The 141,577-nt window shown below is 41.6% G+C and overlaps 10 protein-coding genes across 15 annotated transcripts; 6 read left to right on the top strand and 4 right to left on the bottom strand.

Annotated features, from left to right (window-relative positions):
• Window positions 1–10,062: 10,062 nt before the first annotated feature.
• Window positions 10,063–11,549, bottom strand: LOC121194537 (NAD(P)H dehydrogenase [quinone] 1-like). Its single transcript, XM_041057467.1, has 6 exons — window positions 11,436–11,549; window positions 11,124–11,288; window positions 10,903–11,033; window positions 10,713–10,826; window positions 10,523–10,624; window positions 10,063–10,439 (listed from the first exon to the last, which is right to left on the bottom strand). The coding sequence occupies exons 1-6, from the start codon at window positions 11,437–11,439 to the stop codon at window positions 10,140–10,142; spliced, it is 816 nt and encodes a 271-aa protein (XP_040913401.1). The 5' UTR covers window positions 11,440–11,549; the 3' UTR covers window positions 10,063–10,139.
• A 9,704-nt stretch (window positions 11,550–21,253) lies between these two features.
• On the top strand, window positions 21,254–21,622 carry LOC121194740 (helix-loop-helix protein 2-like). The gene has a single exon (XM_041057748.1). It carries the CDS (start codon window positions 21,254–21,256, stop codon window positions 21,620–21,622), a length of 369 nt encoding a protein of 122 aa, XP_040913682.1.
• An 8,576-nt stretch (window positions 21,623–30,198) lies between these two features.
• Window positions 30,199–46,614, top strand: LOC121194819 (vang-like protein 1). Of its 2 annotated transcripts, XM_041057884.1 has the most exons (9): window positions 30,199–30,404; window positions 31,234–31,339; window positions 34,279–34,290; window positions 38,704–39,132; window positions 39,346–39,521; window positions 40,050–40,183; window positions 42,502–42,634; window positions 43,447–43,681; window positions 45,810–46,614. In XM_041057884.1, the coding sequence occupies exons 1-9, from the start codon at window positions 30,334–30,336 to the stop codon at window positions 46,068–46,070; spliced, it is 1,557 nt and encodes a 518-aa protein (XP_040913818.1). In that variant the 5' UTR covers window positions 30,199–30,333; the 3' UTR covers window positions 46,071–46,614. The 2 variants fall into 2 exon arrangements, with proteins under 2 accessions (XP_040913818.1, XP_040913817.1); XM_041057883.1 differs by lacking the exon at window positions 34,279–34,290 and having other exon boundaries at window positions 31,234–31,405; window positions 42,484–42,634.
• A 3,020-nt stretch (window positions 46,615–49,634) lies between these two features.
• On the bottom strand, window positions 49,635–54,793 carry casq2 (calsequestrin 2). The gene is made up of 11 exons (XM_041057886.1): window positions 54,295–54,793; window positions 52,684–52,768; window positions 52,420–52,520; window positions 52,197–52,308; window positions 51,623–51,696; window positions 51,415–51,545; window positions 51,250–51,295; window positions 51,109–51,163; window positions 50,828–50,928; window positions 50,596–50,670; window positions 49,635–50,507 (listed from the first exon to the last, which is right to left on the bottom strand). The coding sequence occupies exons 1-11, from the start codon at window positions 54,529–54,531 to the stop codon at window positions 50,244–50,246; spliced, it is 1,281 nt and encodes a 426-aa protein (XP_040913820.1). The 5' UTR covers window positions 54,532–54,793; the 3' UTR covers window positions 49,635–50,243.
• A 1,048-nt stretch (window positions 54,794–55,841) lies between these two features.
• LOC121194754 (potassium voltage-gated channel subfamily E member 2) lies at window positions 55,842–57,300 on the bottom strand. Its single transcript, XM_041057761.1, has 2 exons — window positions 57,207–57,300; window positions 55,842–56,171 (listed from the first exon to the last, which is right to left on the bottom strand). Exons 1-2 carry the CDS (start codon window positions 57,234–57,236, stop codon window positions 55,842–55,844), a joined length of 360 nt encoding a protein of 119 aa, XP_040913695.1. The 5' UTR covers window positions 57,237–57,300.
• A 9,479-nt stretch (window positions 57,301–66,779) lies between these two features.
• On the bottom strand, window positions 66,780–73,893 carry slc5a3b (solute carrier family 5 member 3b). Of its 2 annotated transcripts, none has more exons than XM_041057936.1 (2): window positions 72,793–73,893; window positions 66,780–71,114 (listed from the first exon to the last, which is right to left on the bottom strand). In XM_041057936.1, exon 2 carries the CDS (start codon window positions 70,844–70,846, stop codon window positions 68,711–68,713), a length of 2,136 nt encoding a protein of 711 aa, XP_040913870.1. In that variant the 5' UTR covers window positions 70,847–71,114; window positions 72,793–73,893; the 3' UTR covers window positions 66,780–68,710. The 2 variants fall into 2 exon arrangements, with proteins under 2 accessions (XP_040913870.1, XP_040913869.1); XM_041057935.1 differs by having other exon boundaries at window positions 73,497–73,893.
• Window positions 73,894–80,697: 6,804 nt separating this feature from the next.
• On the top strand, window positions 80,698–99,946 carry dop1b (DOP1 leucine zipper like protein B). Of its 2 annotated transcripts, none has more exons than XM_041057934.1 (38): window positions 80,698–80,869; window positions 83,247–83,424; window positions 83,991–84,172; window positions 84,271–84,441; window positions 85,028–85,217; window positions 85,395–85,493; window positions 86,044–86,167; window positions 86,283–86,392; window positions 86,858–86,969; window positions 87,082–87,202; window positions 87,339–87,458; window positions 87,624–87,732; window positions 88,074–88,310; window positions 88,405–88,715; window positions 88,809–89,212; window positions 89,304–89,575; window positions 89,669–89,821; window positions 89,989–90,089; window positions 90,438–90,628; window positions 90,760–92,353; window positions 92,812–92,911; window positions 93,003–93,194; window positions 93,389–93,511; window positions 93,619–93,753; window positions 93,861–93,916; window positions 94,016–94,120; window positions 94,353–94,419; window positions 94,984–95,143; window positions 95,298–95,380; window positions 95,471–95,580; window positions 95,681–95,830; window positions 96,903–96,964; window positions 97,300–97,389; window positions 97,507–97,643; window positions 97,752–97,807; window positions 97,901–98,044; window positions 98,186–98,318; window positions 98,664–99,946. In XM_041057934.1, exons 2-38 carry the CDS (start codon window positions 83,287–83,289, stop codon window positions 98,919–98,921), a joined length of 6,900 nt encoding a protein of 2,299 aa, XP_040913868.1. In that variant the 5' UTR covers window positions 80,698–80,869; window positions 83,247–83,286; the 3' UTR covers window positions 98,922–99,946. The 2 variants fall into 2 exon arrangements, with proteins under 2 accessions (XP_040913868.1, XP_040913867.1); XM_041057933.1 differs by having other exon boundaries at window positions 97,261–97,389.
• Window positions 99,947–101,508: 1,562 nt separating this feature from the next.
• Window positions 101,509–112,024, top strand: morc3a (MORC family CW-type zinc finger 3a). Of its 2 annotated transcripts, none has more exons than XM_041057929.1 (19): window positions 101,509–101,619; window positions 104,351–104,423; window positions 104,993–105,125; window positions 105,451–105,677; window positions 105,999–106,155; window positions 106,323–106,470; window positions 107,155–107,283; window positions 107,431–107,550; window positions 107,652–107,743; window positions 107,881–107,988; window positions 108,088–108,216; window positions 108,615–108,689; window positions 108,863–108,905; window positions 109,067–109,174; window positions 109,424–109,541; window positions 109,622–109,694; window positions 109,769–110,837; window positions 111,136–111,314; window positions 111,498–112,024. In XM_041057929.1, exons 1-19 carry the CDS (start codon window positions 101,581–101,583, stop codon window positions 111,658–111,660), a joined length of 3,183 nt encoding a protein of 1,060 aa, XP_040913863.1. In that variant the 5' UTR covers window positions 101,509–101,580; the 3' UTR covers window positions 111,661–112,024. The 2 variants fall into 2 exon arrangements, with proteins under 2 accessions (XP_040913863.1, XP_040913862.1); XM_041057928.1 differs by having other exon boundaries at window positions 107,652–107,749.
• Window positions 112,025–112,926: 902 nt separating this feature from the next.
• On the top strand, window positions 112,927–119,445 carry chaf1b (chromatin assembly factor 1, subunit B). Its single transcript, XM_041057350.1, has 15 exons — window positions 112,927–112,944; window positions 113,036–113,174; window positions 113,587–113,714; window positions 114,044–114,176; window positions 114,298–114,418; window positions 114,773–114,876; window positions 115,026–115,122; window positions 115,298–115,382; window positions 115,801–115,894; window positions 116,029–116,098; window positions 116,184–116,275; window positions 116,406–116,565; window positions 116,784–117,320; window positions 118,124–118,212; window positions 118,786–119,445. The coding sequence occupies exons 3-15, from the start codon at window positions 113,589–113,591 to the stop codon at window positions 118,884–118,886; spliced, it is 1,809 nt and encodes a 602-aa protein (XP_040913284.1). The 5' UTR covers window positions 112,927–112,944; window positions 113,036–113,174; window positions 113,587–113,588; the 3' UTR covers window positions 118,887–119,445.
• Window positions 119,446–121,281: 1,836 nt separating this feature from the next.
• On the top strand, window positions 121,282–129,375 carry si:dkey-229b18.3. 2 transcript variants are annotated; one of them, XM_041057505.1, is made up of 7 exons: window positions 121,282–122,731; window positions 123,130–123,203; window positions 123,406–123,634; window positions 124,870–126,878; window positions 127,139–127,357; window positions 127,971–128,111; window positions 128,365–129,375. In XM_041057505.1, exons 1-6 carry the CDS (start codon window positions 122,386–122,388, stop codon window positions 128,073–128,075), a joined length of 2,982 nt encoding a protein of 993 aa, XP_040913439.1. In that variant the 5' UTR covers window positions 121,282–122,385; the 3' UTR covers window positions 128,076–128,111; window positions 128,365–129,375. The 2 variants fall into 2 exon arrangements, with proteins under 2 accessions (XP_040913439.1, XP_040913438.1); XM_041057504.1 differs by having other exon boundaries at window positions 128,382–129,374.
• Window positions 129,376–141,577: the final 12,202 nt, after the last annotated feature.

Below are 141,577 nucleotides of genomic sequence, written 5' to 3'. Positions count from 1 at the left end.
AATATACTTTGATCGAGCTCAAGAGAAAGTAATTCCTTTGATATCAAGTGGAGTGATTGAAGTACTGACTTAACTAGGTACAGGGAGTCCAGCATGTTTGCTCAGGAAGAAGATATCGTTGACTGGTACAGGTCACCTTACTGTAGTTTATTATGACTGTACGCCCTGTATTCAGTGATGAAATACAGCCAGAAGGATACTCTGACATCACTAAAGAGCAGAGTAGTGAAGTCGGTTTCAATGAGGCTTTAAAGAGAGCTCCCACTACGCACGCATACCCATTGTCCTCCATATCAGGAGCATCAGGGGGGATTTGTAAGCCTTTCTGATAAGCATCCGTAGCCCAGCAGACTGCTGCCAACCTCTGTTCTGCAGTTCTCATTCACAGGGAAGCCGGTCTGGGAACAGCAGGGGTGTGCATGTCTCTCTGTGTGTGTGTTTGTGGTGTTGTTTGAAAAAAGGCCATCTGAATTTAATGTGTAAGGAAAAGTCTAAGGGAATGAAATGAAGTTACACAGTTGCCTGACGTTTTCTGTGTGATCCTCAGTCTTCGATGCGAATGCGTTTTCACCTTGCCTGAATCTGATTTACTTGTTGGTTTACTTACTGCTTGCTGGTTTAGATAGTGGAGCATTTAGCGATTAAATTGCCAGATATGTCCCTCTGGCGTTGGTGGAGACCAAAAGAGAGCAAAAAAGGGAATACTGAAAAAGAAACATTGTACTTGTCCAGGGTCAGAAACATGACTCAGAGGGAGTGCTTCTCTGTATCTTCTGTTAGTCTGATGTCAGTTGAAGGTTAATAATTTGCAATTCCTTTTTTCAGTTCTGTTATTCTACTACTGGTATTTTAACCACCTACAACAACTATTGCATGTCTGCTAGTCATGAAAGACGAGTCCCAGCTCTACTGCTCTCGTTTAGGTTTCTCCCCATTTTTTCCTCTGCTGATACTGATAAATTTGTTATTTTGGGTTAAATAAATAATACTGACTTGATCTCATACAGGTTTTGACAAGTGCTAAATTTCTGCTGTGCAGAGATTTTCTTTTTTGTATGTACATGTTTGTGTTTTATTTGTCCACTACTCAAACAGTTTGTGTTTCCCACACAGTATAGGCTGACCTCAGCTATTCTTGTAGTATTTCAGACAGGGGCAAGTTCAGTAAGCACGTTGTCACACACAGGATAAACAGAATGATCAAGAGATAAGGAGATGGAAAAGGTTAGGCAACTTCAGGAGGACAACAGGCTAGTGATGACGTAAAAGTAAGAGGAGGGTGGATGGTGGTGTGGGAGAGAAAAGTTGAGGAAAACAGAGGAAGAAAGATTGAGAGAGTTATTCCAAATGGCTGCTGTTTCCATTGTAGTCTAGCCCTATGTCACGGTGGGGGACCTGACAGACACGGCCTATTTTTGTGCAAATCTCCATTCAGAGGGTCTCTCTCAACCTCATTCTCTACCACATCTTTACCATCAACTGTAAATCTCCAACCTGCTCTTAGATTCCTGCTCTCCACTCCCTCACATTCCTACTTGTCCCCTGCTCTTCTAACCTCTATCATCTTTCACTTAATTTCTCATTCATTTAAAATCATCTTTCATGAGGACAGATAATTGTAAATTGCAGGTGAAACTGAAAGCAGTGTGCAGAAGGAGTGGATGGAGCTTGTGAAGGAGTGCGTGAACATGAGGGAGTGAAATGGACCTTTAAAAAAAAAAACTTCAAAGATTAAAAGGCAGAGTTTTTGAGCCAGTTTTTTGTCACTGCAGATATTCTTAATGCTCGTGATGAGGTGTTCTGTGGTGTCTCTTAGGGATCTGTTTGTGCAGGTGTGTGTTTGGCAGAAAGAGTGCGTCCCTGTCGGGAAATAATCAAGACATTCCTCACAGTGAGAGAACATCTCTTACACCAGCCCATGAATCTAAGTGAAATCTGAGAACTGCTCAGATGTCAAACATGCAAAAAAAAGTGATACACTAAGGGGCTTTGTATTAACAGGTATGTGAAATAGATTTCTTAAACCTGCATTGGCCACTTGAAGGCAGCAAGAGAAAAAAAAGCTGTTGTCATATTATCAGCTTTTAGGTTGAAATGGCAAACTTGTTGACACACAATAGCCTATTTACACATCCAGCAGACATGGAGCCACAGTACAATTCATTTAAAGATGTGTTTGTGGCCATGTGGTGAATGCGAGTCCAATATTTACTTTGAGTTCTGGATTGTTTGCTCTACACAAACTCCTGAAGGAAATATGCAGCTCTTAAGCTGCTAAATGCTCCACTATGCTCACCAGCTATTCTCTAACTTAGTCTTGTCTGTCTTTTGGTGCTGGGCAGGTAGTTTACAGTGGGTTTTTTTTAGAGCTTTTGTGCTGAAAACAGCTGCCTGATCCAGCTGAAAGCAACGCTGATGAGGGCAGTGAGAGTGAACCACAACAGTGAAATTGTGGGCTGTAAAATCAAAACAATGGACTGAAAGACATTAAAATGCTCTATAAACCTAGGGGGAACTGCAGAATTGGGTGATAATTCCCTATGGGTTCATCACTATCAGTGAGACCTCTCACACTGCACATAGTAATTTGATCCATTGTTATTATAGCAATATTTAATACATAAACTTTAAAATCCTGTCCTTTACATTCTTTACTTTGTTTTCTCCAAGAGTTTTCTATGTCTTCTCCCTGTCTTTTTCTCTGACCTCACTGAATCTGTCAGTGCCTTCATGCTTAGCTGTTGACCATGACCGGCTGTGGTTCATACAGCCCATTAACTTTGTCCATCATCTCTGCACGCAGCAGTAACTCAAACAAAGTGCATGTTCTGCTTTCCCCCTCACGTGTTGATGTTCATCTCCCACCCTTTCTGCATTCTTGTGCACACACTCACACCATGTTCATTAATATGAGTCAGGTCATTGGGATCATGCAGATGATGGGTGATATGTAAGGAAAAGTCTTGCTTCAGGGGACAGTGAGTGTCCAGTGTGGATTAGTGAATGACAGAATCTGTTCACAGGCTGCATGAGACGGTGTCCGTCTCACTGCATTCCCCCGAGGGCCGCAACTCTAATCTAGTAATCCTATCCTGACAATCCTAATGCATGCTTTACAACACAGCACCTCACCATTCTGATGACACAGAGTTCACAGATAAGGTGGCTAACTTTCACCCCTATTGTCCTGTCACGCTAAATGAAAAATGGACCATCAGTGCTGCTGGAATGCACTATGTTTTGGGGAAGCCTGCAGCAATAGCTTCACAAGCTACATTAGCTGTAGGTGTTGTCTTGCCTAGTCTATGCCTACGCATGAAAGCCTCAGTGTTGACGTACAGTTACTGGGATCGAGTTTGTGGTTTAACTAAAGTTTGAAACTTTTAAGCTGCATCATTGGTAAACAGACCAATTTAAAATAGACAGTGTGACGATTCATTTGCAAGAAATGAGAAATATAAGCCTGAACACTGAGAGAAAACCAAACACTGTAGGTTTTATTGGATATAAACACAACTCCACAGCACTCAAACAAGATCATGGAATAAGTAATACAAGTAAACATGCCAGCAGAATGAAGCCTGAGTCACTTTATTGGAAAAATATCTTAATGGCAAAATAGTGTAAATATCACGTCCTTTAAAAATGACCCTGCAGCACAAAAATATTTATCAAAATCACCAGAGTAACATTTGACGGAAAATGACCTAAAGCCATATTTCTCTGTCCCAGGTGGTTTCCATTCATGGTCTCCCCATCAGTTACATACACACAAGCGAAAGCAATACTGTAGGGGTATTATGGTCAGGATGTGGCAACCCAGGCAGCATCTGGAGTTGAGCCCTGTGTGCCTGGAGCTCCTAGTGAGGGGCACTAGTGCTAGCACTCCCATTCATCTAGTCTTTCTTCATGGTCTCATCTATAACCCTGAGCCTCTACTTACATCTGTTACTCACAGACAAAAACACATGAGGCCATTTGTATTCTTTCATTGTTTATACTGATGTATGACAGTGGGAATACATCGGTATTATATCAAGGGACATATCCAAGTGAGATGCATGAAACAAGAGCCAGAAAGAAGATTGAATCAAAGATAGAAACAAAGGAGGAGTCAACATCTGAGCAAAGGATCAAACAGGAGAGAGGGACAGGATGCGCTGTATTCACCATGTGTCTGTTTCTCCCATCACTCTACAGCTTGTGGGTGAGATAGCAGATATCTGCTTCTCATTACAATATAGAAAAGGATTTAGAGAGGAGCGTGATGCCGACTGCAGTTTTAACCCTGTCACTCTGATGGACCAAACCACCAAAAGCCTTCCCTGAACCTCCCAGCCCCACTCAACCTCTGCTTGTAAATAAGAAACAGCTTTGCTGCCTCTTGTCAGCTTCCCATTTCCAGGCACTCTATACATCAGAGCCTGAACAGAGGCCAATAGCTTAACATCCATTCATTCATCAAAACCATGATGGCAGGCCTTCCGTGTAAGAGTATAAAAGTTGCAAAGTGCAGGCTTTCCTGGGACCTATCACTGCCCAGCCGAGCTGAGCTAAGTGCCTGTCAGAAGCCCGATTTGTGAAAGTGGTTGCTTGTATGTGGCAAACTGCAGTCCGATCCCCTGAGGAATACATCTCTTGTGAACATTCAAATCCCCACTGAGCAAAAGGTGTGTGAAAAGTCCCATTGTGGTAAAAGTTTCCTGTGTATTTTCACACCGGTGAGAGGAGAACACTAACACAAAAGAAGGATGGAGATGAGGATGAAAAGAGCAAGGCATGAAAGACACATCCTGGAGAAGTTCATGAAAAGAGGAAGGAGGCCGTGATTGTTATTATTTTTTCACGCATGTTTTTCTCTTCTTTTTTTTGGACCTTGTAAAGCGCTCCTTGGCTCTATTTGTGATTGTGTTCCTTCACAGCTGTTAGTCCATCCTTTTTATAATGTTTCTATCCAGCTGTTCAGGCTGTGATCACCAGCATAGAGCCCTGAGAGATTCATCTTTGATGCACGTACGTACACACACACACACACACACACACACACTCAAGCAAGCAGTTTATGCCCTATATTTATGAGAAAATTAAACCACAAAAATACTTTCAACCCAAAACATTTTGTCCACTGTCTGAAGTATGCACTCCATTTGACAGCAGGTTTTTCCCCAGAGGTAAAATGACTCTAATGGTGATGTATTTTTTAGTCAGTAGTGAGTGAAGAATTGTTTGGTTGAACTATATCTATCTCAAAATTTTTCTCTTTAACAAGGACTGTGGGAACCTATCTACTCACTGCAAGAAAAGCTTGATTTAAGAGGCCACTGTGATTGGTGTAGTTTAGGGGATGATTGTGCTCAGATGTCAGAGTGAATTCCTCAGTTTCATAATGATGGGGAACATACAATGGACACTCTGTGAATCGAAGGTAAAGGGGGCAGTTGGAACTTAAGTTAAAGCATAAAGGTAAACGCCGGTAGTTCTTAATTACAAACCTTTCCTGCTGCCAATCTTAATATGACTGCCCTGAACTGTGCCTCACTCTTCATGTATATGCACAAGTGGACTCACTAACGCAAAGAGGCCAAGTTTGACAAGCTGTGGTTTTTGCTGAGATGTAATTGATTGGATTTTAATGAAGCCCCTGAAAGAGTGAGAGAATGGATGATATAAATAATTTGCCTCATTTCTCAGCCGACCTCTTTTTGTCCTGCATTTTACCAGCTCTCTCTCTCTCTCTCTCTCTCTCTTTCCCTGCCTGTTTTGGGTCACAGTGTTTAATGGCTGGCCTGTCGTTAACCCTGTGACATCTGGTGCAAACACAAGGACCCATTTACAGCCTAATCAAAACACCCAAAAGTCAGCGAAGAACAATCAGTCACATCTGGCTCAGCGCTGCATTCTCCAATCTATTGCTCAAAACTCACCTCAGTGTAAAAGAATAAAGTCTTAATATTGATTGCATTTGTCATATTTACATTTTGAACTTTAATACAATCCTTTAAAGGAACGATTAGATATTTTGGGAAATTCCTTTGGGCACTAGTTAGATGAGAAGCTGAATTCCACTCATGTCTGTACAGTAAATATTAAGCGACTGCTAGCAGCCAGTTAGCATAGCTTAGCATAAATCCTGGAAACAGAAACAGCTGGCCAGGGTTTGTCCAAAGGTAACAAAATTTTGCCAAATAGCATGTTATTATTTGCAGACATGGACTTTGGAGTAAGATAAGTCTGAAAAGGATTTATTGAAAGGGTAGCAGGGAACGAGGTGGAATGAGCAGGGAGGCAGCTGACTGAGGCAGAGGGCAGGAGGGTGGTGAGGAATGGCTGGACCATCTGGGCAGGGTGAATGAATGAGGGAGAATAGCGTGGGCTGGCTGGAGACAGCAGGTGGTTGTGGGCTGGAGAGTGATCAAGTAGCCAGAGAGGCAGGCAGGTAGGCGATTTGAGAGAGAAATGATTAGCTGGATAGGGCTAAGGATATGACACAAAGCAACAATTCACTGAGAAGAGAGGCCTTAAACATCAACTACCACTGTAGCTGAAACAACAATCTGTTGAAGAGCCAGAGTAGATATACCGCATGATGATGAGCTTGATGGAAGGCAGGTGTGTGGAATCAGGAGCCATGGGAGCCAGGGAAGGAGCACCACACCCATGCCACAAACACATACACAGACCAAGAAACAGTCAAGGGAGCACAGGAGACACAAGGGAAGGGGGAGCAAAAGGGAACATAAAGGAAAACTAGAGGCATAGTAGTGGCTGTGACGCAGCGCTTCTAAAGCTCACCAATTAATACCTTATATCTTGTTTGTTTAATCTGTACAAAAACCAAAATGTCACTTTATAGTTTTACAGAGTGTTATGTGTCTCACTATATATTGGCCTGACGCAGTTGGCAGGTCCCTAGCAGAAACTCCAAGTTACCGTGCCTGGACAAAGGGCAGTCATGCACATGACCACCTGTAGCACCAAAAGTGTTTAATTTTTACATTTTGGCTTTTGTGCAGATTAAACAAACTTTAATTTTCCGTTTTCTCCTGTTTCCATTCATTATGCTAAGCTACGCTAACCTACTTTTACCAGACATGAGGCTCATATCAATCTTCTCATGTAATTCTTGGCAAGAAAGTAAATAAATGTCCTTGATACTAATAAAAAAAAACTCCCTCTGTACTGTATGCTTGGTCAAAAGCTGGGGTTCACTCAAGATTCAGACTTGCTCAGAACATTTCCTTGCTATTATTTATCTGAATAAATTGTGTGTATTTCAGCTCTCAGTAAAAAAAAAAAAAAAAAGGGCTGCTTTTCCGGAGACTCTTTTCCATGCCTGGTATAAACCGGTGCCCACTTCCTCCCATTGAACCAGCCAAAAATGGACTTCCCTACAGCCAGGGTGGGAGAACTGGGATGGACAATGGGAGAGCAGGATGGACACCGGATCAGATACTGTGGTATAACCCTTACATACATAAACACTGAGTGCCCACAGCTCCAGCAATTCTAACGCCAGCAGTATGGTTTTCTGTCTGAGACAATGATGCATGTAGAAAAAAACTGTCCTCAAAATCTTCAAACTGATAATAGTAAGATTTGCTCACATTTCTGTGTAGATTTATTGATACAGAGTTGGTGTAATTACAAGCATGAAGCAAATAAGTGCATAAAGATTCACACATTTCACAAACGTCACACTTCTGTTTCTCAGGACATTATCTGATCACGCTGTCATCTACAACTTCTCTCACACATAAGAGAGGGTTAGCGTTAGCACCATATCAGACAACAGATATGAAATGTCTTAAACAGATCTCTGGATAACTCAGGATCACAGAGTTTCTTCTGTTTTTTGAAAAAAGGAAATGATCTGATGATCTGAGCATGCTCTGGTTGCAGAGGCAGGTGATCATGAAACCAGACCTGACTCAACAGAAACAAACACATAGTGACCTTGTGGAACCTCAGCTGTGAAATATGCACACCGTCAAGTTCCTACTTGTCACAGACTGTGGTCTGGACATCAGAGAGCAAGGCCATTTCCTTAAGTGTGCACCCAACCCCCCACCCCTGCCTCCATCTCATTTCCTCCATACCCAAACAAAAGCTGCTTCTCTGGGAAAAGTTCTTGGCCACTTATGATTCTGTGTAGAGCCCAAACCTGAATGCAAGCAGACTCTTTGGTCGCCAGTATGTCTGTATACAAGGTAGAGGATACATAGCATATCCTCCTGAGACCTGGCAATTCATTTTTGTCCTCTCTAGGGGACACGAGTCTGAAACCCCTAGGTCAAAATATAATTTATAGAATCTATCTCAGTCATACTGTCCTTTTAAGTGGACATCCTGGGCTTTCTTGTCATGCCTCAGAGATGAGTCATTGATTTTTTGCAGATATCATGTTTCTGTTGCTAAAAAACAAATTTTTTCTTTAATATCAAAGTCTTGACTTCAATTTAGTAAGATTTTTTTAAAGGCACAATAATTTTAACCCTTTCAAAACACATTTTTGTTTCAATGTTCTTTGTAGTGGACATCAGGACTTACTAACTCCAATTTTTAATACATTAGGGAGCAGAGTGCGGCAGAGAGGGTTTCGCAAAGAATTGTGGAGGGAGATTGTGTAGAAAGGGAAATGAAAGCAATTTTAGTTCACTGTTCACAATGCTGATCAAACACACACACACAGAGGCACAGTACACAATCATTTAAAAGCTTTTTTTGGCAAACTACTTACCCAGTTGATTTACATATATATCTGCTAAAAATGGATTAAACTTATATGTCTCCTTTCTTTATCACTTAAGTTTCAGAATTCATCAGAATTGGAAGTCAAGGAGGTTAAACCATACAGCTTGTTTGATTTCCAGTCCAAAACAAAGTACTCACAAGGACATTAACTCATCCCACACAAACACAAAGGTCAAAACTTCCACAAGAATCGGAACGAGATTAAGCTTTTATTGCACAGTCAGAGTCAAAAGAGCAGTGTTCATCACCACCCCAGCTTTGATCTGGCTGTTGAGTAGGAGTGGTTTACCCAGGTGGGTTCCCACTGTCAGAATAAGCTCCTTGTTTAGCATGTATCTCATGGAACTCAGGCTTCAGCTAGAAATCCTTCCCACCATCAAAGCAGTCAGAGTGAGTAAAGGAGAGGGGCGTTTCTCCTGAGAGGCCCAGTACATCTGAGGACTCAGAACCATCTTGCAGGATATTATTCTAGGAATGGGACAAATAGGACAATAACCTGCGTGTTAAACCTGCAATCAGCTTCTAAGTTGATATAGAAAACTTGTTGACAGGTGCTTATTCAGCCATCCTACAGTTATGAAATTCCAATAGTATTCATTTGGGGTGGTTTGTCTGGCCACCTGGCAAATTTTCACTCTGTCTCTACCAACTCCTGAGGGAAATATCTGAGGTTTTAACTGTTAAATGCTCCACTATTTTCCCCAGCTAGTTATTGACTTGGTTGTTTGGTGCTGAGTAGGTAGTGTACAGCAGCCAAAAATTACACTGTGAGCTGTAAGACTGAACCAAAACAGTAAACTTGTGGGTCAGACAGCTAAACAATGAACTGAAACCCATAAAACTGACATGAACAGGGTGATAAATCACAGCAGGGTCATCACTACAAGCAACTGCATTCACATAATCATGGCTGTGAAGGTACTATTCAAAAAGATGAACTAATAAGGCCATTAAAGTTTGAGTAACACTACTCATATGCATTGGGTGATAAAATTAAACATTTTTTGGATTTTGTTAGAGTCTACCTTGCCCTCAGATTGATACAAAACATACAGCTGTGTATGCATGAACAGTGGAATCTTTGCCAATAAACCGAAGCTTGAAAAAGTTTAACATGAGTCGCACATCAACCCAGTTGTTACTGCACATTACACTAACTTAAGCCTTTAGAACAGGAGCGAAATGTGCAAAAGCTGACCATTTAGATCAGTTTCCTTGAACAGTCTCTCACTTTGTCTTCTGTATTTGCAAAACTCAGTGCAGGAACCCACCAGCAAGAAATTCTAACCAAGACAGTATGTGTTCCAAATACTTAGAATATTTCAGAGGTTTTATTTTCATCATACAATTGAAGACAAGTATGACACCAAATGAGGCCATGCTGTCTTTTAGACACCAGCTTTCATCTGGTTGTTGGGTGGCAGTGGTTTTCCCAGGTGGATCCCCACTGTCAATCCAAACTCCTTGGCTGCATGCTTCTCTTGGACCTCAGGCTTCAGCTGGAAACCCTTCTCCCCATCAAAGCAGTCCAAGGGAGTAAAGGTAAGCGGCTCTTCTCCCAGGAGTCCTTGCAGTCGTTTACGCCAGGCCTCCAACATGGTGCTGCAAGCCTCTGAAGGGACATAAGATGGAGCCCAGAAGATCTGAGGGGCCAGAACCTGGAAGCCACAGTAATGCAGAATACCATTCTGCAGAGAGAAACAATAGGTTTGGTTATTTGTCAAGATATTAAATGTTTGATTCAGTTACTTCATGCGGAAACAATCAATACCTGCAGAGGCCACAGTGTGACATTCATGTCTCCATTGATGCCATTTGCACTGAACATGGACTCATGAGAACCAGTGGTGAAAGACAGCATGGTTTTCTTCTCCTGTGCAGAAAACCAACAGATTTAAAAATAAATAAATAAGGGGGGCGGGGGGGCACTTGTACTGCAAACCTCTTGTTGGATTCCTTACCTTGAAGAGTCCAAGGCTGTATCGCTTCTCTTGAGAGTAGGCAAAGCCCAGTGTGAGCACTCGGTCAAACCAGCCCTTCATGATTGCAGGAACGGTGAACCAGTACATTGGGAACTGAGAGAACGGGGGTTTAAAACTTAGTTTTAATGGGAAGGGCTTAACATAAACATTACTGCCATTCATGCTCTACCTGAAAGATGATTAGGTCTGCCTCAGTGACTTTACGTTGTTCCTCAGTGATGTCAGGAGACAGTTTCCCCTCCTCCCATGCCACTTTAGTCTCCTCCGCATAACGGAAGTGCTTTGCATTCTGAACCTCTCCTGCAGGGACAAAATGAAATATTTCCTGTTTGAGGTATAACGCTGAAGAAAGGTATGACATTTTTGAATGTCAGTAGGAATGTTATATACCAACAATGTCTTCAGCAGTAGCAGTGGCTTTAAACTTCATTGCATACAGGTCAGATACAACCACGGTGCACCCCTGAGCTGTTAGAACCTCTACTGCAGCATCTTTGGCTGCAGCATTGAATGAGCCAGAGCTCTGATGGGCGTACACAATCAACACTTTCTTTGCTGCCGAGCCAAGAATCACAGGTTAGATTATGTACACATCATCTAAAACAATTCATCAAGTGAAACACACATACAATATATAACATCCACCCTTAATCATAGCCAAACCTTTCAGCAACTACATAAAAAAAAGGCAAGAAAGCTCACCCATTTTCAAACACAATGTGAATGATGAACTTTTGGATTAGTTTATAAATTGATGGAAACAGCAGTTCATCTTGGCATAAAACTCAAGATGCTGTTTTTATACAGCAAGCCTTGTGGCTCATTTGCACTCTCACAGGTGCTGTCAGTCAGCCATCAAGACCATCAACCAATCAGCTGGCTCTGGGGAATTTCCTCTCAGGACTCTCATCCACATATTTTTTGTTCAGTGGAACTGGAAAGCTTTTTTAAACAGGGAGTAGAATTTATGCACTTATCAGTGAGGCAGCTGCAGATGTAGCCAGTTTTAAACACAGGATATATTTACTATAGTACTCTTGCACATGCATGCCCTACTTCATGGCAATATATGTCTTTTTCTATTTTAGCCTTCCCAGAAAGAAGCAGAGTCTAAGTTTGTGCCTCTGTTTTTGTGTCTTTCCTACAGTTTCAGACTGTGGATAATTGAGAGCATGCGTGCCTGTCTTTTTCTCTCAGTACAACATGTTTAAAAATTGTGTGCCACTCCTGATGTCTTCAAACCACATGAAGCAGATGTGGTTGAGTGATCCTCTCACTCTACTGTTACTGGTTTCCAGCTCTGTTTTCCTTTACATTACTTTCCTCTAAAGAAACAGTTGCCTGCGGTCGCGTCCACTCACGAATGTTGCCCTGTTAAAAAAAAAAAGAGAGAGACTCATAGACTCAGCAATGGGCATCAAAGGCAGACATGAGCTGGTACACATCTGGGACCAAAATCACTCCTAAGCACCATCTATGCATCCCCCAGTGAGGGGGGGGGGGGGGGGGGGGGGGGGGGGGGGGTTACTGCACAACTGCTATGCATTAGAACATGAGCACACATGCATGCAAGGACACCACATGAGTGAGACATATGGATATGCTTTGTCAACCATCTTCCTTCCTATTGTCTCTGCTTTTTCACACTTATTGAGATTGATTTGAGTTTTAAGGGTTTGTAGGTAATTGTCAAACCACCACGTGTTGTTTAAACTTAAAATTATGAGGGGTTCTGGTGTTTATGAGGCTGACTCTTTTCATCTCTGTGGCCTCTCTGTTTTTTAGGCCATTACCACACTAGTATGTTAGTGTTCATAGTGCTTCCTATTGCGCCTCTGGCTGCATTTGCACTGTTGTCATGGGAAGGGATCATGTGTTTTGCTGGAAGGTATGTTTTCATGGTTTGTGATGTATTGAGCTACATGATCCCAGACTGTTTTGTTACAGCATTGTATGCAGTGCTCCCAAGTATGTTTCACACTTTCTTCCATATGTGTCAGGTATTTGGTGTGTGTTTCTCAAGGCTTGTGGCCTGGTATGCAGGTTTCATTCACGCCTCCAGATTTTGATATACAACATTAAAGGGACATCTGCAGCCCACCTTTAGAATCCTCTTTATGTTTTGCCAACAGTAAGTAAATTCTAACTTACACAGGGAAATAAAAAAAAAAGGTACAGACACACAATTACAAAGGATTTCAGAATGTTTTACTTCATAGTCAATACTGGATGATATTAAAATATAACCTGCAGTGCCACCATGTGGCCAGTTTGAAAGAATGCAGCAATGTGACCTTTTCATGTATTACCATACTTAAAGAAGGTGTTTGCACATAACTCAAGGATAAGTTAGAAAAAGACAGGGTCAAAATTACAGATATCCCACCTTTTTTTTCTCTTTTTTTCCCTTTTTTGTCCTCTTACTGGTCAACTGGTTTCTTTTGTACTGAATATCTGAGTTGAGAAAGGTTACCACACCTGATCCAGTAATTATTTCTATTATACTTAGAGCGGCTGAGTGTATATCAAGGCTGCAGAAGACTTACATTAAAACTGGCAAATAATAAATCGTGATATTTAAACAAGTTTGACAGCAACAGCATCATGATATCTCTTGAGTTGGGTTTTCATCTTTCTTTCAGCATAAACCTAATAATGAAGTTAAGGTGCTGAATTAGATTAAATTATCACTTGAAAAGAGTAAAGACTGCAGTAGGATGGGTGTTGCCTCTTTTGCATGTGACTCCTTGTCCCATACTCCATTATATTGTTTACCACTAGATGGCAACAGTAACAGAGTTCACTTCCAGTCAAGAGATTGATTAGATACAGTTTATGGTTTAATCACAGTTTGTGAATATGTGCCAGAGCACTGGGAGGTTAAGGCCGAGGTGAGTAATAGCCATCCAGATGGTGAGTCATGAATTGTGGCTATTTATTGGCAGAACAGAATCACTGTAAAGCATTCAAACTGCAACCTTTAACAGATTAATGTCACTGATTTAATCACGGGAACGACCATAAGTAAGCAGAGCACCAGGATTTACTGTACTTCTTGATACTTTTGGCACACTCTCTGCCTGGCAGAGATACAAATTATACATAATTCAAATCATAGCAGTCAGAGAAGGTTTGAGTCATGCAGAGGCCTCTTTCAAAATTTCAGTATCTTTGCTGAAAAGGGCCCTTTCTCTTCTGTTTCAGTATCATAAAATGATCAAACGCATAAGGTTTTTGCAATTTAAAGGAGCAAAAACAAAAATGCCAAAAAGTACTTTTTACAGACACCACCAACTCACAGTAAATGTGTTATCATCATGGGACTAGCTAAACTATCCGTGACTGAGATCAAATCATAAGAAATAACTTGTGTACTGTGAATATTTCCTTGACTAAGTACATTTATAAGTCCACTTTATAGTGGCTTACACCAGCAAAGAGCCTTGTTGCATCACCTGCAGCAAGAAAATCACTATCTATCATCACTTTGATACGGTCGCAGCTGCACCATTGTTGGATATTCATAGAACATTTGGAGTCAGAGGATGTAATAAAGGTTTGTGATTGGTTAAATGTTATATTCATATCAGGCAAGAGCTCAGTTTTATGAATTCATATCAAACAGCTGCTTCTGTGGTTTCCGGTCTCAGTCCAAAAGCTGCAGTTTTCTAATGAAACAGAAGTTGCCACAAGAAGTCACATCTGGTGTTTTCTTTAAAAACTTGAGAGTGTTGTTGAGTGAATGTTGACAGTGTTGCATCCTCAGATGTGGCGCATAGATGACCAAGCACATGAGAACCTCTTTAACCTGACATGTATTTGATCATTCCCTGTGACAGCACATCAGTAATCAGCGGTGATGGATGCAATATAGTTGGATCACTCCCCACGTCAGTGGAAGAACTTTGTCGCTCTTTTGTTGTGAGAAATTGAAAAGTGGTGACAGAGAGTGCTAACAAGCAAGAGTCTGTCACTTGTGCATATATTCCTTCCAAGTGTTGACTTAAAAATAACATCACATGTATCTGATCATTTGCCACATTTGATATTAGATGGGTACATCACCTGATTCATCTTCCTTCAGCTCTTGAATCCTCTGACTGTTTTGTTAAAGGTCAGACAAAGTGGCATAAAGGAAGTAGGTGAACAAAATTACAAAGCCTCTTTACTTTGGTTCTTAATTAATCAAAAACCATGTAAACCTGCCAGTGTGTGACGTTTTCTTTCCACATTTTAGACTCATACTCTGACATACTATAAATATGGAGAATAGTGAAAGAGAGGAAAGAGCATTAATCTTTCTCTCACTTTCACTTCCTCACACTGTCCTCAGTTCAGTTATAATGGGGCAATGAGGGTTTGCTGTGCTTCTGAGTTTCCTGTCAACAGATGATCCCAAAATAAGGAGAGGTGCATGCCTCTTGTTGCAAGTAACAAAAAAGAAAGCAAGAAGTTCACATAGTTCATTTTCAAAGTTGAAATAAAGAATTTGTATAAACAACATGGCCCTGTGATTTCAGTTTTTATTTTTATTCTTTCAGTTTGAATGTCATTTTAAATGCTCCCTGCCATTGCAGTTTTCATGATTCATGATGAACAGCCCTTTTGCCCTTTACTGATGTCTCTTCTTCCATTTTACAACTTCAGATTGAAAATTAATATAGATTATAACTGCTATACTTCTGTTGTACTTCAGTGGACCAGTGAATGCAACATATTATTCCTTCTTTCTTCTCTGTTCTCATTGGGATAACAAGTCACTTATTGTGTGTTTGTCAGCCAAGTGGGGTTTCCTGAGCCAAAACCCCTGAAGGCAACGCAATGAAGTGATGTTCACTGAACTGTGACAGCATCTAGTAGTGAAACGCTGAGTTACATTATTAATAGAGTGAAGGACAGCCAAACCTTGTGCATGTTTATTTAATGTTATATCACATACATGCACTGAGATGAGAGTCACTGCATCCCTGAGTGAGGTGAAATATCTCCCTCTTTGTCTCTGTCACATCGACATGTCTTACGGCTCTCCGCTGTCCATTAACCGGAGGAGCTAGAAACAGGTGTCCTCTGTAATGTCTGTTTTACTGAAGTGTTTAAAATGAAGTCCCATTTAAGCAGTTAGAATAAACAAACTAAAGTGGCTGCTTTTAAGTTTGAAGGAGATAACTCCTGAATTTTAACTCACATGAAATCTCACACAGGCATTCCCTAGTGTAGCTCTCAGGTGTGCAACAAATCCATCCACTCCGCTTTTCCATTTAAGCTTCTCTGAATCAATTATATTTTCTTAAGGGTCTGTTTACTGCCTCATCTTCTTCCTCAGAGTTGTTTGTTTCAGTTTTGTACAGTTGGGAATTTTGTGCAAAGGCCTTGAAGCAAAATTGAAACATGTGCCAGACTGGAATGAAAACAGTACAAAAAGCTGTTTGAGTGGCTAGATAGGTTGTTTTGTTGTCAATAAACAGAAGACAAGGGACTATGAATTATATTATAGCATTGATCTTAACTTTGCTTGGTAGTAGATTTTCTCTGGGCACATATTTCCCAAAAAGTTTCCCTCTTTTCTTTCTTAAACATTTCCTGAAAAGAAATAAATAATTTGACATAACTCATAGGAAAAAGTCAGAAACTGTCATCTTAGCCCTTTTGTGTGTTAAGTTTAAAAGCAGCAGTTGATTTTGGGAAGAATCTCCTTGAAAAAACTTCTCCATTTAAAAAGTAAAAATTTATAACGCTTTGACATTGGCTTGCCTGGCGAAAACTGATCGAACTGATCATCACCTGCAATAAAATGGATCTGTTACGGCTAGGGCAAGGACTTGGACCCAAATGCACGACCCCACACACGTACTCAAAAATAATAATGTTTATTCTAACAAAGTGGCAAAACAAGGATCACCCATAAAGGGGAAAAAGGCACAAAAAACCAAAATGCAAACGCAAAATCACTCTTAGCGAGGAGAAACACGGATCAAGAAACAAAGAAACAAAGTAATAAATAAATACACAAGCTGACTGGGGATACGACGAGAGGCAAGATGAGAAACAAAAGCGAAAGACATGAGCCAAGGGCAAGAGACAAAACGTGTGACAACAGCATGACACAAAAACGAACTGACAAGAACACAGGGAAGCGACGAGACTTAAATACACTAGGCAATGGGCAACAGGTGAAACCAATTAGGGCGGGGCAGACAATCACAAAGGAGGGAAACGAGACAAAGACAGGAAGTAGAACAAGACAAGATACACAAGGGCAGTGATTTCAAAATAAAACAGGAACTATAAACAAAACTTAACAAACTAAACAAGAGTTCAAAAGTCCACAAAAGAGTTCAGAACATAAAAGGATTCCCAAAAACAGCCCCCTTAGGGGCTAGTCATGACAGGATCATTGACTAAAATACAGGGAGCATATGAATGTGTGACAAGAATGTGAAACATACCGCACACAACCAAAGGTAAAGTTTCATGGGATGATGTTGATGATGTCAATAGCAATAAATTAAAGGTAATGGAAAACTTGTTTTTCATGGCACTGACCACAGCTTTCATAACAAACCAGTTCCTGGTTTTGTCAAATTTTGTCACACCACTTTTTAATCCCTCAAGTGTCACCATAAACCCCCCCCCCCAACCCAACCCCCACCTTCTCCATTAGTTTTCCACTCTGTCTGGTTACCATCTGCTGTCATATTTTGTTTCTGCTGATTTGGAATCAGATATCTAATCGATCAGCTTTGTCACCATGGTTACAGCAGTGAGGAGGAAGAGGGGAGTGGAAGAGGGGAGGAGAGGTGAGATAATACAGCATTCCTGCTGCATTTCTCGAGGTTTTTTGCTTCGAACTTCCAAAAGCAGAGTCAAAAATCAATTTTATTTTCTATATAATTCATTATTGAAGGAAGATGGGGCACTTCAGAAAAAAAACAATAACAACAACAACAGCGTTCATGACAGATTACATTTCCCTGAATCATGCAGAACTAATTGTCTATCAGGGCTGCAACAATTAATTTCCCTGTTGATTAATCTGGTAATTTTTTTTTTTTTTTTTAATTACCCAATCAACCGTTTAGTCTTTAAAGTGGAAAAAAAAATACTGGAAAAAGTGTTCTTCATGACTTCCCACAGCCTAAGGTGATGTTCTCCAGTTGCTTATTTTGTCAAATCAAAGGGCCCAAAAACCAAAAAGTACTGAGTACTTTTTGGTTCATAAATGATATAAAACACTGAAAAACAGCAAATCCTTTGAGACACCGCAAACAGACAATGTTTATCATTTCTGCTTGATGTTAAATAATTAATTGCTTATTGACAGACACAACTAGAGGTTTCAGCCCTAGACTGTGTCTCAGTGAAACCTGGGAAGCTGAGTTCAAAATTAAAGGCATCTTATTTAACACACACAAATCCGGATGAGGAGGGGGAGATGAAAGTGTGATGTTTGTGACTCTGGCCTTTAAACAGATGGTGTCCAGACTGAGACAGATGACGAGTTAAACCCAGGAGAATTGGTGTAGAAAAGAGGGAGGAGAGGACACAAGAGAGACTAAGTGGAGAAGGTTCCTTTGCACAAGGCAAACAACCTGAAGTCCTGTTGTGTTATGGTCATTGATTTGACTGAAATCAAATGTTTGTTTTTGAGTGTTGTTCTCTGGGGGTCCAATTTGACACGCACAGTTAAGACATGGATATTTGTGTATAACTTAAAATAAATGTTTTTAATGCAGGTGAATGGGGAGAAAGATCATTTGGTTGATGTTTTAAATGATCTTGGCATTGCTTTACTGTTGAGCGTGGCTAGGTGTTTGATGCAGAAACCCCGTATAGGGTTAAAGTTTTGACTAATGTGAATGGATCAGGTATTATCTATTCATCAGGCCCACTGTGAAGCTGGGCTGCAGTCAAAGATGGAGCCCCTTGACAAAAAAGACATCTGTCTCAACACTCTTCAAAGGAAAAGTAAATAAATAAAGTAGAAAGAGCATAAATATTGTATGTGTATTTTTTACTCTTTTTTTTTTGCCAGGGTCAGGATGCTATCCTCTTTGCAACAACAATTGCAATAACAAACAAGCAGTGTAAACAGACTAAAGAAATGCAAAGTAAAGGATGCATTTCCTGCCCTGGAATCAATCACATCATCACTTAGAAGGATACGTAAATATCATCGTTTACTAACTCAACAGATCAACGGAGAAAATATCCTTATCACATTACGTATCTATCTTCCTGTGATAAGCAGCATATCCAGGTCATTTCCCCTCTTCACGTCTACTGACAAGAAAGAAATGGTCACATGGTGTTTGGAGAGAATGATAATGATGTTAGCCATATGCCAAGGCCTTCTCAATAATCACACATGATCCCAGCTGAGCATTTATGGTGCCATTTCTGACAGAGCCTGAGGTCACATTTTCCACCATCAGCACAGAGGTGGAGGCCCTTTGGTGATTTGCTCACAATGATTATGTTAGTAATGATTAGTACTGACATTTCCCTGGAAGTGGATGAGCAGATCAAAATGCCAGAGCCACAATGCTACACCTACCACATTTGACCATACACAGCAGACAATAACACACAAACATGTTAGGCTATATAATATTTTACAGTCAGCTTTCATGGCAAAGGACAGAGTAACCTTTATTAAAGTTGGTGTCCATTTTTTTCTTGCTTGGATAAATGTTTTACAATTCATTTTCAAGACAGTGAGCCTATCCCTTACCAATCTAATCAGGTACCTCCATCACCCACTGGGCTTATTAAAGTGCTCCAAATGGCAGAGCATGTGCTCTGGTGAAATTTTACAGTGTTGTGTTCTGTGGTTTACGGACCCTCAGCTTTCTACGGGCCCACTGGCCTTTTAAAATCCCTGTCTTGTCAGGAGCCCCAGTTCCACTTACACAGATATGACCCAGTCTCCCACGAAACGAAGACCACAATGAGCTGCTTCTGCTTTGTTTTAATTGTTTAAAAGTTTTAATTGGCACATGACAGCAGATGTTTCAGTCTGCTCGATTTACTCGATTTTCTTTCTATTTAGACACAGGTGCTCACTTTGACCTCATACAAGCAAGATCTCGGAAAACATGGCGTCAGCGTAGGTAGTTTCACGTCAAGAGGACTTTAATCGATTGATGTCCACTGACAACAAGGCTGCAAATAAGTTCACTCGGTGGTAACACTTAGAATAAAACGCTTGCACAAACAAATCCAACTGTGAACGTCCCCTGGTAATAAAAGTGAAAGAAGAGAGAGGATTGGAAAAATATACACCCTCTCATTATCCCGCTGTGCGTGTCGTCACTTCGCTCCAGTTTTATGGAGAGATGCGGGCGCACATCCAGGAGTGGTTTGATGGAAGAAACCGGGAGAGCAACGAGCCAAACTGTCTCTTACTGAAAGGAGAGATGCGCACTGGACACCATGATGGACAGGGAGGAGGACGAGCAGGGTTGTATGTGTACTTCACCCGAAGTCAAACATAATCCCACGTCCTGTATTCAGCTCTTTAACTCGACTTGAACGAATCAAAACCAAGGAAGAATGGAGGCTGATGAGGAGACAACTTTACCCACCTGCGCTGACTCTATATTGATGCAGCTTTAATATGTGACATTTTGAATCTGGATCTGGTTCTTTGAACCCGCAAGGTAAGTTCAAATTTAATGTTGTTTACTTATCCTGCACATTGATAAACTGATTCTGCTCAGTACTACTCAGTCAGGCTTGGTCTCTGACTCAGCTGATAATATTGTTAATTAAAACTAAAAAAAAAAGCAAGTATTGTTATATTGAAACATAATGACACACGAAGAACACACACATTGAACCTTCAAGCTAGTCCTTCTCGTTCGGAGCTCATCTGATAACAAATATCGATGTAGAAAAGAAAGACATTGTGAGTCGGTAATGTAAAGCACAAAGCAAATGGTAAAAGATAGTGTTCTCTGCTCTAGAGCCTGTTAATACGATTTTTCAATAAAGTGAACAAGGTTTTTTTTAAAGTTTATTTTATTTTTTATTACATGGTTTGATACTGTGATTTGAGTTTGCTGTGACGATGTTGTATCAGCACCTCGGATAGCGCCGTTGGCTGAGTAGCAGCCACGAGGTTCGGTCACAAGGGGGCAGCACGAGTCCCTCATATTTTGGGGCTCTTTGTCACGTTAATGAAGTTTTTCAGGTTGGCCAGCAAATAATACAAATCGGATTATTAAAAGAAATGCCACAGCCAAAGATGAGAAAGTCACATTATTCCTAAAATAATATGTTAGAAAAGGAAAGTTCAACGTACAAAGTTAAGATCAGTATCTGCTTTTTAATGCAAAGTAGCCTACATGAATGCCTTAAATGCCTTAAAAATTAACAAATTGCCTTATTATATTTAATCATTATTTGTGGCGCAATTCCTGGCACTTGACTGGCTTATAAAGATAAAACGAAGCGAATACAGTATTTTAACTGACTTCGTCCGTTTTTCTTCAGGACATTTGCAGCGTGAGGACAGGAGCATGATGCTCAGTCCTGACCAGACCGAGCCCGAGCTGCCCTGGGGACAAACGGACACAGAAACCCTTCTGGACAGTGTTCAGTGTGGGTCCATGTCTGCCGAGCCCGCGGATGGAGAGGGCAAGGCGCGCTCCGTGCACGTGCCCGCCCTCAGCAGAGAGGAGAAGAGGCGGAGGAGGCGCGCGACAGCTAAATATCGATCCGCGCACGCCACCAGGGAGCGGATCCGTGTAGTGGCCTTCAACGTGGCCTTTGCAGAGCTGAGAAAACTGCTCCCAACGATCCCACCGGACAAAAAGCTGTCCAAGATTGAGATCCTAAGACTCGCCATTTGTTACATCTCCTACCTCAACCACGTGCTGGATGTTTAGGCTGTGACATGGTGCTGAGGCGGGGTGGTTGTCTGTACAGGATTTGAGGAACACCCTGTATGTGTGGGGTTTTAAGGTTACATTAAACTAATGGAATTACCCTAAACACTACAGACACAATGTAGCCTACCATGTGCATCATGGGATTGTTCTGAAAATATCACACTGACTATCCATCATGGGAAACAGCTGCAGGACTGCTATGGGGTTGCTGTCATTTAAAGGATGGAGAGAATGGGACTATTTCTCAGAGCTGCTGCGTGATATTTGTGTAGCCAAACTACTAATACATTGCAATGCTTACTTATATACTTATATGCATTGTCTTTAGTCTGGCCTTTCTGGTGTGACTTTGATTCATGTTTGCACCAATTTGTAAATATAATGATTTGATTTTTTTTTTAAAGGCCTTTTGTGAGCTTTCATAATGTGGAACACAGCTGCAGCTGAAATTACATTTGAAATGAATATGTTGAAACTGTGACAGCTAGAAATGTTTGAAAACCTTGTTTGGTGCTGTTCTGATCCCAGTTATATTACAATATCTCTGAAGCCATAAGGTTTTGCGAATGTTTGATTGTAAGGCCTTTTTAGATTTCATCTTGAAATGTGTCTTCTGAAAACATTTTGCAAGTATTTGACTTACTTATATATTTATTTATTTATTTATTTATTTATAAATCTGAGTAAAGTAAACCACACAAGCTGTTCCTCTAACACATGGGTGAGGTCCTGGTATTTGTTGGGGTTTCTCTCCCTCTGGATGGGGCAGGTGTTTCTCCAGACTAACCACAAACACCCACATGATGGCCATCCATCTGTCTCCTCTCTGGGGACTCGCACACACAGAAATGCACATACATACAAATGAGACAGTAATGTGAAAGTTACAAGAAGGAAAACAAACAAGAAAAAATCTTACAGAAGCTTTAGTATAAGGTCCCATTGCACTGGTGTGTGGCAGTAATAGGCCGAGTACACATTTAAGATCTGGGTATGTTAACTGTCAGCATTAAAGTGAACATGTTTTGGTGAAGGTTTGAATCCAAATCCAAATGTAAACAAATCAGCTCCAACAATTTATAATGGAGCCTGGCATTACTTTCCTGCATTTTTTTTTAATCATAAGTCATGTTCATCTGGCCTGCTTCCTTCATAATTGTATTTAGTCAAATTGGATCATGCACAATTGATAGACAAAAATAAATAAATAAATTGTCAAACATTTGAGATTTTTCCCAGTGTTCTGACATACTGCCCCCATCTTTCCACATTACAAAAAGATGTCCTCTATATCGTACGAGATCATGCTGTGGACGTGAACTCCTTCTTGTCTCTTTGCTTTTTCTCTCCATTAGTCAGAGGCTGCCTGTGCTCCTTCTCTCGTCCCTTTATGCGAGTGTCTGCAGTGCAATGTGGCCCAAGGGGCTCTGGGTATTGTTTATGTCCACTCCAGCAGTAATAGTGACAGCCCTTTGTCTACATGATGCACACTGCACATTACACACACCACAACACTGGTCTACAAATTGGATACAATATATGGTTGGAGTAGAGGGAGTAGAGGGAGAAAGACCAAATCTAACATCATATGTTAAGATAAATAGGGCATGGAATGTTATAAAGCCCACACATAGATGATTATTAGTGTCATGTATGTTTTTGGCCAACATAGGTAAAATGCTAAAACTACACTGGAACTGTGGACTATTCAAGTCTGCGTACAGTTCTGTCACACACTACAGCGTTTTTCTTTAAGTTAGTTTAATGTCATGTGTGAGCAGGTTTGTAGCTGTGCTTTGATGTTATTATGGACATGTCCCTCTGTAAATGTCCTTCCTGCATTTGCATTCTTCAGCTTGGTAAAGACTTGTAGACAGACAGTGTGTGGAAGGAGCAACACTGCCCTCTGATGGAGTTTCACTGAGGGAACTCTAACTGTAAAAAGTTCACATATCCACTGTTTCTTTTATGCTTGGGATATATTTTGAAGAGAGTCTTGCTAGTATGGGCATGTGTATCTGTATGATGACAGCATGCTCAATTTCACAGGGTGTCTCAGATGTCCATAACTTACAAGCTAATTTATGAGTAAGGTGTGGTTATTGCTGTTCAGATCATATGATGCAGATCAGTGATATATATATATATTTTTTGTTGTTGTTGTTTGTGCCTTGATTCATTGAAAAACACTTGCTCTCATTAAGTAGGAATTCTGGTGCCTTCAACTATGTCATGTGAGCTTTATCAGTCAGTGGAGTTTGCTGAATTCACACTGAATTTCAGATGTTCAAATCCAGAAAGAGTTTTTAGAGAGAACAGCACAGAACAGCTACTACACAGAGGATGAAGTGAAGTGGTGAAGACACTGCTATATTGTGAACCCCCAATATTATTATTGTTGTTGTTTTTGTTGTTGCTCTTGATGCAAATAGTAAATAAAATTTCAAATGTGGCAAACATTTCTTGACTTTTTTTTTCTTGCTACCTGCTACTACTGTGACCTTTGCTGTGGCCTTTTTTCCAGGGTGCAAATGTTCCTCCCACTCTATTGTATTACTAAGTATATTAGGTGGCCCTATTGTGTCTGTGGTAATGATGATTGTGCACAAATACATTTTGGCAGGATCTCATGATCAGGGGTTTAAGCCAGACCTACCTATCAGTCCTTGTCAGTGAATTTGGGGCCTTTTGGGACCCCGGGGGCCCAGTCAGTCACCAGTCTTGCAGGTGCTCAATAGTTTAGAAAAGTCAAATGTTTCCAGATGGATTTTTCTGGATTTGTTTTTGATCTTATAGTGTTATCAAAAATCAGAAGCTTTACGTTTCCATGTCAGAAGTTTAAACGTTGGATACAAGGTGACCCCTTCACTCAAAAGTCCATTCTCAGCGCATAGGTCCACTGGAGGCTCCAAGTTTCCATCTCACAGCCTCAGATTTAAGGTGTTCAGGTAGAGAAACTTTCCTCTTCCTGAAGATGAATGTGAAAACAGTCTTCTGTAAACATACATCAGCATGCACAACGAAGGCCAAACATGCAAGTGAAATATCATGCAAAACATATTTTCTGAATGGGCAGGTGTTTGAAACCGACAGGACAAATACACTTCACCTCGCTGACGCTCCTGCTCATACACAGCTCTAAAACGACCGTGTAGCATGACCTCTTGTGGGCCGCTGCTGAAAAATAAATCATCTTAGAGCCCTCGGAGTGCATTGCACTTCCATGCTGCTTTTCCTCTCCCTCTCTCTCTCTCTCTCTCTCTCTCTCTCTCCCTGTCTCTATATCTCGCTCTCTCTCTCTTTCTCTCTGTCTTCCTGTGGTCCTGCTTATCGCAATGGCCAGGCTTGTATGAAGGAGCTTCCTCTCAGAACAGACGCGCCTCACAACAGCAAAAGCACCAGCAGCTCGGCGGCGACAGACTCAAACCGAGGCGCAAGGGATACACATCTGACATACATCTGAGAAGAAAAAAAAGGTACGTTTAAATGAATTGATAATCGCGATCCAGTGTTCACTACACGAGGTATATCCTCGCCAAAAGCCTGACATACATAGGAATTACTGATGAAGTTCAGTGCTGTCGTCGTGGGGGGAAAAATGGTTTCCCTCAATTCAGACAGATGTAGCCTTTGGTCTGTGGTCCTCTAAAGCCATATTTATGTGGACGTTTACCTTGTACTTGAGCTTTTTATCTGCCCCGGTTTCCTCTTATGCGTAAATAAAGAGACCGAGTCAACCGAATACATGCTTAATTTGAGGTGATAGTCGCTCACGTAGCCCGCTGTGGTTAATGGGGCTCAGGATGATGCTGAAAGGAGATCTATTGTAACCGAAACTGAGGCGGTGTAATAAGAGAAGTCACATCACATCCTTTGCTCTCCCAGACTCAGGAGACTATAAAATAAAAAGGGCGTTTTCAGATCAAGCCGCCGCTGCAGAGTGATGGTGTGCTTTCGCCATCGGCAGCAGCTGTCTGGAGAGCACACTGGCTCCACACAGCTGGATGAGGTGTTACTACGACCGGAGCCGCTTCACGTGTATCTCCTCTGACACTGTCTGTATCCCTCAGAGGCATGATGCTGCAGTGAAACTGTGCAGCACCTACAGCCATGTATTATTGAGCAGTGCTGAAAGGTCCTGTATGTGTGTGGAGAGAGGCTGAAGGACACTGTGAGGTACGGGAAGCCCTTCAATAGATGAGTCATGCCCTGGAAGCGATTCTTGCCATGAATGATGAAAAGAAAGTGTCGTTAGCGATGCTTTTGTCATTGTTCTCTTTTAAACTATGTTTTCTGGCTGCCAGGGCAGTGGGCGAGAAGTGTAATGAGCTACCTTTCAGCTCCCTTTAGGCTACAGAGGAACATGAGGATCCTGCAAAGCTTAGATAGCATGGTATAATGCATAGTAGAGCACTGTCCAGTAGTGTATTTACTGACATTAAAGCGCTGCTCTTAAAGTAGGAATGTACTCTTCCACAACTCTCCCACTCTGTATCACCTCACTCCCTCTCCCTCTACTGTACTTTTACTTAGTCCCGCATGAGCGGATCAGAGGGAGAGTAAGTTTGCATTCCAGAGAACTGTGTCAGGTCTTAACTTTCACCTCTTACTCCGTGGGTGCGCATGAATGTGTGTGTGTGTGTGTGTGTGTGTGTGTGTGTGTGTGTGTGTGTGTGTGTGTGTGTGTGTGTGTGTGTGTGTGTGTGAAAGAGCAGCAGGGTGGGAGTGGCTGAGACTCTATCCAGTCACTCAAAGGTCACAGGTTTGCTCTCTGCACATATACCTGACAAATATATTTGTGCCAAGAGTCAGATGTCAGACTCTGGACAGCAAACAATGAAAGGAAAATACACAGGAAACAAGTTTCTAATTACATCATATGAGGATAATGACAGTTATGTTTTAATTAATAAAAGGCGTTTCCATGGCTCAGTTTGTGTTATTTTAGTCAATCAGCGATGCTGTAATATGTTAATCAGCAGCTGTTCCTCTGGGTTATCTGAAGTCCATGATGGGACTAAAGATTACTATCACTACTAATAACAGTGGCAAACATTTTGTCCACCTTTGTTTCTTTGTGTGTTTTTGATGTTTTATTTGCTGCTTTAACAGAATGGATTTTTGGCAATATACAAAAATAAAATACAGCTGAAATGATTACCTAATCAATCAATCAATCAGTCAATCAACAGTAAAACTGGCAATAATTGATATTTGGTTGATCTTTTTTATGGATGTTTTTGAGCTTTGGTTGGACAAAACAAGCAATCTGAAGATGTCACTTTGGGCTCTGGGAGACTGTGATGGCCATTTTGTTCTGTTTTCTGATATTTTATAGGCCAAAAGGTTAAATGAGAGAATAACAGCAGTTTAATCAATAATGAAAACAGTCATTAGTTGCTGCCCTAAAACACTATCTATTGACTATTTTGTGCAATAGATGGGAAGTTTGTAGTTTGTAGATTGCTTTTAAAATGTGAAACAACTGAAATAACACAGCAGACGGACAGCTGCTGCATCTGGCAGATTTTGGCATAATGCCACCAGGGCAGGGCACACATGATGGAGGGAAGGGGAAGCATGAGGACTAATAGGACTGTGCAAGGGAGGGCACAGATGCCATGGTAACCAGGCCTCAGCATGTGCTCTAGATGAGCTATGAGACTGATCTGTGCGATTTAGGGTGCCAACGCTGCATCTCACTTTGGTGGAATCCCAAGTTCCACACCTCTCTTTCTCTCTTTGCCCAGTTTGGAGGCCAAATGTTCCCGCAGCCAAGGGCATTACACAAAAAAAAACCAAAAAAAAAAACCAAAACACATTCTCAGTTTTATTATTAATTAATGAGTTAGATCAGCAGAGAAAAATGGTGCAAAGAATCTGACCTGTCAGATGTTCTGATCTTTGGAATAAAAACTAAAAAATTAAGCCGTAATACTGCATGAACCCCACCTCTGAGTCGGATCATGTGCAATTACAGTAGCTCCCACTGTGCCACAACCTCCATCCACTAAACAAACACATTAATGAGTGTTTGTTTTTCATTAGTGTCACTTTCTGCCCTCGTGAATTCCTTCTTGGTGCAGCCAACCAGAACGATCTGCAGCGATTCAACTACGCTTCACTAGAGAATATAGGTTCTACACAGACTCCCTCAAAAAGGACTACTGAATTTTTTGGGACAGTCCGATTCACGGTCAAGGGACAGCCGAACATATCTGATGCACGTTGTTATTCCCTCATGCTTTATTCATAGTTATCCATTGGTTTGTAAGTGATAGTTTTTCTTACCCCGTGGCTGCGATTTTCCACATGGCCTGGTTCACTATGCCTTTTCATGCTCATCTCGTGGATGAGTGGCTTCTCAGGGGATCATCTTGGCCCACATACCACTGCCACGCGTTCAGAGATCAGCACTCAGGGGGTTAACAGCTTTTATTCAAATCATAGGCTTATTCATTTAACCATACGGGTGCTGGATGTGATGAGAAGCCATTGTTTGCTTTTTGTGCCCTCTCACTGTGCGCCCCCCCCCCCCCCCCCCCCCCAACTGCACTTTCTTGCTCACACACACACACACACAAAAGTGTATCACACAAATTTACTCTCAGCATGGGTGATTGATTATTGCGGCTAGATGGGGCCCCCTGCCTCCCAGTGTTGCCAAGGCAACAGTGGACGCCCCAGATGTGGGTTAGAGATGAGCGTTACGACTGTCCACTGTCAGAGCTCTGGTTTGTGTTTAAAAATTGATGCTGCAACATCAGCTCCGATGCTGTGAGCGGTATGTTCTAGTATGTTCAAGTGCATTATTCATTGAAGTCCTGTGTATCTATAGCTTTGTCTTCTTCAGAGTAATGTTCCATCACTTTTAATAGCACAACCGACTGTGTGAGTGGAGAACGATGCCATATGTGTGTGTGTTCACTCTCACAGGAAGTGTGCTTTCTGTCACCACAACATGCTTTTAGACCTGGATGCTACAGGTCTGTGAGATGATACGAATTCCAGTCTTTGTCTGACATAAGTAATACCATAGGCAGTGGCAATGTTATTACATAATGTATATGCATTATGTGACAATCCTTAATGGAAAATGGTCTCACATATTCACCAGCCACCTTTCTCCTGATGGGTAAAAGAAGGAAAGAAAAGTGTTCATATCATCTTAATGGAAATCAGCTACGCTGCAGTGTCTTCTTCTAACAGTCATTTCCAGAGCATGATCTCCATGCCACTTTGTGTATTCACATCCTACTGTGCTGAATGGGCTGTTTTAGTGTTTAAATACACCATTGGGGCTGAGATAACAAATAGCATGGAAACAATGACAGGAGAATAATCCCAGTTACTGACATGAGACTGAGCCAGGGATGGTGATTGGCAGATGGGCAGGGTGTAAATTGAGGTCTAAATGAATGGTCATGCATGGTGAAGCACCAAGACATCCCCATGCATCACACAGCATAAATTAAGGTCCAGAAAATGGGTCTGGCTGTTTCAGTCTGACCTCATAATAACAGGATGGAGAGGCAGTTCACATATGTAAACCTCAGACTTCGCTTGAGCCACATTTTGTATAATTTTTATTATATGAATTGGGCCACAGCTATCACTGAGGGCTCTGAGATTAATTGTTTATTTTATTTTATTCTATTTTCTACATTTTCTTTTTTTGTGAATGTGTAGGTTTTAGCAACCTGTGATTTTTTTCATTTAAAAATATATGCAGCCATTTTTAGACTTATAAAATAAATGAAAACTCTAAAACAGGAGGGGACTTCTAAAATATAGGCTTCAGTCCTGGCTATCAAGCATCTTGTAAAAGTAGTTGTCATATTGTTTGAAATATAGCATTTAGTGCTAGCTGTAACTGATTGCACTGGCTTATTTTTACTCCCTGAAGCTCCTACAATGCTTATATGAGAACGTTTCTTGACTAAGAATTGCATTTTATTTTTAATTTACCCTATATTTAACCAGGAAGTCTCCTGAGCTGCATTCCTCCTTTTACAGGAGGTGCCTCACCAAAATGGAATCATTAAGACAAAGTCACATAAAAAACAGACATAAATAATTTGAGAGGTGTAAAGGAAAGAGCTTGACTATTTAAAATAGTTACATTCTGGTATGAAGGCAGAGTTTCCAAATAAAGTTTGTCTAATTCATACATGGTTTTGCCAAGTTCAGAATCAATTCTGGGGACACTGAAAATTATCCACCCATTCTCCATTTATAGCTGTCAGGGACAGAAACAAGCATTAGTAGATAAGAACAAAAACTGCCTGGTCCATATATTAAAGATTGATAATTTTAGGTATGCCTACCAGTCCTACAGTACAGAGCCCACCTTGATTATTATAAAAATGGATGGTTACTCTGATGTTGCGATCACTGGTTGTTCTGTTCTCCATGAAAATGCATTGAATGATAAGAATTTAGCTATTATATCTAATGTATTATTTGTTAGACATAGCAAGCTTTGAAGCCAGCCTCTCTCTCATACTCTCTATCTCTCCATCTCTCAGGTCAATGTGGCTACTAAAGCAGCTCTCTGGGGTAGTAGTCAGCCGTCGTAGATTCCTGAGGCTCGTCTCTATAGCAACAAATTCCTCCTCCTGAGCATTGCTGCCAACTTACCCTCACCCGCCACACGACAAGTCTCTCCTCATCCCCCTGGCCAATCACCGCCTCTGAACTGTGTTGGAATGGACACTGAGTCGACCCACTCGGGCTACTCCTATCACTCCAGCCGATCCGGGAGATCAAACCGACATGGGTATGTTTCCCGTCTGCCTGCCTTTCCATCTGACTGCCTGCTTCTCTGCTGTACCTGTCTATCCCTCCATTTTTGTTGTTTTTTGCTGGATCACATGCTTTATCTCTCACCCCAGCCCTTGCTATGGTATTTTTTTACTGGAATGCCTTTGGTGCACACTGAGTTTGTTGTGTTTCCCCCCCAGTTTGGTCAGGCCACGTATTGGTTGTAGCCAGATAAATGAGATGAGAGACTAAGAGAGAAACAGAGCGGGAGTGAGTTAGAGATTGAAACAAGCAGAGCTCATGGATTAGGGTCGTCACAGATGAGTGGCTCTAACCTATTTCAGTGATTTACTCGGTCTATTCTGCAAATGATGAGAATCTTTGAGAATTTATTTGGCATTTTGGCTTCAAACAAAATTTAAACAATTCATCAAATATCAAAATTGTTACAAATAAATTTTTGGACAGAGACTTATTGTTTCAGCTTAAGTTTTGCATGTGTATTTGTGAGCATGGGTGTAGACCTAAAAGGAGTAATTGATTCATATTTTTTTGAATTGAAAATTTATGGGCGGATATTTTGATAACAAATGTATTGTTTGAGTCAACTATCAAGCAAAATTGCTTGATAACATTTACTGGTTCCAGCTTTTCAAATCTGAGCATTTTCTGATTTTCTTTGACATATAGTATATGAACAAAATAACAAATTAACCTGATTTTTGAGGATTGTTATAGATTCTTAGACAAAACAGGATATTTTTTAGCAGACTGTGGGGTATTTGTAACTTTTTGCCCAACATTTGATAGACAAAATGATAATTAAGAAATCACGTCTTTTCCAGGGATCGAAGCCGTGAGCGGCACAAGGCCAGCAGCAGTAAAGACAGCAGCCGCTCTGAGAGATCCGTCGTCATCAACCCCCCTGACACACCATCCCAGGACTCCCCTGTTCACAATGGAGAGCCACTGCCTGGAGAACCTACACCAGCAGCAGAACATGGAGATGAAGCCCAGGTATTGACGCTGAAGTCAGTTGAAGTGCAGACTAGAGTGGCACAAAAACCGTCTAAAGGAATGCAGGCTAAGAAGTGTACTGAGGAGCATACACTGAAAAAAATGTTTCATTGAATTTACTCAATTTTAATGTTGAAAGTGGTTGCATGCAATACATTCATCTAAATCTAGACATATTTTTTATGTTGGCTGTACTAGTAATTTCAAATAAATTGTATAAGCACTTTCGGCACAAAAATTCTGAGTATTTGTTACTTTTTTGAATTTCCTTAGTAATTCTAACTAAACCCATGTTTAATTTACTTAAATTCATTATGTAATTCATATATTGTGGTTACATAATTTGTTTGTGCTTTAAATTAAATTGTTTTATTCTACATTATGTAAAATATGTTAATTCAATTAACAATTTTATTTAAAACAATCAAAATGCATATGTAGATGTGGGGGTGGCCGAGAAACCCGGTATACAACAATGGGTTGTGGCAGTCTGGAGCAATTCCCAATTCCATTTTATTTGACAAAATTATAGTCTTGTTCAAAAACTTCACAGTAAAAAATGCACATTGAGCCAACCAGAAAGACAAAAGTAAGCAAAAAGGGGGGAAAAATTCTCAAGAGCACTTCTCAAGAAGAATCAAAATAATTAAATTGTTTTATGCTACTGTCACAGGGAGACCCCGTGCACTAAAGTAAGGCACATGTGCTACACATGTGCCTTACATGTGCTCTTTCTCAGGTAGATTTTATCAGAATGTTGATCCTGGTGTGAACTGCTGGTGGTGATGTGTGTGGTATGAACGTTTGGAGGAGGGGGTGAAGGAGAGAAGTCGCACTGTGATCGTGCATTTGATTTATTGAATTTAAATTTCGTTGACCTGTGTCCTTTGTTGCACTTCTTCCTCTGTCAGACCAGGAACAGCCAAACCTGGGCTGGAGCAGTCCATTTGGTTAAATAGGGGGGTTCACAGGGGAAGAAACCAAGTGTGGTAGAGTGGGAGGAGTGTTTTGTCTTTTGTGGTGAAATGACCTCAGAATCAAAATAATACCAAACAAAAGAATTCGCTCTAAACTGCTTTTCTGGTTATACCCTTAAAGTTTGGGCCCATGGCAGGAGCTACAATCTGGAGCTGTGTTCAGGAGCTGTGCTTCTCTCCTTTAGGCTCCGGCCACCACAGCCTCCTCACTTTTATACTGGTGGACTGCACCAAGAAATCAATATCAATTATCTCTTCCAGCACACTTACAATAATCCCAATACTAAATAACATATTATCAAATAGAAGTTCAGTTAAATTTACTTTAAAACTACATATTTCTTTTTAAACAAGATACTTATACAGGTCATTTCATGATAGAGTGGGAGGGGTGTTTTGTCTTTTGTGGAGCCTAAAGGAGAGAAGCACAGCTCCTGAACACAGCTCCAGATTGTAGCTCCTGCCATGGGCCCAAACTTTAAGGGTATAACCAGAAAAGCAGTTTAGAGCGAATTCTTTTGTTTGGTATTATTTTGATTCTGAGGTCATTTCACCTCAAAAGACAAAACACCCCTCCCACTCTACCACACTTGGTTTCTTCCCCTGTGAACCCCCCTATTTAACCAAATGGACCGCTCCAGCTCAGGTTTGGCTGTTCCTGGTCTGACAGAGGAAGAAGTGCAACAAAGGACACAGGTCAACAAAATTTTGATTCAATAAATCAAATACACGATCACAGTGCGACTTTTCTCCTTCACCCCCTCCTCCAAACGTTCATACCACACACATCACCACCAGCAGTTCACACCAGGATCAACATTCTGATAAAATCTACCTGAGAAAGAGCACATGTAAGGCACATGTGTAGCACATGTGTAGCACATGTGCCTTACTTTAGTGCACGGGGTCTCCCTGTGACAGTAGCATAAAACAATTTAATTATTTTGATTCTTCTTGAGAAGTGCTCTTGAGAATTTTCCCTTTCCCATCTTTCTGGTTGGCTCAATGTGCATTTTTTACTGTGGAGTTTTTGAGCAAGACTCTAATTTTGTCAAGTAAAATGGAATTGGGAATTGCTCCAGACTGCCACAACTCATTGTTGTACACAGGGTTTCTCGGCCACCCCCACATCTACATATGCATTTTGATTGTTTTAAATAAAATTGTGAATTGAATCAAAATATTTTACATAATGTAGAATAAAACAATTTAACTTAAAGCACAATAACAAATTAGCTAACCACAATATATGAATTACATAATGAATTTAAACATGGGCTTCCTTAGAATTACTAAGGAAATCAGAGTAACAAATACTCGGAATTTTTGTGCTGAAACTACTTACATAATTTATTTGAAATTACTCAAAAATATTAAGCACAGCCAACTTAAAAATATGTCTGGATTTAGATGAATGTATTGCGTGCAACCACTTTCAACATTAAAATTGAGTAAATTCAACAAAACATTTTTTTCCAGTGTACTTTCAAACAGTCTCTGCAATAATCACATTCCCTTGGAGTCAATCTGAAGTACCAGTAATCCAGCTATGAACTCTGCAGTATGACCTTATAAACTCATCCTCTCGCAGCTGGCTATCCATTGCCACAGCGCCTGACACATCATAACAATGGCGACAACGGATCAAATAGGTCAAAGGATTAGCATCCCTCTTGTATGCCTGGTTGGATTTGTACAGACAACGAAGCAAAATGCTGTGGTGATGGAGCCTAAAGACAGAATGGATATTTAACTAAGTCAACTCTACTGGGATTAAAGGTGCAGGCACATATTATTATCTGTGTTTACCCTCTCGCTTTCTTGGCAAGAAGATCAATACAACTCTCACTCTCTAATGTTAACCAAAGCAAACTGTCTTCAGCTTCAAATCCACAGACAGATATGAGAGTGATATCAATCTTCTCATGTAACTATTAGCAAGAAGGCAAATAAGTGTATTTCCCAAAATGTCAGAAAACATTTTCCCATGCAGAGGATCAGGTAAATTGCAATGAAAGTTAAAGAAAGCTAAGCAAAAAGACATCTAGAGGAGGAAAAATGAGTTATAGATATTCTTCTTTAGTGAGAACTCTGCCCTGAGGCTTCTTTCATAGGCTCTCTGACCTACTTGAAATCTGTGTGTGTATTGTTGGTTTGTGTGTATTGTGTGTAAGAGAAAGAGACAAGAAGTGTGTTTATGTGACGTGGCTGAGTACGAGCTGCCTGCAAAAGGTGTACTTCCACAAACTGATGGTATCACTTAATGTGGTTAGGATTTGGACATGTCCTCAGACAGACTTTCTAACACCTTCTGAGAGGTCTGACCTATTTTGCCATCTCTGCTCAGCATCCCCTTCTGTCTGGGCAGCCACATTCCATGCTGTCATGTGATTGTCAGCTTGTAGCTTATGTCCATTGTCACTGGTGTAAGTTAATCTGCCATTGTATTGCATTAGCCCTCCAGACACATGTGTCCAAATGGCTCATCAGCACCACCATCACCAAAGTCCACTCCAGTCAGTGCTTATTTTGGTAGCAGCTCTGTTTGGAACACTAACAGGCTCCGGCGTAGAGAGACTTTCTCACAGACTGAGATTAGCCTTTAGCATCCAGCCAAACGCCACTTTGAGGAAAGCTGATAGGAATAATCCTCCATGTTTACACGCATGCCTATGACATAAGGATACGCTCCTGGACCACAGCTTCTGTATGTGTGTGTGTGTGTGTGTATATGTGTGAGTCATAGACAGAGTGCCAAATCTGTTACTGAGACTGGCCGTGTTGCTTTGTGAGACCGAGACGCTGTGACTTTGCGCCAGAAGGCAGCAGCTTCAGTTTCCTCATGGTGTTAGCTCTAGCAACACCAAAGCGTATGGTGAGAAGCACTCTTGTTTTAGCAGTTCATACTTTGCTTCTTTGCCCTTTTCTTCGTGGAGTCACACCAACTCACAGCTACCACACCAACAGCTTGTAATTTGATGTGAAAATGACCACCACAATAAAAGGAATGGAGTAAATTGAAGGAAACCATTTTAAATGGTTTTGTCTCACAGGCTCCATGACTCATTGTAGCACAAATACACACACACACACACACACACAGGGGCGCACACACACACACACACACACAGTGACAGTAATACCCTAATACCCTCACCAACACCAGCGCAAACAAACCAACATGTACGTGTCTTTCTAACCTCCACCCAGGCCAGTAGGGGCTAAACCATTGTGTTTTGTGGCTGCCAGACTCTTTGCTGTGTGTGTATGTGTGAGTCTCTGCAAGCAGCGCTAATCAGTATGTTGTTGTGTGGTTGTGCTTTGTGATAGTAGAACAGGCCTAACCATAATCCATATTCACCCTCTGCCAGATGAAAAGACTGCCAAGCAAGTAGGCAACAGTCATGCCGCTCTCTCTCTCTCTCTCTCTCTCTCTCTCTCTCTCTCTCTCTCTTGCTGTCTTGTAACCCTTCTCTGTTTCATCCTCTCTCTGTTACAGACTCTTTCTCCTCACTTTACTGTATATAGAGATCAGGTCTGATTATTGTAGCATTAATCTTGGGGATTAATCCACTGGGAGTTAATGGTTGGTTTTAACAGTGTATTAGCTCAGTCAATGACACACTGTTTTCCTCCACTAATTGAGACATTAGTGAAACCTTGTCTGTGTAAGCACCTTGGCAGAGAGAGATTGTATGGGAGGCGGAAATGTTCAGATTGTGCATCCAAATGGAGACTGATGCAGAGTATGAACTACTAGGGTGCATATGTTTAAGTGAGCTACATAAAATGTGACTTAGACACACTGGGCTAGCTGATCTGGGAGACGTCCTCTATATGTGAAAAGGACATGCATCCACACTAGTGTTTTGAGGTTGTTTTCGTTAAGGCCTGCAACCACACTAAAACAACAGGATAATAAAATAAAGTAAATAACTCCTTTTCCAGTCTACAAACAGTAAAACTGCGCCTCTTAGCCAACATCTGGTGAGGAGTGGCACAGACAGTCTGGTTTCTCTGTGGAGTCTGATCTAGTTAAACCTGTCATGTGTCCCCTCCTGCTCTCATTGACCATAAAGGGTTTTAAAGGAGTAATTTCACATTTTGGGAAATATTCTTACATGCATGCTTGGCGCACACTAAATGAGTAGATTGTCTCAAACTGTATCTATCTGTTCTGTATGAACAGCACCCAGCCCAGAAAAAAATCCCACACAAAACCATCCATCAAAACACAAATTGTCATTTTTTTTTCTCTTCAGTTCTTGTTCAGATAAAACAAAGGAGATATATTGTGTTAAATAGTGAGCCTTAGAGGCGCTAAGCTGTTGTCCCCTGTTTTCCAGTCTTCCAAAGCTTAGTTTACTGGCTGCTGGCTCCAGGTTCATATTTATCGTACAGCCAATCTTCTCATCTAAATCTCACCATCACCTAATGCAATGGTCATACATTTAGGTTTTATTACTACACCTGTACTATGTGAATGGCTGGAACCTGTCCTGTTAATTTCACTGCCAGACAGTGCCCAATTGCAGCATGTCTGAGCAGGCTCAGATCCTGTCTTTCTAAAAGCCTCATCACATCCCAACCACACAAAAAACCAAAAGAAGCATTTTCAGATTTATTCAGTATTTGACTGAGAGAGATATCAGGAGAGAAAAGGAAGCATTTTCAAATTTAGCTGCCTGCTCCTTTTCTAAAGAACTATTCAGCATCGATTGAAGTGTGGAATAGTACACATCACATGACAGTTATGTGTACAGACCCTGTTCTAAAGGTTGGGACCCTGTTAAAGAGAGCTGACATAAGAAAGAAAAGGAGCAAAAGAGGATGAGATGTGAGCTGAATAAAAATGAGTGTGGACAGTAAATGGACCCGACGTTACACTTACATAGCTGACCTCTGCCTTCATTCATTACTCTGGGAGACAGATACCCCCCCACTGCTATATTACACCTTCACCGCTGCCATCCTCATCTCTCACTTTCCCTGCGTCTCCTCTTCTCGTGCTCGTTCATCTTCTGGCTCCTGTTGGCATCCGCCCCTCCAGCATGGCTCAGTTAATTGGCTGTGAACAGTAATGGAGGGCAGAAGTCACATTTATGTTGCCATTTCCTGATGGGAAATATGCAAACGCAATGTAGATTTCATATTTCACATTCCACAAATGGGGTTCAATTAATCTGTAAAAGTTTATATTAACTTCTAAATAGCCTGAAATGGCACAGTTTACGGTGGAATAGAGACAGGTGAAAACTAATGTGGCTGTCCTTACCCTGTCAGTTCATCGAATACTCAGGCCCACATGGCTGGAGTTTGGGGCTTTGCAGGCTGTTTGATGTGCTGAGGTGTGTGTGTGTGTGTGTGTTCACACGTGTGTGAAGCCATGAAGGCTTATCTGTTCAGCTTGTCATTTTTTTTTTTTATCCCCCATCCTTCTTTCTGCAGCTGCTGCTCCTGTCATTGGTTGTAGCTGGAGATATATATAATGCAGTGACACTCTGGGGAGACAATGAATGGCTAATTACATGACTTAATGACAGGCACACAGAAAAATAAATGCCTCTTTAGAATAGACTTGTCATTAATTTATTCTCCCTGTGTCTTTTTGTTGGAAAGATTCATGCTTTAAATGACCCTTCTGGCAAAGAAGAAAAAAAATGTGACTCTAATTTGCGATGATGGGCCTGGAAAGCTTCAGCTTTTGTTGTTGTGATTCACTGTGTGTGTGTGTGTGTGTGTGTGTGTGTGTGTGTGTGTGTGTGTGTGTGTGTGTGTGTGTGTGTGTGTGTGTGTGTACCTTCATATGTTGGCATGTGCAGTTTCCTGCCAAAGTGAGTATTACTGCACAGCCCACCCTGTCAACATATATTACTTCAATGGGACTTTGAAGGCTTGTCATAATGAGACAAAACTCCAAGAAAATCAAACGTCTCTAAATAGAATTTTTTGCTGTGTGCATTGTGCTTTCCCATGTTATGAAGGGAGTAAAGTAGGAAAATGGAAGCATTGTTGTCTGTCTGATTCAGGTTTTTGTTGATTTATCCATTTATTTGCTAGTTTCTTGTGAATTTTGATATCTGTCTCAGGGATTTCTTCCTCTATCCCAAAATAATAGAGGTGAACAGAAATTTGTTTTCTGGGATGTTCACTTCATTTAAAAAAAGACATTTAAAGCAGTAATAAGCAATATTTTTGTATCAACAATGGACCAGAAGACTAAATGAAATGTGAAGGCAAAGGTTCTGATTAAAAAAAAAAAACTTAGACGATCACAAAAACACACCTTTCCTTCATTGCTCTTTCTATTTCCCCTTTCAGGATGATAACTGGGGAGAAACCACCACAGCAGTGACAGGCACCTCAGAGCTGAGTGTTTCCCAGGAGGAAGTGGTTGGACTGGGGAAGGGGATACAGGACCGGACCCAAGGCTTCCGTCGCTACCTTCCCCTAGCTGTGGGCTCGTGTGTGGGGCTGTTGGTGCTGGCCACGCCGCTGGTCTTCCTGCTTCTTCCAGCTGTAATGTGGCCCGACAGACTGCAGGCTTGTGGTGCAGCCTGCGAGGGCCTCTTCCTCTCCATTTCCTTCAAGCTCCTCATCCTCCTGGTGGCCATTTGGGCCTTGTTTCTCCGACCGGGCCGCGCCAGCCTGCCCAGAGTGTGTGTGTACCGTGCCTTCCTCACCACGCTCACACTCCTGCTCACAATGTCTTATTGGCTCTTCTATGGGGTCCGGATCCTCGATGCACAGGTGGGTTTGAGAGTGTGCCATTAGAGCATTAAAGGTATTTTATGGTATTTACATTTATAGCAAAGGCGAACATTGTGCAGTGTGTACATAAGCAGGAAATTTTTCATCTCAGTGACACTTTCTTGGTAAATTAAGGTTAAATAAAATTAAAGAAAATGTTGTCATCCACCAGCAGTGAATGCTGTCATTAAACATGTGATGTGGTCTAAGCAGGATGAGGACTACCACGGTATCGTCCAGTTTTCCGTGTCCCTTGTGGACTCCCAGCTTTTTGTCCACTACCTGGCCGTGGTGCTGCTGGAGCTCCGCCAGCTCCAACTCTGCTACAGCGTGTGTGTTATCCGCTCCACAGACGGAGAGACACGTCACTACAACATAGGGCAGCTCAGGTATGGATGTTCATTCAATCAGTGGAGCACAAAAAATAACCTCTCTGAACAGTACACATTGAGATATGTACAGTGGCACTTGGTCACAGTCATTACACTCTACCATGTTGAAGTATGCGTGTAATTGGAGGCCAATGTCCACAGGGAAGACTGGCACAGGCAGTAATTGAGTTACTCATCAGTCTCCGCGTCTAGTTTGCTCAAGGCGGGTTATTCTAAGAGTCTTGGGGGAAGGGATGAGAAAGTGCTGGACAGAGACACTCATCCTGTGGCTATTTTACTTGGTTTCTGTACTGGACAAGTGTGTGACTATAACAGGACAAGGAGACAACAGAGGTAATTAGTTAAGGCATAGCATAAGCATAATGGGTTTATAATTTACAGCCTTCTACTATTTAGTGGATTCAGGGACATTAGTCAGTGTCTTATGTAAGTCAGCCATGATGTAAATGGTACTACTGTTCTACTGTACTAATCTTCCTACTGTCTCTGTGTTTTCACTTTCTGTCTCTGTTGTGTTTCGCACAGCATTCAGAGGGCCGCTCTGTCCATTTTGGAGTACTACTACAGAGATTTTCCACTCCATAACCCAGCACTTCTTTCTGCCTCAAAGCACCGGGCTGCCAAACACCTGGCCGGGCTAAAGGTCTACAACGTAGACGGTTAGTTGCTGTTAACTGTCCCAATAAATTTCTCCCATGTTAAATAACATTTCAGTCAATGTCCCTCTTCATTGGTTCCCAGAGGCCAGTTTCTCAAAGGTGTTTTAGACCAGTCTGTAGTTTAAGCCTTAACAGTTACAGTCACATTACCCCCAGGCTGTTTCCATGGTAACAATCACTAACACCTGCTGACCAGTGGCACCAAATGACAAAAAAGAACAAAATACGGCTCATAACGTGTGGTTTGTTAACAGTGTTGTGGAGCTAGCGATGAGAATGGAAAGACTTTTTAGTGACTGGGGTAATCTGTTGGAAATATGCAGCAGTGAGGACGCCATCAATTTTGTTTGCCCAAGGAGACTAACCTAAGTTTAGTTGAAGAGTTAGCAGAGGAACTGATCCCATCGGCTCTAAAAAGCTACAGTATCTCAGATCTGCCACAGGTCTGGACTGCAAAGAGATTTTATGCCACAGATTTTAGTTTTGTCACTCTCTTCGCTGAATTTTTCCAGTAAAATGTCTTCGTAGCTGTTGAATTCCTCCATGGTATAATGCCATGGATGGCATTATACCATGGAATTAAGGCATCTATCTGAAGTCTGATTATTAGTTAGATCTAATCCATAGTCAGACTCTGCCTTTGTGAAACCAGCCCCGGTTTACTCTGTCTTTTCCTACTTCTGTTTTCTTGTTGTGATAAGTTTTCTTTTTCATCTCCATCTCTTCCACGAGCAGCTTTTAAAAACAAACTGCGAAAATACCTTTTGGACAGTAAGTACAGATAAAAGTCCTCAGCATCACTCCACACAGCACTTTATCACAGGAAGCTTCTAATTTCATGGTTCAGCTGACTCCATCTTTACTGCACTCTTAAGCCTCAGTGCCTGACATAATGTATATATTGCATCTACAGAAAGCACTCTACTGCACACACTGACTCCGCTGAAATGCTCTTTATATATTGCCTCCCTGCACCCACATACACACATCCTGTAATGCCACATATTGCACCCTGCCCTGCAGTTAAAAGGGTCCTCCACTCATCACCCATCAATCCCCTACCAGCAAAGCACAGAGGATTTAATGATCTATGGCAGGGATGCAGTATGGGATATGGTGTCCTCATAGCACCTCCCAATCAACCCCACCCCCTTCCCTATCAAAAGGGAAGCAGAAAGGCCTCTAGAGGGCTGTGGAATTTCGAGTCTTAAATAATTCATCAGAGTAACGCTCATTTCTCACATACTCCCACATCTCTCCTTCCTCCCGCTCAGCCCGTCTCCTGCTTGGCTCGCTCTTGCTTTCTTTCTTTTTTTCCACCTCCTTTATTTCATTTTTTACTCACTTCAGCCCCCCACCCACCCCCTCCCTCTTTCTCATTCATAGTCTTTCACAGTCGCTCGTCTCGTAGTATGAATATGTAGGCCAGGAAGTTAAAGAGGCTTGTGTTTACCCATATTTTCCAGTGGAAAATATTTACAGTGCTCCCTGCCCAAATTATCTGACAGCTTTCTTTCAACAGTATACACTAGAATGGTTTTCATCCATGTTTTATTACTACACTCAATGGCTCCTTCTCACCTGCACACACACACACAAACACACACACATATGCAGATTAGAATATTAATGATTTATATCCTTACCAGACCTGCAGCATTTACTCTCTATAGCCCCCTCCCAAACTGTGCTAACCTTCATGAATATGGACCAGATCTTATACCCCTACAGTGAAACCCCAGGAACTGTAATATACCTCTGTGCAAGCCACATTAGCTTTATTGGTTTGTCACACAAATCAGTAAATACTAATAGTAAGTAGATCAGACAAGAACTATGGCCTTTGAAGTGTAAAATGATGAATATCTAATCCACTCCACCCCCAACACCCCCAGTGAAAAGGTTTCTGCATCAGACTGTCTGAGGAAAAATGTGAATGCTTCAAATGGAAACTGCCTCTTCTCTCAGTGCTATAATTAACCCTCTCTGTGACTGAGACACATGATCTGGCAGGATGCCCCAGATAACTTACAAAGATTAACACAAAGAATCCTCAAATCTCTCTCAAAAGCCCATGGAATATAAAATGGGCACAATACTGACCAAGAAGGTTGACTTACAGTTGTTATACACCTCCAGTGATGTATAAGATCTCAGCTCTCCTCCAATGTGACCTTTTTTTTCCCATGATTCAGGTTGAGATACAGCCCATTAATCAGAGTCTGGTGGGGTCAGGGACCACTTCCTCCAGCTCAGAGTGATATAACCAATTTGCCTCTGTCCCTCTCCTTTCCCTGCAGCCCCAGGGAACACGGCAGGGGCTCAGTCTGGTAATGGAAATCAGTCACGGGCGATGGTTACAGCTGCCTCCAAACGCAAAGACAGTGCCCACAATGAGCTGTACTACGAAGAGGCCGACTACGAGAGAAGAGTCCGCAAACGTAGAGCCAGGTAAGTCAAACAGAAACATAGAGTTTCAAAGGATCAATTATTGATCTAGAGACTCTTTCAGACTTTCACACATAAATGTGACTGCAATTTTGCACGTCAGTCTATGTCTGATTAAACTCAGGAGTCGCTTTCGAGTCTGAATTAAATATCAGATTAACGTAAAAGCTACAGCAGGTCAAGGATAAATACATACAGTGAGGGACTGAATGCTTTTTTTGCCTTAAAAGCACTGTAAATTTCTCGTTTAAATCATTATCTATTATGTACAAGCAAATTAAATTGGTTTAATAAATCAGGAAATACTATAGATAACCCAGTGGTTTTCATGTCAGAAAATGATTTTCCCCTCATGGTTGAGGCCAAAAGAACTGAAAAATAAACCTTTATAAAATAGTAATTGGACTTATTTTTAATTTTGATTTGTGCCATTTTGATTTGTGTCCAACTGCATTATTAAACACCCAGCAAAAACCTTTTTATACACGAGGTTCAGCTTAACTTGTTGCCATTTTGTGTTTGCATGGTGGGGTATTACAAAAGCAGGATTCATTATCTAATAAACTGATGAGAATTTATTCACAGGCAAGAAGCAGCGGCTACGTAAGAGTATGTAGGAATATTTATGGATATGTAAGTCTGAATGGCAAGCGGCCATTACTTTAACAAATGATAAGCAAAGCCAGCTATATTATGCATTCCATGTCTGAACGGGGCTTAACAGTGGCTCTGGGACATGTGGTATGTGTTGCTTATCGAACAGTATGGATTAAAACTGTAAGCTGAGGGCTGACAGTAAGCTCCGTCTTTGTCAGGCTGGTGGTGGCTGTGGAAGAGGCCTTCACTCATGTCCGGCGGATGAAGAAAGAGGATGAGCGGGCAAGCCCCTCTGACATTATGGATGTACGTGAGGCTGCTCTGGCCATTTTTCCCTCTATGGCACGTGCCCTGCAGAAGTACCTCCGCACCACCAGGAGGCAACACTGCCACAGCATGGAGAGCATCCAGAAGCACCTGGCTTTCTGCCTCGTCAATAACATGAGCCCTAAGGTCAGCTTGGCTTTTAATGTGTGTGATTGAAATTCTAAGAATTCTAGAAAGGATGAGTTGTTAGTATTTTAAGCCATGAAGTCAAAGTGTTAATCAGACCCTAAGCATAATTCCAGTTTATTACAACTTGGGCCCTGTTTTCACCATTCTCGCCATGATTTCTGTCAGCTGTGATAGCATTGTACTCCTCAGTGTTGTTGCTGAGACTCAATGAAATCGCTACAACTAAGTCCAACAGGGAAACAAAATCTACACTGAAAAAAGTGTTTTGTTAAATTTACTCAATTTTAATGTTGAAAGTGGTTGCACGCAATACATTCATCTAAATCCAGACATATTTTTTAAGTTGGCTGTACTTAATATTTTTGAGTAATTTCAAATAAATTATGTAAGTAGTTTCAGCACAAAAATTCTGAGTATTTGCTACTCTGATTTCCTTAGTAATTCTAACTAAGCCCATGTTTAATTTACTTAAATTCATTATGTAATTCATATATTGTGGTTAGCTAATTTGTTAATGTGCTTTAAATTAAATTGTTTTATTCTACATTATGTAAAATATTTTGATTCAATTCACAATTTTATTTAAAACAATCAAAATGCATATGTAGATGTGGGGGTGGCCGAGAAACCCTGTATACAACAATGGGTTGTGGCAGACTGGAGCAATTCCCAATTCCATTTTATTTGGAAAAAAAATGGAGTCTTGTTCAAAAACTCCATAGTAAAAAATGCACATTGGGCCAACCAGAAAGTTAAAAGTAAGCAAAAAGGGGGGGGGGGGGGGGGGGGGGGGGGGGGGGGATTCTCAAGAGCACTTCTCAAGAAGAATCAAAATAATACAGAACAAAAGAATTCACTCTAAACTGCTTTTCTGGTTATAGCCTTAAAGTTTGGGCCCATGGCAGGAGCTATAATCTGGAGCTGTGTTCAGGAGCTGTGCTTCTCTCCTTTAGGCTCCGGGCACCACAGCCTCCTCACTTTTATACTGGTGGACTGCACCAAGAAATCAATATCAATTATCTCTTCCAGAACACTTACAATAATCCCAATACTAAATAACATATTATCAAATAGAAGTTCAGTTAAACTTACTTTAAAAACACATTTCTTTTTAAACAAGATACTTATACAGGTCATTTCACCACAAAAGACAAAACACCCCTCCCACTCTACCACACTTGGTTTCTTCCCCTGTGAACCCCCCTATTTAACCAAATGGACCGCTCCAGCTCAGGTTTGGCTGTTCCTGGTCTGACAGAGGAAGAAGTGCAACAAAGGAGACAGGTCAACAAAATTTAAATTCAATAAATCAAATACATGATCACAGTGTGACTTCTCTCCTTCACCCCCTCCTCCAAACGTTCATACCACACACATCACCACCAGCAGTTCACACCAGGATCAACATTCTGATAAAATCTACCTGAGAAAGAGCACATGTAAGGCACATGTGTAGCACATGTGCCTTACTTTAGTGCACGGGGTCTCCCTGTGACAGTAGCATAAAACAATTTAATTATTTTGATTCTTCTTGAGAAGTGCTCTTGAGAATTTTCCCCCCTTTTTGCTTACTTTTGTCTTTCTGGTTGGCCCAATGTGCATGTTTTACTGTTTTTGAACAAGACTCTAATAATCAAATAAAATGGAATTGGGAATTGCTCCAGACTGCCACAACCCATTGTTGTATACAGTGTTTCTCGGCCACCCCCACATCTACATTTGATGTTTTGATTGTTTTAAATAAAATTGTGAATTGAATCACAAACACGAGAATGAAAAACACACAAAAAGCTTGGATCTAGAGCTATTTTTGCTTGCAACACATTTCAAGCTTAACGTTCTTCCTCGGGCAGCATCAGCATCTGGCAACTTGTGTTTCTTGTTTTGACCAACTGTTGTTTAGTGCTGTTGCCATATTCCCAGAGCTCAGCAATTAACATGGTAGTTAATAATGTTGTTTTTGCAATTAGAAATGGTGGCCAAAACTAAGCAAATAAGTCTCACCCAAGTTGTAATGAACTGGAAATATCTTGTAAAATCGGCTTCTTAACGTTATGCTGTTAAAAAATGATTTTCAGGGTGAAAAATGTGGAATCATTGGCTGTTTGTGTATGTGTGTGTCCAGGCCTTCCTTGAGGCCTACCTGGCCCCTGGTCCGACCCTGCAGTATGGCCCTGAGCGCTGGATGGCTGATCAGTGGACGTTAGTCAGCGAGGCTTCTGTCACCAGTGGCATAAAGGAGGGGACAGAGTTCCTGCTTAAGTGTCTTGACTTTAGCTTAGCTGTTACCGTCAAGAGCATCCCTTACATCCGACTGACTGAGGAGTACATCGACCCCAAGTCTCATAAGTTTATACTGCTGCTTCAATCTGAGACCTCAGTTTAACAGACCCAGTGGACCAGTTCTGCTGATCTGGACTTGCGGGACTTGCTGAATTTAAAAAAAAAAATTTTAATAAATAAACTTTTTTTACTGTTTTTTGTACTTAAGTTTATGTTATTTTCTCACATAGAGTATCTTTGTGTCCTTGTCATTGTCCTGGGAGACATGAAAGACATAAAAAACGAAGAAAATAGGAGGGAATACACTTGGATTTCTCTGCCCAGACATTTGCAGAACATAGTTCAGATATTCCTCTATGCACTTCAGATGACCCTTACAAATGTTCTTCCTTCATTTGCATGTACCAGTGTGTGCCTGCGTGGGAGAGTTTACAATTTTCAAGGAATTAGGATGCAACAAGTGTGTGTGTTCCAGGGTCTGTCTCAACCTGTCTCCCTTTTCTCCTTAGCGTTACTAGTGACCAGGACATTTGATATAAACTAAGACCTTTTCACCAAAACTGCTCTTCTTCTGTCTTAGCGGTGATTATTTAACTGTCCTGTATTACAGATGTATGTACAGTATTTATATGTGAATATATAGTATCCCTCCATGCTTTTATATCAAAATTGTGCTCGGTTTGAATGACTTTTTTTTTTTACCTTAATTGTCTGCGCTGTATTTGTGGAGATAACTGGACTGTAAATAGCTGAAGACATGTTTGTAAATGTCAGACAAATCACTGGAGTATCTGGGACAAAATACCAAACACACAACAGCTGAATATAGGCGGTCTAGCTGATAGATTGTGAACAGACACATCCGACGAGTCATAATGTTTGTGTTTGTACAGTGAAGTGTGTGCAGTGTACACTGATTTGTAGGCCAGCAGAGGGACTTAATGTATGAGGTTAATGTGATTGACATTTTTATATCTCATGTTAAAACCATTGCCTGTGCTGTTTAATTTCATAAGGTATGCCCTTGTTTGGGATCTTAATTCACCATGAAGAGGGTGTATGATTACAGCACCTCTCTGAAACATGAGGTCCTCAGCTGAAAAAATACAATTCATTAAATAAATGAATAGTTAAGCCCAGATTTCAGGAGCTGTTTCAAAAGATTTGACTTTCTGTGAAATAAAATTCCCATCTATAATAAATGGGGCCAATTTATTTAGCCCATGCTAGCAAGTGTTTAAACAAGTGTTAAAAATTAATAATTTAGTGTAAATCAGCTCAGCCCAGTGTTAGTATTTCTGCTGTCAGTATTCTGTCTGTGGACTCTGAAGTGTCCCACTACTGCCACCTATCTACCACTACCGGAACAGGAACTGTCCTGTGCATCAATCAAACTATTCATTTCTATGAATATTTTGTCTGTATTTTTTATATCTTCTGTATGTGGGAGGCATGTTATATTGTACATTTATATTGACAACACAAGTGTTGCTGTGGTCACTGACAGTGTAGTTTTGTTTAGGACCATTTAGGAGTGTTGATGGTTGTATATACTGCTTGACTACACATGTGCCTCAGTTATACATATGTAGGATCTTCTCAGCGTACATGTGAAGTTTTCAAGTGTGCTTGTGTGTGTGTGTGTGTGTGGGAGAGAGAGAGAAAGAGAAAGAGAGAGAGAGGAAATGAGAAAGAAAGGGAACATAATGAAGAAAAAAATGATATTTCTTCCCCAAATGTCATGCAGCTGACAAGTCAGTCTTAAATTGTCCCTGTCTTCTTTTATACAACAGAAAATTCAAAACCATAGCAGCTGTGTCAAAGTCACGTTTGTAAAAAAATAAATAAATATTTGTATTGACCTTTTCATGGTATTTGATTATTGTTGTATTTTTATGTAACATGATAGATGAGCGTGTATATTAGTACAGTGAATGGTTTTTGAGGTGTTTAGAGACAGTGGCAGTTTTTGGCACGGCCGAACCGGGCAGCCGCCTGCGGCGGCATCACATGGGAAGATAATAACAATAATATAAAATAAAAACAATATAATTTTATTACTTTAGAATAATAAAGAAAATAAAAGAATAACATACAAACAAAATATAGAATAAATATTCTGAATAGCACAAATCCTTCACCACACAAATGAAAACACACTAAAGGAAATAAAAAATTAACAAACAAAAACTAAAACCAATGCCCGCCGCCCCTCCCCTCTGTCACGGTTCTGCTGTATACACACACACAGCTCAGCTCAGAATACCCACAATGCCTGCCGCCCGTCCCTTCTGTCGCGGTGCAGCTTTATAACATACACACAGGGCTCACACTCTACCCACAATGCCCGCCCCCCCCACCCCACAGAGACCAAAAACAAAAAATGTACCAGGCTGTAAATATGTTTTTTTAGGCTGTAAAATTGGCTATTTTAACATGGGGGTCAATGGAGAATTGCTCACTGCTCATTGCGATGTCCAAAGAACAACTTTTGTCTGATGGGTGCTTCTCCAGGTAACCTGTTCTCCTATTTAAATGAAGACATCACCAAATCACCAGACCAACATACATACATACATACATAAAGTCCCAGTTTCTGCATCTAGGTACCTGTAATGTGAAAATCTGCAGGGCTCTATCTTAATCCAAAGCTGTGCATATGAACCTGCTATGGTTCAGCCCTGGATCAACCAGCATTATTTCATCAACCACCTCAATACTCCACAGAAACTGGAAGATGTCCTAGTCATCAAGGCGACTGACATATTTGGAACAGCACTAGCGGATACTACGCACAGCACACCTATAGCTTTGCTATAGTTCACGCACAAATGGATCAGGAAGCATCACTTGTCATTGTAGATTGTGTTTTCGTTGACTGTGACTGCAGAGAGAAGCGGTGATGAGTCACAGCAGAAAAGAGAAAGCAACAAAGCAAAGTAAAAGTACAAGAATTCAGAGAGTAAGAGAAACATGAGGAAATTAGCATTCAAATGAGCTTTCTTGCATCAATCCAGTAGTGTAATGACAATATTATCTCCTTGTGCAGCTGCTGCCTGCGCCATTAATTCAGGTGAGAAATAAACCTGAAGCAGTAGGAAGAAGTAGTGAAAGGTGAAAGAAGAGATCGGCGGTTTGCTATTGAAAATGGAGATTGTCAGCATGTGGTTTAACAATTTCAAAGTTGTAACACCCCCGGGGAGAAAATGTGCATTAACACTAAACATTACAACAAGTTACACCACCTGAAAGGAGGATGGAGAATTGGAAACACACATTTACCACCCACTTTGGTTTATTGACACTGCATGTAATGGGCCTCAACTTTTTTGATCAAACCAGTGGGTGCATTGGATTGAACAGATAAAACTGTTTCAAAAGCGCTGTTCAGTGGTGGAAGAAGTATAATATAAAGATACTTCCAAATTACTGAAATATTACTGCACAGAGGTACTATCAGCAAAATATAGGTAAAGTATACAAGTAAAACTACTTGCTCTGACAGATATGACAGAGACGGGTTGTGAGATGATAAATGGAAAAGGAGAGAAGAAAAAAAGTTCTACTACACAAATTAGTTTTCATATGTTGGACTTTTATCTTTGTTCTGAAAAATGACGAAGAACCTGAATTAGACACTTTTTTGTAAGGGGCAACAAACCAAAAATGTTAGAAACCACTGGTTTAATTTTTAACAACACTGCATTTTATTTTCATGGTTTTTTTTTTTTTGTTTTTGTGTGTGTGTGTGTAAAATCTTAATCTGAAAAGTAACCAGTCCTGGAAATGTAAAGGAGTAGAAGTACAATATTTCTTTCTGAAATGTGGTTGAGTAGAGGTATAAGGTAGTATTAAATGAAAACACCCAAATTAAGGACCTCAAAATTGCACAGTAAAAGTATAGTGTTTGGATTTCACAGTGTACTGGAGTAAAAGAAGAAATTAATTTGATGACATGATTGTTGACATCAACAGTGCTTTATTATGAACAGTCAATGATAGATATATAAATGAATATCACGTAATGTGAGGTAAATGTCTGGTCCAGACATTGAAATACTTATTTCTTTTATTTTTAATCTAAAAAAAACCCATTCCTTCTTCTGTACACTGTCAAAAATTACATTTTTGGATATTAAATAGACTTATAATTTTATCACTATTATCATCAGCAATTGTTTCTTAGTGAAAAGTTACTTTACAGTTGTTTGAAGTCCATGTTCAACTCAGCCTCAAGAGTAAAGACTGAGGAGTCAAGCTTTATTATTCTCATAAATTACTCTTCATCATCGTCGTCATCGTCATCATCGTTGTCATCGTCGTCGTCATCATCATCATCATCTTCATTGTCACCATCATCCTCCTCATCACTATCTTCGTCACCGTCATCGCCATCGTCATCATCATCATCATCATCATCATCATCATCGTCATCCTCAGTGTTGACTTTGCCAGAGAGCACATCTTCAATCCAGTCCTCCAGCTCCTGAGCACTGGGCAGATCCTCCTCATCTTCCATCTCCATCCACACGCTGTCGGCCTGCTCACAAACACACAGCAGCCAAACAGTGAGTCAAGCACAACATTCATGTCATGTCAAACAGGTTGTCAGGTTGTCATGGACTTACATCTGTAACGTTGACTACTCCAATCTGTGGTCTGAATAGGTCCACCTTGAAGGTCTTCTCCCAGTAAGGGATCAGCTGAAAAGAATCAGTGAAAAAAACAGAAAACGTTATGTCACGTTAGACCTGCAGCTTGTGAGCTCAGTATCTGTCCACAGGGTTTGGTGTGATGTTTCACTGCTTTCCTGTCTGCCTGGCTCTGTGCTTCTCTGAGCCTTACGGCATCACGGCTCACCAGTGGAAAGTCATCGGGGTCAATCCAGACGATGCTGAGATCAGGCAGGTGAGTGTTGTCTCGGGCCACCTCCTTCAGGATCTCCAAGAACTCATAGCCATCTGGAAGAAAGTAATATCACACAACATCAATTGATTCAAAACTCCGCTAGGACGAAGGGGAGGAGAAGGTTGACAAACAGGAGGTTGACTATTTCTTGTCCAGGAACAAATATGCTCTACAGTCTCATGGTCTTCATCCCCTCCAAAAACAAACTGTAGTATAACATAACAAGCTCTCACCGGGATCCTCCTCCTCTGCAAAAGCCACAATGTGGATGCCCTCAATATCATCCTCCTGAGAAAATGAAAAATAGACTGTTAAGTGTCGGGGAAAACTAAATTTAAAGTTGTTGCCTCTGCAGTCAAGCAGTCTTCACTCACCCAGGTCTCAAACATATCTTCAGCACGCAGCTTTCTCAGAGTTGGTCTGACGGCACAGAAACGACATTGGGTGTTACAGCATGTGTTTATACAATAGACCTCAATCCTTTTAACAAGTAAAGTACATTTGCTGGAGTATTCACTTTAATGTTGCTCTTTGTTTACCGTCTGTGTTGAGTTATGAAATCCACCAGATCCTCCTCAGAATGAGGTTTGCCTGGGATGGTGACGGGCTCCTCCATGAAGGGCTCATAGAAATCCACCTCATTCATCTTCAGTGTCAGCTCCTTGGCCACCTGAAGCAGAAGCAACAGATTGCTCAAGAATAATGATGTGTCTGTTGAATTGTTTGTGTGTTTTGTTTGTTACTTACAGATTTCTCAAACGTGGCAAAGAACTTAATGTAAGGTTGGAACTGCTCTGCAGCTTCTTTAAATGCTTCATAGTCTGAGAATAAAAGAGAACAGGGGAGAAAAAGGAGACAGTGTTGTGATGCTGTGTTATCTTATGTGCAGCATGGCTTTTTTGTGCTCCTGTTTTCTTAATCACACATCTGTTTGTGCTTTCTTTGGCTGTCGCGTACATGACATTTGCACATTGGGGAGTGGAAATAGCTGAACTTTGACCACTGCTTAATCCTCCCACAGTTGGTCAGATGGGATTTAGCTGCGGCTCATCACCACAAGTAAAATGCTCTAGACTCAGTTCTTCCAAAGCATGTGAGAAGGGATGAGGAAGTGACAGCTGTGTGTGCACCAGTGGTAAAAATGGATCTGCAAATCCATGGAGATGAGGGGGTTAAAATGCACTCATGTTATAATGAAGGGTATGAGCCACAGACAATCCATCGCAGACCCATCTAACAAGGTAGTGACCTGTTTTCAGACAGCAAGAGACATAAACATTTTAGAAACATATTGTTCATGCCAACAGCCCCAGACACTCACGCTCAGAGTCTTCACTCTTGAAATAACCAATGAGGCGGATTTCTTCCTCCATCCTATCAAAGGCTCTCAGCTCCAGGGCATTTCCTATCACCTCCACTGGCTCCTCCAACAGCTAGAAACAGACAGCAAGAGGAGACAGGAGTTCTGGGGTGAGTTTGTAACTCTGACAAAGTGTCGATTACCTCTAGCAGCTGGGAATCTGCCTTTAATTCAGTCAACTCACGTCCAGCAAAAACTCCACCAGGGTGTTAGCAGAGAGCAAGCCGTCAAACTCGATCACCCGATCAGCTTTAAAAACATATACACTGCCTTCCTCTTCCAGACCTGTGATTGAAGGAAATTGCATGTAATTACGTAAAGACTGTTGCTAACGTTATTTGACCCTTGACTAAATAACTGTTATCAAGGGCAAAACCTCTTTCAAGACTTGCAATCCCAATCAGATAAAGGAGGCTAAATAAAAGTTATGCTGTATGCGAAGACTCACCAAGTTTCTTTGCCACCTTTGCATCTTTGTGGGAGTCTACCATCCCAAACCCAATGTCCTTCTCTTCCATAACCTGAGCTGCAAGCTGCAGCCAAGAGAGAAAAATCATTTGGGAGTGAATGTAAAGAAAAGGACTGAACACAAAACATGTAAAGAAACAAGACAAAAAGTAAACTATTCATTTTAGCGCCTAAGGTCTGTAAACGTAAGATATAAAAGCCCAGTTCAGTTAAAAATCTTTGCAGCTGCTTTTGTGGAAAAAGAAAGAAAAAAAATTAAAGGGAGCTTGACTGCCATGTTGGGTTAGGTCTTCAGAGGAAAAAAAAATAATACAGAAACTGGCAAGCTGACAGAGGTGCCCAAGCTGCCCAGGGGCAGTAAAGACACAGTTACATAATCACCCAGACGGTCTTGCTCTAAATATAACCAAAGAGTATACATAATTGTTCTGGCAGTTGTTCTGTGAAGTACAGTAGGTGAGCTGACTGAGACTGAGACTCTGCTGCCACAAATAATTCTCACACAAATGGAACAAGCTTGTTTATATCTCTTGATTAATGTGCTGTCATTAGTGCAAAATGAAAAACAGCTTTGGACCAATACAGTTAAAGGTACCCAGTAGAGTGTTTGACCACTGTGTTAGTTCTACGTGGCAGTGGTTTTATAAGAGGATTCATGATTTGCTGATATTATGTGTGGGGACAATCACACACACATGATTCATGTCCTGCGGTCGGTTTCACGCTAGTGATCTACAGTAGGTGGCAGTAATGTGGCAGTGGCAGTAAAGAAGAAAACTGTTAACAAGCAAACATGGATGTAAACAATGAATGAATTATCTATTATAAAGTTCAAAAGGCATATTCAAGTTTTTCAGCAATTGAGAAAGAGCAAGAAACAGACCTCAAACAGGGTTTAAGACTGCAAAAACCATCTGCAAGTTGTAGACATTTAAGCAAAAGAAGCAAATACATTATTTTCTGTATCTTCTCACTTCACACTAGCAGTCATTGATGTGCAATAGACTGTGTTTTGTATATGCTTACTGTACACGGGTGCCTGACTCTGTACTAATATGGTCCAACCTGTGCTGTGTAAAACAAGTGAAGCTAATATCAGGACTGAGCAGCTGGGCTCAGATTACCTTCAACAGATCAAAGAGCAGCTCACGGTCATCCATGTGTAACATGACACAGGGTGCACTTTTTCCTACTGTATGGGATTCATGCAGAGAGATTTATTTAATCTATCAATTACATAGGTGTCCAGCTGCTTAGCTGAGTCTGAACACAAAATACCCTCACGCTCTTTTTTTGGGGGTTTGACAATGCTACAAAAAGCCACATTCAAGGAGCAGGGAGTTGTGTCCTTCACATACATAGTTCAAAAATATAAAACTCACAAGCTCTCGGCCTATTTCTCCAAGCAGAGGAGAGCCACAGGGAGAACTAGCCTCGTAAACTTCTATGGCAATAAAGCGCACATTGAATTAAGCTGAAGCGACAGCACTGCATCTTACTTTGCATTTATGGAGTGTATACACTTACACACTGACCTTGAGGAAACCCTGCAGTTTTTCTCTACCTACTCTTCTTCTTCTTAATACTTTACCTCCAGCACCAGCTCAGTCATCTGGTGCTGTTTTTGTAGCTCCTTGCTGTCTGGTATAGGCTCATGGTAGAACAGGCAAAGCATGTTGTACTTCTTCAAGGCTTTCTTGTAGTTCTTGTCATTGATGTCCAGGACGCGGTCTTTCCCGTCATACTGTGGGAACTCCAGGCCCTTCTCGGCCGGGGCCAGAGGCACGAGACTCAGGCAAGGGAGTAGGAACAACCACAGGGAGAGCATGGTCCAGAGCTACCACACACCCCTAAAAGTCAGAGTATGGTTTGGTTTCACAACACAAAACTAGACAACCAGAAAGGTCACCTAATCCCTGTGTAAAAGGAGGGAATTATGGGAAATGCTGCAGAAAGTCTTTGGCGTAACAAGTGGCCCGTGAGTGGCAGTTCTCAAGCATCCCAAGTTGTCCACAGAAATCCAGTTTCTAAAGCATCTTCAGGACCCTGCAACTCCTTCTCCCGATATGATCACTCCTTCACACTCTCTCTCTGCAGACACAAAGGCGAGAAAGAACTACTGTCGGGCCTGTGAGTTACTAGGGGGGTTGGGCGGTGGGGGGGTGGATACCATACATAGCAGTGCTCCTCTCCCCCTAACTGTGCAGGACAGGCCCATTTTTAGGAGACCAGTTGTTTAAATGCTAAAAATAAAATGGCAAGTGAGAAAGAGATATAGTAGAGGGCAACAGTAGGGGGGTTAATAGTGAGTTACAGTACTTTATCCGTGTGATGTCTCTCTGAGGGAGTCAGTGATGATGTGAGAGGACAGAGGCGAGCCCCAAAGATTTGGGGGTGCAGTTATTTTGAGGTGTTTAGTGAGGACCGAAAGCAAAGTGGAAGTGTTATTTGGTGCTAGAGTAGAAGACAGTGGTGTATTTTAAGTGGCAGCACATGAGACAATCTGCCAACAGGTGTGCAAAGGGCAACTTAAATAATCTCATTAATACACCTGATTTGTTACCAACTTTACTCATTCTGCTCTTCACAAACCTACACACTGACTGATCTTCTTCTTAAACTCTTTATTTAATAACATGTATCGTTTCTACACTAGTGACAAAACAGCAGCAGCTACACCTCTATTTTTACCTCCCTCTTTGGTCTTCTTCAGCTCTGCTCTTGTCTCAAGTACAATACCAGCTGCTTCTGATAGAATCTCTGCTGCCCTCTGCTGGTAGAACCATGTATGAGCTCAGGGGTCACAACATCACCACCCTGAAACTGAAGCCCCCAAATGAAATTCAGCTTGATGAAGGTGGTGTTGCTGAGTTCATCTGACGTGCCTGTGGGGGAACAATAGTCATTAAAGGCAGGAAGCCATTTTCCTAATGCATTATTGATGGTAATGGATTAAAGACACAGCTAAACCCCAAGTTAGATGTACATGGTCAATTAGACTTTATTATTCTGATTACAAACTTGACTGGCGTGCAGCAACATTCACTGCAACAGAAGACATACAGTATATGTTGCTCTGCTGCTTCTGCAACTGCCGACAATGATGAATTGCTGTAAGTTGAGTATCTATGCGCATTATCAAGCTGCAAAGTTGGTTATAACCTCACTCTGATGCAACTGAGCAGTCCAGTCCTCCTTGATGTATTGGTGGTAGGGGTCATTAGAGTGCTCCCGCCTCTTGGATTTGACTGTGCTCACCAGGATGGCTACAATAATGAAGGCAAATAAGCCGATCATCACCGCCAGATACCAGATGACATCCCTGAAGTTCTCCTCAGCCAGTGTCTTGTCTAAAGCTTTGGCTGCAGCTGTCACGTTACGCCTCCAGTTGTCAAGATAGTGACCCAAAGCGCTGGTCAGAGACTCCTCTAGGTGAAGGGTCAGGTTGGACCAATCAGAGGCACTGATCTAGATGGGGGCAAAACAGAAGATGATTCCCTGCTATTTTGGAATTTCAAGGCTAATTCTACTTGTCTGTGAAGTAATTTGAGTGTATTGTATCCACATTCTATTAATACTACTACAGAGCTTGAACTTGTGCAAATTGAGTTCCACAGATATACAAGAAGTAGGGAGGAAAAATGTGGTATATAATTATTTTCATTAAAAGTGATTTTACCAAATACCCATAATGACAGTAAAAGCCTAAAGCCCCTTTGGTTTCACACTGCATGTATTTCTCTACAACATAAAAAGGTCATATCTAAATAAGCAACAATCAATTAATAATTGATTGTAAAGTTAGGAAAACATCCTTAAGGGTTTGCTTTATTTATTTATTATTTATTTATTAAAGGTTTAACACAGAAGACATCTGTGCAATTATTGTTTCATCAGACTAGATAAATAGCAGCCATAGATGTCCATTGAAGTACAATGATATCTCCTGTTTTAAAGTCAAACCAGTGATAAAATCACAGAAAAATGACATACAGATACATACAGAAATTTCTCATGTAGAGTAAACAAAACTTCTGTAGCTTCTAACTTTTGCACACATAAAGGACCCTGTCACAATAAGAAACTGATTGAGCAAATTGTTTTTTAGAGCTTTAAAATTCTGTTGTGATTCAGTAACCACAGCTTTACTGCTACAAAGATGGGTCACACTGTTTCAAATACAGACTGGGAACATTGTTGAGTACAGGCCTGGCAACAAGAACTGGGACACGCAAGATAAAAAAGCCACAAATAATAGAACTCCAAAAAGGTCAAATTAGCATTGCATATGTTGAATTCATTATCAGTATCATTAACTATTATTTCACCTTTGTGATTTAGTTCCTGTTTTGTCCAACCACTTATCCCTATTCAAGCACAATTATACAGCCAACCATATAAAAAACAAAAGGAACAGGTCCAGCGGCCTGAAATAATATTACAAGTTAAGAACATCAATTCAAATGGTATGGTTTTGTTTCAGCTTTTCCATGGTGCACCAACCTTTTGCCGGGTTTTCACAGACCACATCATGAAGTTTGTCAAGAGATCAGGAAACCACAGAGTGAGAGAAGAAAACAAAGACGACTGGTTAGAGTAAGTAATTCACTGCTTCAGAGAAACACAGCCGATGACTGCTTGTACTTTGTTTACTTATTTAATCTTTTCTGCTTGGCTGAGCAGTGGATTTTGAGTTTGTGTGTGTGTGTGAGGGAAAGATACAGCGGCATGACCTTCAAAATGTTACACACACAAATGTGGCACACAAAATTCTGATATCTCCTCTTGATAAAGAAAAGGGAGTGCTGGAAATCATTGTAAGCCACACACATATATGCACAAACATTGATATGTTAACATCCAAACAACAGCAACAAATCCAGGACAGGGAATGGAATAATGAAAGATTGACCTGACTGGTCTGAGAGTGGCTGGCTGGTAGGTTTATTCACCTGTAATTCCTAATCTGCCCACACAGAGGGAGTACAATACAAGGGGACACTCACTACCAGTCTAGTAATAATTGTACTGCAACTCTCTCTAGATGGCAGTATAAGGCAACATGTTTGAGGTCAAATTCACTTGCAGTTTCTTTTTCAATGACATATGTCAATGAATGCTTCATTAAACATCAAGTTATCAAATTAACATTATTTTGTCTTCCTGTTCTGTAAATATATAAATAAATAAAAGGCAAATATTTGCTATTTGGTGAGGAATTGAATGGGATCTTTATTTAGGGTAATGTAAGGTGTCACTGGAGTCTTGCTCAGAAACATTGTCTTGCTCAAGGACACAGTGTGGCTCTGAGGGGGCGCCCCCCCCCCCCCCCCCCCTTCTCAGAGGCACATACCCGGGGTGGATCTGATCATTCCAGGATCATTTGTGTTTTGCTATGCAGTACCAGCAGGAGGACGCTGGGATGACTTTTTTCTCTCTCTCTCTCTCTGTGAAGTTAAAGAAGAGAAAAATGGAACAGTGAGTACAAAGAGTGCAAACACAAAAAGACAGATGCATACATAGACACACAGAAAAGTGGAACTAAAAGTGGAAATGGTGAAATTCCACAGCCTAAAAAGAAAGAGATGACAGAAATAGAAAAGAGCGAAACAATAATAGCAAGACTCAGGTCTCATAAAATGTATGTGCAGACTGTCTTGCCAACTGTATGCAGTGTTCTATGTATATAATAATAATATATATAATAATATATCATACATAATAATACCTATATTACAAAATAAAAAATACTACATTGCAGATAAAGGTCTCTCCTCAAGGGAAACCTATAAGTTGGTATCTTATGCAAATGGTATTTCCATGTGCAAATGTGGTAAAGGGAGATTTTGCTCAGTAAAAAAAGTGAACACCAGTATCCTCCAGTGACCCCAGATTTTTCCCCTCTGGTCCGTTGTCAGCATCTGTACGTCTTGATAATGTGGCATCTCAGTGATCTGATGTTTCACAATGAAATGTTTCTTTAAAACATCAGGGAATTTCTCTGTTGGCTCAGTGAGATGAAAGCATGTTACAACACAATGTGTGTTGAAATGAACTGTCAGCAGGGGACCAGAACATCTGATGCTTTTCACAATAAAGAAGAGGGATACCGAATCAACCAAAATGGCTTTGTTATATTTTCCATATACTGTAAATTCTGACAAGATAAGCTAACTTAAAAAAACAAAAAACAAAACAAAGGGAAACAATAATTATGATGTGTTTAGAATGAAGAGACATTACTTGAGGAAACAGTACTTTTTCAAAGACGTGAGCACCTAATGTATCTCAGTGTAGTCAAATTCCAGCTGCTACAACTCTTAACCATAAGTCTCATTAACTTCACATCTTCTGTCAAAACAAGCGGTTAGCCTGTTAGCCTCTTCTTTAGTTTTACTGCCAGACTGCAAACCAAAGTTGTAGGTGCATGCCATACAGGAGGTGGTGACGCACATGCACAGTCCTATAACTTAGTCCCACATTACAAACTGACTGTCACTCTGGTCAAATACCTGGCACCTGGAGACCCAGAAGATGCTTTAACAGTTTTACACTAACTCTGTAAAGCATTAGTGAATGATTTGTTAACCAAATCTAAAGCTATTAATAATATTTACAACTTATAAACCTTAATTACCACACTTAAAAATACCTCAAAGCCAGAATAGTTTGTACTGAATGTGAATCTTTACTTTTATCTAACAATGGTACCTGTTAATGTGTTTAGATTACACTGTTTGAGCTGGCTATCCAGCTGGAAACTTCATAATTATATTTGCCAATAATGTAAATTTTGACAAATTAAGTCAAATGAACTAGAAATTAAAGACATATTCATAAATACAAGTTAGTGCAATGTACAATACTACTAGGGGATGGACACAAAAAGATCCATTTCAATCATGTCATGACCAGCCCCTAAAGGGGCTGTTTTCTGAACCCTTTTGTTTTGTTTTGAGCTCTTTTGTGAACATTTGGAGCTTTTGGACTCTGCTTTAGTTTAAGTTCCCTTAGTAGTTCCTGTTTTATTGTGACGTCTTGTCCCAAGTGTACCGGGTCTTGTTCTACTTCCTGCCTTTGTCTAGTTTCCCTCCATTTGTGATTATCTGCCCTGCCCTAATTGGTTTCACCTGTTGCCTATTATCCCATGTATATAAATCTCGTTGTTTCCTTGTGTCCTTGTCAGTTCATCTTTGTCTGTACCTGAGTCTGCCTATGTCTCTCCCTGTGTTGGTTCCCTGTGTTTGTTCCTTTACCTGTGCCTTGCGTTTTCCCCCTCATGGACTTACTTTGGCTGTCTTTTGATTTCTAGTAAGGACTTTTGGAGTGTGCTTTTTGTTTTATGTTTCCAGCCTTTTTCCCTCCTTCCTGGATGATTTTTAGTTGTTTAAGTTTGTTCTCTGGCCCTGCACTATTCCAGTAATTTTGAGTTAATTAAAAGACTTTTAGTTTACTCATTGCCTGTCTTGGGGTTTTTGCATTTGGGTCCTCTCTTTCCTCGTGTTCCTGGCTGCCCATACGTTACAAATGAGAGACTTTTGGGTTAAGGAAGTGACCGTTTGCAGCAAGTTAGATTTGGCAGAAAAAGCTGTTGTTTCAGTGAATTGGAGCAGCTATGAGGATTCTGCTGAGAGAACTAATCCACCCTAACAGATAGATACAGAAACATTAAATCACATTTTGCGCTACAATAAAAGGAGGATGCTGGTGGGGTGGAGGGAGTTATAGCAGATGAACGATGTTGACATGAGTGTTATCAGCAAAGCAACAGCAATAAGTGCAACGTAATAATGTTCACGCTGTACACCTGTATGAATATGACTTATATTGTTACAAGTCACACAGCTGTGAATGAGTCAATTATTGTGAAATGTATTGCAATAGCTGATGCCAAACAGATGATACATGCACCAGTTCCGTGGTCTACCCTGAACTGACGCTATGCTTCGTATGATTCAAATGAGCAGATTCAAAGTACGCCATAAATGTTGTGAAGTACAGCTTCCCCTGGGTGTAAACAAGCTAAGCACAGCAAAGTGATGACTGAATTAACCAACGGCCATCTGACTTTATCACAAGCTTGGTTGGATTAAACATCAGGTGTCAGAGATGGACAGGACAGGCAGCGGAAACCCCAAGGCAAGACTGGCATATGTAAGAGAGGGCATTGCCACTGGAGCCAGTGAACCATAAACCCCCTGCTTGGCTCCAATGTTACATAAAGTCTGAAATGCAGATTCACGCGCGCACACACACAAACATTTACTTCTACCTTTGTGAGGACACTCATTCACGAAATGCATTCCCTCACCCATTACCCTAACCTTAAGCGTCATAACTAAATGCTTACACCCAACCCATACTCGAACCCTAAACTAAGCCCAACTCCAACCTGAATCCTTAAACCAAGCTTTAGCTCTCAAACAGCCCTTTGACGGTGTATCAGTGTATCAGAAAGTGAGGACAGGCCAAAATGTCCTTACTTTCCCAAAATGTCCTGGTCGTCACAAGGATAGAAGTACACAGAAGCACAGACATGACATATCGTACTTACTAACTTATGCACACACTAATACAAAGCATGTTCTATCACGTTAGTGTTCATGTGCATATGTGTGTGCATGAGACACACTGAGGCTGTTCCATTCATAAAGCACAGGAGTGAGTGTACATGCCAAAAGTTATCCACCTGGCCAAAAATCCACGTTTACATGTACTGAGAAACAACTTGTCTTCCAGGAACTAACAGCTTAAAGATAATAACATTCTAAACGAATGATTTCACCAATCCAGTTTGTCATGTAGTGGCTTGCTTTGGTTGGGAATCTCTCTCCCTTCTGTTTTGTTTGACCATGGGCAAACGTACAGCAGTACTTTTCCACACATTCACATGAGGCTTCTTGCCTCTGTTACCACTCCCTCTTCCAGTTGCAGATGATGATCACTCCTGTTATCTCACTGAGCTGCTGAGAGGGTAAATATGCTTGAGCTCTAGCCTAACAAGGGCAACAGTGAATACAGATTCAGGTGTTCAGGTCAGATTTAGGGTTAGGGTTAGACTTGAGACCATGGCCATGATGGACACCCAGAGATACTGTGAAAGTTACATGTTTAAGACACACTGTTTTCATCAAGTCACAGCGAAGGTTGCATTACTGTTGCTTGGTCTGGAAGCTGTAAATGAAGATTCATTTGACATGACTGCTTTGAATTGACAATCCTAGATGAATCTGTTATGCATGTTCAAAACAACAAAGGACTCACTGTGATACCATGAGAGGCCGTTTTGTGATTTACCACAGTGACTTTATGTGTTGACTACAACTTGGCTCAAAACAAAACACTTCTTGGTATTTGTAGTACCACTTGTTTGCTGATTTTAACTGGCTTAGTTGTGCTTAGAATGGAATTTTTTTTCATGCTCCGCCTCTGCAAATCCCTTGACCCATGCTAAAGGCACAAAACATGGGCCCACAGCCAAATGCACGATAGCTGAGTAACAAAGATGCTATATGTTTGTTTTGTTAAAACTAATAACATAAGTTTTTAAGTCTTTCAATCAACATTTCAAATACTGCTACAAGGATAGGTCACATTAGGCGGAACTGCTGATCTTGGTCATTAAATTATTAAAGATGTGTGTAGAGTAAAAAGGTTAGACTATGACAATGTGGTAGACAACAATACAGTAGAGAGTTAAATTATGAAAGACTTTGTTGCTTCAGATCATTTTGTTCAGTTCGGTTTGTTAATGATAAAATGATCATTGTTAATATTAAGATCTTCACCAGGTCAAATGTTATCATTTTGGACCTGACCAAGATCACTAATAAGCGTAATCTGAACTTTTAATTATAGTGCCACTACCACGGTGCAAGCAAAACACCAATTTCCTATATTATGACACTTCTCTACTACAAAAAATCCAGAAAATGATGGAGGGAGAATTGAGTTCACTCCCTGTAGGGGGTACACTAGAGCACTAGAGGGCTTGAAACATTACAAATTCAACTTTCAAGTGGAGCTGTCCCTGTCTCCCTCACTCCAGTGTTACATTTTTCCACCTCTCACCTATTTTCTGGAAGCTGTGACAGTGAGTTCATAGTCCTGTTCTATTATAGGAACACGCGACTGACTGATAAAGATTGTTGTTGTCTTCTTACATTATGACTCACAAGAATGAGAACCTGTTGATAAGGTTTGCTTCTTTACATGTAAAACCGGCTCTTTCATCATATCAGTAACTTTCTGTTTCCACATCAGCAAACTCCTTATCAACAGTTCATATTTTCACATTTGACTGCCAAGCTGTTGATTTGTCACCGATAAAGAATGTTGTTGTCAGTGGTCAGTTTTACCTAGAAAGACAGGAAAAGGCTTCACTGGCGTATGCCTCATTGATTCACATTCATCATGTCACGGCCCTAGACACTATTCTTCCTGCTGTTATTACTAAAGGAGGTAAATATTTCCCTTTGCCATTGAAGGCCTATTCCATGGATAAATGCCAGAATCCCAGGCATGCCGCCATAGTTTAATCGGGGCTGTGCATGGGGAATGACAGGAATGCAATGACTATGTGTTTGCTGTATATTTGAAAGGGCACACCACATTCCCTACATGGCTGCTTCCGTTGCCAACCCAATAAGAATGAACAAGAGTGATGTTTTTAAAGTTTCATGATGGATGAAGACCCAGAGGTCCCTTGGCTGGGGTCAGAAAATCCCAAAAAGTCATTAGCAGCGATTGGAACACACATCTATTTTGCTACAACACACCAACAGAAACGGCAGGCTCATCAGAAATCAAGTCCATCACTTTCATTTCCACCATGATACAGGACTTTAATTGCAATGATATTTGTCAGATAATTAGTAGTTAATAGGAATATCTGAAACCAAACATTCAGTATTCACTGTTCGCTTTAATCTGTAATGATTTTCCCAAAATGCAAAGTGCTGAGGCCCTGGAGCTTTTGAGGACATCATCTGCATTTCATGCATAAGCCAAAGATTGGCAGCCATCTGTGTGGGAATGCAAAGCTGAACCCAAATGCCAGCTGAACCCAGATACAGACAAGCAAGTAGTGTAACACAAGGCTTTATTTTAAGACAAGCTGTGATGATGTGAGGCTGGCATCGCAGCTGGCTGGAGTTTGGCTGGAGTGAGGGGGGAAGAAATTCGGGAGGTGCCTAGGCAGGCAATGACTAGGTGAGTAAGATTTGAACTGGCTGGCAGGCTAAGTAGAATGGTGTGGTGGGCAGACAGGTGGGTAGTCTTAGAGACAAGGAGAACAGGTGTAGCAGGAGAACCAGGTGTTACAGGAGACTGTCCTCCCCTGAAAACCGAGCCTGCAGATCACCTGTGCAAGCAGCTTATTATGACCCATAGTTACATTTTATTATCAGGCAACCACTCTTTAAGAGAGAAAAGAAAGAAGTCAGGTGATGCTGCATAAAGACTCACAAAATCCATACAGAGAGGAGGTGGGGGTGGATGGATGGGTTCACAAAACACAGGACTTTGATAACGGAGACCACTGTTAGTTCCCCACTTGAAACTAATCATCATTGTTGTTTCTTTAATCCATGACCTTTCACAACATTAACTGTGTGTTCATTATTCTAACCATGAAGATTCTTAACTGAAGAACTTATGTTACCCCAAACCACAATTTTTTCCAAAACCTAACCAATTCAAGATTTAATAACATATTATAATATATTTATTTATTTTAAATACATAGCTATTGATATGTTGTAATTCATGTAGCCTGATTCATCCCATCTAATAATATCATCATTCCAATGCTGTGAAACCATTTGGAGCATTTGTTTCAGACTATTGTTTGTGTTTTCACTGTCCAAAATAGACAATGAACAAAGCATGGCCTGGATGCCAGTACTTTTCCACAAGGACAATATCATTAGTTTCCTCATGGGAAAGAGGGAGGGTAGGATTCGACTGGTGGCTGGTGGAGGAGTTAGCAAAATGTGTTAGGGAGCTGGAATGATATATGACAAAGAAAATTGCTACTAGATTTGAATTACAGCACTGTCAAACTCAAAGTGTGTGTTTACAGCAATGATGTAAAACAACACTGACACAACAGAGATGAAGTCCTGGCCTGCAGTTTTAATATAGTTAGAAGGGAAACAAAGGTACAGGTAGTGTATGCGTTTGATAAATGCTACTACATGACAGCTACCCATTCAGTACAATTCAAATAAATATGTTGTGGCATATTCAGATAATTTACTCAAGCAAAACCACAATATAAAATTCTCCATGATTAGCCCTGTATTCAAAGTTGCACTTAGATAAAAGCATAGAAGTATTTGCAACAAAATGTTCTCGTGTCAAAAGCAATGGCATTGCTCAGATGGCTCGGATGGCTTTTGGTCAGCCAATCAAGCAAAACTTTGGTTTATGATTAGATATGACGAGAAATGACTATCCCATTGTTCTCAACTGTAGTTAGTTAGCATTTAGCTCAAAGAACCATCTAGCTCAGGTCACCCACACATGAAACATTCATAGTCATTCACACTTATGGTTGAGTGAATGATGCATGAATAATAATCACATCTTCCTGCGCAGCTCAACATCACGCTGCCATGAGCCAAACATGCTCCTCCTTGGATCGAGTGACAAACTGAAGGTCAGGCTTTCAGGTGACACTAAGAGAGAGGTTTTCATTTGGTAAATGACTTATAAAGTTATTTATTTACAAGCTTTGGTCAAGGCACCTTCTAAAAGTCTGTCAGGAAAGGCAGGTAATTTTCTCAGTTTGTTCCCTACTGCTACCCACTCACAGTTGCCTTTGAAGTGTGCATGCAACGTATTAACTTGTTGCTATGGAGAGTCATGGGACATCGCTGATATGAGTCACTGTCTAAATGGGAACACAGATCATGGCCTCTAAATGCCACTCTCTGACTAAAAGAGATTAATTCAACAGTGTTGATTTTGTCACTCTTAAAAAGCATTAGTCAAAACATTACCTAACCATATGAAAAAATATGACACTGCTTGGGTTTGCATTTTGCAGTTTAGCCTCATGTTGAATGTGTGTTTTGATGCAGAAATGCATCAAAACACACGTAATGCATCGTTATGGAAAGTTACAGAGGTGGAAGGTTTGGTCAACGGGGTAAATGGATGCATGGTAAGGAGTGGAGATTTGTGCCACTGATCCTGGCCTTTTGATTGGTTGAATCTTGTGTAAAGAAGCCTGGAATCGCCCAATCCTTTCAGGCTCTGAGCAGATTAATAGGGCCTTGCTGGGGTTTATGTAATCCTGGTCAGCAATAACAGAAAGGCCCCAAATATACAGAGCAGGCTGAGTGGGAAGGTAATTTTGTTAATATCCAAACCCAGAATGAATTCCTTTGAGCACTGAAAACAACATCTCAATCGCTACGTACAGGAACAAGTTGCAAAATATCACTGACAAACAATGCAGTTAATCAGAAGTTGTAAAGTGACTGTCAGTAACAACATAACCACTAGATAAATTGCAAAGCTGAGTCCACAGCGAATCTGGTTTGAATTAAAGTCACTCAGCTGTTTCCTGAAAACAGATGCTTCAATAAAGAATGTTTCTGGTATCGCAATACACCACAAGTCAGCAAATCACCTGAATTTACAAGAAGTTATAAGCACATTAAAATGACTAATGACTAAAATTAATACCAGTGTTGAGCAAAACTGACTTAAAAAACAAAAAAAAGTACACAGGCAACTGGTTTCAATGTTATAGCTGATCAGTGTTTATTCTCCAACTGAACCGCCCAGTTTTTTTTCTGTCACAACATAAAGAATGAGTACACATTTTGTTTAGTTTTTTTGTCTCCACACTTTATTTTCAGTCTCTAAAAATAAAATCCATAAAAATAACAATATATACTCTCATAGAAAGAAAGAAAAAGGTTTTTAAAGCTCTTTCCCATACAGCAATCATCACTTATCAATCCTCCATATGTTATGCATCATTTATGCTTGACATTGATAAAGATTGGCCTGTCACATTATCGTGCTAACTTTTCGGACTGAGGTCATACACCACTGTGCCCAAATTACAAAATACAACATAAACAGCATTTTTTTTTATTTTTGGGGTTTTTTTTTTTTGTTTGTTTGTTTGTTTGTTTTCTGATGGTGGGTGGGTGTTATGTCATATCTGGACACCTTACACTGTGGAAATTGAGCATGATCCAGAAGGCTAGTAATTTTATTTACCTGGTTGAATTACCCTTGATAATGTCATGAGTAAACTCATCCAGTGATGTGCTAATCCTGCAGCAAAGATCTGAAATGTCATTTCTGTTTTGCATTACATTTTTCTACTGATAAGCAGTTGAGTGAAAATGTACTATATGACAAAGCTGATTTATTACATGGCTTTAAACAAATGTGGTATTGACTGCACAGACATTTTCAGGATGTAAAACTGAACGCTTTTTTTTGTTTTCCTTGTCTCTGTTTTTTTTTAGTGTTTTTTTCACTTTTGCATTGAACATTAAGACACATTTGGTAGAAGGTTTATAAAATATGCACTTCAAACAAGATTAAATGACATTTCAGCATTGCTGTATACTAAAGGTACATTGACACACAGTAGATACACAATAGATAGCTTACTATAGAAGAAATGTATACTCTCAGTGATCCAGTGAGCCCTGTATTATATTGTTCACAATGTTAACATAATGCAACAGACGTGACACACTTTTCAACAATGTGAAACACAAAAAGAGATATGCATAAATGCAAACTGATACAGAATCATGAGCATTGGTACTTGTGGCTTTTGTTATCATAGTTGTGCATTAAAAGCTGTATGTTGGTATTGACATGTAACACAGAATAAAGCCACAAGAAAAAAAAAAGAGAGACAGTAGACGCAATATTTAAACCATTTAAAAATACTAGTACAGCTCCAGATGTGACTGGAATTTGGTCATCAGTGACAATACACGGAACAGCCAATCAAAAACAATAAGTACCACACAATATTAAGTTTGGCTTTTTTCTTCTCCTCCCATGTAAAACAAGAAAAGTTAACAATTTCTTCTTGTGCTTGTTCGCTCCATTTTCTGTGCTGCAAAATATGTACATATTCTAAATACCAGGTATTAACTGTAAGCTTGACAAAATGATTTTCGATGCAATACCTCCGGTAGGCTAAATCAAACAAGTGAATATAATTATAACCACAAACTTATTGGTCACATGCAACGCTTCTTAGCATTTAATATTAACTTTTGTTTTATTAATGTCATAATGATCCCCTCATGAAAGAGAGGATTGAATATTATACTCTCTACAGCAAAATAATTCAACCTTTTTCAGGAAATGTGTTGACAACCTTAAAATTACTGTCCAGGGCACAATAAAATTAAATAGTAATAGCATACTTGAAATTCTACTGATATAAATGTTGTAATAATCATAATGTTCTGCAGCAGAAACTTGTACAAAACTCTCATTGCCTATAACCTAAAACATTTTTTTGAGTTACTAGACATATGTATGCTACACTAGCAACTAAGCCTACAGTCACTGTCAACAAGGGTGGGGAAAAAGCTTTAATCACATTTTTTTCACCATACAAAAAAGAAAGACAAGTGCATATGTCAAATAAGGCAAATATTAAATTCACTTTAGTGTACTACAATTCTAAAAATCCCAGTAGCTATTCCGAATGAAGAATTAACAACAAGCACTATACAAAATGGACACACCAGTGCCAAATAAGCTTCATAGTCATAAAGGAGTATAGTTTATTTTTCTTGTGGAGAAGCTTTAATCATTTAAAAAAAAATGATTAGAATAAGCTTGGATCCCTGTTAGAGAGCTACAAAAGACAACTGTAAATATTACAGACAGAACTTCTCAAATCTCTGAAAATTCAACTGTTTGCAACAGCCCCCAACCCTCACACATACCATCCACCTTAACTAAAACCCCAACACCAGTCCCTATTAGTTCAGTGCAGGGTTCAACTACAGTGAAAAATAAACAAACATGAAGATGCCCACAGAGCACACACATAACAGACCCAAGTTGAGGACAAGTTTAACTCTAGGTGGCTCGTACAGCATCTCCGCAATCACTCTTGCATCCTCGTGCACCATCTTTTGCTGTGCGGTCTGTGATCCCTCCTTATATCCACAAAACCAGTGCAGTAAACGCATACACCTGCTACTCTCCCCATTCCCATGGCAGCCTTCCTCTGCTCTGATCACCTCCATCCTTCCATTACCAAATCGTTCTGCAGGGGTGGTTGCAGGTGATGTTTCTGTACTAGGGGTTGCTGGGTCATGGTCAGTGGATGGGACGAGGAGTCTGACATCCACCTCATCCAAACACCTCTCTTTTCTGACATCTGGGGGCATCTCTTTATGGAGGCTTCCCTCGCCATTACAATGGTGCTTGTCAGTCAGTCTGTACATTTCCTCTCGATCCTTTGCAGGAACCGTTTCAATGTGGCGGAGCCCCCAGACTGTGGTGGTGCGAACCTGCTCCTCATCTGGTGGAGAGGTGCAGAGGCTGACCACCACCGCTACCAGCCCTGAAATCCAGAACAGCCCAGCAGCAAAATACATGTAATGAACATGAACGATGAAGGCAGGCCTATCATCTGGCTGGTCACAGCGAGGCTGGCGGTAGATAAAAGCTAAGATCAGTCGTATGGTACCTAGTGTGAAACCTGTCATGCCTCCCCAAAATGCACCTGTCTCGTTACACCGTTTCCAGAAGACGCCTAGAAGGAAGAGGGCAGCGATTGGCGGAGTGAGGTAGCCAGCAACTTCCTGGATGTACAGGTATGTCTGTCCACCTTGCATTTCAATGATAACAGGGACCCAAGCAATGCTGATGGCCACCATGAGCACAACAAACATGCGGCCCACGATCAGCAACTCGCGTTGCCTTGCCTTCTTCCGAACAGTTTGGTAGATGTCCAAGGTGAAGATGGTGCTTGCGCTGTTGAAGATTGAGTCAAGATCGCTCATCAGGGCGGCGATCATGACCGCCATCATCAGACCCCTGAGTCCCACAGGCATCACGGCCATGACCAGGCGTGGGTAGGCAATGTTTGAGCAGCCAGCCTGAGAACCACACACAGCCATGCAATGCTCCGGCCCAATGCAGACAATCTCGTCTGCAAACATAATGCGGGAGATCATTCCTGGAATGACTATGACAAACATGGGCAGGATTTTCAGAAACCCTGCCATGAGTGTTGAGCACTTGGCGTGAGCAATGTTCTTTGCTGCTAGTACTCTCTGAACGATGACCTGGTCTGCACACCAGTACCAAATAGATGCAGGGGTCTGGCCAAGAATGAAGCCTGGCCAAGGAATGTCTTCATCTAGAGGACCTCGAAGGACGTGAAGTGAGTTTGGTTTAGGCTGAATGCGACAGGAGGGAGAATAGGTGAAATTTCCAGTAGCCATTATAGCAGAAACATTGGGAACTGCCTGCATGTACTTAGTTCTGACTCCCTCTAGCCCACCAACTTTCACTAGGCTGATGATGGTTAAGGTTAGGGCTCCACCAATCATCAACACTGCCTGAAGGGCATCCGTGTACAGCACTGCCACCAGTCCACCAGTGACAGTGAGTAGTGCAGTCATACTGATGAGCAGGACGATAGACAGATAAAGGTTCCACCCTAGGGACTCCTGAATAAAGAGAGCTCCAGCATACAGGTCCACAGATAGCTTGGTAAAAATGTAAAGTAACACAGACAAGAAAGCAAAGTAAACCTTTAGCCTGTTGCCACCGTAGCGCTTCGACAGGTACTCGGGCATGGTGTAGACTCCTGAGTGGATATACACAGGGATAAACACCCAGCCAAGCAGCTGCAGAAGTAGAAGTGCATTAAATTCCCATGCTCCAACAGCAAAGCCACTTGCTGCTCCTGATCCAGCCAGGCCTATGAAATGTTCACTGCCAATGTTGCTCACGAAGAGTGATGCACCTATCACTATCCACGTCATTGAGCGTCCAGCCAGAAAGTAACCACTCACAGTGCTGCGATTGGCTTTCCACATGGCAAAAAACCCAATGACAAGCACCAGGACAAAATATAGCGCTACCACAGCTATGTCCGCTGCTTCCATTCCAGGACCCATTTTTACAGGAGATAAAGTTCACAGCTAAAGGAATCCTTTCAAAAAACAGAAATATAATAGCCAAGGTTATGGATTTAATTAATAAAAAAAGGAGCTATGGAAATGCTCTGCTTTGGTTTGCTGTCTGGATGGAAGCTGTAGTATCCACCGTCAGATCAAATTCACTAGGTGTGCTTCGGAGGGGGTTATCCACCGGCACTGAGGTCGTTCTAGATTTAGAGGAGGATGTTGTAGGCCTCTGGTCTAGAAAAGCCTAGAGTTAACATTCCTGCAAGACAGCAAAGACAAAGAAAAACACTTCATTAGAGTCTTGATTTGAGAGGGAAAAACAGCGAACACGAATGATTCAAAGTTTACAAACAGGTTGTGTGAAAAGAGGACAGAAACATACAGTGATGTATAAAATTTAATGGAGTCAAACTGAACATCATATCACAATTCATGACACAAAATCATCAAAATCACCAACAAAAGAAAGGTTGAAATGTGGCATATCACTTTGTAAACAACATGAAGATTAATAAGATTGCTGATTTTAATGAATTCGGTTTTGCAGCTGCAGTATTTTTCCAGAGCCAGTCCTTGGGTCTAGCTTGCCTATGACTTTCCTCCTAAATCTTTAACACAAAGGACTCTAGCTGTGCCAGTGTAAAAAACACTTCAAAGAAAGCTTAATAACATTATGTAAGAAATCAAGAAGAGTCAAGGAGGAACAACGTGTAACCTAATAAGTGGCCTGACTTACTTCATTTTGAATTTCTTGCAAAATTACAAACATGCCTGCAGACTCTCAAGCATTTTCTGAAAAATGCCAAAGACAGCTAGTCTGTGCTGGCACAAAATTGTGACATTCCATTTTATGGTTTAGGCAATGAATAAATAAAGAATAGAGGGACGCAGAAGCCAAGAGGACATTACCCAATCACACAAAAACATAACCAGATTAAAATGCCCTTTTAAAATTCTGCAATACCATACTCCATACACACACACCTACTGCAGTTACACTGACATTTACAAACCTAAACCCTTGCCTAGAAATTGGAAAAACCCCAAATTAGCTCAGTCTAGAAGGGAAAACAACTTATATTTAGTTGTATGCTACATACTGAACAATATGCTAAATAATTCAAATTCAAGACGCTTAAGAGGTAGGTAATACTGAGAGATCAAATTAAATCCCTATGTCACCAAATGGTAATATACATGGTGATGTGTAAGCACATCTGTTTTCTGTTAATGACACACAAACTCCCTCTCTCTCTCTCACACACACACACACACTTTTGTAAGTCTGGCCTCTCTTGAGGTTTCAGCCTGCCATGCATGGTAGAAAATAACCCCACGCCTTCACAACTGGGCTTTATGCATAACCATCTTTCTCTATAAAAGAAGTCTTTGTTTCCATTTTACCGTCTCATCATCAATGTGCATGTCTCTACAAGCCGGCCAGTAGAGCCTGGCTCTGAAATACAGCAATATAAATGCATACATTTTTATTTGATTCAAACATAATCACTACCACCCCAATATGCCTATGATCTACTTATACAGCCCTCACCCAGACAGCTGCCAAAATAATATGGTGCTGCCACTGCCACAGGGTCACTAACTTTAGACCAAGCTAATTCATTTAATTGTGTTAAATAAAGAAACAAAAAATAAATAAAAACAAAACAGGTGTAATTATGTTATTCTTCCCCTTCCTACAACTCAAGCCCATAATTAACTTCCACTAGTGGTGATGAAATTGGAGTGCTGCTGTAAGATAGTTTACTGTGAGAGTCTATCCAAGGTATTAAAGAATGAAAAGAGCTGCCAAGGCAAAGCATCACTGATATTCATGAGACACATGAATGAAGTCTATTAACTAAACCTTGAGGCATAACAAAGTCCATGAAGTATTGCCAAAAACAATTAAAGCCAAACTTAGTTGACCAACTTACATTCTACAGCTGAGAGGAAATTCAGGCAGTACACTTGCACAAATCCACACAGCTTAAAAGGAGACTTAAATGCTCTACCTTTGTTTCTCTTAAAATAACGAATATAATAAAAAAAAAAATCCAGGCTGAATTGAGCTGCAGGTAAGACCAGCTGACAGCACGATGGAGCAGTGCCATAATGGATAGTTGGTGTGCAGAATAACGTCGCTTTAAATACTGGGCAGATGTGGCTGACAGCTTGAGACTGCCTTTGTGAATACAAAGGATAGGCGACACCAGACCACGACCAGGCATGCACCTATCGGGCGGCAGGAAATTTCTAGAACAGTCATTCATTAATCCGACAGCAAAAGCTGCGCATCTTCAAGGAGCTTGTATTTCTCATTATTAGCCATCTTAAATGCGCTACGGGATTCGTATAAAGATGCTGAACGGCACAGGCATTGATTTATAATGTTACTCAGGTATTTGAATTGCATTTCTGCCAGGCTGACGTCAGTGTTAATATATAGGCCAGAGACATCTGAGAGACAATCAACGATACAGTGACTGACATTAACGGAAACACAGCTTAACGGCTTTAACGCTGACAAATTACAAATATCTTAAATGAACAAAAAGTCATTCGAGTGCTCAGGTAGGCTGCCACACGCTGACTCACCGGCTCCTCCGTTTAAAAGCACAAACGAACACTTAACATGTACCTTGCTTGCTAACGTTAGCAAACGCGTTAGAGATGCTAATACGACACTCCGCGCCCCCACCGGGGAGAGATGTGGATGATGAGGAAGAAGAAGTAGCGGCTCCGTCCTGGTAGACCTGTCGCCCCCCCGGTCTCCCTCACGGTAGCCTTTTCCTCGTACCGCACTTGTCAATGAGCTGATTAGACGTTAGCAGCCCCCTTATCTTCTCGGTGTCTTGACCCGTCGTACGCCTCCGACAATACTGCCTCAAGTCCTTATAGGCACCAGTTAAATTCCACGCCCCGCACGTGTAGGACACCCGTGACGTGTTTGGGTACCTACTACACAGTTACCCCACGTTATTACCTCGGACTCTGGCATTGACCTGGCAGCTTAAAGAATGCGAAGGGGCGCGTATGTTACTGTTAACTGTCACAGTTGCATCTGTCTTTCAAAACGGGAAGCCAGTCGCCATTAAACACACCCACCTTTCCCCAGCGTGTTTCAGCTGCAGAAGAGCACTTTGTTTCTAGCGTCTGTTAACTTAAAATAACAAATAAGCTGCGCCTATAAATTGTACCAAAGTTGGATTAAGTCATTACTATGTAGTAAGTATTATAATACTTTACAGAAAATGAAGATGACATTTGTGTACACTGGTGATTGGTATCAAGAGTGGTATCAAACTTTTTTTTTATCAGCCCATTACCACTCCTTACACTACTAGGGGAAAAAAAAACTAAAGCTGATCAAATAATCTCCAATATGCAACCACAAATAGATGTCAAGGTAGCTAATTGACCAGAAATAACAGAGCTTGTAATGTCTCTAAGCTGTTGCAAATCATGGAAACTCCTAGAACCCCCTGCTTTGACTGATTAAGAAGTTTAACTGACTAGCTTCTAATCAGATTTTAGGTTGAAGCTTGCAATCAGTAATAATCTAGAAACTGCCAAATGCTGCCTCTTTGAATAATAGTAAAGTTTTTATTTGGACTTTTTCAGTGCTTTCATTTTTCTTCTTGAATGGAATTTCATCCTGCATGCCAATAATAATGCCCACATAAGATACAGAGTCTTGCATACTTTACTTATGCAACAACACATGTTTTTGTTTTACAAGTGATCTGGCACAGATTAAGTTATTCATTGGAAAGAAAGCAGGCTAGTGATCAGGAGGAAATGGTTGTCATTTTAGAGCAACAGGGGGAAACCTACCACCTCCAGCACTTATTATATAGTAACTATTGTACCATGATTGTAAGAGGTTCAAACATAAAGCTGCTGTTTCAAGGTTCAACCATGTCTCTCTCAAAAAAAAGAATATGTGTGTGTGTGTGTGTGTGTGTGTGTGTGTGTGTGTGTGTGTGTGTGTGTGTGTGTGTGAAATATGGGAGAAAATGCATGTCCCTAGTTCTGAACAGGCAGCAAAACATTGCTTGAAGAGTATATACGCATGTGAGGTGTGGGGCTTCACATTCAGCCCCTAAGTATTTCCACTTGCTAACGTGCATGTGTCACTTAATGTTGCTTTAATGTGTAATATATTGTGCCAGCTATTTACTGGCTGGTTCTTTTGCATTACATCTGTATGTGTGTGTGCGTGCTGGTCTGCCTGACAATGGAAGCCTTCCAGTTAATTTGAGCCTGTGTGTGTTTGTCAGGCTTGTAATGACAGTATTTAACTACCACTACTAGTAATCATCATCATATAGCATCACATAACGTAAAAGGACATATCACACCACATCAGTTACACTACATAACAATAATACCATAATACATAAACACAATTGTCATAATAACAGTGATATTCTAACACTCATAATAATAACTGTCAGCAGCCTCAGCAGTCAGATGAGAATATTGTTAGCATGGTTGACTTTCAACAAAACATCCTGAAAGGCAGACACGGCTCTGCGTATTACAGGGGGAGGGAAACAGAGTAAATTTCCACTCACTACTCTGAACAGATATCTTGGAAATTTCCATTTAATTAAAGACTACATTTCCCAGTAGATCCCGGGCGCTTGTGTTGCGTATTTGTTGTGCGACAGCAGGCAGTCGCGCGGAGAAAAATGGCACCTGCCAATGCGTGAAGTAGGAAGTAATTTCTTCTTCTTCTTCTTCTTGTTTACCATATCGCTTCGTACTCCTCATTTGATTTTGCCTGAAACACTCGCTTAATTATATTTTCACCTTACTTTAGATCATCGTGCCTCCAAATGCCACAATACTGTGTGGTATTGCCATTATTTTACTACTATGTAGAGAATCAATTGGGCTCCTTTATTCACTATATCTTGCACACATGCACACGCATAGGCAAAATACACACGGTCTGTGCACTCATTTATCTTAGTTAACACGGTATCAAACTGATGTGGTTGATAAATATATATGATATTGTATACAAAAGCGTAATGGTTTAGCTTCTCGTGTTGTTTTCCCCCTCCTATTCCCAGCTTTAGAAATAAATTTCGAAAACACAAAGACGAAAAGTTATCAAATAACGTCAGGCTCCATTCTCACTTCTACTCAAATCTTTACAGAGAGTGAAAAGAATAAATGAAACGAAATGTTTTTTAAAAGGATATTTTGTAGTACATTATTATATTAATTTTTATATTAGTTCCTATATTAATTGCGAGCCTGAATCTGTCCAGCCAGAGCTCCCATCTGAGCCAGCAGAATGAAACACTGTAGATATAAAGGAAGAGGTTTAAGGGGGGTACAACAGTTTTAATTCACTCAAATAAATCTGAACATATTTTAAGTTTACATATGTATAGTCTAAAACAGCATTGTCGACAATGCATCTGATTCGAGACCAGTAGATTCCCATCATCCATTAGGATTTTGCAGTTAGTGGAAAACTACAGGATCTAAAAACTGCTGCCACTCCCACTCATGTTGTTGATTAGCATTAGAGCTCAACAGCTGTGTTTCATGGTGGATTACATTGACAGTTCATGACTAAGTGCCTGTTTGGTTCTGGTGCCCAGCAGGCTATTTATAAGTAGGCCAAATGTAAGTTCTGGTAATGTAGGTTGATATGAACTGTACCTCAACTATGTTTGATTGGGACCAAATGTAAAAATGGTCCCACATACGCTGTGTGACTGATAAAATCCTGTCAAATTTGAAAGAGTAATTGGCTTCACAGGTGTAAACAGTTGTCGTGATGTCAAAAGCTGTTTAAAACCTTTGACTGACTACTAACTAGCAGCTTATTTAATCTATTATTGGTTTGTTTCTTTGTGATTTACAACAGTTTTTTGCTGTATATCCATGTCAGTGTTTCCTCATTTGCATCTCAGTCAGGTTTATGGGGTGGAAGGGCACAAAAACACAGCTTTCTTCTCTGCTGGCAGCAAACAGAAAAAAACTAGACCAAGTGGAACAGGAACTGGCTTCCATGTCAGTTATTTTCAGCTGGCTTTTTTTTTCTTTGATGTATTAACTTGTCAGTGTTCAGCCCTGTGGTGGTTTCAGCTGAGACTTTTAATAACACCATCTAGCAGAACTTAACATCCACACTTGTGACAACATGAAATGAATTTTTATAAAAGGAGTGGCCCTCAGAATCCATAATACAAGAGACATTATTCCCCTAAGTAAATACATGATTGCTGTACTCTTGTTCTCATGCCATGGCACAATGCTGTAGATATGCATAAATTTCCTCTCACTCGGGGACCAGCATAAAGAGAGGAAATGGGGGAAGGGAAAAAGGGGATTCAGGATAACTTTAAAATCATGTTTACAACTACCTTCTTTTTTAGTGAGGTGGTGGCTTGATCATCCACGAGAACCATCTAGTATTAAGAATTACTTTTGGCAGGTTCATAGGAGAGTTATGGTTGTGACTACTATTCAGTATGAATCCCCACAAAGCTATTTTAGGACAAACTTCAGAATGATAGGGGCTTACAAACAGGAAAGCACCTTTCTGTTTTGTTTGACATAGGTCACACAACTTTGTTGTTGTACCAACGCTGCATGTGTAAGGGTCGTATGAGACATAATATCCAGTGAAAAGCTCTGCCACAGGCAGTCACCTACGGTGCATAGAAACATAGGTACATCTGTAAATTATTCTTTTCACTATATAGCCATGCACTACATCAGAGGATTTAAGAAGTGTTCCACTCTGGCTGAAGTTGTCCTAATTAGTACAATAAGCTGTTGTTTCGATTTTTTTTTTTTTATGTTTTTGAATCTGTGTAAACTTTTTTCCTAAACAACATGATGTTATTAAAAACCACAGGGCAGCACCTTAGTTGTAATGAGCTTCTCAATAAAGAAGAAGAAAATCAAAACATACTCAGAGTGTATTCTTCTCCAAAAGCTGCTCCACTCATCTAAATATGTCTTTGAGAAAACGTTAAGACATTTGTAATCTTTATCTGCAAGCTGATATTTATCCAAATACACACAGTGATGGACAATTGCGTTATTTTGTAGAGAGTACCTAAGATACTGTATGTCTGAATTTGTCATGTTTCTTTAGATCCACTTACTGGCAAAATGGCACAGAATTTTGCAGGATGTCTTGTAGGTGCCATATGAATTTGCTTAAAACTGCACAGCACATTTAAGAATTATGGCAGAGGGCAATGCTTTCAAGAGTTTAGCAATGGGTTGTAAGGAATGATATAGAGTATCAAAAAACAAATGAACTTTCACTGATTCTCTCTGGAACAAAAGTCATAACTGTCCACTAAATGTCATTAAAATCTGTGTAGTAGTTTTTTGGGATATCTCTTTAACTGACAGACAAACAGACAGAAAAACGGGGAAAACAACCCCCTCGGCGGAGCAACAATAAACCCATTGTTTCACCCTCCCTCATGTCTGACTTCGTTGCAGCTGATTAGAAACACCAGCGTCCTGTTACACAGCACTTTGCCATGAGTACAGTATACAAACATCACAGAGCTCACAGTTTGTGTCACATAGTACGTAGCCTGACTATCACTGAGTTAGCTGACTTCACAGACACTAACCTTGGTAAACTTAGATAACGGGTCTCACAGGGCTATAGTTATCAAGTGTTTGTGCTACATGTAAACCCAAATTTTCCCCAACTAGAAACAACCTTCTTTAGGAGGTAGAATTTCTGACAAATAGTCCAGCCAATACAGATGAAGTGCAAATACTATAACTGATCAAATAGCTAGAGAACTTTTTTGTGTATCTGCATGCATATCCATGGTAAATGACAAGACAAACTATACTGAAAACATAAATGTGGTAGTGTGAAAAGCATGAAAAATGAGAAACATTTTTAATATGGGAAAAATTGTGTTTCCGTTGCCAAGGCTAGATAGGATTACTGGACATACACTTTAAGTGGTGTTAATGCAGAAATTAATAGGCTCACTAAAGATTGTGTGGGTATTGTTTGTTCATAAAATGAACAAAAGTCAAATTGATATCCATATTAGACTGCAGGCCTGTAAATGTTGCATTTGTTATATGTAATGAAATAGATTGTCATGAAAATGACAATTAACAAACTGATCTTTAAATGCTTTTTTGTATTGTCTTATTAAATTAAATGCAAACATAACAAGAAACAGTGAAATACTATAATGCCAGCTTATCAAGAGAAAATCTTTCCTATAAACTAGTGATTATAGTGAAAAAAACATCAAAAAGATAAAGCAACTTTGAGACCAAACATAACTTGCAAATGCTGTTCACCATTGAGCGTTTTAAAAGTCCTTGCATAAAACACTCAGGGCAGAACATGTAGGTGAAGAGTCAAAGCTTTAAGACTGACCTCTGTTTGACTTTCGTCCTGACTCACAATGTCAAGGTACACTTTCAGAGAAGAGTGACCAGTATTTGTCAGTAAGAGTTGGAAGCTTTGCAGTCAATAAATTGCAACATTTATGTTCCTTTATGTCCCCAGGAAGTAATGTTTGCAAATACAGGAGCTCCATCTACAGACATAAATGTGCACATGCAAGCTGTCACTGTGTATAACCAAGCCTCAAGTTAAAAACCCATAATCAGAGTCATTACATTTATCCAATACAAGGGAATTTAGTCATGATCATATTGATATTACGAACAGTAAAACAGGAATATGAAACAAAACCGAAGCCTACTTTTATATTATTTTCAAGAAAAGGTGGTTCAGGCGCAGATATTAGTGGTACTTGTGTTATGTAGATCAGAGATGTGGGAACTAGAATATTCCCTTATTTGACAACTTACTCTTTTTAAATATAACTAACAAGAAGAAGAAGAAGAAGAAAGGACTTTATAAAAAGGAAAAAATACACAACAACACCAGCATGTAAACAAAAGCAACAAAAGCCCCTTTTCACAGAAAACATTTTGATTTTCCTTTCTGGAAAAACACAAATGCAACTAATAACACTAATGATCTTTGTTCCATTTATGTGTCTCAATAAGTCAGTGAGCAGCATGCATATTACCAGTATCCTGAAAGCAGAACAGTTAAATGGATTGCAACCATCACTGATTATTGATTTTTATTAATTACTCATGTACATTTCTAAACAATCTGAGTACTTCTACTACTGTTTTTTTGAACCGTCAAATACTGATACCACCATCATCCCTAAAAATCCAATATCATTTGGGCTCTATATTATATATTGCACCTGTGCTTTTCAGGCTATCATCATCAAAATGTCTGCCGTGAAAAAGGCCCATATTGTATTGTTGACTAAGCCTATGTCCATTGTATCTAAATTATTGTAGTGTACTTGCATATTATTTAACAATGACCATTTAAGTGCCTATATTTCATAGCGGAAGGTGGACGACGCGAGAGCCAAACATCTTCATTTACAGTAACAAAAGTGTTTGAATGTATGGCAGCAGTACAGTCTGCTCTGACAGCGAGGTGAGACGTTTGTAAACACTGTACATCCTGGACTATACCAAAGCCAGAGGGCAGTGAGGTCGTAGTAATATCTGCACCTCCATGTTAAAGCAGCACGAAGAGAAACTGGTTTCTTCTTCTTTTTTTTTTTTTTCTTTTTTTGCTCCGGGCGAGAATTTAGTAAAAGTTCTTCGCAAATTGACTTTAAAATGACAGTTTGAAGATAAACACCTCCTTCGCTGTTCAGAACATCCCCGCCCCACTCCTCCTCTGTGGGGATGTGAAGTGTGCGGCCGCGCTCGACTCTGAATCAGCTGAGCTTGAGGATCCCGCCCCTTAGTGACTATCATCAGTCCTGGTACTCACACATATGCACATCCTCAGGAAAAAATAAAACACAGGTTTGCTACACCTTTTTTTTGAGCCCACGTTTGCGTGAAATATGCTCCATGAGGACCGGGCTTGTTCGAGTCGAGCGGCTGCCTTGAAGCGAGTGTGCTCCGGTTGGTCCTGGGCTTGTTTTGCAGTTGGTGAGTCATTGATCTCCTGGTAGCTGGCTAATTGTGTTTACGACGATGCTGTTTGTCCTAGAAGCACTTGCTATCTTTATTTAACCAGTTACTTCCCCTGACACTGTAAAAATGAAATATTGTCGTTCAAATATTTGTAAAGTTACGTTTTTTAATAAGCTAGCTAGCTACATGTTCGACCAGTTCAGCTGTGATATTGGCGAAATGTGCATAAGCTAGCTGTACTCACGTATTTCAGTTCTGTAAAAAAACAAAAAAAAACTATATATATAGACTATATATATATATATATATATAGTCTTATAGGAAACGATGTTATCAGCCAGTCTGTGGTCTGAGGTCGTGCAGTTACATAATATACTCAGCAGTAGGCTTTGGTGATGCTACAGTATTTTCACAGGCCAAAAGCTGCGGCTGCCAACTGGTTATTTGGCTGCAGTTTATGTTGTGTGCAGAGTCTCCTCATGTGCCATCTCACAGCTGAACACCGTCACATTAAAGCCTGTTGTAGTGGTGGTGTCAGTCAGGTGACACAGTCCATAGCAGGGCTTGTTGTGTGCCACAGTGTCCACCCTCAAAGCACACAGTCCTCTCTGCTCAGCAGCAGCCATTAGAAATGCATGCGTGTAAATTTCTTTATCGCACTTGCTGTTTTGAGGAAGTGAGAGTGTTCGCCTAGTTCTGCTTGGCCTACACCATTTGGTTATCAAGCTGTCACCTGTGATTAAGCAGGTTTTTAGGATCCTTATTTGCCTGGTGGTTGCTCACTTGCAGGAAGAATTATGGCCTGTGTGCATGGAAACATCTGAATAAGCTCTGTGTATGGCAGGGTCACTTATCAAGTGATTGTTGCCATTCAGGCAGATTCATGTTTCACATGCACTTAAATATTAATATCAAAGCTGTTAGCGGGGTGAAAAGCACAGTGGAAAGTTTAATCCACCAGTGACAGGGTTGTAGACAGGGTTTTTACAAATACTGTGGTCACGAGTCCTGCATGTGGCTTTCGTTGGTAAGGAGGGCTTACATTTCAACAACTGGATCTTTTCTAGGAAAGGTTTTTAAAAAGTGAGGAAGGGCCTTATGTTAATGTAAATGGTTGTAAGCATGGGAAGCAAAGGAAATGGGCTTTGTTTAAGCAAAGCTGATGGTGACACATATCACATATTAGTATATACCATTAAGTTATTTTATTAATCAAATATGAAACTGGTGATGTTGTTTAACCACCCCCAAAAAAGATAGAAAAAAGTATTGAAAATGCCCATCACAAGCTATCAGATCCTGAACTCATGTCTTTAGATTGTTAGCAGTCAAATTTCATTGTTTATTTTTCTGTTAGTCACTTGTTTGTTTCAGCAGTAATACACTGCCATCCCAGGCACGTGTTGTCGGGCTTGTCCATGTTGGCTAAAGCCTCTCTCAGATCAGCTACAGGGAGTCCAGATGTCTGTGCTCCTCTAATCCTGCCTCCGTACTCCCCCACCCATCTCTCTGTTTAGCTATATTCAAATACACTACAGGCACACACGCACACAGACACCACCGCCTTGGCCATGTGCATGAAAGTAAGAAAGCTACTCTTTCTAGATCATATGATATATTTAGCAGTCGAGTGCTTTGTATCAAATTTTGGTGCTTTTTTTTTTTTTTTTGGACAGTGTAGCCTAATATAATATGATTTTTTTTTCCAACTTCATTTCCAAGTTTTTGTTCTTCCTCATGACCCTTTCAAAGCTGCCTTAGTCAATATTGTTATACAAACAAAGGATGGAATTGTTTTCAGCAAAAAAGGCCTCTGAAGCTTACCTGCACACTACCAAAGGGCAGGCAGAAGTAGCTGGTGAATGTAGCTGATGGAGCATCTCATTCCAGGGCCAGATATTTCCGTCAAATTTTGAGCAGACAAGGAGAGTGAATATTGGACTAGCAGCCCAATTGTCACCCCAATTTGGCCTGTAAGAGGCAAAAAAAATCAATTAATGCGCCTTCAGATTTTATTGTGTTAACAAGAAGTAAACAAACTGTATACCTCTGTATGTTTGTGCCCATTCCATAGCTTGTTTTTCTCTAGAAGTGCCACAAAGTTGGTGTCAGAAGGACTCCTCTCTCCTCAGACTGAGAGACAGGTCAGTCAGATAAATGCTGACCAGTCATGAATGAGGACATTTGTCTTCTTTGCCTCGGAGCTTGTGTGAGTCAGTGAACAGAGCCAAATAGGCTAATTTTATTTGCTGTAAACAAGCCTCAGAGGCAGAGGGAAATCCAACAGGTTGCAGACAGACAGATACTATCGCAGAACTGATTCTTTTTGTGAGTTTGCTAAACGTATTGCGTCTTTCCTCAAAACCTCTCATTTGTCTTGCCTGTCTCCCAGATGCATTGTGCTGAACATGCTGGGATCAGACTAATACATCATGGATCCTGAGGAGCTAGAGCTGCAAAATGACTACCGTTACCGTAGCTATGCGGCAGTCATTGAGAAAGCGCTGCGAAACTTTGAGTCTTCAAGTGAGTGGGCAGATCTCATCTCCTCCCTGGGAAAGCTCAATAAGGTACAGTATGGTGCACAAAGGTGACCAGATGCCACAGAAACACTGTAGCTGCTAATGACTGTCTCTGGATATCTCAGTACGTGCTGCATATGATGTTGTAACCTGAATTCACTTTAGTATTTACAGCTTTTTGCTTTTCTTTTTCCGTGTTGATGTTTTGTGGGTGTCAGCCTCACATCTGCTATCTGTGCTTCAGCTTCAGTCAGTTATACGAGGAAGTTCTCCTTTCTCAGCGAGGCTCTCCGTGTTGTACAGCCTTGTTGCTCAAGTCTTCCGGCCATTTATTTTGGGCAGTAAATGTGCCACTTTTCTTCTGACGTACAGAGAAGATATTTACTTTGGAGTGTCTGTGTGTGCCTGTGTGTGTTGATGCACAAAAATGAGTTCTTAAAGTACACAGAGAATGTGAGGGAGAGAAAAATTCATCTGTTATGCACAAAGTCGAGTTCATCTCTGTTTGGGTTCATTTGTTTTATTTGTTCTATGGTTTTGGCAAATTGTCACTCAGTGTATTAACTCTTTGTTTAATGGCCAGTTCAGCCTTATTTTCTCTCTCTTTCTATCAGGCCCTGCAGAGTAACCTCCGCTACTCACTCCTACCCAAGAGGCTGATCATTGGGAAACGTCTGGCCCAGTGCCTACACCCGGCGCTGCCCAGCGGAGTACACCTCAAGGCCCTGGAAACCTATGAGGTCATTTTCAAAATCATTGGAACAAAATGGCTGGCCAAGGATTTGTTCATTTACAGGTGAGGAAACTATTCTCAATATTTCACTGCTTCAAGGAGAGTGCTGGCCTGATTATGAGTGCAGTTTTTTATGACCTGTGTGTTTGTCTGGTTTTTAGCTCAGGATTGTTCCCGCTGTTGGGTCATGCAGCCATGGCAGTGAAGCCTGTGCTGCTGACACTCTATGAGCGTTACTATCTCCCGCTGCAGAGGGCTTTGCTGCCCAGTCTTCAGGCCTTCATAACAGGACTCCTGCCAGGCCTGGAGGAGGGACTGGAGGTCTATGACAGGTAAGCAGCACAAACTGCTTTTGTCAGACAAAAGGAGGAAGTTATCTCAAACTCTTCTTTTTGTTCTGGCTGTAACTGACTGCAGGGTTTATATTTACTTTCTTTCATTTCAAAAATGAGCAGAATTGAACAGGTGTGCACAGACTTTTGCATACAGCTGTATCTGTGATCTGAGAACTTTCAGTGTTTATTTTGCACTACTTTACACAAAAGTGCATGAGGCCACAGCTGGGTATCAAAGAAACCAAAGACCAGTGACAAAGGTATCATCCGAACTGTATGAATAGGACATAGATTTACAACCTTGCATCTGTTTATTCATAACATCTGTTAATTTATAACAGATGTGTCTTCGTCAGGATAACTGGTTAATTAACTTAGAAAGACATGCACTAGTTTGCTTTTCTTGGGGTGATTTTGGGTGAACCGGTTGACGTCAAAACAGTACTTCTATACTGAAGGGTTGTTTTGATCAGAGTTGATTGGTATGACCATAAAGCTGGCCTTCCACTCAAAAATAAAGCTTTATCAGTTGTTGAACATGTCAATGACTTCCCTCCATTTTGTCCTCTCTCTCTCTGTCCAGGACTGATGCATTGCTGCTCAAGTTGTCACTGCTTGTGGGTCAGCAGGTCTTCTATGGTGCCCTATGGGGTAGTATGGTGGTCAGCCCCATGGTACGGCTGCCCGCCTCGGTCTTCATAGTAACACATTTTGACCGCATGGCACCCCTGCTCCAGCAAACTCACATGCTAGGCTACGACCACCACCTAGTTGTGAGTGTTTTTGTTTGTCTTCTTGCGCACATGTGACGTGAAACACATTTAATAATGAGGATTTACACTCATAGAGATATTTTTTTATTATGAATATATTTCAGTTTAGTTCTGCAGTCTGTTCCATCTCCACCTTTTATCAACTGTCTGAAGTTCTCACCTTCTGTCTGTGTCCAGGTGAAGTCAGTGTGTCTTTCTCTGCAAGATTCAAATGTCCTGGTGCAGAGGAACATGCTTGAAATCCTGCTCTACTTTTTCCCCTTTGCCACATGCCTGGTAGGTACACACACACAGACACACTATTCTCCTGTTTTTCTGGACACTCTTTGTTTTAAATGATCTAAGTAAGGTGTTTCTCCATGTCTACTCCTGAGATCACTTGATAATCAGAGTGCTGTAACATCTTTTCCCTCTGTTTTCTGTCCAGGCTTATTTTAATCCATTATGATATTTTGTGCACTAGAAATCTAGGGACACTGCCATATCACCAGAACACAGTCCATTTGGTGAGGTAACATGACTGATGAGACAGTTAGAAAGGCTGCAAATAACCCCGCAGTTAATCCAATTATCCAAAAACAGAAAGTTAAGATAATTGATGGGATTTAACTGAGTTAAAATTGGGGGTTTCTGTTATATCATTTGCCCTCTTGATTCAGTATGTCTAAACACTATCAGAATATATAACAACTCTAATAATGTTTCTGTAAATTGCATCTTGTTTTCCGTCTCTCTTCCATTGAACATGGCTAGTGTTGTATCATTATTTTGCCATTCTTTCCTGTTGTTCCTCATCTTGCTGTCACTGTGTGTATTGTTGGTGTAGGACCCAGCAGAGACTTGTATTGCTTTGACTGTCAAGGACATGATCACAGTGGTGTCTGCAGCTTCACTCACACTGCTCCGCAGAGACATGTCCCTTAACAGACGCCTCTACGCCTGGCTCCTAGGTGCTCACTTCAGTGGTGACTCATGTGCTTCACACCACTGTTTTTGCAGTTTGGTCAATTATTGGTTCACTACATTCACTTGCTAATGTATATTTTCATCTGTATGTGTTTTCAGGCACAGACATAAAAGGAGAAATGGTGGCACCACACCCCACCCTCTCCACCACCACAGAGGAACATGCATCATTCTACTTCAACACCTACTCTAGAGATTTTCTTGTACAGGTAGCTCACTCATATGTTAGCACACAGACACATGCCAAACCCTAAAATATACTTAAATATATATTTATATTTTTTGTTATAACCTTATTTGTCAGTGTTGTCAAAGAAAAAGTTTGGAAAATATACTAATTTATTTTCTTGTGAAGCTTTAGATGGTAATTATGAAGCTATGGTCAGTATTTGGTTATCTTAACTTAGCAGCTTGCAGCAGGGAGCAGTAACATGTATTGTTGTCAGTGTGAGGTTCCAGGCAACCAGTGGAGAGTCAAAGACGTGACTGTGCTGGCAAATAAATAGTCCCACACATAACTTCTGTTTAATCAGATCTGTTAAATCAGAAAATCCTGAGTAAGTACATTACAGTTTGTACAGTAAATGGTAGGGGCCAGATGTGTCTTTTTGGACAGAGTACTGTATGTTTGCTGGCTGTTTCTGTTATTCTCATCTGTTCATTCCTGTGTTCAGGCTCTGATTAACATCCTGAAACAGAAGGATGTGGAGAGCGACCCAGAGAATGTGATTGGATACCTCAGGCCCTTTCGCATTATCATCAGCCTGCTGGATAAACCAGAGATTGGTAGGCACGGTGCACAAATACATCACAATACTCAATTACTAGACCCACCACTCTTTGTTAATGTCTCACTCTGAGATAGTTTTACTTTTATAATGATGATGTTTTGGCTCAGGTCCAGTTGTCTTGAGCAGTGTGATGCTGGAGGTGGTCCGAGCCTTCTACAGCTACTGCCGTGAGATGCTCGGAGAGGACACCATCACCAGCTCAGGGCTCTCAGGCAACCAGCTAGCCAGGTGAGAATCATAGATGATAGCACAGACGAAAGGATGTTCACCGCTGAATACTTATTTCACCGAACATGTGACAACATTGCAACCAACAAAGTGAACACAGACTCAGATGGTGTTTTTTCTATGTTTTCTTCAACAGTAAGATAAAGGAGAATAAGAACGCATCAGAGATCATAAAGACGGTGAACATGCTTGTGAGCTCCATGAACAGTGAATACCTGTGGGAGTACATGACACGACGCTTCTGCACTTCTCTCAGGTATGGCAGGGTTGACTGTGACAGAATATCTGATTATGATGGAAAACCTGTTAATCTCTACAAAAAAATGTAAGACTATAAGGAAAGGTCAGCATTTACAAAGTATGATTGAGCACATTAAAAGTTTAAAGAAAGGATCATTTCATTCTATGTCTTTCTCTATAGTGACAAAGATGATCCACCTACGCCTCCCCTGCTGGACCGCAGTCACCCGCCTCCCTCTGTCACAGAGATGTCTAATCTCATCATTTTCTTGCTTGATGTTCTTCCTCTGGTAAATAACACACACACACCTGCACATCAGTAGTTCCCTTCCTTGCAAAACACCAGAAAGAGGCGGAACTATAAAAGTGCTTTGGATAAAAGCACTATATAAATGCAGCTGTCAGTCTTTTTTTAAATAATTCTAAATATTTTGAGAAAAACAGAAAATACCTTTTCTTTGGTTTACATTTCCTCTAGAGCTTGTGCTAAACCGCCTCCCTGTTAGTCAGTTGCAGTGAAGTTTAAACAAAGACTGACAGTTATTCAGCACAATTTTACCCAAGTCTGACTCATACTGAAGAATTTTCTGTTTACAGACAGTATGATCTAGAAGTTTGTTTCTATCCACAGGAACTACACGCTGACATCCAGTCCCAGTTCCTCCCTGAGATGCTGGGGATCATGCTGCGGACCTTGCACAGCCACTTAGACTCTGTTAGCCTGGAAGATGTCACACATGGCCTGCGTGCCTGTTTCAAGGTCCTCAGTAAGATCCAGATGCCTGTGGCTTATATGGACATTGAAGCAGGGGCTCACACAGAGGAGATGGAGTTAAAGGCATCAGAGGAGGAAGGCAAAGAAACACAGGTTAGAGATTTTACAGTCTGTGGCAACGTGGTTTCTTTTTAAATGTTTTCGATGTTTGACTGTGCGTCAGCATAAAAATTTTTACTTTATCTAGGATATCGAGAAGGAGGACGAGAAAGATGACAGTGTTGGTCAAGTTAATGGTCACCATGGAGATGAAGAGCTGAGCAGAGATGGAGGAGATGAGACGGGGACTGCAAGTGGTATTTACCCAATACTCAGGTCTGAAGACAGCGGATTGGGGATCAGTGCCTCACCGTCGGAGCAGCACCTCCCACCAGGGTTGGGGATGGGTGCTGAGGGAAGTGGAATTTGCAAAGAAGGTGAAGGAGTGTGGAGGAGGGGAGGGAGTGTAGACACAATGACCCAGTGTCTGCAGGATATACTGTCCTTCATAACCACAAGGTAAACTACTGAGTCATTGTCAGATTGATTGCAGCATAAATGGGGCTATAAATGTACAAACTGTGAGCGCTAAAAATATTTGTCATGTTTCAGATACCTGCTGGTGCAGGTGGAGGATGTCAAGGGCCCTGGGGAGGGAATCCAGCCTGACCTAACTGCTGCCTCTGCAGATCAGAAGACTTTGTTGACGAGCATAGGGGGACGTGAAATTAAAGACAAACTTACTGGTCTGTTCACCCCAAACAAACTTAAACCCCGCCCTACATCAGACGCCCAGCTCGCAGCAGCCCCCGTGGAGAAGAAAAAGGAACGTGGGAACTTAAGCTGTCTGGACTGGGCGGCAGGCTACATGCCACGAGGCAAGGCAGAGATCTCTGAGGCCTGTCGACAGGCCTTCACCGCCACCTGCCACTTGCTGCTGGAGTGCACCACCTTCCCTGTCTACCTAAGCGAAGAGGAGACTCTGGCCCTCCACACGGACATGTTTGGCGACACAGGTCAGCTCACAGATGGACTGTGTTCAACATGACTGTTGTCTCCATGCCTTAACCCACAAAGAAGTAATTAAAATGTTTTTGTTTTCCTTAGGAAGCGAAGTGGACAGCCTGCCAGTATGGCTCAGGTCCTTGATGACACTGTGCTGCCTGTCCAGGGACTACAACATCCAACACACAGCTGTGGCCTCACTGTTGGAGCTTATCAACCACTCTCAGTCCTTAGCACTGGTCATCCAGGACAAACACAGACGTTACCAGACCTCTGACTCTAACCCCCTGAGTGGGCGACTGCAGATGGTCACTGTGCCACCCATCTATCCTGCTCTGCTACGAGCTATAGAGGAGGGCACAGATTTCTATCAGGTAAGATTATCAAAAGGAAAATGTCTGAGTGACTCACAGCTGTAGTATAAATGTGGTATTTTAAGATTTTTTGATTTTTGTGCTGTGATCCAGAGGGTGTCCCAGGTGCTGTGGAGCCAGCTGGACATGGAGCGAAGAGAGCAGCACATTTCCTGTGTGGAACTCTTTTACAGGCTTCACTGTTTGGCTCCATCAGCGTCGATCTGTGAAGACATCATCTGCCAGGCACTGCTGCACAAAGACAAGGTGTGTATGCCTGCACACACTGAACCACAATTTGTACTCACATTTAAATTTTCTCCCAGCATCTTCTAGATGTGTCAGTTTAACTTGGACACACAAACAGACCTGTTTGGAAATGTACTGAGCTGAGCAAATAAGGAAATGGTTTCCCTTGTGTTTGTCTGCCCCAGGCTGTTAGGCTGGAAGCACTGCACCGCTTCACTGTGCTATGGCACCTGACCAGGGAGATCCAGACCAACAGGACTATGTCTCTCAGTCGCTCCTTTGACCGGTTAGTATGTAGTTGTAAAGTGGAATATAGTTAAGACAAATTCAAAATTCCTGAATACTTTATATTCTGTCTCAGCACTTGTCTTGTGTAGTTTACATCTTCAGGCAAATGTGCAAAATGGGAACTAGGATGACAAAGTTGAGAAAACTGCTTAGACTGATGAAAGTCAAGCCAAGACTGAGAAGCTGACCCCGTTTTTTTTTTCCCATTAGCACACTTAAAGCATCCACACCATTTTCTCAAAATAAAGATGAAAACACTCAAAGAAGTGCAGGAATAGACAGCTTAGATTTCAAGAATTTGTTTCAGTCATTGCTAAATCTGACTTTTGATGTGTTTCTGTCTCAGGTCTCTGTGTGTTGTGGTGGACAGTCTGAGCTGCACTGATGGCTCAATACGTGCAGCAGCTCAGTGCTGGCTGGTCAGGGCTTTATCCCTCAGTGATGTGATTCGAATCTTGGAACCTATTCTGTTGTTGCTGCTTCACCCCTCCACTCAGCGCTGCTCCATTCACAGCATCAAACAAAATCTCACTGCTGGTAAGTGTGTGTTTCTGCATCAAGTGAATTAATTGTGTTATTGTGACGTTAAGAATGAACTTTTTTCTGATTATCTATATGCTTTCTTTGGTGTGTGTGTTTCTTAAGTTGCTTTGCTCTTTGCTTTAAAGGTAACCTGAGGGTTCTAAGCAACAGAACTCGAAGCTCTACTAAATCGTCTGGGACATCTGCGGACGCCATGGCGACAGAGGTCACCACTTTAAATCTCACCAGCATTGTGGACCGGGAATCCCTGTGGGCAGAGTTAGACAGTGGTCTAGAGCTGGCCAAACCACAGGACTCTGTAGTGCTATCAAGGAGTGAGAGTGAAGAGACAGAAGAGGAGGAGGATAGAGCGGAGCAGGGGGAGGATGGTGAGAGTGAACACACAGAGTCAGCTGACACCAGTGGTGCCCAGGTATCCACGGAGAACTCCAGCTCTGGCTCCACTCCTTACCGCAGCATTGAGGAAGGAGGCATGGTCAATGGCCTGCGGAGGGCAGAGTCTGAGCGTACACAGGCATCTGATTCACTGTCAAGTGAGGATGAGGAGGATTTAGAGCTGGAGGCCATGGCCAGGTCTCGTCTGTTAAAACAGGAGCGCGAGAAGAGGGAGGCCATAGACTCTCTGTTCCGTCATGTGCTGCTGTATCCCTTGGCTGGCGGCTGGCGCCACCTGCTCCAAGGCCTTGCGCTGCTAGACAGCCTGCTGAGGAGCAGTGCCGAGTGCCCTCTGGTGGATGCTCTCTCCTCCACCTCTCTGGACACAAGCTCTGCTGCACATTTAAACCTGGTCTCTAACCTTTTACAGCGTCACCAACAGGCTCAGGATGGCAAAGGCTTCTATGGCTGCCTGCTTTCCCCCTCCTCCTCCCCCTCTGTGCCCCCATCCCTTCTCATTGAACTACTCGTGTCTTTGTGCCTGCGATTCCTGCGCTCTCATTACCCTTCCTACCTCAGCCTTGGTCCACTTGACCTGCAGGGGAACAGGGAGGTTCAGGTGAAGAGTGTAGCAGTGCTAACCCGGATGGTGAACCAGCTTTGCTGCATGGCACGAGGACAAGAGGGCAATGGAGCCGGTCTGGAACCCATCCGCAGGCTCCTCTCAGGATGTAAAGTGCAGCAATATGCTCTGCTTACACTTTCTGCATCCATGTATGTCAGCCAGAGGGGAACAGACAAGGGACCACCCAAAAATGTAGAGCTGTTGGATGAACAGGGAGGCCTGTCAGAGGAGAGCCTTGTGAATCTTGGATCAGGAGGGGGCCAGGAACAATATCCCTTACAAATGGAATTACTTAAACTCCTCCAGGCTCTCATAGTCCTGGAGTACCATGTGTGGCTTGGTGGGGCTGTCTCAACAGCTGGGTCGGGTGGAGCATCTGGCCAGCCTGGGGAGCCTCGAGAATCCCCAACCGCCAGCACCCCCCTTGCTCGCGAGTGGCAAACTGCAGTCCTATTCCAGCAGTCCATCAAGGCAGCCCAGTACGTCCAGAGTCACCCCATCACAGCCCAAGGAATGTTTGTTTCTGCTGCAGCCAGGGCTCTGCAGCCACAGTACGGTTATGCCATGCACCCCCACTGGGTGTCACTGCTGTGCTCCTCTCTGCCCTACTTGGGACGCTCATTAGGCATCATTGTGGCTCCGCTCATCAGTCAGATCTGCAAGAACTTGGACGAGCTGGTCAAACTGTACGAGCATGATGGAGGAAAGACAAATCAGAGGTGGGCTTTCAGTTAGATAGTTTTGACAGTTTGTCCTATCCTAAAGTTTGTCCTATTTGCCAACAAAACAATAGTCCCAAACTTCAGTCCTTTAAATAGTAGAAATTAGCAACTATTTTTTTTTACCTTTATGACTAGAGGCTAATTTGAGATGATTAAAATTTACAGTGAAGAAAATATTGTGCTTTAACATTTGTCAAAACACCTTGCCACTCATGGGATGCTTTGGCTTTGGTAGCCCTTCTTTAGGTGTGTTTTGGTCTGTACCAGTCCCAGTCTTCACACAACCTTGACAAATAATACACTGTATGAAAGCTCTAAGTCTCCTGATACCAGATCCAATCTCCCCACTGCAACAGCTGTTGGGTACATCTGTTTTTGGGCTTGTGCACAAAAATGGGGATGTCTGATAGCAGGTTAAATTAAATATTTCATTTATGTTTGTGTCCTCTGATCAGCCTGAGTGGGAGGAGGGAGAACATCGCCCCTGACTACCCTCTGACTCTGCTAGAAGGCCTGACCACCATTACACACTATTGTCTGCTGGATAACAAGAGGGTGAGGAGTGAGCATACATACACAGATTTGTACCTCTTATATCAATGAAAATGTTAACGCTCATTTTCTTCTCTCGTTCTCTCTTTGTCAGTCCCTGGTTGCCTGTGATCCTGTGGATGTCCGTAATGCACGCAACGCTGTGATTGAGGCTCTACCTCACATGCTCAGTAGTATGGCGTTGCTGTGGGGTGTGGTCATGAAGGAAGAGTTTCAGAGGCGTGCATCTGACTCTGGCCAGAGCAGCAGACATACTTCTACCTCTGTCTATTTTAAAAGCACCAAGGTGTGTGCTACAAACTTGCACGTTCTCTGCGTTCTTTTATGCCAGCACAAATATATGTAGTGACAGGGCTGTGTTGTTTATACTGTAAGTGTTGATGTAACATGATGTAATGTGCTTATATATTTTCTCCTGTTTAGCCACATGCATGTATTGTTATGGAAAATTTTACCCTTTCACGGTGTGTGCATGTTTAGATCCTACGGCAGCGGATACTGGAGTTCCTGGTCCCTCTGACTGGGCAGTATGGTATTCAGCTGATGGCTTCACTGGGGGTAGTATGGAGTAACAGAAAGAGTAAAAGGAGACATAAAAACAAAGTAAGAACGGCAGTGTGACTAGAAACAAAGAAAGAGCACAGTCACTTATAAGCCACTGATTGGCTTTAGAGCACTTGTTGGCATCTTTACATATTTGTCTTCTTTAGGTTTTACCTGTGGCCAGCGAGGCTCGTCTAACTATTGTGGATCTGGTGAAATCACTGAACACTTTGCATACAGATACCATCCTCCAGTTAGTCAAAGAGGTGGTGAAAAAACCACACCAGATCAAAGGAGAACAGGTACACAAACATACATACACACACAGATGCTCAAAACTTGTATCCAGTAATTTCTGAAGTTTATTTTCACTCATTTTCATAACATTTTCTACCTTTGTCTCCATTAGAAGTCAACCTTGGTAGACATCCCCATGCTACAGTTTAGCTATGCCTACATCCAGAGGTAAATAGGAAAATACAGTGCCAAAAGTCCCAACCTCGGGTTTAATACAGCCATTCTACAAATGCTCACTTATATAATAATCCCTGTTTCTCTGTGTAGTATTTCAGCCCAGGCTCTGCAGGAAAACGTGGCTCCTCTCCTCAGTCTGTTGCGGGAGTCTGTTCAGCTCAACCTGGCCCCGCCTGGGCACTTCTTACTGCTGGGGTCAGTTTGTAAACATTCAGTGTTTGTTCCGTTCTCTGATTAGTAGCAGCAGTGCTACTATATTACAGAATAATCTTAGGCACTACTTATAGAAACAATATCAGGACTTACACACCAAAACAGCTAGTAAGTGCACCGCAGTCCTTTTGCCTGCTGGTTGCATTATTTTTAAAAGTTGTTAAACATTTTTCCTGGGAAAATATCATATTCAGTAACGTTTCCTATCTTGCAGAATCCTCAATGACTTTGTCAATAGGCTCCCCAACCTGGACAATAAGAAGGATACTCGAGACCTGCAGGTATGTTGTATACATGTAGCAGGTCAATACCCTGATTTCTCCTCAAACCCTGACTTCTCTGGGAAGCATGACTCACTGATTTTAACTGCAGAGTGATAGAATATGCTTTATTTATTTTAGCTGTGTGTCATTATTGGAGCAGACTGACTGTGCAGTAAGAGAGAGACAGCAGGCAGACAGAAAGAACAGAGCTCCCCTTCACAGCGCGAGGTGTCTGAATTTAAATAGTCAAATGTTCAGTGGTGGAAACAAACTTATTCAAACAAGCCACTTTGTGTATAGTTTCAGTTTTAATTGAACTCAAGGACACAACACTCCATCTTCTTTTTTCAAGTCAGTCTACTCTGCTGCTTTCCCTGTCTGCAGGATTTTGTTATGCACATGCACACTTGTAAAAAGCCAATTATAAACCTTGTTACCTGTATCTGGCTCCAGTCCCCTACCCCAGTTACAGAAACCAGGGTTCATGACAGTTAAGAAATCACCACACTGGAGAAAGCAGACTATAACCTGGTTACTAAAGTACATGTAAATGCAGTTATTGATGGAGGCATTATCATGCAGGAGGTGACTCAGAGGATCCTCGAGGCAGTAGGTGGGATTGCAGGGTCATCTCTGGAGCAGACCAGTTGGCTCAGCCGCAGCCTTGAGGTCAAAGTTCAGCCACAGGTGTGCGCTGAAGCAGTCGAACCTGATGATGCAGACGTGGATGGTGACCATTGCGGTAAATTCAGATACCTCTTACAAATACATGCATGTATGACGTCAGCTGCACTTTCTGAGCAGTGGTTGGGAAGATGAATGCCAGGGATCCTGATTTCTATCCTGATTTTTACTTATCTGCCTCACTATTCCTTAATTTCTTATCTCCTTTTCAGAGTCAATGGCTCAAGCTAGCACCATGGTTTCCTCCTCAGCTCCCTCAGTTTACAGCGTCCAGGCTCTTGTACTCCTGGCTGAGGTAGGGTTCTGTGATTTTATTTATGGTGAGCAAGTTAATGGCTGAACAATAGTGTGTTTGTAGTGTTTAATACATTTTCTCACTGTGTAGATCTTGGCACCGCTTCTGGACATGGTATACCGCAGTGACGAGAAGGAGAAAGCCGTTCCACTCATTTCTCGGCTCATGTACTACGTTTTTCCTTACCTGAAGAACCACAGGTAACTACTGTTGCAAGTGCCTGAGTTATCTTAATGTTAACAGCTTTTGGACCCTTTGGTCTCAATAGAGCTCCTCTAAATATGACTTTCTCTCCTCTAGTGCCTACAACATGCCCAGCTTTGAAGCGGGTGCTCAGCTGCTGAGCAGTCTGAGTGGGTATGCCTATACCAAGAGGGCCTGGAGGAAAGAGGTCTTTGAGCTCTTCATGGACCCCCTCTTCTTCACCATGGATGCCTCCTGTGCGCCCAGGTTAGTTTGTTTCTCTGTTCGATGGGAATTTATCTCAAAACAATTATTAGCTACCTTTCTTTAACCAAGAACTTCAGGAGTATCATAAAGACATACACACATACATGAGTCACTAACTTATATAAACAGAAGTTTGTACAGTGTTCACCTTGAATGCCCCATTAGCAGAATATGATGGATTTATGGTACCTGTGGCAGCACACAGTGAAGGGTGATAGCACCAAAAACCCCACCGTACAGTACTTGGTGCTTACTACACAGGAGAGTACAATAGAGCCTCTTAGTCAGCCTGTAGCAGCAGATTGAAAGGTCCGGCAGGGACTAAGCTGGTTCATTTGTCAAACAAATCCAGGAGTTGACACAGCTCAAGGTTGAGAGAAGTTCATGTTGTTATTCCTCTTTTTTCCAAGTCAGTAATCACATGACTCCTGAAAAACAGGATCCTCAAACCAGTTGTAGATTTTGGCTTAAGGTGGTGGTGGTGGTGACCCTTATTTATAACTGTGGACAGATCTAGTATGTGTATTTGACCAGTCATGATTTTAGGGGATCTTTGTTGTTCCAGAAAAAAAATGTTATATCAAATATGCTATGGCATGTCTGGTCCACGACACTTAAACTAGGGAATCATTCTGAAATAAATATCATGCTGTCCATTCAAACTCAAACACAAACACATGACTGCTCAGTTACACAAATATTGCCAACAGGTTTTTCAAGACTTAAAGGAGACATTGGTGGGAAAGTGTGGTTGGTAAAGTGTGTGCAGCTTTAGGTTTTATTACCAGACCTTACACAAAGGCTGAATAAAGGAACGCTTCTGATTTGGCTGCCTACATGGATTAGGTGTCCCTATTATTTATTATTATTTAGAGTGGGTTCTGGTTAATCCTACAGATGTGTTCTATTCAGCAGTCTAAAACCAAAGCTAAGGTTGGTATACAGAGTGCATTCCCTGTGCAAAATTACTTTGTTGTATCTTCATATGAAAATGAAAGTATTTTCTGTTTGTCAGGTGTATTTAATTTAACTCCAATTTTTTAATGTCTTCTGCTTGACTTGTTCTCTGTAGTTGGAAATCCATTATTGATCATCTGCTGACTCACGAGAAGACCATGTTTAAAGACCTCATGAGTGAGTACAGCCTCTAGGAAATGCTTGTGATCCTGTAAAGATACAATTGTCTTCTAAGGGTGAGAGCAAATCTGTGATACAGAAGGTTAATTTGTTACTATGAAGTAGGATGCAACATGTTGGGAAAGGGATAAACAGTAAAAATCATCAGTTAGAGAATAAAGTTCAAGCTTCTCACAAATTTAAAGTGATGTACTGTTCAGACAAGAAAGCAGAGAGAAGCGTAGTGTGAAGGTCAAATTACAGAGATGCATGATAAATTTGTTGTTTAAAACCGTTATTTATCTGTGATGTAGGCATGCAGAGTGGCTCCCTGAAACTGTTTGCCAATGCAGATCAGAAGCCCATGCTGCTGAAGCGCCAGGCATTCGCCATGTTCAGTGGAGAACTCGACCAGTATCATCTCTATCTGCCCCTCATCCAAGGTGTGGCTCTTTTACTGAAAGATTATTTAAGTTTTTATGTAATTGGGTGTAATTCAGTGGTTAAAAACGAACATTAAAACTGACTATGTTCTTTAACTTCAATCCTCTCACTTTCAGAGCGTCTCACGGAGGCTTTGCGTATGAACCCTAGCCCTGCTGTTTCAGCTCAGATATTCTTGATGTTTCGTGTTCTCCTGCTGCGGATTTCATCCCAGCACCTGACGTCTCTGTGGCCAATCATGGTCACAGAACTGGTAAGATCCCATCCTCTGAGCACCTGGTTTTATACATAGGGCCAATACTGTAATACTGTCTGTTTAAATTATTGTAATGGGTTTTTTATTTTCTAATTTGTGTTTCAGATTCGTATATTTGCACGTCTAGAGAAAGCTCTGCAGGCAGATAAAGATGTCTCAAAGTGAGTTAATTCTTTTATTCACAAATTCCTCTTTCACCCTGTTGATGCTCTCACTCAAAATGCTTTTTTTTCGCATTCTTGTGTACCACCTAGGCTGGCTAAAGTGGTGCGCGGAGCCCTTGACAGAAATGGACCAGTGAATTTCACTCAGGCAGAGCTGGACATGTACCTGTCAGCTTGCAAGTTTCTGGACACCTCTCTGGCTTTTCCTCCGGAAAGGATACCACTCTTTCAGATGTAAGAGTCCAATTTAGAACAAAAAAAAAAACTTAAAACATGAAATATTTTTTGTATAAGTTCTGGTGTTGCTTAAGTTATTTTGTCTGGGTATTATTTTCTGTCTTACTTTTCCTGTGTAACTCTCTGTTCCATGTGCAGGTATCGCTGGGCATTTGTCCCTGAGGTGGATGTGAACCGCTACAGTGGCCCAGAGACTGCGCTGATAGAGGGCGAACAGGAATGCATACCCCATGTTGTCAGAGTGCTGGAAGGCATACAGCTGCGATATGGGGTAAGATCATACGTACATACATACAGATGTAAAGGAATTCTGCACATTGGGATCAGAATCGCATCAGCTAGGCCACATTTGGAGATTGTCAGGCAAGCATTTTGATTGGATCTCAGCCAGGTTTAAATGCAATCTGTTCAACAAATTAAACAGAGATCATATGAATTAACATTCCAGAGTCAGTTGTGATGAACATTCATGGAAATTGATGTTTCCGTGTTCAGTTGTAAGAAAAAAACCAACAGATTCCGATAAAATAATTTAAGTTATTCATTCAAGTTTTGTTTTGTTTTGCAAAATGAACACATCCCACTCTAATTACGATGTTCTCACCTGTTATTCCAGACACTGAATGGCCTGAGTGAGGAATCTTCCACAGAGCATTTGGAGTTCCCCCTCCTCACCCAGCACTCCCTGTCCTCCATCACCCAGCTGTTGCCTTTCCTTCACATCCTTTGCTGTTCCTTCCAGGGCCCTCCCCCTTACAGCCACCCTATGCCCCACTGCCCAGTAGCAGACTACCCAGCAGCCAGTCCGGGCACAGTCCTGAAGAAGCTGGAACACATCATTGAAGAAGAGTTCCTGGACTCCATGGAGAGTTAAAACTCAAGCATGCACCTCTCATGAACGAAGTCCTCTTCTTAAGCTTTTGACCTGCAGCCATATGAGTGGAATACCTAAAATAGGCACAACCATTAATGATGTTGTATTGTGATCCAGAAAAAAAGGAAATGGTTTTTAATGTTTTAACCTGTCTGATTTCCACATAAATACATGTACCTCTGAGGTGCTCACACACTGAATCTGTACTGGAAAAGCCAAGGGATTTTGCTGTAGTCAATTCAGTAGGGTTTTTGGATATTTGAAAAAAAGAAAAATTAGTGATAATTATAAATGACTAAGGAATGCTTCTTTCTCTCTGAAGGATGCATATCACCTCAGCTGCAAAATATTTACACTTTGAGATTGTGTCATAGTGTCTCCTCTCTTTGCTTTATGTGGTTTTAAACTAAAAAAAAAAAGTCACCACTAAAACTAGTTATTAGGTAAACCTTAAAACCTGTTGTTATTGTAAGGCCTGAACCTTACAACAAGAAGTAGTGAGGATTTTTTTTTGTTTGACACCAAATAGCAGATTCACTGTGAAGAACCTTATTAAGTATTGTTTTTGTTTCTTTTGACATTTTCCTAACTCCAGTTAACAGCACTCTCTTTTACAAGCATACATTCTGTATGTCTGTTTGACTCTGAGAATGTAAAGACTGTATGCCTGTAGGACTCTGCTGTAAAGATACTTTGTCTTTGATTGTTATTGGAGTCATTATGGGACCTCACAGATTTACGTTGAAAGTTCTATGAAGTAAGTTACTGATTGTCATTTGTATAGACCAGGAAAACCTTTTGAAATATTATTTGGTGTACCTCAGTAATATACATGCTTTCCATTTTTGGTGTTCAAGGGAATCAGCCTGTCTTTGTAGTTCTTCGTTGATAGTTTTTAAAACTGTCCGTTGTCATATTTTCCACAGTGCTGAATGTTTAAGTAATTTATTTTGGATGTTTAAAGGACCTTGTCAAGTTTTGAATTAACAGAAAGAAGAATCATTAAATTCAGTATTAAGCTTAAAGACTGTGTTTTCTCTTTGCAGCTTTAGTTGCTTGTTTTCATGTATTTGCATTGTAGGGAAATTGCTCAGGGATTCAAAACTGTGACAACAGTCACAGCATTGGTGATTCAGTCCCTTCCCTATGCAATTTCCGCATTGTGGGACTAATAAAGGTGTATCTTACCTTCTTCCCCCTGCACACATGTTGAAATGTTATAGGGGCAGACACTGAACAATGAACCCTCCTGTCCCGCCTTGCACAGTAGCTTGCTGCCACTGGTGTGTGTGTGAGAGAGAGAAAGAGCCTAGTGAAAATATAAGTGAAGATTGTGTAGGGTTACAATCAGCCATGCCAAATAACAAACATGGTCTTCTATTATTATTATTATTATTATTATTATTATTATTATTAATCCACTTGAAACCACATTATCATCTGGTGCAGTCAAGCAGATAAGTACTTTTTATCTAGCTCCATTATAGTCAGACTCGGAGTCAGACGTGTGTGTTTTGGTTAGGAAAAATCACGTGCAAACATGTAGTGTAGTTGAACAAGAATGTGCATGGCGAATCAAATCCCAAACAATCCATGAACCAATAAATGACACATCTTGATTGCACTTCATATTGACCACTAGATGTCCTACTCGAGCACTGTCATTGAAGCCTCGGGTAATTTTTTTATTCAGGTGTCGAAGCTTCAACAAAGTCTCGATCAGCCATCACTGGCTGGGCAAAACCCCGACAGAGGGACGCTTGGGTGGGGTGTCTCGCTGGCGAGCACACTGAACATCTGCTTTTTGCACCACAATCTGGTGCTGCTCAACTGGGACTACTAATGATTTGATTTGAGAGTCACATTTCTGTTCAAATTTAATTTAACTTTGTTTTATTTACTTTATAAAACTTCAGGAAGCTATCTATTTATTTAAATTTTCAGTTAACTTTATAAGAGATGTTGCTGACCCTGGGAACTCCCTGCACTTTTTGTTAGAATTTTAAAACAAAGATGTCTATTGTCATCTAAAATAAAAAAAACAAAACAAAACAAAAACCTTTAACGTGTTGCAAATCTGAAACGCTGTTTAATAAACATATGCTTAAAGGCATTTAAACAAAGTTAAGTGTTTGAGTTTGTATTATTCAAAATTGTGACACCAATATTTTCACTTTTACTGCAAATGAATATCGGCTCCAAATATTGGTTATCGGCCTTGAATACTAATAATCGGTATCGGCCCTGAAAAAAACATATCGGTCTATCTCTAGTAAATACTCATCACCACAGAAAGCTAAATTACTTTTTAAGTCAGCCTTCCACTTTTATTCTGGAAAATGTCGAATTATCGAGTTTACATTTGGCTAATTAACAACATTGTAAAGTAGTAATACTACATTATTATGATAGAAAGTAATTAATAGTAATACATATTAATATTCAGAGGAAAACTGAGCTCACAATGTGGACAGAACTCACTCAGCTTGAGCAGTTTGACAGACAGCTGTTTGATGGGTGGTGCTTTTTCCCATATTGAGGCTGAGTAAATGTTAAAGAAGTGTAGCCGCCTAAACTTGTTCGACAGTTTCGTTTCCATCAGTTCCAATGTGCATGTTTGACTTCAGGTCCTCCTGCTGCTATCCGTACTCACAGCAAAATGGCGACGAACGCAGACAGTGGTGTCCCTCTCAGTACGGTGAGTAGAATTTACTCATCTTTATCTTTTTCTTTTTTTTCAGCACTTTCCACAATTATACAGTGAGTGGTGTCAACTGACGTGAGCGGTTACAAACGGATCAATTATACTAATGTGGGCAATGGAGCTATATATATATATATTGTACGTGTACTGGCTCAATATGCCAGTGACTGCACAGGCATAGGCGTATTGAGACTCTGTGGTCGCACTTACTCAGTGTTTACTAACCAGTTAGCGTTGTTGATTAATGGACTAACGATAACTAACGTTTGATGAAGCCTGTCACTGTTCGCCACTGTGCTCTGTCCGCCTGAAAAACACACTCGCAGTCACGGGTTAACACGCTTATGGCTAAAGTTGACTTCCGGTGTTCCATTTTTACTGTGCTGGTCATGTCAGGTCATTTTGTTTGTTTGTTTTTCGGAACCGGAACACAGAGTCCAGACGTTTATAGTCGCAGATTCGTCATATGCATTAAAATTGTGGTAGCCGAAATTGGCGTTAAAAATTACAGAACGCCAAAAGCATAAAAATCATTTATTTTTTTCCCCCGTGAGACAATATAAACCGTTAGCAAGAATCGCTGTGAACTACAGGCTCTGAACGTTATGTTGCCGCACTTAAACGATGCGGTTGCCATGACAACTATATGACGCCCAAGGGGGAGTAGACATTTCTCAACAAATGTAAAAGAGATTTGTTAGACACCAAATCAACATATGCACTTTGTCAAAAACTATGTAGTATCTCAGCACACGCATTTAATATAAAATACACAATCAATGTAATAATAATAATAATAATAACAATTATTATTATTATTATTATTATTATTATTATTATTATACTTAAAATGCTAAGCACATACAGGGCAGTAAAAGTCTCTGTTAACATGTTACTCAGCTAACACAGCTGGAACTGGTTCCACTGGAGCTTTCTACCAGATTGAGCACTGTCATACTGAAAACAAGTTATGGACCAACCTGCAACAGGAAAATGTTTTCCCAGTGATTTAATATATTTTTTAAAACTTTTGTCTTTCTGTTATTACATTTATTTGTCTAAACACGTGATGTGTTTAGACAAAAAGTCTAAACACATCACAAAAGTGTCAGCGTCACACAGCAGTTGTTTTCACATTTTAGGTTGATCCCATTTCCGCACCTTCTCTGTTTAAGAAGACCAGAAAGAATTATTTGCTTACTTATTTGCTTCCAGATGCTTGATTAGAAATATCTTTTCTTTGTTGTAAAGCATAAATCCTTTTTCACTGTGTGTTGCACTATTGCTGTTGTTGTTGCTGGTTACTAATAACTGGTTTAGGAAACTTCTGGAGCCCTCTTAGATAATCTGTGTGCTGAGACTAAGTCTTAATAGGTAGCAGTGTGTCTGTGTGGCATCTGTTCTTAATACTCTCATGAGGCAGGTACTGTCCATAGAGGCACACTAATTGTTTGTGCAGTTCATATAAAGACACCATTGGCCAGGCAGATTGAAAAGAGTGATAAACTCAGTAGGGGATGGGAATCTCACAATCCAAATCCTATTCCCAGTGTCATGATACGATACAGCATTTTAATTCCAAAGAATTTTGGATTTAATAAATCAAGTGAATAAGTGGGGTTGAGGGGAGTATATCTTGGCTTTTTACACAATAGGATCAAGGATCAAGGAACTTTATTGTCATACCAGGACATTTACATGTTATGGTACGAAATTAGTACTCAGGTCCCAGTTTAAGCCATTCAGAGCCGTGAACAAAATGAAGTATAAACATAAGGGCAGTAGTATAAACATTAGAGTATAAACATTAGAGTAGAAAAATAAAATAAATATAACATTAGAGAAATTAAAATAAACATTAGAGTAGAAATATATAAACATTGTGAAATTAAACAATTAGCAATTAAATAGAGTAAAAAAATAAGATAAGATAAGGTAAGCCGAAGTTAGCACGTGCATAAACACTCATGTGCAAGTGGGAGGTAGTGGTAGTGCAGAGGTCGCCATGTATTGCACCTAGGGAACAGATAAAGTGTTGTAGTGCAGGACTGTCAGTGTGTGGTGAGGGGGGGAAGGGGGGGGGTCTACAGGGCAGGGCTAGAGTTCAGCAGTCTTACAGCTTCAGGGAAGAAGCTGTTCCTGAGCCTGGTGGTCCTGCTCCGGATGCTCCTCAGCCGCCTGCCTGAGGGGAGGGGTTGGAAGAGACTGTGTGCGGGATGGGTGGAGTCCTTCATGATGCGGAGGGCCCTCCCTCTGCATCGTGCTGTGTAGAGGTCTGAGGTGGTGGGCAGGCTGTTCCCCACAGTCCTCTGTGCAGCCTTTACCACCCTCTGCAGAGCCTTCCTCTCAGCAGCAGTGCAGCTGCCATGCCACACAGTGATACAGGTGCAGAGGACGCTCTCCACCACACAGTGGTAGAAGCTCCTCAGGACTGAGCCTCCAAGTCCAGCTCGCCGCAGCTTCCTGAGGAGGTAGAGGCGCTGGTGGGCCTTTCTAACCAGATGTGACAAATAGTGCTGATTTGTCACAGACAGGAAACCCTCATTTTTCTCCAAATGCTGGTCCAGCCTTTTTCAAGGTTTATATTTCAATGTCGGCATCACACAAAACATTTATATTGAACAGAGCATAATTATTAGTATAATACTATATAAGGTATTAAAGAACACATTGACGGATTGATTTGAATAGACTGATGTCTGAGAATAATTTCCTCCACTTGCAGCTTTGTCCCAAGTATCTTCATACCAACTCCACCAGCCACACCTGGCCCTTCAGCGCTATAGCTGAGCTCATAGGTGAGTCATAATCACAAGGTTGTAGTTTCAAGTGAAACTGTATGTCTTCCTTTAATTTCCCTTTTACTACGTGCTACGTGCTTCATTGCTCCCAAGAACTTGGTCACAAGCTACGTTTAAACTCCTAATTAAAAGACTGATTAAGGTGGAGGATGGAGGTGGTCTTAATGAAGCTGATGCTTTACTAGAGTGCTGAGGTATAAAGACAGCCTTTGAATATTGTATCAAAAGAGTTCAGGAGCTCAACTGTAAGGATTTTATAGTTCATCGAACGTCAAGGTTACCACAGGACACAAGTCTTACCCCATTTTTGGAGCTCTGTGGGTGGATATATATGTGGCGCACTCACTCCTTGTCTTTCAGATTTCTGTTGAATAAAACTGTCAAAATAATTGTCAAGGTGAAATTCTGTCGAATTATTTCGCTTATCTTTTCCAAGCAGTCACTGAAATGGCGTGCAAAATACCATCCCCACCCTACAGAGATTGTTTGATATGTACACTGCATGCATCTGGGTCAGAGTGAACCTGAAACACTGCCCCTAAATATGTTTTTTTTCTTTCTTACAGACAATGCCTATGATCCAGATGTCAGTGCCAAACAGTTCTGGATTGATAAGACTGTGGTCAAAGGAAAAGAATGCCTCACCTTTATGGATAATGGAAATGGACTGGACTACGAAACTATGCATAAGATGCTCAGGTACAGACACTGCTGCTTGATGTTTCTGGAAAATGACTGAAAACTTATTTTGATAGTTCATGCACTTTTAATAATTTTGGTATTGGAAGTTTATGTCTTTGAAAACCCACTTTCATTTTGAATTTTGATATCTGCTGTTCAGAAACTGTTATTCATTATATAGTGTCAGGGCCTACCTAACAGTCACATTGCACTGCCAGTATTGACATACATGGTAATGACCACTGCCAGAAACCTTTCAGATACAACCTATAGTGTTGAATGTGATTAATCACGATGCAATTCATATTCTTACGAAAGATTTTTATATTTTTTCCCCCTTAAGCTTTGGGTACAGTGATAAAACTGCTGTAAACGGTGTAGCGCCTATAGGAATCTATGGCAACGGCTTCAAGTCTGGATCCATGCGTCTTGGCAAAGACGTCATCGTCTTTTCCAAGTCAAAGAGCACTTCATGCGTTGGGATGCTCTCACAGACGTACCTGGAAGAGATCGAAGCAAAGCAAATAGTGGTACCAATTGTCTGCTTTGGACAGACAGAAACAAGCAAGTATATCCTTTATCTGATGCATCAGTTCACATCACATGTTAACAGACAAAATGTTAATATCTTCTTGACTTACTGGCATTAAAGTACCATACTTAACTGGACTCATTACAGGTGGACTGTACAAAACCCTGATCTGATATGTTCTTAATTTTGCCTTTTCATGTGAAAAGGGTTTCAGTGTAGTTATTAATTTTTGGAAAGGGTTTTATGAAGGCTAGAAAAAAAAACATATTTTTTAGTTAATTTGACATATTTTAGAGAAGCATATTTCCTCTCAATCACACATCAGACACATTTCAGTTTGTCCTTAACTGAAGCTTCACTCTCTGTACGAGAGGAGCACAAAGCCAGTCTGCAGCACATCCTGCGCTATTCCCTTTTCACAACAGAGGAGGAGCTTCTCAATGAGCTGTCTGCCATCAGTCCTCCCTGGTCCACAGAAAAGACTGGCACACGGATCGTCATATGGAATCTCCGCAGGTCTGTCTATAGTCCACACATACATGTGCAGATTTTTAGATGCATGTTTTATTTCAGGAGCTAAGTAGTAATGTGTTGTGCTATGGCTGGTGTCAAAACCTCAGATTTGTGTGGTGGTGAACAGTGATAGAGGCCCATACGGCTATCTTGTTTATGTTTCTTAACAGGACATCCTCTGGAACAATGGAGTTTGATTTTGAGAAGGACCGTTACGATATACGAATTCCATCTGAGGTCTACGAGGCAGCGAGTGACACCTCTCGACATTCAGACAAGGTCGCATCATGCATCCCTGAGAGTCTTTACTCACTGCGGGTAAGGAGCAACTCCCCCATCGCTGATTTTTGCTTATTGCTACTTCATTTGGATGTCAGACCTTTGCCATGCAGAAGGATGTATGTGCAGAGTTTGACACTAGAAGGTTGTTTTCACAGTCCTCTGCTGTAGGGGACAAAGTTTCTCTGAGCTCACCCTAAATCTGTGTTTAAAACGTCCATCTACAAGCGGGATTTTTTTAGGTGCTTCAGTATGAAGCTTACACAAATGTGATGTGGAAACTTGAAACCTCCGGTGCTTACACGCCAATGAGAATGGACGTTTGAATGAAACAGGAGACATCTTGTGTCCAGCAGCTAAACTTTTGAAATGACCATGACCATTTGCGTATTTAATGTTTCTAGACTTTTCAGTGAGGGAGGAGGACTAGATTTGGTCATGATAGTAAATTAGCTTTACTGCTGAGAGACCGTATGAGTCACAAATTATTATTCAAAGTAGAGTATTTTAATGTATCTATTTTTCTTTGTATAATTAGTGAATCTGAGCCAGTTATTTTCTAATTAAATGCATTTAATTCTATGCAATGTGCAGAGTGTGTGCAATTGAAAATATATCATCAAAAATGTTCAACTTATTCTCCTTCCACTCTCTTAACTTTTGCCTCTTTCACTTTTCCAATGATTTTCTAAAGTGACAGTTGTGTTTTTTTAATGGGCATAGGCATATTGCAGTATCCTGTACCTGAAGCCTCGGATGCAGGTCGTCATTCGTGGTCAAAAGGTGAAATCTCAGCTCATCGCTAAGAGTCTGGCCTACATCAGAAAGGACCAATACAAGCCTACTTTCCTGGTATCCTTTCATCAAGATTTTTGTTTTTGTTTTACCATTTTCTTCTTTGGTTTCTGATGTGTGTTGAGCGTATGTAAACGTGATGGGACAAATGGATGTGCACTGTTTGTAACGCTGATCTTGGGTTTTCCTTAAATGTTATTTTAGACCAGACGCATTCGTATCACTTTCGGGTACAACACCAAAAGTAAAGAGCAGTATGGCATTATGATGTATCATAAGAATCGGCTCATCAAAGCCTACGAACGTGTGGGCTGTCAGCTTAAGGTGAGCTTCTGCTGTTGCAGTGAGTGTGTCTATTGCTTACACATTTTCAAGGGTTTTTTAGCGTCCGCTGTTTGTCTCTTATGAGTCTTTGCCTTCTACAGGCCAATAACCAAGGTGTTGGGGTTATTGGGATAATAGAGTGTGAATTTCTGGATCCTACCCACAACAAACAGAATTTTATGGAGACAGATAAGTACAGGTAAAAGCATTCATTCTGCATTCTGTTTTGATCATATTAATTATATCTATAATCTTGATCATATTCCTGGATTATTTATCAGCACAGGGCCAGAAATGTAGAGGTCTAAAGTGCCTAATTTCTTGGTACAGGAAAACGATGATCAATCTGGGGATCAAACTGGAGGAGTACTGGAAGGAAATTCGCTACAGGAGGACCAAAGAAAATCCGGGAAGCACCATACCAGTGGAAGATACTGTGTTAGTACATTTGTAGTGACTGACAGCATTCACTCAGTATGCTACATGCGTATTTTTCTAACCGTGCTGACTCCCTGCATGCTCTGTCTACGTCCTCAGGAAGCGACCAGATCAAAACTGGGTGCAGTGTGACGACTGTTTAAACTGGCGTAAACTCCCCGATGGGATCGACTGCAGCAAGCTGCCAGAAAAATGGTTCTGTCATATGAACCCTGATCCTCAGTACAGGTAACCGGAACATTATCAATAAAAATCACAATGTGATGTGATAAAAAAAAAAAAAAAAACATAACTGGAAAATCATATTCCTATGGATATCAACTTGATACTAGGATTATTTCTACATCTACACATAAAATTGTGTCTCTCGCAAAATGGTATTGTGTGTGATGTTTGTCACGGGACATGATTCAGCCAAAAAAAGTTTTCATACCAGAGGGTTCGCTACCTTGTGGGTATTAGTGAGATTAGGGGAACTAGATAAATAGTGATGGTGGCCATCTGATCGGACCATGGCACGTAGTTTTAGCATAAGCAGATACAATGTAGATATAAGGCTGTGTTTCTGCTCTTTGCTTTCTCAATCTCAATCTCAATCTCAATCTCAATCTAATTTGCCGACCCAGGAGCTGCCAGGTAGAGGAGGAGCCAGAGGACTCTGACGATGACCAGCCTTCATACTGCAAGACCTATAAACAACAGTGAGTAACAAATTTCCATTATAACACTGCTGCACATTTTGCCCAAAAATGTAGTTCAATATTGAGACTCATCAAGGATTTTATATTGGTTTATCAAGCTGTCAAAAATAGACCTGACATGTTAACTGGCTTCTGTTGTGGGCCCTTATCTCTGTGATTTATTTTTATTACAGAGAGAAGGAGGACAGAAAGCAGAGGGAGAGGGAAAGACAAAAAGTAAGGCCATTTTTCTCCCTGCTTTTGTTAGTTCCTCCACATGGTACCATAACACCTCGGCGCAATCTGGAATAAATAGTTCTTTTACTGGTTGTAGTGAATGCCGATTCCGTAGAATTTAAGACATCATTAATAGCGCTTTTGGGAATTTGTTCGTCTAGGATGTGGAGGATCAAAAGCGGCAGGAAGCGGAGCATCTGGCTAATCTCACCAGGCAAACCAAGCCTCTAAGATGGCAGCAGGACAACCTGAAACGACTTCATCAAACAGTGCGCTTTCCTTTTCACAGACACTAAGGGGACTGGTAGTCATGACTAACCTTGTTTAATTTTGATTTACGATAAAGATTGTGTTTGCAGTCTCATTTTAATGAATACAGTATGTGGATATTTTGAGTAGTATAAACATTTATACCCCACGATCCTGATGGATTAAGCAGTAGAAAATGAATGAATGAATGAACATTTCTAAACAAAAAATATATATATATGTTTTCTTTTTGTTTCTCTTGTTGATAGACTGTCCATTCCAGCCCCACCCCCTCTCCCACTACCAAAAGGAGTCGGCGTAACACTCAAGGCGGTGATGCGAGGGCTGAATCCTTTCAGCAGTGGTCTTCCACCATTTCACAAGCTGGTAAGAAAAATCACTATTTGAGACTGAGTGAAAGTGAGAAATGTTTGAGATTAAAATCCATCTGTTTTCTTTCTCTGTAGCTTGCAGCCCCTCCAGTAGCAGTGGTCTTCCAGTTATTTCTAATGTATGCTCTCTGTCAACCGCCCCCCTGAGGTATGAAATTTAATAAAAAAATAAATGTCACTTTGTTTAAGACGTATATGAACTGTTTGTTGTGCACACTGCAGGGGGAAAAGAACACAGCCTGTTACTCCGCAAAGCACGCCCAAAAGACCTCGAGCAAATGGCTTCCATAGGAGCACCTCAGATTCACCCCCATCAGTGGAAGTGAGCCCACAGTACTCCCCGTCAGTTCCTGTCTATAATGATGATGATGATGATGATACTGACGACGACATTGTGATCTTGGAGACTGCCAGTACACCCAAGCCAAAAAAGCCAGGCTTTGGTTTGACTAAGATTAAGATAGAGGAAGAGCTAAGTGAATCTGGTGTCTGCATGCTGTTGGAGTGCAGCGCTGATGCTGCTGTGGATGACGCCTCAGAGACGAATGTCGCAGGGACAAGCTCAACAGGCTCGGCAGCTGTGGGAGCCTCCCCAGCTCCTCCTCCAGAGCTGGCCGACACCACCACACAGACTGAAGTACCCAAAGTGAAGAAGGAAGAAGAGGAAGAAACTCAAGTTGAAGGGAGGAGGATAGCGGGGCAGAGTACATCCAGAGAGAATTGTGAAGAACAGAGTGGGACAATCAAGAAAAGTGACAGTCAAGAAAACCACACCTTGCAGAACAGCATGAAACACCATCTGGAAAGTGACGAAGCTGCTGGATCTTCCTGTGCAGATGCCTGTGATAAAAAATATTCTCCTCTTCAGCCCCACAGTATTACTGAGGTACAGGAACAACAGGACCAGCTCCTGGAGCTCATGCAGGCAACAGCTCAGGAGAGAGACTCCTTTAAAGAGAAGGTTGATAAACTTACTCGCCAGCTGCAAGACATGCAAAGCAGACTGCAGGAGCTGTCTCAGATCAGTGTAAAGAAGGAGTGCGCTCACCAGGCCAGCCAGACGGAGGAGGCAGAAGAGGGGGAGAGCAACTACAAAAGTCTGTTTGAGAAGGCCAAAAAGAAAATCATTGAATTGATTAAAGACAAAGAGGCTTTACTGACAGCTACCGAGACAAAGCCCAGTACTGGTCAAGGTGAAGAAAAGGTCCCTGATGAGATTGCGCTGCAAGTTGACTATCTGATGCGAGAACTGGATCAAAAAAACAAGGAAAGGGATGAACTGCGCTCACAGGTTAGTGTTCAAGCTGTATTTTGAACTTAAAGAATAGAACAATTACAACAATCAAGAACTCCTTCGATGTACATAGGGGCATGTAAGTATTGTAGTAAGGCAGACTTTAAAAAATGTAAACCTATCCTTCAATGCAGATGTTAAACTCAATTTTTTTAAAAATCCCATTACCTAAGTGCATAATATTTAACTTGGCATCTTAAAAAAAAACGGTATCCAACCTGCACGCTGAGTTTGTATCAGTTAACCGATCATTATGTATTGTTTTCTTGGGGTTCACTGTGTGCTACGTGACCAGGTGGACAGTCTGGAGGAGGAAAGGGCAAACCTGGCAGCCCAGTGTGAAAAGCTCAGGTTGAGCTTGCAGCAGCAGCGGGAGAATCCAGCAGCCACCGATTCTTCTGTACAGACAGATACAGAGGAGACAGAAGGGGCAGCGGTCTCTGGCACAGATTCAAACTCAGACACACTCAGGAGGTTGGATATTTGGAAAAACATTCTCCTTATGTGTTGTATGAATTATCACTATTATGTATGAAGTATCACTATTATGTATGAAGTATCACTCTTACAAGGCCATTTATGGCACACAGCAGAACAGTGATGTTAAACTGAGTTTACCTGTTTGTTTTTCTCCCCCCTTGTCTCCATTTCTCTCAGTTTGATTGAGCTTCGGCAGAACATCGGGCGCCTTCTCGTCACCTTCGTTCCTGCTCTGGACCTGGCCCAAGTGAACTATGAGTGTAACGTACTTGATGAGATGCTAGAACAGGTCCTCTCTGATGCGGAGTTGGTCAAAGCAGTGGAGCAAAGCACAAAATGAATGAACAAGTCATCCAATCCTGGACCCAAGTGCTGCAGTGCAGAAATTCCTATGAGTTTGGGAGATGAAGTTATATTTATTTGAAGTTATGTACATGTTTACAGATTTATATTGATGTATATAAATGTAACATGCTTTGCATTATTTCTTTAAAAAAAACAACATTAACAGTACACAGCATGTACATATGACTGTTAAAGGCTATGCGCTTTAATCTTATGTTTTTGGGTATTGGATCGTAAAAGTAAACAATTCTGCGTCTGATTATGTTTCTCAATGACAGCTGATTGCTTTTCTTTGGCTTGTATTGAATTTAAATTGTTATGTTTATATTATTTTGAAATATATTTTTATATTTCCCTTCTTTGCTCTGAGGCACAGAATCATTGGTATCCATGAGAACATTTCTGAATACATAAGATAGGGCTGGCAGTGAGCCTTTCAATATGTATTTGAGTAATACAAACTGAAACTTAAATCAAAGAGTTATGAACTCCTCCCTAAATCCTTGAACAGCTTGTGCTTGCTTCCTCTTTGGGCTGAAATGATCGTGAGTGGTTGTAGATCATCATCCCAGTGTATCAAAAGGGATGATTTTTCTTTGAAAGGGCAGCAGTCTAGTCCAACAAGTCTTTGAAGGGACACTGAACAAAATAGTGGGAGAATAAATTTCCATCACATTTCACAGAAAACTAGAAAGTTAGAAGTCACTTGTTAGTGCAGTCATCCTTTCAAAAATTTTCAATCACAAGTGAAAATGTTCCTTTAATAAGACAGTTTTTCATACTGTACTTTTAACTGTAGGCTATATTAAACATTTGCGTTGTATTTAATATCCATATTAATAACAGATGGATTTTATAGAATATTTCCCTTTAAGGTTTTTTTTGTTGTTTTTTTACCTTGAAGGTTTTTAATTTTACATAAGTTTTTACACCATTTCAGTGAAATGCTGTACTTTATCTTTTATTTATTTTTTTTTTATTTATTTTTTTTCTACGCCATTTATTTGACGCTTTGATCACTACTTAGAAAAGGCGAAAGAAACAAAATACAATGAAATCGCCAAATTTAAAATTTATTAAACTGACAGTGGAGTTTCACAAATTTGAACGTGACGTTCAAACAGCGTTAAGGCTTTAACTCGGACCTCTAAGAAATTTTCACAGCAGTAAAAGGAGCGAAAAACTGAGAATCGGTTGCTTAGTATGTATGTGATGTTCCCCTAAACTTTTCCCTTAACTGCCGGATCAGACCCTAACCTGTGGTTCTCCCTGCAAACAGGTTAGTTGAATGCATTTAAACGTGTGCTGTATGTTGCTGAGCAGTGTCATTCAGAGAACTTTTATTTTTCAAATCTGTACATGTTGGTCAGAGCGGAATGAAATCAAGCGTTGCCGCCAAGCACCGCCCTTTCCGCCTGTTCGTCCAATCACTGCAGCCCAGTCAACCGGAAGTTTTGAACGAATCGTACGCGGGAAACTACTAAAGTCTTCAGCTGGACAACAGAGCAGGTAAAATATTACAGTGCTTACTTTGAAATAATTTCAGTCCAAATAAGAGAAACATATAGTACTTGTATTTATTCGTAACCAACATATGCTTCAGCTAACAGTAACGAATGTACACATGTATGTTTTTGAGCATAACGTTAGCAATAATTCATCCAACAAACCGCTAAGTTTGTTGCTAACTTTGTTAGCTTGTTGTAGTACTCGTTTCCAATGACTGTGTTCAGATTCACTGTGAAAGTCAATATATAATCATCTGTTGTCTGTAATACAGCATTCATATTTGCCAGCATGTAAAAAAAAGACCGTTGTAGCCACAAAATGAGTGAATTTAAAAGTACATGAAGTACCGATTTACGTGTTTTTTCTTTTAAATTATTATTTTTACCTCCTGAAATGTATGCTGGATGTGAAGAAATGAAGGTGGTAACGTGTGAGATTGCGTGGCACAACAAGGAGCCAGTCTACAGTCTGGACTTCCAGCACAGCTCGGATGGACGCGTTCATCGACTGGCCACAGCTGGAGTGGACACCACAGTCAGAGTAAGTGGGGAGAGACGAATAAATACACCAGACTGATGCTGCGATGAAGCAAGAAAAAACAGACGTGTAATGTAAATCTCTTTACGTGTAATTGTATAGGAAGGGAAAGCACAAATATTACTCTCCATGTTGTATGGCATGTTTACAGAGTGTTTAACGTTCCGTTTATACTGAGATATGTTTATATTGTCTTTATTTATTTATGTTTACTGTAACACTGTGGGCCTAGGGAGCACTGCAAATTCAAAACCTGTGTATGACCTGTACATATGGTTTTGACAATAAAGTTGACTTTGACTTAATGACCTTTTGCCCTGGCGTTGATACAGCTGTGGCGTGTGGACATGGGACCCGATGGGAAGGCAGCTGTGGAGTTTCTGTCTAATCTGGCTAGACATACCAAGGCTGTCAATGTAGTGCGCTTTAGTCCTAATGGAGAGCTGCTTGCCTCAGGAGGAGATGGTATGTTTTGTATATTACACAGACTATGTAAAAATGTAAGTGTTACTATTTAATAAGAAAACAGAACAGGTATTTAAAATAAAGTGGCCTTTAGTAATTTTTTGTTTTTTCTTTGATACAGATGCAGCGATTCTGCTGTGGAAGCTCAATGACTCGAAGGAGCCTGAGCAGGCACCTGTGTTTCAGGAGGATGAAGATGCGCAGCTCAACAAGGAGAGCTGGTCTGTGGTCAAGACACTAAGGTACACAGCCTTGATTCCATAAAGTAGAATGTTTTAATGACAATTTCTACCTCCTTTCTTTTGATTCTAAAGACTCTTAGGCTGTGTTCAGTCGTACAGTATCACTGCATCAAAAAAAACAGCCTCCGTATTTATTTGGATGTGACCACATCGAGAAAATTTGCATCTGCTTTCTGGATAATATTGTAGCTTCTTACTGGCGTCTTTATTTTTACACTGTAATTGCAAGCTCAGTACCAAAATTAGAAAGCCTAACCTAAGAGTTCAAATACAACCATTTTATTTGGTTTATCTAAATCTGTAGTAATAGTGTGGTTATACAGGGAGATGTCTTATCATTTGATCTGTTTTTAGGGGACACATAGAGGATGTGTATGACATCTGCTGGACACGGGATGGGAACTTCATGGTGTCTGGGTCTGTTGACAACACCGCTATTATGTGGGACATCAACAAAGGTTTGTTTGTAGGCATAGATACAAAATGTGCGTGTGTGTTGCATAGATTTCTGTTTTGTTTCATCTGTTAGACAAAGTGATTCAGTGGGCATATGTCTTATTTCGGCTTTGTATTTATTATGTTGGTTTCATCTGTTTTTGTGTTGTAGGACAGAAGCTTTGTATCTTGAATGACCATAAGAGCTACGTGCAGGGGGTGACCTGGGATCCTCTGGGGCAATATGTTGCCACTCTCAGCTGTGACAGGTACAGCAACACACTCTTTAGACTTCCTGTTTCAGATCATTCCTGACCTGTCTCTGGGCCTAATATTCATTATATTATTGTATTTGCTGACTAGTGACCTGTCAGTCACTGGTCACTGACAGTGAAGTTTCAGTTGCTCAATGCACAAGATGCTTTCATTTTTCCTCCCCTTCAGGGTGATGCGTGTCTACAGCACTCACACCAAGAAGAAGGCTTTTTGTATCAGTAAAATGAGCTCTGGGCCACTTGCAGAGGGAGAGGTCAGTACAAATTTTGCTTTTGACTCATAGAAGTCACTGTGTTGTCTTTAATGAGGCTAAAGTCTTAAATTTTACTTTGTCAAAATAAACCAGGTTTCTCTGCAGTAAATTCAGAAATTCTGTAAATCACTCAGCTAACGTAATACTTACATCTCCACTGAACTCTAATATCTTTATTCTTACCTTTTGCATGTACCTCTTTTGAGACATCAATGACCTCAACCTTCCATTCTCACCCATGCTTCTGTCTTAGACACCCATTAACAAAAACGTGTTAATGATGCTTCCTGATATTTGTCATACAGTTCCTTATATGTGGTGTTAAAATAATGAAATTGAACTTCCTAATATCTTCAGTGACGTTTTGTTCTGTTACATACGCTCTCTCTCAGTCCTGCACAACGCCGTATCTTTGCAGGTCAAGCAGTACAGAATGTTCCACGATGACAGTATGAGGTCATTCTTTCGACGTCTTTCATTCACACCAGATGGGTCTTTCCTGCTCGCCCCAGGTACATAAACAGTAGCCTCAAATTGTGGCTTTTACCTGGCGTTTATCTGGTGAAACTTAGCTTCGTAATATCCTAGTGAAATGAATTCATATAAACCAAGTTCCCTCTTCTGTTGTTACCTTTTTTAACCTCAGCTGGATGTGTGGAGATAGGAGAGAACGTCATAAACACCACCTACATCTTTTCCAGGAAGGGCCTCAAGAGGTAACTTTTCTGTGCTATTCAGAGTCAGTGTTGGCTACATTAATGCTTGTAACTTGTGTACTAATTTCTGCCTGTGTCTTTTTAGGCCTATTGCCCACTTGCCATGTCCAACTAAAGCTACACTGGCTGTGCGCTGCTGCCCTGTCTACTTTGAACTCAGAACCAAGACGGGAGAAGGCAAGGGCAAACACCCCGTTGGGTCAACAGACAAAACTAACAACAAAGTCCTTTTCAATTGTCTCTGCTCTTTATTTCCTCTTTTCATGTATATTTTCTTCATTCCTCTCTCTCCATTTCTGTTTCACAGATGGTTCCGTCCAGGCTCTTCCCAACGTATTCCAGTTGCCGTACCGCATGGTGTTTGCAGTGGCATCAGAGGACTCCATCTTCTTGTATGACACTCAGCAAACCCTTCCTTTTGGCCTGGTGTCCAACATCCATTACCACACACTCAGTGATCTTACATGGTAAGCAAACTCTTGTGTCATGTGTTTGGAATTGTCGTCATTGGCAGAAATGAAATGCAATGTGTGTCCCGTTTAGATGATTTCAAACTTATATCCACAACAGCTTAAAAACCTCTTGTAAACCTCTTGTAAATACATTTATTTACAAGTCAGTCTCATAATAATACTTAAACTTGTTTTGCCATATCACTAATACATTTCTTTTGTATCCTGTTCAGGTCTCGCGATGGTTCCTTCCTGGCAGTGTCCTCCACAGATGGCTACTGCTCCTTCCTGTCCTTCTCTCCAGGGGAGCTGGGCACTCCACTTAAGGAGCCCCCCACATTAGAGGTCTTTGTCCCAAACAGTGGTGTTGAGAAAAAAGGCAAGAAGTCATCAGCTAGCAAGACATCGTCTCCTGTCTCCCAGCCATCAAGTTCAGCCCCAACACCCACATCCCAAACCAGCCTCGGCAAAGATTCTCCCTCAGTCACCACCCCAGAGGAGAAGAAGAGCACCCCTAGCGCCAAGTCTAAACCTCAGCCCCGCAGAATCACCCTCAACACCCTTGAGGGTTGGGGGAAGCCCACTACCCCTAAAGCCACAGCTCCTTCAGCACCACAGACCCCAACGTCTGGAAGCACAAGCGCTCCATCAACTCCCCAACCACAGATTGCCCCCCTCACGCCCTCCACCCCTAAAGCCGTCAACAGTGCTAATACAACTGGGCCCACTACTCCTAAGGGTACAACCACCCCAAAAGGGCCCACACCAAGGTAACTATAAGAGGAACTGTCATGTTTGATTCTGTCACAGGGATTATATGGGAACGCTGTGAAGTTTTACTTATTAATCATGCAGCAGAATTGATTAAATTTAATGTAATGTCTGTTGCATTGAGATCATACTGACCTTTATAATTCACTGAGGTTATTGAAAGTTCTCTTTAGATGTACTGTAGATGGCACGAAGAATGCAGATGCTGCCTCATACAGGAGTGTGTATGGTAATTTATGGAAATACTTCAACTATTCAAATGTGTTTTGACTGCAGTCAGACTGAGGAAGTAACTATGCGAGGCATTCTGCATCCGCCTCCCTTCCCCTAATGATTAAAGTAACTAAGCTGATTATCTCTAAAGATGCAGTTTAAAGAGATGAGTACTAAGAGCAAAACAGTGCACTGTTTTAAATGGGTAAAATATCCTTTTTTTGCAATGGTTTTTAAAATGTTCTTTTAAAAATACGGGAGAATTATAAGAAGCTGCGATAAGCTTGTGATGTTTCTGTTGGTTTGTATTTGCTCAGCACTGGCAGTGAGAACAAAGCCCTGTCTGGCATGAGGGATTCGTTGGACCCCCCACTGACTATAAAATAATAATCACTCTGCCAGACTGCTTGTAGAACAATGGCAGGTCTGCACATGCGCTTGTATTCGTCTTGTATCTGTAACTTGGAACAATTGCCTTGACTAGCTTTGACAAGTTTTACTACATTTTATTTTATATTTTCTGGTGGAGTGTTTTACGCTGATCTCATGAAGCCTCTTTACCATTCATCCTTTTTCTGTTTGTTTTCAGGAGAGTGTCTTTGACTCCTGTTGCATCCCGATCTCCTGCTGTTAGTTCACTCTTCAGCACTCCCTCCTCCACTGAGAAGGCCAAACATGGTTAGTGAGGGCAACTACTTTACCTGTTGTCCTTTATGCTTGACAATTAGTACATATAATACAGATGGAGAAATCCATCTTCCTCAATCACACAGTCTGCTTTCTGTTATGATCAAGGATGCACTGATCCAACCTTATCTCTCTTGAACTTAAACTAAACTTAGATTTTGTGTCTTGTTTTTAATGGCTTTACCATAATTTTGATTGGCTATAATAAACTTGTACTCACTAAAGTTTTAGATTTAGATTTTAGATTCTAAAAAGAATTTGCTTTTGTTTTGTCTTTCAAAAACATTTGGTTTACAAAGCAGTAGTAGAATGAAAAAAAATGACAAAAACTATCAAAATAAGATCCAGTAATTGTAATAAAGTGGAATGATTCTATAAATGTAATGAAACTATCAACTTGACACTGAAACATTTGTAGTAATGCCATGAGCCAGCATGATCATTTTCTCAAATGCAGCATTGTAGTTGCTGATATGATTCTATTTCACTGTGCATATTGACTTGTTTGCTTGCTTGTCCTGTGCAACCCTTCTGTCACTGAGCTCTTCACTTCTATTTCTCCAGAACGTCCGTCTCCTCCCACTGATCCAGTGTGTCAGCCTCCAGAGTCCAAACGGCCCAAGACCAGTGACCCTCCCACAAAAGCCAGTGCCACTCAGGCTTAATGTTTACTGAGAACAGTGTGGTGCTCTATCAGAAGAGGCTACATACAGCAGAGAGTGGCAGTTAAATAAGCTTCATTACAAAACCACTGAGGCTCCCCATGGATCTAATATGTCCGATTGATATGTCCGTATGTGATCTAAGTAGACGAAGCTTTAACCTCACATAACGTACTCAGTTATAAAACAAGCAAACTGCATTGCAGTAAAGATCTTTGCGTTAATTCTTCTTTTAGTCGTGTGTGTTATGCATCATACTTTGAACAGATAATGAGGTAACTGTATTATATTTGATGTGTTTGACATTTAGATGCTTTACTGCTGTTGTAAAAAGGAAAAATTGTCTCACTTCTCATCAAGAACATGTGATTGAGAAACTAAAACAACTTGAAACCTGAAGAAGAAGAAGACAAAGGAAAAAATATGCACTTCAAGGTTTAGTGCTTTGTGTTTAGTACTGAGTGTTAAGTTGCTGAAGTCTGTAGACCAGCAGCTTGACTGAAAAGCTCGAAATTGTCAAACATTTAAGAGTCATTTTCTAATTGTCTAATAAAGTACGTTTCATATACGGTACTTGTTAAAGTGGTTTGTGTTGAATGACTGTCGGATGATGCATGCTTTTTTCATTACCTGCAGGGGATCGTTATGTAAAACAGTGATATGTGTTAGGCTGAAGTATTTATTCAGCAAAGTTTGTTGAGTAGATGTGCATCTATGATGTGCGTGGCTGTTTGTTACAGTGTATTCAGGGCAGCAGTCGGGATTTTAAGAAGTCTAAGGTTGTATTTTCTATAGAGTTTAATTCACTACATGAAGGTCTAAACGTTCTCTGCACTGTCAGGAAAAAAACATGCAGAAATAAGGAATCTTTTGTTTCTTTAGTGTCTCAAAAGAGGTCAGATTTAACAATACTGAGTATTAAAAAAAAATACATTTATTTTCCAGCAAATTACTCAGCATGTGTATATGTTTTTTTTTAAGAACCCAAGGTTGATGAACCCCAAAATTGTCAAACTATACATACAAAGCACATGGCTGTGGTGTCCTCAATGGTAGCCCTGAGTGTGCTACACAATTTTATGATTGCTTTGGCTTAGTTTCACTGCAAACCTCTCAGTGCAAACAGCCAAACTGACCTGCTAAAATCTCAGTTCAAAACACAAAATGCTATTCAAAATGCTAAATGACATGCTCAGTCCTCAAATGCACATCTCATCTCATATTAAACCAAGTCTCAGCGCTTAGAACTAAATGTGCAGATTACTGATTCAATGCAACATGTTTACAAGCAGTTCTGCTGATTTTAACATTATCCTGGTAATATCCCAATGTCTTCACCTGCCTCACACACATGGACAGTGATGGAAAGGAAGAAGAAATGTTGTATATCTATTCAGTAGTCTAAATTGTGTGGGTTGTGGTTTAATGTTATGTGCTTTCCATCATTACAGCTCGGCTTGCTGTTTTTTAAAGATACAAGTGATTGATATGTATGAGTTTTGGTTTCCTTACAAATGTAGTGGTTGATACAAAACAGAATACAGATGCAGTGAGGTTTTAGTAAGGTACCATCACAGTCATCACCTGAATGTCAGGTTTACTGTCATGTGAAGTCTGTCTCTTGGCCTCCTAACCTGCCTTTGCAAAAATACAGAATGTTCACTGAATAAAATGAAAAAATTTCAAACACTTTTGTTGCCCTACACCATTTCCAGTTTCTTACTTTTTCATAAATGGCACATTTTTCTCAGTACTTTGTATAATCTTGAGGAAGTTACCGCTGGTTTGCTTCAGTGAGAATTAGTTTTACAGCAACATCTGATAATGACATTATTGCTTTTTTTCAATGCAACAATGATTAAAATTCAGAAATGAATATACAATGTTGGGTGATAGGCAGTGTATTAATTTAAGGTGTTTTTATTTTATGAAATCAAAATTTGGCTGCATGCATGTTGTGTCAAGAGCTTTGGAAACTGAAAATCTTTTGTGAAAACTGAGCCAAACCCACTGAAATAATTAACAGTGTGTGCAATATTTGTGATTGACACTGAGATGACAGCGACAGCTAACATTTTAAAATATGAAATAATTTAATTCTGATTTGTTTTACCTAAATAACGACAGTTTATTTTCAGGAGATGAGACATAAATGGGGCAATCTTTGCTTACACTGCATCCTAAATGTGAATGTGCACACAGCCCACTGGATGTATCATGTTTAACTTGACTGTGCAGCAAGTGAAGCAAACACTAGTACACTGGCATCGTGAGCGAGCAACCAACCTTAAGTGCGAAAACTACGTGAATGGCAGCTCCCTCAGCCAATCACATTTCGCCTGGCCGAAGCTCTTTAAAGCTTCTGCTAATGGCTTTTGTCTGAAGGCGGGGAGGAGCTGGCTCGGTTAGTCTGCTGATTAGCAACAAACAGAAGGTTACGAGTTTGAAAAATCGGACTGTTTGACCACCGGGCAGGGTTTGGGGTAACCGGTGACCTATGAACTATGTCGGGTTTCTAACCGGAGCTTGTTGGCTCTCTTTTGAGAGGACCCGGCGGTGAAGTATAACATTTCGGGCTGATCGCGGAGACAACCTCGCTTTTAGGTCGTTGAAGTGGCGATGCTGAGCTGATAGCTGCGTCATCATGTTGCTTCCGACTCGAGTTGGCGAAAAGAAATCTCAAGTTAACGCCGGAGGTGAGGTTGCCCACCGTCATCCAGCCCCGGAGGCCACCCCCGGCCTCTGAAGTAGATGGAAGACGGGCTGCTGGTGAGGGGTCGGCGGTGAAGCCTGTGTGCGAGGTCGCCGTGAAACTGGTGACTTTACATCACTTGGCTCGGCGCTGTTGGCGCGTTACTCTCCTGGCTGAATTTATTATCTAGACTTCGATGGACGGTGCAACATTTCTGTTGGTGTTGCGCAACGTTAGAATCCCACAAAAAAAAAGCTGCACAGAAATATGACCGAACGCCTCCCAAACAGAAAGTGCAACTGTGGTAAAAATTTTAGGGATGTTAGTCACAAGTGTTTTGGATAGAGAGAAGTGAAGTCCCCAGTGACAGCTAGGGTACAAAGGAGGACCCTCCGGTGAAATGCGGCTGACCCCCCCATGTGATAGCTACTTTCTTGTTTAGCGCCAGTTGAGGGAAAATGAGCGTTTGTAAACCGCAATGAGAGACGTTACGGTTCATTTTTCGCTAACTGACATAACCGAGTGAACGGCTGCAGAGGCAGGCAGTTAGCAGGGTGTCGGGGGGGTGTTTGTAGGGGGCTCATTGTTAGGTCCGGGGTCTGTTGTCTGCTGTCACCGCATCCACGTGGACTTTGTCTCGGGACTGTGGGTAAAGTTTGGGCTCGCAGCTCCCCGCCGTGACGCTCAAGGGGGCGACCCGGCCGAGCAGAAGAGGGGATTGTTTCTAACTACTTCACAGAGGAGTAGGCTGTGAGACTTCCCAGTCTGGATAAAGTTGCATTTTGACATCAGAATATAAAACCGGTTAAAATGGCCGGCGATTGCACCCACACCAACACTCACTACGCGAACTCAGAGACTTTTTGTCCATCCAAACCCTGGTCGGATGGAGACGGGGACAGACCCGGGGATTTGGAGGCGGTCGGGAACTCTAAAGGGCGTGGACCCTCCGCACCGTGGTCGCCCAACTTTGAGGTGATAGACGGGCAGCTGTACCGCAAGAAGCTGGAGAAGGGCTTCATCAACTACAGGGAGGTTTTAGATGAGGACCGGAGACGTGAGGCCATCTCCACCTTTCACCGGCGACGGCACGGCCAGCGCCACCTCTCCCTGGAGGAGACCTACAAATGCGTGGCTGAAAACTACTGGTGGGAGGGTAAGGCCATCACTGAATACCTTACATCTGATTTCGTAGGTCTCTCACTCTGTAAAGCAGTTCCTGACTTCTTACTGATTATCTTATCTATATCTAACTTAGGTTTTTTCATTTTGTTTTGTTAGGGAGCTTAGACATATTTGAAACAGCCACACACAACTGATTGAATCAATCAAAGATCAAGATAGTTACTCAGACATGAATGATGGCTGTTAATCATGGCCCTTTATTATTTGTTAGACAATACATTTCATCCCGTGCCTTTCATTAGGATCAAAAGCTAATCGCAAGTGTTGCTGGAGTTTTGAGCCTTTAAGATTATTGTTCTTCTACTAAAAATCTCTACCTGTCTTTTTTTGTCTTGTATTCTCACCTTCGCGTAATTGTTTTCTTCACAGGGATGTATTTCCAGATCAGAGACTTTGTCCTGGACTGTCCAGAGTGTCAGAGCCAGCGCACCAAAAAAGCAGAGGTAAGTGCAGGCCAGAGAAACACAGACTGGTCTGACAAGTAATCTCACAAGTTTGTATCCGTGCCTCGTTGTTCGGCATCTCACACGTTTAAATTCACACATTCTTATTCTCACCTACTCTTGCTCTCACACTTGTCTCCTACAAGTGCGTTGTCACACGTTAAATTCCTATAATGATGTACTTCTTATCTGCTTTTGTCAGGAGCTCGGTGGCAGAGGATGTGTCACAAAGACGATGGCGTCACACGGACCTGACGTGTTGAGCAAGCTGAGGACTCAGCGGGAAGCGGGGCTGTTCTGCGACATCACCCTGCGGACAAACGGCCGATCCTACTCGGCCCACAGGGCCGTTCTGGCGGCCGTCAGCGACCACTTCCAGGAAATCTTCACAGAGATGGACTCGAGCATGAAGGCAGACATAGACCTCACTGGTAAGAACAGATACCTAGAGGCCAAACTGACAGTAGAAGACATCACTCAGCTTTGCTTCATTTAGCGGGCTGGATCTGGATCTGGATCTGAAGGCCAGACTGAGCCCATGCCTTGTTTTTAGTGTTCGCAACACTGTAATCTTAAGCTCTCACCCCTAACAGTGGATCACGTGACAAAATTTTAAGCTCAGTAATTGGAAGTTTCTTGCCAAAGTACACCTTGGAAGTCATAGTTAAATTCAGCACTAAATATTTTATGTACACAAGCTTGTACCGTCAACTTCTTATCATGGAACCTGCTTATTTTGTCATGCAGATGTTAACCATCTGGACTGATGATTGTAACGGGAGAGTTTCATGCCAATCTAAGTTGTAGAGGGGCTCCCAGTGTAAGTCACATAACATTGTCTATCGGAACAATGAATGGGAAATGCAAAATGCATATTCACATAGCTTATTCTATCTGACCAACAGTGGAAAATTCAAAATTATATAAGGAGCCAGACAATGTTTGACATTTTACTGAAAGAAAATTAACTCATTATTAAAATAGTTGCTGTTTAATTTTCTGTTCATTGACTAAACAATTAATTGATCAGCTGTTGAAGCTTTAGCTAATGATAAATTTAATTATAATCGATAAGGCTTCAGTAATGTCCGCTGTGATTAACACTCCCAGACTAGAACAAACAGAGATGTAGTTGATGCCTGGCTGCCATTATTTACCTTCTGCGGGGGCTTTTCCATTGGTCTAGTTGTTCATACATTTGTACATCTACCAGTGACTGGTGACTACCTGAATGCAGAAATTCAGTAAATATGCAGTCAAAATATATTGTTTGACTTTATGAATTCACAAAGTTTATTTCTAATCCTTCAAATAATAGTTTAAAAAAAAAAAACCGAGGATTGCAGAGGATATAGAGGTCATATCAGGCAGTTCAGTGACATTAGGTTAGTGACGTATTCAGTCCAGAAATCTGAAGTTGGGGGATCAAGACCCCGAATTGGACACAATTTACTTATGTCTTTGATGTGTGTTTTCAGATAGGAGCAGAAGTGTCCCTGATTAAAGCAGTTGATAAGTTGTCTCTCAGTCTCCACCACTTTGCTGCGACTCTTCCTGCTATCTCTCTGATCCTCTTTACACCCAGTTGCTTTCATCTCCCTCATGTCACTCTCTGATTGACCAAGGTTCAGCATATCTAATTAAAGGCTCTGTTTTTTTCCTTCAGGTTTCAGTGAGGACAGCCTTCTGTCACTGCTAGATTTCTCCTACTCTTCCACCCTGTGTGTTCGCCAGGAGAACCTACCTGAAGTCATTGCCATGGCCCGCCACCTGGGCATGTGGTCTGCAGTGGAAGCCTGCACTGCTGTCATGAAGGAGCAGGAACAGCAGCTCCATCCTGGCAGGGGCTTTACTTCAGTCTGTGCTGGTTCATACAGTGAGCTTCATCATCAGCAGAGGGAAAGAAAAAGGGGAGGAGTTATGGGACTAGAGGACAGCATGAACAACAGCTTCAGTCTATTGCTGGATGCATCAGATGAGTCTTTAGAAGGGAGTCCCAGGCGCAACTTGCGCAGAATGGCGAAACCCCAAGGTCATAACGGCCTCCCGCTGAGTCCCTCGCACAGGATGAAGCTCATGGACTTCAAATCTCCCTCTTCCAAGAAAGCCTCTTTACCTCGACACACTGTAGCCAACCTTCAGTCACAGAATTACTCACCCATACCTCCACCAAACACCCGTCTTCTCCGCTCCACTCCAGGGGCTGCCAAGAAGGTTCAGCGACTGCTGCCCATGCCAGAGAGCCCGCGACGAAACAGAAAACCTCACTCTATCAGTCAGCTCTCGTGCACTTCTAGATCGAGACCCAGCACAGCATGCAGCCCCGTGAGGGTGAAGCAGGAGGTAGAGGAGGTCGGAGAAGATGAAGAGGATTATGCCAGAGCGCAGGAGAAGTACAAGTTGATGAATGTTCTGGGGCTACAGAGGACTGCTCTCCTCCCCAGACCAGAAGATCTGATTGGCTGGAGACAAAAGAAACGACTGAGGAAGCTGAAGGCCAACAATTATTCACTGACTAAGCGGCGGAAACCCCGCTCCACCTCCCCAGGGATACCATATGGAGATGTGACACTGTCACTTCCCCTCTGTAACCCTGTTAACACTCGCCTCCTCAACAAGCCTGTAAAGGCCAAACCTGCGGACGCAGTCAGTGTGGAGCAGATTACAGCAAAGAGGCCAAAGACCGTCCTGCGACATGTCCCTCCAAGCGACAGGAGCATGCGAAGTAAAGGTGTGTTACCAGACATGTTCCAGTCTGCATCCAGGCCTTCCTTCGGGGGTAGAGAGCTCAGACGGTCAGTGAGGAAGGGCGACAGTAACCGCCTACCTGCCCAGCAACCTCTGCGACGGAGCACCAAGAAACCTGTTGTGAGAAACACAGTCAGGATCAAATCAGAACCAGCCGAATACTCTATCTCAGGTCTCTCTCTATCATCAGACAGTGGTCATGGCTACACAACTCACACATCCCCACCTCCACAGAGGACACAGGCCAGAAATAAGGCCACTGTAGAGACGGTCAAAACTCTGCGTTACAACAGCAGCCGACCAGCAACAAAGGCCAAGCTTAAGCGGAGCTCCATGAGAGAGGTCGAGAAGACCAAATGTAAGCCCAGGGAGGAGGGGAGGAAAGTGGGCAGCCAGGGGCTGAGGGGGGTCATAGACAATAGACTGGGCATGAAGGATAATGAACCTGGTGGGCTCCAGTTTGCAGAGCACGGACCTCCACCGTCCATCTACAACCACCCTCTGTATAAAGTCATTAAAGAGGAGCCAGCAGAACCGGTGCCAGTTGGAGCTTTCCCTGATCCTCCCTCACCAGACCTGGGCAAACGCCAGAGCAAGCCCCCTATCAAACTACTGGATTCAGGCTTTTTGTTCAGCTTCTGTCGGCCAACAGGGGGGCCCATGGCAGGACTGAAGAAAGAGGAAGAGAGCGTGGATATCTGCTTAACACGCTCCGTGTCACAAGTTGGGGAGAAATTTGGAGCTGAAGAGCCCCCCCACAGGGCGCTGAGGGCCAGAGGGCCATCCGCCCTGCCTGTAGTGAAGAAGGAGAGGGAGGAGAGAAGAGTGAGCCAAACCAGGGTCCAGAGACCCAGGGGAAACTGCCGAAACAACACTCTTCATCTGGCCACATCTGCTGGGTCCAAGGCCAAACGGACCATGCCAAAGGTAGATGATAGGGCAGGTAGATGATGATGATGTATGATGACGACTTTGATTTCTATAGGGACCTTAAACTATCCAGGAGTGGGCAAGAAAGGAACAGCACTGTATAGAATCACTGATGTCACCTTCATTCAAGGACTATCACCCCGGGGTCATAGTAAAATTGAGGGCACTGAATATATAAATGCAGTACATTATTTGTACCCACCAAATTTGAGTCAGCTCATCCATAGTTCTCTTTTTTCTCTCTGCCTTCTCTCCAGCAACAAGGTAAACTCCTCACTCTGAGCAGCAGGAACTGTGTCGTGCTGGACGCCGTACGACGGGCACGGCTAAAACAGCTTAGAGGGCCTCGTAGTCAAGCCCCTAAAGTCCCAAAGGCGGCCCACACCTGTCTGCAGTGCCCAGCCTCCTACAGGGACTGTGATGCTCTCATCATGCATCGCCTCAGGCACATCGAGGGCAAGCACTGGCCCTGTCCGGTAAGCACCAGCTTTCCTAAACTACCTAGAACAACGGGGACTCTCGAGTAGAGTTCTGGTCCAGTTTGTGTTCACACTGAGTTTGTACAAACAAACTAAGGCTTATCATGCTGCATGGAGCATGAGTTAATTCATCTCCTCTGTTGTCACAAAGAGCTCACAAGAAAATAACTGTTTGTCAGCACTATTAGTCGAGACTGTAACTGGACCTTGTATGGTATAAATGAATGACGATTAACAGATGGCACAAGAAAGCATTGTGTTACATAAGGGGAGGATAGTTACTATGTGATCATTGTGCTTGGTTCACTTCAGTTACTTTTTACTGGGAAATTGCTAAAATCCACAGAGTAGGGCACAAACTCAGCACACCTCTGTTTTAATACCTTTTCAGTTTCTGCTGTCAGTGCTAGTTGATGCACCCCTGACAGCAGCATCCGATAGTCATGAAAACGGTGCAGACTCTTAACACTCAGCACGCGGCTACAACTTCTGGTCTGAACACTGTGGCATCACAAGTGTATCATCAGTGTCGATCAAAGCTCCTGCCTTGTCGTTCTCTGGTCATTTCCATGCTGTTAACTCTTTGTCCTACGCACTCTGCGCTCTGTAGCTCTGCAGTAAGACGTTCTTTCGACTAAGGAATGTACGGAACCACATCCGCACCCATGATCCCAAGTTGTACAAATGCCGGAGCTGCATTGTTGCCGGTTCCTGAGGCAGCTGCAGGGTCTGCTCAGGCAGCGACACTGGGGTAGGTTAAAGCGACACCGTACAAGCCTGAGCTGCTCTTGACTGAATAGCTAATATGCTTCATGCTTGGTTTGCACGTCTGTCATCCTTTGTTTAAAAGCATTTTAAATAGTTGAAAGGAGGAGATGAGTAGGTATTTTACTCATTAAATGTCTTTCAGAAGGAGCTGTCAATACGCTACAGTGCAATGTGATCACGTGTGTTCAATATCTGCATTGATTTTCTTTCGGGTACTCTTGTCTGTTTCTTAACAGCAATGTTTCTTGTCCAGGATGAAGGCTGTCAGTGTCTGACACCAGCAAACAGGGCTGAAACCAGAGGCACATGATCGATCAGCAGCGTGTACATAATGCATCCGTCACACACACACACACAAGCACAACGGTCTGTGGAAGGGCATAATTACTCTGATTCTAATCATTGCCGATGTCAGTGATTGCTAATGTTATTTAAATAACCAAACCAAGGTTGCTGTTCCTGTTTGCGTTTCCATAGCTACAGAAGGTTAAACTTGAACATTACACTCAGGGGGCGGGGAATGTGATGCCACGGTATAAAGTGATATAACATCACGGTTGTGTATAAAATGAAATGTAAAGTGATTGTTATAACTATTACTGCTACTTATTGTTATCATTATTTTTCTATGTATAGATGAATTTTGAGTGCACTTATATCATAGCTTATGTTGTGAACCTAAGAAGTGGTAAGAAAATTGAAGGTTTGGAGTCCACAGCAGGAGTACTTGAAGTGTTGCTAACGTCAGCGGGAATACTTGAAGTTAGAGGGATCATAGGAGTGAGACTGTCCTTTGGGTGTTTCAGTGGGTCTGTGTCCCTTGGTGTGCTAACTTTTAATCATTTGACTAGTCTCTCCCTCCTGTATTGAACCTGCTAGTCTCACGTAGTCCATGAGTCGGGGATTTGACTCAGGTCTGGTATGGTGACATCAATGCATGTGTATTTGCAGGCCATTTTGTTGTCCACTGTCTTTTCTAAGGCTGCCAATTTTAAAAAGGGAAACGTGTCTTGTTTTTAATGTGAATTTCTGAATAGTAATCGATACAGCTGTGTTTACTGATGTTTTATTGATCTTTTCTTCCACTTCAATCCAAGACACTCTTGTTCTACTTCAAATCCCCCTCCTACTGAGTAAAATGCAAAGTGTGCACATAAAGAAATGTTTCTTTCACAAATTGATTTTAGAAATAAACGAGCTGTCTCTCGCTATCTGTTAAAAGACTGAATAAATTTTTTCCTTTTATATCATGTTATTCTCGCTTTAATCACACACGTGCCAAATGCCAAATATTTTATGTATTGATGATTTATTTTGTCCATAAAATGTTTGAAAACTGGGAAACTTCTATTTCGGTTTTCCAGAGTTCAAGGTGACATCCTCATATTTTTCGTTTTGTTTGAACGACAGTTCAAAACCCAAAAGGTATTTGATTTGCAATTTTATAAAACAGAGAAAACATTTAAAGGGCTGAAACCAGAAAATCCTCGGCATTCCTGCATGAAAAGTAATCTAAGCAATTATTTGTTTTTCAAAATAGTTGCCTGCTTCCCTTCCATAAGTGTAGTGGGAATAATGCGTCTGGAGTGGGGTCAGGACTGCTCTTATTCAGTCAGGAGGAGGATGGGGAGTTCTGTCTGGGTATGAGCCAAGAGGAAGGAGGAACTTTTTATTCTCCACTCTGGTTATGCTGATTTAAGATGAACTCTGAATATTCAGTTTGAGATTCATTAGCCACTACAGCAATAAACTGGACAGTTGTACAGAAAATATATGACGCTTTGGAGCAACTAAAAGGATACAGCAAAGACAAAACAATAGTATTACACATGCAAAACAATTCACAAATTAAGCATAAATCAGGCTTGGTGCATAGTATCAAACAGCAGTAGTGCAAGTTCAATGAGGCAATTAAGGCAAATGTCAAGTTTCAGATGTAAATCACACATACAGGACACATTTCCATTATGTTCTGTCCTCATTAAAATCAGCATAATGAAGAAACAGTGAGAATGGAAGCTACATTTACAGACAAATTCTACTGCTTAACATAAAAGCAGAATGTAGACAGGAACAGATCTGAAACAATGCAAAAAATATAGTTCAGAATATAGTTAAAATAAGTCAGGGAAGGATTATATAGACAATGCAGACACCCAACGCTGGCAGAGACTGGATGTTTGGAGAGGATTCAGTGTGCTGTCAGTATAAAAGAGCATTTAAAGTAGGGGTGAACTGGAGGCCGAAGGTGCCTGATGGAGTAATAGCTCATTATAGAGAGTGGGAGGTGTTGTCTCAGATGGAGCTGAAGTTAAATCTCATCTTCCCTCACTCACTCCCTGCACTGTGCAGTCTTTACCTTTCAGTTTATCTCACCTGCTTCTTTATGAAGAGAAATTAGTCTCTGTGCTTGAGATGTGTGATTCATGAATTAATAAATAATAATAAAGTTCAGTGTTCTAACATTTCCATTTGAAAATGCTTCTTGTGCATTTAAATAGCTAAAAACAAAATTTATGACAAAAAAATAGAATTTTCTCACTGTTCTTTGCTACCACACAAATTTTCTACTGTAAAACAGATCAGGTATGATAAAGAGATCTGATTGATCAACATATTGCACCACAACAGTGGACAAAAATGATTGAACTATTGCATGAACTATACCAAGACATTTTCTTGCCTGGTCCAGTGCTGTTGTTTGTATACTTTTTTCTTCTGAGTAAAACTACTTTTTAGATTTTTTTTTTTCATTTATTTATATGTTATCAAATCTACATGTCCAAAGGTGGCTCTGTAAATAAATACTAACAAAACTTCAAGAGCTTTTTAGACATTTATACCCCCCCCCCAAAAAAAAAAGAAACAAGAAAAATGTACAATTTGCAGACACTCAGCCCAAGCAGAGGTTGTCTGCTTGGCTCAAGTGTCTACGAGCAAGTTGCTGAAACTCAAACCGCTCTGCAGCTCTCTCACAAACTGTGGGGTACGAATCAAAAGAGAATTTTTCAGAAGAGAAATCTCTCTGTTCTGTAATGATTGCGCTCATCAGACCAGACAGAAAGAGGAAGTATGGAGATCTTTGTTCAGTCTGTGTTACAGCAAAAGCCGCCACATGATTTACATTCATATTTTTCGCTGCTTCGTGTCCCTTTTATTCAGGTTTCACTGCCAATGTGTCCATCACCAAAGCTAAAACATAGGACTCTTTCTTCTTATTACCCTTTTCTTTTTTCTCTCACTCTCTCTGTGGTGTTTCACTTGAATAAACAACACTGTACGGGTTGTGAACTGGTGCTTATCCAATTTCAAATTTTCTGTGGAGCCCCTCTGGAAAAAAACAACCCATGTGTTGCCTCATTAAACCAACAGTACCTAAACTCAACACTAGATGACAGCCTAAACTAGTGGATAACAATGGCTGCTTGGTAACAATAAGACTAATGCAAAATGGTTCCAGCCGTATCAGACCCTACCTCTGGAAACATCAAGACACCCCTAATGTGGAGTCTCTCAGCGTGAGGGAAAAATGAGAAGGATGTGGTTAATTTGTGACTGGGAAACCTTTCCATGACTTCTAACTTGGCACAAAAATATTAAATACCTTCATGTTCTTACCTTTAATAATCCCTAAAAGCAGGCATCCCATTTATAATTATAAAAACTGAAAAAAAGGTTAATTATTAGTTTAAACTCTTAACTCTCAGAGGGTTAACACTGAGTGACCCCGTTTGTGAGTTGTGGCTTTGGATAAACTGTCCTTGATTGCAGGAAAGGAGTGGGCAGCGCACAACGACCATATCACATGTAAAACACTGCTTGTGCATAATGAAGGCTCTGGCTAATAATAGTCTGATGGTGTTTGCTATAATGAATTAAAAAGGCCAAAAACAAAGTATGTTTATGTTAACCCTGCAATACCATTAGCCTCAGTATCTGTTGCAGCTTATTATAGAGTAAAACTCTCAGCGCCTTCACACTGCAGCATTATTCGGGGGCCTTGGTATACTTTTTCAGACTCATAACCAACAGGGCTTACTTGGGTTACCCTTGTCCCACCAGCGACTGCATATGTGGGCTTATGTGAGTTTAGGGAGCCATGGAGAGTACGCCCAGGAACAGCTGACAATTTATGCTAGTGGGGCCCCCACATTCTCAGAGAGCGAGCGAGCGAGCGAGCGAGAGGGAGAGAAGGGGGGGGGGCAGGGGAGAAGGAGAGAGGAGGGAAAAGAAGGGGGGATGGAGAGGGTGGAAAGGGTAAGGAGTGAGGATGAGTGGGAGCAGAGCAGACCTGGGATGAAGGGGTAAGAGAAAGAGAGAGAGAGGGAAAAAAAAGGGGGTGGGGGGGGAATGGGAGGCTGTCTTGTTTGTAGCTTGTCAGCAATTGCTTGAGACAAGCTTCCCCTCCATGTGTGAAAGCTACTTGGCAGGAATGCTTGGGCTGTACCAAGTGCGGCCAGGCGAGAGGGGGGTTCCACAAGAGGAACAGACCCGGATTGAGGGGCCAGTGTGTGGCTGAAGTAATCCTTCGTCGGTGTCGGCTCTTTGATGTTGTATCTTTGTGGATGTGTGTGTGTGTGTGTGTGTGTGGAGAGAGAGGAGGGAGGGAGGGAGTAGTGTGTGGGTGTGAATGGGGCTGGAGAGAGCGTTCTGTATGGATATGTGCTCTCTCTCCCCAGCAGCAACAAAAGAGAGGGAATGAGACACCCCCCCTGCCTCCCCCCCATGCCCCCCCCCCCCCGCCCCCCCCCAGCTCTCAAGAGAAAGAAAGCAAAAAAAAAGGAAAAGAAGATGATGAAACCTGAAGTGGTCCTGCGGTGTGAATTGTGTGCGTGCATGTATGTGTACGTGCATATACACACACAGATGCTCATATGTGCATCTGCATATTTGTCTGTGTGTGTCTCTGCATGCATACCAGTGTGAATAGCTTCTCCAATTTAATCTGTTTACTAACAATCTGTGTGTATCCTGTTTGTGCTATTTCTGTGTGTGTTTCGAGCCCCGTCTGTGGGTGGGTTTCTGCATGCAATTGTCCCTGTGTTTCACTGTGGTCATGTTATGTGTTTTCTCCCCAGTAGGGGCTGTTATTGTCTTAAGAATGTGTGTGTGTGTGTGTGTGTGTGTGTGTGTGTGTGTGTGTGTGTGTGTGTGTGTGTGTGTGTGTGTGTGTGTGCACGGGGTCAATCTCCAGTAGCCTGTTGCTTTCTGCCTCCAACTGCTCTGACTGATCTCAGCTCCACATCAGGAGGAATGCAGACTGAAATGGATTCCTGCAGGATTCCTCTTCTCTTGCTTCATTATTCCCACTGCTGCCGCTGAACAAGCACAGAGACACACACACACAAAGACACACATTCTGGTTGGTTTGCAGACACAAAGCTGAATATCCTACAACTTAAACTTACACCGATCTCAGTAATGAACACACGACGGGCAATTTACTCCTTTTCTCCCAAAACCTGAACAACTTTATGCACAAAATAACTGAACTACAAATCTCCCCTTTATCTACTCCCATTTTTTTTTGCTTTTCACTCACTCCCCATCTCTCTCACAAATTCACACACTCACACACTCTGCTGTTGGCAGTCACCGGATTTTATTTCCTCACTCATCCTCTGTGTGTGTGTGTGTGTGTGTGTGTGTGTGTGTGTGTGTGTGTGTGTGTGTGTGTGTGTGTGTGAAAAGGCAGTAAAGTTTGAGAACGTCCAGTCAGCAGCTACTGAAGAACAGCAGCCGCTACGTTACACAAGGAACTGAAAGCTCCTCTCATCCCTTCAACCCCCCCCCAACTCATCATCTGCTTCCAGGGCTTGTGGTAACCCCCCCCCCACCCCAAAAAAAAAGAAAGAAAGAAGGCAAGGCCAAGAAATGGGATGCAATTTTAAAATGAATTAGGCCGTGAATAATTTTCAGGATGTCAAAATGTATTGGGGTGAAGGCGTTTATGTAATTGGAGCACTTGGTTCACTGGTATACAGCTTAAGAGAGGAAATTCTTCATTAGGGCTGGAATGCACCGCATACATGAATACACACACGCACTTACACACACACACACACACACGCACACACACACGCACACACACATACACACACATACACACACACACGCACCTATGCACAAATTCATGGACTTACATGTTTATTTTTTTCATGTATGTGCCTGTGCAAAACTACCCCAACACCTGAATGATGTGGCTGCTGAACTCGACTGTGCTGACCTCATTTACATGTCCTCTTGAGGTGGTGTACTGTAAAGGGGAGAGGAGAGGCGGGGGAGGAAAGGTAAGGAGAGAAAAGGAAAGGAAAGAGAAGTGAAACAAAGGAAAGGCCTTGAAGAAGAAAGGAGAGGAGAAGAAGAAGGAATGGGAAAGACAGAGGAGAGGAGATAAGAGGCAAGAAGAGGAAAGAGGAGTGGAAAGAAGGAGGAGATGAGAGGGTGAATGTTTAGCAAATAAGTGATGGAGAAAAGAGGAAGAGTTGCACATATGAGGTAAAAATGAAGGAAGAGGGAGGAAAGGATGAGCAAATAAGGCAGAGAGAGGAGAGGTTAGGAGAGGGGAAGAGGAGAGATAATGAAAAAAGAGAGTAAAAATGAAGGGGGGGCTAAAGAAGAGGGAGGGAAGGATGCGGAAATAAGGCAGGAAAAGAGGAAGCGAGGGAGGGCATTTGGGGAGGAGAAAAAGATGGGGTGTAAAAGGGTAGATGAAAGAGAGGGAAAGTTGAAAGGTAAAGGGGCGGAGAAATGAATGAAAACTGTGGCGAAGCAAGGCAGGGATGGAGGGAGGCTGATGGAGGAGGGAGGGAGGGAGTGATGGGAAAGGGAGGAGGGTTGATCTCTGGGGTTTGAAGCACATTAGTATTCATGGGGAAGAGGAGGCCACAGACAGCAGAGAAACAGAGGGACCAGACTGAGAGCAGCACACCACACACACACACACATAAATACACTTACACTGCACGTAAGCAAGCGCTCACACATCTCTCTGTATACGTGCCCACACACACATTGCTCGTGTGTTATGTGGATTTAGATGCTACAGAGGGTCTAACCACTCCTTGCGCAGAGACACACACAAAGCACAGACACAGTTGTGCTCCATCTTGTCTAATATCTCCAGGTTGCACACATTAATGTGCATACAGGCCCTGAAAATCCTCCCAGGAGATGGTTTAGCGGTTGAGGCCTCTGAAACCGCATGCACCCCTGCTGGCCTCAGATCGAATCCCGCTTCAGAAGCGTCTCTCCTGTGTTTTCACCGCTTCGCATCCCTTTCCCTCCCTACTACTCTGTCAATAAAAGAACATACTGGAGGGCTGTGGATGACGTCTGCCTGCTTTGCTTTTCCTTTTTAAAAAAGAAGACCTTAACAGCTACTGTATACCTACAGACGCAGAGAGGAGCGGTGGAGTGCAGGTGACTCATTTCACTGTGGGAGAGAAGGGCTGGGCTGAGCTCTGGGGAGAGGGTGGAAGACAGAAAAGATTCCTATCGTGTTGGAGGCCACTTGCAAAACACCGCTGACGGTGGCAGGAGGAGAGCAGAGAGCGGGAAGAGGAGGTGGAGGGAGAAGCGGCAACACTCTCCGGGTGTTCTATTCTTAGTCTCTCTCTCCTCAGACTTTGGGTGTATGTGTGTGTGTGTGTGTGTGTGAGTATGTGTGGGCGGGCAGGTGGTGTACAGCTGACAGTTGATTTGCTGTGACACCAGACACACTGGCTGCTTTGGACTCCCGTGGCCTAGATATCAGAGTCTCCTGGAAGCCCCTCACACTCTATTTCACACACACATGCATGGTCACACACAAACACACACACACACACATGCACACACTTAATCACATGCACACGCTCATCTGTGTCACCGTCTTTTCTTTCCCTCCCTCTTTGCCCCTCTCTTTCTCTTAGACTCACATATCATTTTCTGATTGGCAAGCAGGTGTCTCTGCTGAATGTTCTTAAGGGTTTGGGGGAAAAAAAACTTAGCCCAGTATAGTTAACCAACCAACAGCAAAGCAGCAGGCGAAAGGCGACCAGAGAAAGAAAAGGAAGCTGGAGACAGAGAAGGAGAGAAATTGTGATGAGAGAGACAAGTAGAGTGAGAAACAAGGAAAAGGGAGAAAAAAGAGAAGGAGAGGAGCGATAGAGCGCAGGAAGCTGATAGAGAGAGAGAGAGAGAGAGAGAGAGAGAGAGAGAGAGATGGAGTGAGAGGGAAGAAGAGAGTGAGATCCCATCATGTAAACAGTCTGAAGCACCGCATAGAGATGGAGGAGGCTGTTGCCATGGCGGCAGAGGCTGCATCCTTTTGTTAAAGATGTCACTCAGGGGGAATCAGGGCTAATGAGAAAGGACTTTGCGCCTGCATGTGTACAGGCGCGAGTGTTTAGTCAATGTGTATCTGAGCAACACGGTCTACTTGCATTCTGGAGTACTGGTGCTATAATGGTTTTCACTTAAGGAAATAAAAAAGGAAAGCATAATAGTGGAAGATGGAGGAGGAGAGTGGAGGAATGGGTGGGGAATTAAAAATAGAGGAGAGAAGTCAAGCAGTGGTTACACGGTCCGTAGGCCTATAGAGAAATGTCAATGTCATTGGTGATGAATGTAAGTGTGTGTGTGTGTGTGTCAGTGTGCCCGAGTGAACTCCATTGAGACTTAGGCAAGTGATGTGCGTGTGTGGTTTGGTGTGGCGCTGTGCTGCGTAGGTGGTTTGTTTTCCGTGCTCTTCATCTCGCTGCAAATTAGAGAAGAATCAAAGGGAAACAGGTTTCATTTAATCCTACCCTCTCTGTCTCTCTGTCTCTCGGTCTTTTCTTCTTTTTCTCCTCTCTTGTCTCTCCGTCCTCGGCAAACAGCCTTGAGCCTCCCACTGAGTGAATGCAGACATCTGCTTGCACTCTCTTTTTCTCTCTCTCTATCTCTCTGTCTGTCTCTGTCTCTCTGCCTCTCTTTCTTTCTTTCCCTCTCTCCCTCTTTTCCGTTTTCGAACCAACACACACACACACACAGAGCATTTGTTTCGCTGTCAGCACCGTCATCAAAGAGAGTGAGAGAGGTCTTCGCACCATTCTTCCATTCTACTCCATTTCCCTCTCCTCACTCGTTTTTTCCCCCTCTGTTCCCCTCTACCAACCCCCTTTTTCCTGATCTTCCTCTCTTCCCCTCTCTTCCTCTGCCTTTATAGACAGGGATAAATAATTTGATCTGGAGGGTTTTGAAATTCCACCACTCTGAGAGGCGTGACGTTAATCTTTTATTATCTGCTCTCTCATTCTTCCTCTCCCTTTCTCTTCCATTCCTTTTTCTCCTTATCTCCCTACCAGACCCTCCCCCCGCCCCCCCCATGCCTTTCCCCCAGCCCGTCCTTGCAGTATTCTAATGATTCATATTTCACATCCACTGCCTTTTCATTTAGCCTGTCTACACCGCTTCAGGGACAGCTACTCACGATCTTAATTGACTGAGGAGATAGACGGGCTGGGTAGGTGGCAGAGACAGTGCCACCATCCAACCGCCACCATCCCCCCCCCCCCCCCCCCACCCCCAAAAGCATACACAAACAAATGTATATGTGTGAGGGTGAAACAGTGGAGAGGCGTGCACTCCACATGTACACAGTCTCACCAGCATCCTCACATTTGAACAAGAACACATCAATGCATGGGCAGGCGCGATGCAGATTTGCACACTGTGGTAATTAAGCTGTCGATTTTTCTTAGGGTCAAGGGAATGACGCAGGAGAGCAGAGAAGAAATGATGATGTGAAGGAAAGGATGCTCAGATGAGGAGAAATGAGAGGACTGACTCCCTCCCTTTCTCACCTCTCTCTCCATCTCTGCCTCTCTCCTCCTCTCTCTGTCTCTGTACCCCCCCAGTGCACCCTCCCACAACCCATCTCTCTGTCTGTCTGTGCCTGTCTTTGATCTCAGCCTCTGTCCCACACTGCATATTAAGATGCCCGGGCCCCTGTTTGGTATTCTGAGGCGGGCACCGGGATGCCAGTCTCCATATCCTCTCCTCGCTTCTCTCTGAAAGAGAGCAAAAACCCCTCTGTCTGTCTCAAGATGCTTATCCCGCTAAATGGGTCTGAAATAGCTGGAGAACAGGGCGGGGGAGCGGTGGTGGCGGCAGGGTAGAGAAGAAGAGAGATGCACGGAGGGGGAGAGGGCGGTAGGGGGAAGTATTAGACACACCACAGACGGGTGGGAGAGGAGGAGAGGGGGAGGAGTGGGGAGGGAAGGAAAGCGGGGTAAGGGAAGCAGAGTGATGGGGCTGATTTTAGCTGAGAGGATAATTAAACGCTATTATCACAATGGGCCAGTAACACAGCCAGCTTGTACATAGAGAAGCCAGCCCTCCCATGTTTGCTTCACTAAAAGGAGGGAGGAAGGAATGAGGGAGGAGGGAGAGGAGAGGGAAGCAGGAGGAGGAAGAGCAAGAGAAACAGAGAGAGATGGAGGGGCAGAGAGGGAGAGAGATGGTAAAACAGGCAAACAGAATTAGAACGGGAGAGTGAGTGGGAGAGTTTTGTGGCGGGGTGATTGCTCAGTGTTTGGGATTAGCATGACTCTCTCTCTCTCTCCCTCTCACCCACTCTCTCTCTCTCTCTCACTCTCTCGCTCCATATATCGCCCTCTTTCTTTCTCTCCCTCTCCTTCCATAAGCCCTGGGGATGGCACAGCTTTAGTTAAACTGCTCTATTAAACGGCGCCTGCTGAGAAAATCAAATTATAACTTCCTTTAATCAGCGAGTATCAGTGGCCCACACAGGAGCAGCCAGCTCTGACAGCACACACAGAGAGAGCGAGAGCAAGGGAGAGAGAGAGAGAGTAGGAGACTGTGACTGTGAGACCTGAGGGAGGCCGATATGAACCTGTCTCCCGTCTGCTTTGGTTCCCATGGCAACAAGATAGAGTGAGGGTGAATATGGGTTGTGGAATGTCTGCATCTATCGTTTCCTCTCACTAAGCATTCATACACAAAGATAGGAGAGTGGAAGAGAATACGCTCACTGAGTCGGGGTGTCTTCTGTTTGGGAGGCGTTTTGAAAGTACACATTCACGTCCACTGTCACCTATGTCCGCCATCCCCCCTGCGAGACCGGTGCACTGGTGGAAAGTAACAAAGTGCATTTACTCAAGTACTGTACTTCAGTACATTTTTGACGTACTTTGACTTATGCCTGTCTCTGCGACTTTCGTATTAGGCTTCCGCTCCACAACAGTTCAGAGGGAAATGTACTTTCTATGTCACTACATTTATCCAGTGGCTTTAGTCACAAGTTACCTTTCAAATTTAGATGTTACATTTAAAAAATACATATAAGACTATATAAAATATTTTTATAGATTAAACTGTGGTTCCTGAACTTTTTGGCATGTGACCTCTTCCAAAAAAAATTAAAAAAAGAAGCAGTGTTTACTTGGGGCCCCTTGTCATGTCTCCAACCCTTTCTCTTAGAAATTACCTTTATATAATACCAAATTGTTTTCTCGCTTAACTTATGCTGCCTCGATGTTCACAGGCAACCTTTTGTGTTTGAGTGAATGAGGCACTATATTTGTGAACCACACCAGAGTCACAGGGAGGTGGTTGGGGTGGATGGCGAGCATAAAAAGAGCAGGACTGTGACGCCAGCGATTGGGACTCGCATGCTGGATCCCATCTGTGGTTTGATTGAGGCAATAAAAGCACTTTAGTTGAGATCAGGGAAATATCATGATTTTGTTTAAATGTTCACAGTGTTGTGTCTTGAGATTCAAGTCACTGTGAACTTTTTATGTATTGAACTAGACCATCATCTTTCCCCAACCTATGTGTGTGCCTAAATATAGCCATATATAAATTTAGTGATGCTGTAGTCACATTTTACTTCAGTATCAACATTTTTGCAACTTACTAGATATATTAAACAAGATCATTTCTTCATTATGTTAATAAAGAATGTAATCTGGTCGGCATTGCGTTTCCATTAAAAAGTCGTATCTTGGACAGGGCTGCATGTTTCTGCAGAGATGTCTATGAGTTATTAACGGATCCACCAAAGAGACATTTCCTCCCAAACTTCTCAAATTATTTAATTTAAGTAAGGCCCAAAGTGCCCCCCCCTCCTCCACCCCACCCCACCACACAGACACACACACACAAAAATATGTGTAACACAACTTTGCTTTCTCCTTTCCTACCACATTAATCATCTCATGACCCCTCAGATGTATCTTGTGACCCAACACTGGGAACCACTGGGCTAAACTACCAAATGGTACATATACAGTGCATTCAGAAAGTATTCAGACCGCTTCACTTTTTGACATGTTATTATGTTGCAGCCTTATGCTGAGCCCGCCCCCCCACTCCCGGCCCTCATCAATCTATACTCAATATCCCATGATGACAAAGTGAAAACAGAATTTTAGAAAGAGCCCAGCCAAACTGAGCAAACACAGGAGAAGGGCCTTGGTAAGAGAGGTGACCGAGAACCCGATGGTAACTGTGGCTGAGCTCTAAAGATCCTGTGTGAGGATGGGAGAAACTTCCAGAAGGACAATCATCAGTGCAGCACTCCACCGATCTGGGCTTTATGGCAGAGTGCCCTGATGGAAACCTCTCCTCAGAGAAAGACACATGAAAGTCACCTAGAGTTGGCAAAAAAAGCACCAAAGTACTCTCAGAATTACTGTTTTTACATTGTTTTATTGGTTCTTTTAAAGAACCCAAATACTTTTTCCACCATTGGACCTGAGCTGAGTTTCTATCACTGTAAAGGCCTCAGCCATATAAGCATAATGGACTCTTGCAATCATAAATCCTTCTCGTTAGTAGGCAATCTAATCGCTCTTGCCTCTGATTAGTCATTAACAGTCCAGTTAGTGAAATGGTGAGACGCAGGTGGGTGGGCAACCGCTTAGATCTCCGGGGTCTGCCTCGACTCGTTAATGATCGGTTAATTAACATTGTTTCAGTCCTCCAGCTTGTTTACACTCACCTGCCATGGGGAAGAGTCAGAAAACACTGCTGCAGGGGACAGTAAACAAGAGGAGGAGGGAAAAAGACGGCTGGGCGAAAAGAAGGAGGGAAGTGAGGTGAATGATGTTGAAACTTGTTACTGAATTAATTGCAGACTTTGTTTGAAACCTAATGCAGAATGAGGTGTGAGGCTGTTCAGAAGAGAGCGGCACTGCTGGAGAAAGTGCGGACGACAGAATTAGAATAGGCCAAGTGGTAGCATCTCAGTGCATCAGCCATCATTAGGGCTCCGCTCGGCAGTGCTTGTCGCTGTTACTCATAGCAACACTACATACCATGATAATAGGCTGACTGACGATTGGTCAGGCTGCCACACTCTGGTAAGTGACCTCACTGCTGTGTGAGTGAGCTCACTGTCTCAGTATTTTGATAACCCAGCCAGTCCTGGTGTTCTTCTCAGCATCGCCAACATACCTG

The sequence above is a fragment of the Toxotes jaculatrix genome, chromosome 15 (assembly GCF_017976425.1).
Source record: "Toxotes jaculatrix isolate fToxJac2 chromosome 15, fToxJac2.pri, whole genome shotgun sequence".
NCBI classification, from domain to species: Eukaryota; Metazoa; Chordata; class Actinopteri; family Toxotidae; genus Toxotes; species Toxotes jaculatrix.
The sequence above is the reverse complement of the archived record's forward strand: the minus strand, read 5'-3'. Positions and strand labels throughout refer to the sequence as shown.

Bases quoted from the DNA above. Each gene is read 5' to 3' on its own strand.
- LOC121194537 (XM_041057467.1), bottom strand. The intron at 11,034-11,123 runs GTATATAACATT...TTGTCCCTGCAG, and splicing joins TACTGCTGAAGACATTGTTG to GAGAGGTTCAGAATGCAAAG. The intron at 10,827-10,902 runs GTAGAGCATGAA...CCGTTCTCTCAG, and splicing joins CAGACCTAATCATCTTTCAG to TTCCCAATGTACTGGTTCAC.
- LOC121194740 (XM_041057748.1), top strand. From the start codon at position 21,254: ATGATGCTCAGTCCTGACCAGACCGAGCCCGAGCTGCCCTGGGGACAA.
- LOC121194819 (XM_041057883.1), top strand. From the start codon at position 30,334: ATGGACACTGAGTCGACCCACTCGGGCTACTCCTATCACTCCAGCCGA. The intron at 39,522-40,049 runs GTATGGATGTTC...TGTTTCGCACAG, and splicing joins TACAACATAGGGCAGCTCAG to CATTCAGAGGGCCGCTCTGT. The intron at 42,635-43,446 runs GTAAGTCAAACA...CGTCTTTGTCAG, and splicing joins GTCCGCAAACGTAGAGCCAG to GCTGGTGGTGGCTGTGGAAG.
- casq2 (XM_041057886.1), bottom strand. From the start codon at position 54,531: ATGCTCTCCCTGTGGTTGTTCCTACTCCCTTGCCTGAGTCTCGTGCCT. The intron at 52,769-54,294 runs GTAAAGTATTAA...TCTTGGCTGCAG, and splicing joins TGACTGAGCTGGTGCTGGAG to CTTGCAGCTCAGGTTATGGA. The intron at 51,546-51,622 runs GTAAGTAACAAA...CTTCTGCTTCAG, and splicing joins TTGCCACGTTTGAGAAATCT to GTGGCCAAGGAGCTGACACT.
- LOC121194754 (XM_041057761.1), bottom strand. From the start codon at position 57,236: ATGATGTGGTCTGTGAAAACCCGGCAAAAG. The intron at 56,172-57,206 runs GTTGGTGCACCA...GCCCCCATCTAG, and splicing joins CTGTGAAAACCCGGCAAAAG to ATCAGTGCCTCTGATTGGTC.
- slc5a3b (XM_041057936.1), bottom strand. From the start codon at position 70,846: ATGGGTCCTGGAATGGAAGCAGCGGACATAGCTGTGGTAGCGCTATAT.
- dop1b (XM_041057933.1), top strand. From the start codon at position 83,287: ATGGATCCTGAGGAGCTAGAGCTGCAAAATGACTACCGTTACCGTAGC. The intron at 85,494-86,043 runs GTAGGTACACAC...TTGTTGGTGTAG, and splicing joins TCCCCTTTGCCACATGCCTG to GACCCAGCAGAGACTTGTAT. The intron at 95,831-96,902 runs GTTAGTTTGTTT...TGTTCTCTGTAG, and splicing joins GATGCCTCCTGTGCGCCCAG to TTGGAAATCCATTATTGATC.
- morc3a (XM_041057928.1), top strand. From the start codon at position 101,581: ATGGCGACGAACGCAGACAGTGGTGTCCCTCTCAGTACG. The intron at 107,284-107,430 runs GTATCCTTTCAT...ATGTTATTTTAG, and splicing joins AATACAAGCCTACTTTCCTG to ACCAGACGCATTCGTATCAC. The intron at 107,750-107,880 runs GTAAAAGCATTC...TTCTTGGTACAG, and splicing joins ATGGAGACAGATAAGTACAG to GAAAACGATGATCAATCTGG.
- chaf1b (XM_041057350.1), top strand. From the start codon at position 113,589: ATGAAGGTGGTAACGTGTGAGATTGCGTGGCACAACAAGGAGCCAGTC. The intron at 115,383-115,800 runs GTCAGTACAAAT...GTATCTTTGCAG, and splicing joins GGCCACTTGCAGAGGGAGAG to GTCAAGCAGTACAGAATGTT. The intron at 117,321-118,123 runs GTAACTATAAGA...GTTTGTTTTCAG, and splicing joins CCAAAAGGGCCCACACCAAG to GAGAGTGTCTTTGACTCCTG.
- si:dkey-229b18.3 (XM_041057505.1), top strand. From the start codon at position 122,386: ATGGCCGGCGATTGCACCCACACCAACACTCACTACGCGAACTCAGAG. The intron at 123,204-123,405 runs GTAAGTGCAGGC...TGCTTTTGTCAG, and splicing joins AGCGCACCAAAAAAGCAGAG to GAGCTCGGTGGCAGAGGATG. The intron at 123,635-124,869 runs GTAAGAACAGAT...TTTTTCCTTCAG, and splicing joins GGCAGACATAGACCTCACTG to GTTTCAGTGAGGACAGCCTT.